General features: G+C 37.4%; 1 protein-coding gene across 2 annotated transcripts; it reads left to right on the top strand.

Annotated features, from left to right (window-relative positions):
* The first annotated feature begins 12,014 nt into the window (after positions 1 to 12,014).
* XIRP2 (xin actin binding repeat containing 2) lies at positions 12,015 to 86,778 on the top strand. 2 transcript variants are annotated; one of them, XM_080799080.1, is made up of 9 exons: positions 12,015 to 12,324; positions 36,137 to 36,297; positions 41,461 to 41,598; positions 64,596 to 64,706; positions 65,090 to 65,162; positions 66,021 to 66,151; positions 66,790 to 76,114; positions 78,221 to 78,354; positions 84,160 to 86,778. In XM_080799080.1, exons 2-8 carry the CDS (start codon positions 36,241 to 36,243, stop codon positions 78,313 to 78,315), a joined length of 9,930 nt encoding a protein of 3,309 aa, XP_080655206.1. In that variant the 5' UTR covers positions 12,015 to 12,324; positions 36,137 to 36,240; the 3' UTR covers positions 78,316 to 78,354; positions 84,160 to 86,778. The 2 variants fall into 2 exon arrangements, with proteins under 2 accessions (XP_080655206.1, XP_080655207.1); XM_080799081.1 differs by lacking the exons at positions 12,015 to 12,324; positions 66,790 to 76,114 and having other exon boundaries at positions 36,151 to 36,297; positions 84,160 to 86,772.
* Positions 86,779 to 121,896: the final 35,118 nt, after the last annotated feature.

Raw genomic sequence — 121,896 nt, 5'->3', positions numbered from 1 at the left:
TGACATTTTTGAAATTCAGTTCAAATAGATCTAACAAAAATGAAACGAAGTAATAGAGATGTGTTTATACATCTGTTTACCAGACCAACATTTAGTGAGCACCCACAGTGTGCCAAGCCCTGTGAAAGACAGTGGGTACCGACGAATGGCAAGATAGAAAGGGCCCACCCTCACAGACGTTACTCTCTCATAACAATAACTTGCATTTCTATTGTGCTTTCACACCATGTAAAGTATTTTTACAAACATTTGTATTATCTACTCCTATCCTTGAAGATAGATGTTATTGTTTCTAGCATATAGAGGAGATTATTGAAACTTGGACATTTTAAGACTGGGAGGTTCAGAAATAACCACAAATACACATACAGGATATTCAACCACGAAAATAGCCATTTGTATTTTAAAGCATTTAATTTTTTTTTTTCCCAGTAAGAATTCAATGAGGAGACAAGAAACATAGAGTAAATCTAAAGGGGGATGTTTAAAGAATCATTCGCTATAACAGGAGGTAAGAGTAATGCGATTGGGTACAAAGGCCTAAATAGAATTCTAAGGAATGTGCAAAAAGCAGATTAGAGGGAACAACTATGACCTCTAGGGAAACACCAAGCACCCAAGGAAGAACCAAATATGAAAACGGACCCCTAACCTGTAAGTCTGAAAGTCAGACTGCACTGGAGAGAGCGTTACTGTGCCCACTGGATGGCGGACAAATTCACTGAGGGGCTCCACTGAAAAACTGACCAGGAAATCGCCTTCTCAGGTGCTAAGAGAGATCCCCTGGAGAGGTGCCATGTGCTGCTGGCCACAGAGCACTACAGGAGCCTGCCAGTAGAGAGGATGCGCAGAAACCAAGAACAGTTTCTCCTCTGGGATCCCTCCAGGGTCCTCCACTGATAAAACTTACTGTCTTGCCAGCTGGGAAGGGAGAAATGTTCCAGTATCCCAAGCAGAGCCCACAGAGGGTAGATCTACAGCTTAGAGAAATAGAATGATAAATGGCTCACTGGTATAGCAAGAATATTGAGATGAATTATATCACATCATTTATTTGTTACAACTACACTATGGGGATGTCTATTTTATTCTCATATCATGGGTGAAGTCATTTAAAAACGTATTTTATGAATTATTTCTAAACATATTTTTCCTAAAAGATAAAGAATTTTGATATTAAATGTTTTGCCCATTATTATAGAAAATAAACCTTACAACCTGGCAATTGAAAGCATTGAATTTGGCACCAGACTCTTTGGGTCTAATTTCTGACTGTTGGACTTCAGGAAAGTATGCTGGAAAAAATATTTAACCTCCCAGTATCTCTGTTTCTTCATTCAAAAATAAACAAAAACAACCAAAAAAACAAAAAGGGGGATTTTTTCATATATTTCTTATGAATATATTGGAGGATGTTTGAAATGTGTTGTTAACTGACTAATATATAATGCTTATTTGTAGACTACTGTTCTTATTATCATATATTATTTACTTCTTCCATTAAAAAATCTGAAATATCTAGGATAGAGAATAAAAATCAATAAGCATCCTGGAAAGAAAATCAGTCATATACAAAGCAACAAAAGTTAAGTTGCCCAGAGTATTTCTCCAACCTATAAAAATGCTAGAAAATAGTAGAATGACATGTGCAGGTTTGGCAGAGAGAAGATTGTTAATAAATAATCCTGTAAAAAATCTAGTTGTTTCTTATGTATATAGACAACAGAAAAACAAGACATAAAAATCTCTTGCCACAAAAAGTTCATCTACTTATAAATACATATTGTCTGATGGCAAAGAACAGCATGTTTCTTATTTGAAAAAATTTAAAGGGGGTTTATTGTTTGGTTCTCATTGTAAATCCTCTATGTGGTTTTCTATTAAGAGATAGAGAAAATTTAAAGAAAATAAAAAATGATTGATATTCCTACTTAGTGAGAAACAGGTGTTTTTCCTTCTAGTTTTTTTCTCTACATACATACCTGCATGTGAGCATACAGAAATACTCATTTTTAAAAAATGGTGTGCTGCTAAATGTGTTGTGGTATTCTACATTCTACTAGATGTGTGGTGGTATTTGATTGTGCTTCTACTAATTATAGTAATTTTTGGAGTGTTAAAATATATAATTTTGTTATCTATGAACAATGGTAATTGTACTTCTTTCTTTCTCATGGTTATATCTCATTTCTTTTTCTTGTCCTATTATACTGGCAGGACGCTCCAGTATGATTCCAAAATAAGGGGGCAAGAGGAGACATTTTTGTCTTTTTGTCTTCTTTTTTTTTTTTAAGTAAGTGCTACACCTGGCACAGGGGTTGAACTCATGACCCTGCCATCAAAAGTCACGTGCTCTACGAAATGAGACAGCCAGGTGCTCCCATACTCTTATTAAAGATAAAGCATTCACTTTATATCATTAAGTGTGCTATTAGCTGTAGGATTCTCTGCACATGCTGTTTGCGAAGTTTAAAGTTTGCTTTATTCTTAGTCAAAAGTTTTTAGTCATGAATATTTTCAAGTATGTTTCTTCAGTTATTTTTTTTTAAGATTTTATTTATTTACTTGTCAGAGAGAGAGAAGGAGAGGGAGCACAAGCAGGGGGAGCAACAGGCAGAGGCAGAGGGAAAAGCAGGCACCCCGCGGAGCAGGCAGCCTGATGCAGATTCTGAGCCCAAGGCAGATGCTTAACCTGCTGAGCCACCCAGGCACTCCTGTTTCTTCACTTATTGAAATGATAAATAACTTAAAAATTTTTTAATATTTAATTATGGTGAATGACTTTATTCAGTTTGATGATAGAAATGGATTTGCATCATTATTCAGTAAAAACTAACACTGGGTATATAATACTCCCATTTGTATAAAAATGAAAAGTATGGTTTTATATATAGACATATATGTATACATATGTATTATGCACATATAAACACATACGTGTGCTTTTATATACAGAGAACATTTCAGGATACATAAAAAATTTAACAGCAATCTGTTTTGCATATGAAAAAAGCATCGTGTGTCTGGGCTAGGAAAAAGTTTTTATTTTATGCATACTCTTATGCTGTGTGAAATGTTGACTATATATAACTTTGAAAAACCATACTTCTGTTTCTTATTGTTATTTGTTGCATTTACACTTAAGCATTTTATTAGCTTGGAATATGTTTTGAAGTATAAGATGAGCCTTTGAAATGATTTTTTCCCTTAATTATTTAGTTGAGTTTCCAAACTTTGGGGAAAAAAAAAAACATTTTTTTTTTTACATTTACTAAGCACTGTTGTTTAATTCAGAATGATTATTTTTATTCCAATAAAAGGAAAGTTGATTTCAATGGTAATTTCACTACATTTGAATTCATGTAGCTTTCTAAGTTATAATTTTTGTTAGAGTTAGTATGCCATATTGGTTTATCAAGTCCTTTGCCTCATTCTTTTTGTTTCTTTTTGTATTTATTCTGACAAAATTTAAAATTTGGTCAGCACCTTAAGGTGCTTACCCTGACTACTCAAATTAAAGTGTTCACTTTTCCTTTTTGTACCACTGATTACTTCTCCTTCATAAACTTATCCCACTTTATATATATTTCTGTATTTATTTGGGCCCATGAATAAGAAACATTCTCATGGGCCCAAATGTTATATGTTACCTTATTAACACTGTCTAGCACAGAACTTGACATACAGTTGCTCCATAAATATTTGATGACTTATTCGCTCAATGAATGAATGAATGTTTAAATCCATCAAACTCCCCCCCCAAAAAATCAACTCAGTTTTATTTCCCTTGCTTTTCTTCACTTTCCACATTTACAGAATCTATTTTAATTTGTGATTAGAACCCTGAATTATCAATTATTAAGATAAGATAAATGTCATGAATATCTATAGTATATTCTTTTCCATATACATTTTTAAAGGTTTTTTTTGCATTTACATTCAGTTTTGCAACTACATTTATAATATTAGTTTGGTTTTAATTCAAATAATAAGCCTTTTTATAAAATAAATTTCCTATTCTTCTATTCTTAATTTGGAACCATCTTTTGCATTCAGATGCAAAAGGCATAGTATCTTAGTTTCCTCCCCAGTGAGGATATATCAGTAATTTTCTTTACTAAGAATTTTTTTACATGTTGAAAAATATGACTCTAATCCCTCATACATAAATAATAGAATCTTGTCTATAAAGAGAATTCTTCATTCAAATTTATGTCCGTCATGAAAACAAACAAAAGTAAGACACCTTATACAGAATATTCTGCTCTATCCCAGATACAATGTCTTGGTGAAGAACTTTGAGACCAGCTTGTCTTTTTTATTATTTGTTATATTTTTAATCTTTAAAATTCAAAAATTTATAAGGGCACATCCAGGTATCTTGATGTGCCTTTGGTTTTGTCCTCTCAGATCCTTCTTCAGCTTGAAAACTTTTCTTTTAAGTTTAATTTTATATGTCCTTGCTCTTTTTCCCTTTCTTCCTTTGAAGCAGTTATGTTCCTTTGATCATATCTCTATCCTTCATATCCATCATTATTTAGGTCATCATTCTCATCTTTTGATTTTGTTCCTGTGTTACAGAAAGATTTCTCAGGTCTTTCCCCACTCCATTGATGGAATTTATTTTTTTCATAAGTGCTCGTTACTATCTCAAATTCTATTTCAATTTTCTCTTAAATTTCATATCTTCTTGCAACCTATTTTAGCCCTTTTTTTCCCTTTCTTTTATTTTATCTTATTCACTCTTTAATAACACCTATAGCCGTTCTGTAGAAGCTTCTCTTGCTGAATCTTTTTGCGCACATCAAGAAATATAACATGTAAATTTTTCAGCTATTTCAAAAAGGAACTAATTTTATAAACTATGTTATCGGGGGGCACCTGGGTGGCTCAGTGGGTTAAAGCCTCTGCCATCGGCTGAGGTCATGATCCCGGGGTCCTGGGATCGAGCCCCGCATTGGGCTCTCTGCTCAGCGGGGAGCCTGCTACCCCCTCTCTCTCTGCCTGCCTCTCTGCTTACTTCTGATCTCTCTCTGTCAAATAAATAAATAAAAACTTAAACAAACAAACAAAAAAACCATGTTATCGGTTTGCCTCATCAATTCACTGCCCCTTACCATCCTCCAGCAGTGCTTCTTTATGATATCTTGACTTGTTTACTTTACTTGCATTATGTTGAAATTGATACAAGTGTAGCATTTCCTTCGGATAGGGCAGGCAGTCTTTTTTCCTTTTTTTTTTTTTTATTCTACCATCACTGAACACTTCGCTCTTATAATTTCTCTCAATTAAAAAATTTTTTTTTCTTCTGAACTACATCTGAAGTCTTTAATTTTTGGTCCTATCTAAATTTGCTGAGTAGAGCTCGAAACTTTCAACCCCTACCTTACAAGATTAACTTAGGTTGTCAGATACAATGTGTAAACTGTCTTTTGTATAGTAGGAAGCATTAAAAATTATACAGAGTTCCACCATGTGTCTCTAAAATGCTTCCTTAAGAACCTAAGGGTCCACTTCATCTTCTCCCTTCTGTTCTGAGAGATGTGGTACATGGCTGAGTACATACTGAGAGGGGTAGGAGTGGAGACGTTAGGACTAGAGCTTGGGTGGGTCCCAATGGTATCTCACGTGCTACTGAGGGAAGACCTCATTGTTTTGGTCATAGTAACATGAGTCAAAGTCTTTTTCTGTTATTTGGGAAAGTTCTGTGTCCCCTTCTGATTCAGAGGGTGCTCAGTGCAATGTGTCATCCAAAAGAGATTCATGTTTGTTCTCAGTGATAACCACTACTGGAAATTCTGTAAAAATTTCAGCATATTTTCTCCTCCTCCCCTTTCTCCTCTTCTTTCCTTCCTCTTCCTCATTTTCTTCTTTGTGTTCATCTCTCTTATACAAACAAAAAACATACAAATTCTCTCTCTCATTATTAGCAATTCATACTATTTTATGCTGCCTTTTCTTACTTATTTTCTTATTCTTATTTTATTAAAATGTAATAAGAAGTCTATCAGGAACGTATAGTCCTCTGTCCATTTTTTTAACCAGGTAGTTCCCTAATTATAACTTACTTCTCTTTTTTTTTCTGGATCAAATTTCATAGGTTCCCTGGAGTTCTTTAATTCACTCCAGCCTCTGTTATAAGGGACAGGTTTAATCCAAATTATATTTAAACAATAGGAGTTATCCAAACACTGAAGTACCTTGGAAAGAACTTTTTTTCTTTTTTCTTTTTTATGCTGGGAGCCGGGTCACTGGAAATCTCCCTACATGCGGACACCAAGGGTGAGTCAAGAGAGTCCATGTTTGGCTTATTGTTGGGTGATTCCACATCCCTATTTTCCCTGGACTGTCCTAGATTGGCTAGGATGATTATTAATAGTGTTCCTTTCACTCACACAACCACCTGGTTTGCATGACAAATCATATGATCACCCTACATAAGATTATGAGATATGATTTAAATATGAGTCTATATGCCCGAAGGCTTTATTCATGTATCCTTAACATCATGACACAGTTTTAACAGAATTACACTTGAGCAGGTGAAAATTACAGTTAATTAAATTCAACTACAATTCAGTTACTAGTACCCTAATTCTGTTTTCATGACAACTGAATGGGTTATATCCCTAACAGTGTCCAAAGCATATTGCTCAACCCTACCTGGGGGGGCTTAGATAATAAAGTAGAATTTGAATATTTACATATTCAATTTCTTTAATTCTAAAAACTCTAAAATTTTTGTTCTTCAAAAAATCTTAGATTGACCCCATTGGTCCAGGGATTCCATCTCAGATGACTGAAGTTTAGTTGTCCCAGCTTTAAAGCCCTCACTCATCCATTCATCTTGTGTCTAGAGTGCCCACTCATCATTCACTTTGTTACCATGTAAAAGAAAGGCCTTATCAGAGCCTATATACTATAGATCTACCCTGTGCCTAACCATAGGATTCATTAATATGTAAAAGAGGTGATCCCTTTCAAAGTATATCATCCAGCATACATAATAGTGATTGGATGGAATTTTTTTAGATTAAGGTCAGGATATATAATATATCCCAAATAATCCAAACATTTAGAAGCAACAGAATTGAGTCCAATCCCATTTTTGTTCATGATCAACTTTTGTCTTTGAAAAGTTTAACTTCACTCATCCTCAATTTCTTTATATGAAATGGGGATAACACCAACTTTTTGGGATTACTGTGACCAAAAGAGAGAACAAATATAAATAACCTACTTAAATCCCTGGCAGAACTCTTGTATAGATATAATTGTTAAGGGAAAATTAAAATTTTTAAAAAAAGGAATATTCAGTAGCTTTTCTTGGAAAGCTTTAATATTAATGAACAAGAAAAGAAAGTAAACCAAATGTATTCTGAGATGATGTCTATATTTTATATCAAAGAGAATAGGCTTTTGGCCACAAATGGTAGTACCAGCAAAAGTAGGAAAGGGAACAAATTCAAGATGACTGATAACCTAGTAAAGAAGCACATAGAATTTTGAAATCCCTTAACCAGATACGTCTTATTTCAGGTTATCAAGAACACCTACAAATGCAGACACATGAGTAGACCTAAACTCATATATGAGTTTCCCCTCAGAGGGAGGTCTTTAGGAGTAGCCTGACTTTATATATGTTAGAGGCTCTCTTCTGTTCAATATCTTTTATCACAGACTTAGATAAGACATATATTGCAACCTGTGAAAAGACCAATAATACTGGATGGCAGAAGCAAGCTGTAATAAGGGGGTGGCACTATTGCCCTTCACTTAGGCATAAACTAAACAAATATAAGAAACTGTAGATGTGACTTTGAGTAACATATGCAAAAAAGACCTAGATTTTAATGGACTGTAGCTGTATGATCCAACAGTCTTATATTGCTGCAGAAAATCTGGTGAGCACTTTTTGATATTCAGTATAAAATATCCAAATCAAATCTTTCTATTCCTTAACCATCTGTTTTCCAGATTTCTAATCTTGTCTTTTGCTGTCTCCAATCTACTGTTAAAATTTCTATTGAGTTCTTAATTTCTGATAATTGTATTTTTTTAATTCCAGAATGTCCATTTCAATATCACTTTGGAATTTTAACTTTATTATAAAATTGTCCATATCTTCATATATTTCTTTAAGATTTTATTTATTTATTTGACAGACAGAAATCACAAGTAGGCAGAGAAGCAGACAGAGACAGAGGGGGAAGCAGGTTCCCTGCTGAGCAGAGAGCCCGATGCGGGGCTCAATCCCAGGACTCTGGGATCATGACCTGAGCCGAAGGCAGAGGCTTTAACCCACTGAACCACCCAGGCACCCCAATACCTTCATATATCTTGTATGTTATTTCCTATATTTTCTAAAATGTATCCATCATTATTATTTTGAAGTTTTTATCTGCAAACTCAAATATCTACAACATCTGCTTCTTTTCCGTTTTTTCTCTTCTCCGTTACTAGTGACAGTGTTCTCTTTGTATGCTTACCCTGTTTTTTTAATTGAAAATCAGACACTGTGTTTCCAAAAACAAAAATGAAAAATTTCCAAATGATATTATTTTCATCAAAGAGGTTCAGCCTTACCTCTGCTAGGCAGATAGAGTAGAGGGGGGAAGAGGCTGACTACCTTAATTTAGGGTTTCATTGAGAATCTGTCAGATCCTATTTTTGTTCTACTTTTAAGAAGTCTTCAGCTTGGATATTTAGCCTCACACCCTGTGAAGCTTCAGAATTTGATAAACGTCTTGAGGGGGAGACTGGTTGTGTTTGAGTGTACTCAAGCCACCAATTTTATCACCCGAAGCCAGATCAAGTTCCAAAATCTTTGCTGTTTCATCCCCTATCTTCCAGTAAGAATCCTCATTCCTCCTCTAGCTAATTCCATACTATTAAGCACCTGCAGGGACAAAGCAGTTATTGCAGATTACTTTAGTCATTTCTTTCCTTTGAGGTCTCTCAACTGCCTTGTTCTCCTAGTAGATCTTGGTTCCAAAGTAACATGAACATGTGGACTATTCCTTTTTTTTTTTTCCCCGTCTTTGGGCTTATGATGATACATGCTATCCCATGAAATGTTGGAATTTAGCAAATATTTTTGGAGAGAAAACCAAATTTGAGGTCCCACTACTCTCCAATTTTGTCATTCTAGTCCGATGGAACTGCCTCGTTCCCCAGCCGCAGTGCTTTTCCTGGCGGAGCGTGGCTTCTCAGCCGCTAACTGCATCCAGATCCACAAATAACCTCCAGGGGCAGCCTCAGATCCTCCGCTCACATTCAAAGTTCTTGCCTTTCTTGAATTGTACTCCCTCTGATCCTTATTGTTTGGCTGATCCCTGATGATACATGCATATGTGCATGTGTATATATATGTATATATGTACATACATATGTATGCGTGTACACACACACACACACACACACATTTGTAATTGATCCAGCTTTTAAAATTAGTCTCCGTGAGGGCATTGGTCTGATCCTAAGAAGCAACAGTCTTATGTAGGTTTTAGCTGAGTACCAAACAGGTTGGAACAGATATAGGTATCAGGCACTGTGAAGATAATTTAAGTACTTTTGTGTATTGGACAGGGAACAAATGTTCCACTTCAACTTTCTAAAATTTTTGATACAAGGAATCACCTTATGGATCTTTCTACCTGTCTATTTATCATCTATCTATCTACCTATCTATCTTATAATCCATCTACCCATTTATCCATCCACCTACCCACCTATCAGATGAAGAATGAAAATCGGTGTCTGAGACAACTAAAATAATAAATGGTAAGGAAATCTAGGTGCTGATGTTTTCATTGTCTTCATGACTAAAATGAGTAAACCAAATTGTATGATAGCTAATCAGTTCTGTAACTGCAAACTTTTGCTTAATCTTAGGTCAATTAATTAATGCATGCTACTATAGAGCTGACATTTACTGCTCTTAATCCATTACCAGTTATATTATGATGTTCAACCAAGTTTTCTTTTCCTATCTCTTTTTTTTTTCCTTTTAGCAATATATAATCATTGGCTTTTTGGATGATTATAAACATTGAAAAATTTATAATGAGAAAAAATATGAAAATAAAATTTTATTTATGTATATGTATTTAAATCGAATATATTTCCTTCCTGAAAGGGTAAAAACAGGAGGTTTGAAGAAAGGTTATCTTAAGTGAAATTAAAGAACCAGTTGAAGAAATCTAACACACAGTGGAATGAGAAAGCAGGTAGTTTTGAATAAGAAGAGAAAATGAAGGAGCTTTCAGTCATATCTTTGAGTAATTGACAATATGTAGAAAGAATAAAACCACTATAAACATCATTAGCATCTCTATGCAAATATAAGAGTAAAGTTGACTGCATACACATTATAGGATCGATCTTCATAATTTCAATCGAACTACTGTGATTTTAGATCTAGTGCCATTTTAAATTTATAGCAAGATAACATAACAATAATCATTTTAAAATAAACACTTTGTCCTAGATTTAGACTGAACTGAATATTTTACATAATTTATTCTATTTACAGTTTATTTTTTTTTTTATTTGAGATAGAGCACGAATGGCAAGGAAGCGCAGACGGGGAACCAGTCTCCCCACTGAGAAGGGAGCCTCACCCGATGCAGGGCTGGATCCCAGGACCCCCAGATCATGACCTGAACCAAAGCAGATGCTTAGCCGAATGAGCCACCTAGACGTCCCTATATATTACAGCAACCATTTAAAGTAAACTTAATTGTGTTTAATCGCAGATGAGTGAAGTGAAGCTTAGAGAACATAGGAAACTTGCCAATCCAAGAGGTTAGTTCGTATCAAAGCTGTGTTGAAATCCTGTGCTCTCAATCAGCATTGTCTCCAGAATCTTCTGTAATGTGCTATATAGGCACTAAGGCATTGCCACTAGCCACAAGTGGCAATTGAGTACTTACAATGTAGCAAATGCCACAATGAGGAACTGAATTTTTAACTTAATTGTAATCAATTAAAATTTAAATGGCCACAAGTGGCTACCACACTGGACAGCACAGTCTAAAATAATTAGACTATACTGGCTCCTGGCCTTGAAAGATCTCGTCGAGTGTACAGGAACACCATCTTAGAAGGTTTTTCTTGGAGTTGATCAGCCGGGATATCACTCCTTGACCTACTTTTAAAGAATTCAATATTGTGTATGGAAAAATGTAATTTTACTGATCTTCCTTAGTAAGCGATACGGGAGAGAGCTCGCTTGTAAACATTTTGTACAAAAGAGAGTATATACATATGTCAAGTCTTTTCTTAAGTCAAAGGGCAATTTCCTTATTTGGGTTTGCTGTGAGGCCTTAAGCATACGCACCTAACACTGCATAAAGAAAATAATACAAGAGAGGAAAGATAGGGAAAGCTGGTTGTTTTGTATTTACTTAGGATGTATTAGGTCTTGGCATCGTGGAGCTAAATAGCAATTCTTGGGGAGTTCTACCTTCTTCTAGGTCAGGTCATGCTGAGTAAGTAGGGTGGCAGCACAGGACATTTAATATTATGACCCCAGGAGCATGTGAGGTGACTCTTTCCCCTGACTGCTCTTCCTCATGCCAAATAATTTTAAGCTACAATGCCTTCTTAACCCCTTCTTTCCTCACTTCTTTAACCAAAGAGCTCTTTCTTTACTTCTACGAACACTACAATAGTGTTTTCCTTGCATGTGAAGCCTCAAAAAGCAAACATTTTCCATACCTAAGCACATTTTCTAAATAAAAATAATGCTTCCTCTTTCTGAGAATCCAGATTCCACCGGGATACATTAGAACTTTTTCTACATGGTTATCTTCATATTTGTGACTCTTTAAAGATTGAAGTTTTTCAAAGAAATAGGAGTAATTCAAGGCCTTTAAGCCCTCTTTTCCTTATCAGTGTTGGTTGTCGTTTAGGCTTCCTTTCGAAGTTGAGCGCTGGCTCGATGGCTATGGCTTTAGAAGGGGTTTGATTGACTGCACATGTGTTAAAGCCATGCATACATTACTGAGGACACTATGAGACAGAATGCCCTCAGAGGCACACTTCTGAAAAGACTGGTTGACTCAGGCCCCACCTATACAGAGCTCAGTTCCTAAAAATAGGTGCCAAGTTGCACCCTTTAGACACAGGGCTAAAATAAATTCCGCCGTCCCATCGACTTGCTTGATAGATTCTTCAGTGGAGCCGGCCTCCACGCTGATTGTTTTCAGGGGACTGGGAAATTTGCTGTACATGAAACCAGGGAGGAAGCTCACCCGTGAAGAACTGTAAAGATATATGACATTTTCACTGACTCGGAGTTAGGTCTCACTTTTACAGAAGGTATGTGTGATGATCGTCATTGAGACATATCCGCTTCCTGGGTGTAACGTGTTCTTACTGATTGCTTGAGATCAGTGAAGACCATAGGTCAAATTGTAGTTGTTATAAAAGAAAATATCCAATCAGATTTTGTTTTTAAGATAATATTTGGTATTACTTTATTTTATGAAATATAAAGCTTCGTATATTAATCTCTGCCAAATAGTTAGCATGTTTTGTATTTAGTGTTGAAAAATAATGAACCAGACTTTAAGCTAGAAAGCCATGAGTGAAAATTATACTTCAGCTTATAGCTAAAAGAGAAAACTGAAAAAATTAGTGTATCTTCTATGACCATAAATTAATAAAATATACAATGAATATAGTAAAAAAATATAAACTGTGTTACTTGGAATTTGGTGAAAGAAAGGAAGAGTTTAAAATATCTTCAACTGTTGCAACTTGCTCAGAAAAATGTATTGAAAATGATTCTTTCTCCAGCCTCAGTTTGATTTTGTACTTCTTGCCCCAGCCACGGTCTCATCTCCTTTGGGAGTATTACTGGAGTAGGAATTAAAGAATCAGGTTCTTAGATGTTTTGCAGAATTAAGAAAACCACCGCCAGTTGGATCTGCCAGCCCTAATTATAGTAACTACAAACTTAAAGAGAGAAGACTGAGATTTTACTTTAAAGGTATCATGGCCTATATAATGTTTCAAATGGATTTTTTCTGTCTTCGATTGCCTGTGAACACTTTAATTTGATCCTGTTGTGCCTGAAGTGTTTAGATGTTAGAGGCTGAAGTGATTTGGGACAGGCATTATAACAGAATATCTTAAGACACCAACTAAAAGCAAGGACACTTTAAGATTACATAATACAGGGTTTAAATATAGCCAGCTGGTGCTGAACTGAAAGGTAGTTATTTTTACCAGAGCTCCATTTGGTCACTGACGATCTGTAGGTTGTTTAAATTATTTTAAAATTTCATGTGCAGAGTGCCAAAGGATGAGTAAAATATTTACCTCAGCTACATTCAGAGCCATGAATTTTAATATGAAAGAGCACCTGTTTTGAATTTTGAAGATATTACCATTGAGTGGCAAAATATTGGATCAGAAAGGAGGGAGTTTTGAATTCTATGCTTAAATATTTCCTACTGCTCTGCCTAATCTTTGAATATTTTACCTCCTTACTATTAACATGTAAATACACAACAAGTCCCATTTTTTAAAGTCAGCATTTTGGATGTCTGCAAATATGGCAAAATGCCAGGTGTTTGGGGAAAACGTAGTCCCGAGTAAATGTTTCTGCTTTCATCCGATGTTGGGCATCTTTAAGATACTGCTTCCTTCCACCTCCTGAAAAATAAAAGTATCATTCTTTAATGATCACAGAGGGTTTTACTTCAAAAGATGCTCATGTAAAAATGTCAGCCCAGGCCTCAAGTCTTCTGTGAATACAGAGGAAGAGAGGGTTGGTTGTCTTTCCTTTGGTTTATTTTTGGGTAAAAAGCCCACAGAGTTCATAGATCATTTCCAGTTGTCTACCATTGAGAGCTATCACTAGTCAGCCAGCTCCCTTGTTCTGTCTCTCAAATTTACCACAACTGAACAACTTATGTACATCAGTATTCTTTCTACTCACTTGGTAAAATATTAACTTATGATGAGGTGATTTGGAGTTGGACTTTCCTGATAATCTTAGTCCTGGAAACTATTTCCTCTCCTCTCTGTTTCTCTCCACAATTCTGGACCCCAAGAGACCATTTTGTAAGACTTGATTCACAGATGGGAGTTATGTCTAGATTCAGTAATTTATGGAGCAGGGCAGACAATAAACGGTTGGCAGTGTAATTCCAACATTTTTGATTGAACAATCTGTGGGGGACAGAGCCTAATTGACATTACATTGTCCTTTTTATTTGTTTCCCACCTCTTTTTTTAAAAGCATTCAAGTTACACTTTGAAATTTAATTAAATTGTAATTTGGTTTTTGTTTGTTAGTTTTGCTCCTGAGAGAGACACTTGGTCATTCAAATTACAGGCTCATCCCTTGTGGAATGGCAGGGTAACTTCAGCTTTTCTGATTCAGGAATAACTTTTTTAGAGCATTGATTTATTCCACATAGGTGCATGGTCTTTATATGACTGTGGGATATGTTGCATTTTTTTTTTTTTCCCTGATAGCAGATGTGTGGTATTTTCTGGCACCAACCAATTCTCCAATTCTCTGACACCAGTTGGGTATACAACTTAATTCAATTTTCGTACTCATTCCCAGAGTTAGAGCAGACCCCACAGATTGTCCCCATTTCAGCCACAAATTCAAGAACAGCCAAATAGAAGAGATGCATAGGGCAAAGCAGGTGGAGGAGAGTGGCACAGAGCCCCCCACTCTCTCTGGGCTCCATACCTATCGATGTGTTCACCAACCTGGAATCCTCCCAGACCCTGTTGTTTAGGGTTTCCATCAAGATTTCATTACATAGGATGATTGACAAAATCATTGGCTACTGGCTATTAGATTCAATCTGTAGCCCTTCTCTCCCTTTCCAAGGTGGGAAGTGGGGTTGAATGTTCTAACTCGTTAATCACTAGGTTGTTTTTTCTGGCAATCAGCCCCCATCCTGAAGCCATTTCTACTCCTCCTTAACCCCCACAAGAGACCAGGAGTCATCTCATTAGCATACCATAGACACTACCCAACAAGAGATTCCAAGAGTTGTAGGAGCTGTGTGCCAGGAGCACATATGTCACATATGTCTGCAAAATCTCTTCTCCTTTGAAATGCTACGTAGGAACTCCAGAGTAAAACTTTCATACTATTTACTTTCCTAATCATTGGAATCCTTCTTTCACAAACATAACTAACATGGGTATTTTTTATTTGTACTTTTGATTTGTACAGTATAACCAGTAAAAGCACAAAGGACAATAACAATTTGGTGACAAAAGGAGCAAAGATTTTATTTTCTTAAAAATGTTGAAAATCAGCAAATTCAATGAATTATTTGTATCAGTTTAGATACAACAGATGATGGTGTGGTTATATATAATGAGGTTTTTTTTTGAGCCTAAATGATGGCATAAAAATAATCTACCAGTGAGCAGTGCAGTAGGTAATCCAAATTCTTGGTAGATTGGCTGGACTTCTTAAAATATTGCCAAGAATAAAAGGAATTTATTACACAGATAACCCAGAAAACCTCAGTGACTATTTGGTGTAATGCTTTTAAGTTCTAGATAAGAAAACCAAGGCGAAGAACATTAACTAGTCACTCTTACTAAGCACAGAGAAATAGAAGCCAACTCTCTTGACTTCTATTTCAATGCTATATGTCATTCTACAAAGATTTATGCCATGACATTAAGCCAATCCCATTCTACTCCCATGAGTTACAACACCTTTTTAGGTATACCTTAGTAAAGTCCTTTTTTTGCCAGTAGTAGGCTTTTGATACTTTTTGTTTTGTATTTCCTGTTCTCTTAAAATTATGAAAAACTGTGTGGGGCACCTGGGTGGCTCAGTGGGTTAAAGCCTCTGCCTTCGGCTCGGGTCATGATCCCAGGGTCCTGGGATCGAGCCCCGCATCAGACTCTCTTCTCAGCAGGGAGCCTGTTTCCTCTTCTCTCTCTGCCTGCTTGTCTCCCTACTTGTGATCTCTCTCTGTCAAATAAATAAATAAAATCTTTTAAAATGAAAAATTGTGGAAAAGGAGACCTGATCCACGTATTCAGTTAAAATGAAAAATATGATGATTACTTTATTTTTTTAATTTTACTAAGCATGTAAGTTTGCTCATCTTCTGTGTTAGATGAGCTTTCCCCATCCCCCCCGTCTTCTCATTGGCACATGCTTTTTCAATACTTTTTTTGGCAGACCTTCAAATAGATTTGTCTTCTCCATTTTTCTAATTGTATGTAGGATATATCCTGCTGCCTGGTGAACTGAACACTTTAGCTATATCTGACTGTTCAAAAGTAAGTAATTGCCAACTTGCTCTAGGCATATACATGATTTAAAATAAATATAATACTCAAATTTATTTTGGGAAATTTCTCTGTTTGTAAAATATCCAATAGCATCTTCCTAAAGAATCTGAATATATCAGCATGTGTATTGCTAAATGCATTAACTTGGTAGTTACTACCATTGAAAACCTAAAAAAAAAAAAAATCATATCACCATTAATTTTACAAGAAAAGTCCAGCATTATAAATGGTTTCCAAACACGTTCTTCATTTAAAGTTCAGTAAATGTGGACTGAATATAAACTAATGTTTGAATACCATTTACTGGGGCGCCTGGGTGGCTCAGTAGTTGGGCCTCTGCCTTCGGCTCAGGTCATGATCCCAGGGTCCTGGGTTCAAGCCCCACATTAGGCTCTCTGCCCTTCAGGGAGCCTGGTCCTTCCTCTTCCTCTGCCTGCCACTCCTTCTGTTTCTGCTCTTTCTCTCTGTGTCAAATAAATAAATAAATAGAATCTGAATATCATTTGCTTTAATTTTTTAACTCATAGGAACTTAATTGCACTGGGTTTTTTAACTATATAAATTTTGATAATTAGAGTCACATTTCCCCATTGAATTGCATTTAACTTCATGAGTGCTTTATCACTATCTCTGTTGTTGATGGTAATTTTGTTTGTTTGTTTGTAGCCAATACTTTGTAATAATTTAGCTTTACCTTATCTAGCCAGTAAGCCTTTCTGTCAAATAATTTGTGGTTCATAGGTAACATAGTAAATGAGTGCTCCAGGGAAACAATGAAAAATCTTTTCATAAAACTAGGGGTCACCTTTTATTGTACTTGTTTTATAATTAGAATTTTTGACTGTCCACACAAGGGTTTTATTGCTAAATTGGAATATTTCTGGGAAAGAGACAAGAATAAAGTGAGTTTGTTCACGTTATTAAAGGTTGTCAACTCCAGCTAAAAGTGCCATTTAAAATTCACTAGGTCTGCTTCTATTGGATCCCAAGCCATTTTCCTGAGTGCCATATAGAGTAGAAGTCGGCTGTTTTGCTACAAGGGTGACGCCCGGCAGCAGTTTTCCTTTGGAACACAGGGGCTAGAGCTAGGGATGCCAGTGGATGGCGAGCAGCAGCTTGCTCAGTTCCTTCTGTCCTCTGACCCATCCCGGGATGCTCAGAGTTGGAGCAGAACCTTATCACAGCCCTGACTTCTTCAGTAGAAACTATGCTAGCGTCCTGCGTCCCAGAAGAGACGCAAAACCAGGTATTCTTAGGAATGTAACTGTATTAGTCCATGTCTGCTTCAGGTCCTGCTCATCCTGGAATGGGAATAATTTTAGGACACATCACCCATGTATCATCCAGAGCCGGACAACAGCCCCAGCTTTTACACTGTAAAATATTAGAGAAGTGAAATTTAAGAGAAAGGCATGTGTTTGTATTTAAGCTACAGTCTCTTCTTTTCCTGAAAAGATCTAGTCTAACTATTGCAGTTATCGACTCAAAACTACTATTTATAGTTTCTAATACTCCACCCTTTAAATAGAAGCTGTAAAATACCGCACACTTCAATGCTCACCTCTTTTCACTTACCTCACCACTTCAACCCACTGGTCCCAGCTTCTTGACTATGTCATTATGTTATGTTATTACCATTTCTTCCCATTATGTTCCATTATGCTCATATATCTATGCGTATTCATACACATATACATGTATGTGTATATTCTTTTCTGTAAAGAATGGTGTTACTGATGCCTCTGTATTGTTTTCCATTTCTTTTACGTTCTTGGAGTGCATTTGCATGTTCAAATAAAGAAGAGTAATCTTCAGACCAAAGCCAATAACCACAATATAATCCAAAATGACATTTCTTTTTACTCTTTGCAGAACATTGTGTGGAGAACATGACACAAAATTTTGTAAACATTTGTATTGAGAAAGTGCCAAACGACACTTTTATAACAACAGCAGCAATAATAATAATAAACATAAACATTTTCTTTGGGATTATTTTCCCTTGGATAGACTTATTTTAAAAGTTCCTGGAACTGATGTATAAAATTTCATTATCGATATCATCTTTACATTTTAATCAATCTGAATAGTTCTTGAAATCAGAAAGATTTCTTAAATGATGTAACATGTTCTCCCATCTTGTCTTTCCTCTTCCTTCTTTTTTATCTCATTTCTATTAAAGACCTCTGAAATATATTCCTTAACCTTGAAACTGAAATTATCCTTAATGTATATGCAGTGTCCTCAGTTTATCAGAATCACAAAACACCATCTCTTAGGGCCAGAAGAGGCTCCAAATGAACCCCAGATAACACTTTATTGGGAAATCAGAAAATACTGTCAGGTGAACCCTAGTTAGTTGAACATAGACTTTGGAACCAGACTGCCTGGGTTTGAATTTGGCTCCTACACTTACCAACTGAATGACTTCAGGCAAATTATTTAATACCTCTGTGTCTATTTCCTCATCTGATAATGGAGATACTATTAATATCTATTTCATAATGTTGTTTGGAGGATTAAATAAATTCATAGTTGTAAAATGACTTAAACAATAGTACCTGGTACATAGTAAGTGTCATATAAGCTTTTGCTATTACTGCCATTATTGTTATTAATATATGAGGCCTTACAACATAATAATCATTATCTCTTTCTCAGAGAACAAGATAAAAAAATAAAGTACCAAGTTTTCCTAGACACTGACCATTCCAAAAAAAACAAAAACAAACAAACAAAAAAACCAACACCACACACTAAAAACTGTTTGAGAGAGAAAATCAGCTTCCTGCTTTAATAAGATGTTCTGTTGTTAAAGGCATCCTTACCTTGCAGAGATGCACTTTTCAGCTCAAATTAAATTTCTGTCCTCTCTAGAGTTGTAGGAAGCTATTAAGTGCTCTCTTTCTATTATAATAATTTCAACACTTGAAGCTAATAACCTTCCTGTTATTCTTGATGTCAACATCACATTACTTCAAGGAATCAAACTCTTCAACTACCCTCAAACCTAATGACTCTGTTTTCTTTCTGATGGAGCTGCTCCCAGCCACTTACTGGACCTTGTCATTACCTTGACTTAGTTCTTGGACTCTTGACATATAGATCACAGTTTTCTTTATTTTCTACTAAACCTGATCTGGTTTCTACTAAACCTGACCTGGCCCTCAGCATAATCGTCCCCTCCTGAACACATTCCGCCCATCAGCTTCTCTGCTTTTATTTGCCTCATTGCTCTGCATCTTGGGTCCACTTGCAGGGTCTGAGTGAAGATGGAAGAACACTCATTCAGGAGGGAGGCACAGAAAGATGGGGCTGTAGGGACCAGACTGTTTATTCAAGGGAATCTGATCAGCAAAAGCAAAGAAGAATCCAAGAACTGAAAAGAAAGCAAAAAATTGGGACTCCTGGGTGGCTCAGTTGGTTAAGCATCCAACTCTTGATTTCAGTTCAGGTCATGATCTCAGGGTCGTGCAATGGAGCCCTCACCATCAGGCTCCCCACTCAGCAAGGTAAGCCTCTCTCCTTCTGCCCCTTTCACTCGTGCACACACCGTCTCTCTCAAATAAATAAACAAATCTTTTTTAAAAAAATAAAAGCAAAAGATCATGAGCCAATGAAAGGTGCAATGCATCATATTTGGGGGATACAGATAAACTCTAAACAGGAAAATAAATGCCAAGGTCAGAAATAAGGAGGACTAGAAATAAGATAGTATTAGAGCCTGTGATAGACCCAGGTATGCATTACAAACTAAGACCAAGAACAATTCAGGAGTACTGGAGGCCTGAAGTTAAGGGAGCCTGTATCCAGGCTTCAGGGATGGGTATAATAGTTTAAGGGAACCATACTAGACCTAATGCCCACTCAGCCAGGACCCCACTGTCAGTTGCAGCAGTACAGCTTCCACTGACGCCCCCCCCCCGTTTCATTTGTCCCTATGTTCTTGAGCTAAATTTACCTCAACAAAAACCAATTCAACATTTTCCCCTAATGTATGATTTTTGCTTCCATTCAAAGGCTGCCTCTCTATAACATACACACACACACACACACACACACACACACATATATATAATATATATGTTATATATATTATATATACTCCTTATCACATTCAACATTATTCCTGACAATCCTAGATGTTGTCTATTCTAATATACAACTGGAAAATTTGAGAATGGAAACAAGTTCATGGGTAATACTTAAAAAAAAAAGTCTATGTTGAATTTTGAAATGTTTGGCAGTGTACAAATAGGGCTTAAATAGTCACCAGAGATAGACACTGGGTATAATATAGATGAAGCCGAGAGCTGATGGCGTGTGTGTGATAAGACAAAAACAGAAGACTAAGGATGGAGCCCAGGAGATTATACATGGTTGGGTGTCAGGGAATTTTTCAGGAGACTGGTCATGATAGATGAGTGTTATTTGTATCTGGTCTAAGCTACTCACCAACTCCATACTCAGGTTTGAGATTTTATAAAGAACAATGCAAAGAGTGCTGCAAAGCATCAGCATTTTTAATTCCTCCTTCTGAGATACTTTCTGTAATGGCAAGTGTCAGGCTTGGTGAGGTTTATGACATTTTCCTCAGGCCCTGCACTGCTGGTGAATGAGACCGAGGGCTTTCTGTCACATCTGCTTTCCTTGTCAAGCTTCCAACTCGGAAGTGCACTGGGACACTCTGAAAACTTTCTGAGGTCCTCCTCCTAGCTCTCACAAAACAAACAGGATACTACTTGTGATTAGATGGTCCTCCAAGGAAAAATGTGTGTATGTCAGTGTTTGCATGTTCTGCCTATACTCCTGTGCTTGGCCCACTGGACTGGGGAGGCTCGTATTTTCTTCTGGACCAAACTGTAATGGAGACATGAATGTATCTGGAATTTTTTTAGCTATACTATTTTTCTAATTGCTTTCTGAAGATATGTAATAACGGGAGAATTTCTGGCAGAGATTTAATTTGGCAGAAAGCCCAAAGTTGACTGGTTTCACTTTCCAAGCAAACATTTTTGTGTGGTTCTAATTTTCACTTGCTCATGTGGTATCCTGTGGAGCATTTTTGGTGATGAGCTGGATTTCATTGTGGGAGACTCACAGGTTCACAGGCAAGAAGTTTATTTTTGCTCCCTCCTGGAGGCTCTAATCCCAATTTTCACATCTCCGGGCTGCTTAAACAACTTCTGTTGCAGAATTTGGAATTTGTTTTCTACCCTTTAAAAAGAAGTAGGAGAGAGAAAGTAACAAAATCTATCAACAGGAACCATCAAAAGATGGGTCTTGAATCTTACACTATTATTTCTAGACAAATTCATTTGATAAATGCTTCATGGTCATCCGCTGTGTATCAGCCACGATGTCAAATGTTAAGGAACTATGAAGTTGGCTGTCTGACTCTCAACTGTCCATCTAGAATTTTAGTTTTAGATGATAATAAAAATTTAATAACTGCTTCAGCAAAAATGTTAGGAAAGGTTCTGCCACTCATTGTTGGGGAAGGCACAAGCATATCATTCTTAGACATGCTTTATATTCTTCCTACTGTCAAATGAGAGCCCATGAGGAGCATTGGTAGCCAATCTGTGATGGCCATCCTTCCCTATACACAATGTATGTGTTGCCATTTTGTAAACTGATGAAGCTAAGAGATTCTTTGACTGAAATCATGGTAGATATGGTCAAGCAGACAAGACTTAAGAGATGGAAACTGATGCTGAGCTCTTAGCTAGTGGTTGATAACCTGCAATTGTCATTCTGTGTCTAAAATTTTAAAAGTAATACCTGAAGACAAAGAGATGCTTAACATTACATCTGAGTTCTTCCCTTTCAGGTGAGTTATCCTGATACCATAGCAGGTCACACTAAGTTGAAATGCATTGTCCCTCTGCCCAAGGCTTTCAGTACCTAAAATGAAGAGTCTAGGGAAGTGATCCTATTTTAAAGCTTCAAATGGAATTTTACAATGAAGCCCAATATCTAATCTTTAAACTGCTTTTTTACATTTCACTCCCCCCAACTTCACTCTTTTTACCTTCTTTCACACTTGAGTTTAAATACCATTGGTCTAAGAAAACTTTTGTTTGCAAGTTTTAATTAAATTCTTTGTTGTTCACAGTTGTTACTGTCTTAATGTGCATGGAAAGAGCAAGTTTTAATCTGAGTAACATTTAAAGGGTGATTTTTACACTTCACCCTTTAAAAACAGGAGTGAAATAAGCAGCATAAAGTGATGGTGCACTTATAGGATTAGGTTTTGAATCTGAGGAAAGAAACAAATGTCAGTGCCAAATTCGTAAAGATAAATAAGTATAAATAAATTAAAGGATGATGAGACTGACTAACTATGTACTTCATGGGTATCTTAAGCAAGGCCGACTATTAAATTACGTCCACTCTTTGGACCGATCCTAGTACTGACATTTCATTAGGAAACTGACATCATCTTTTTCTTTTGAAGTTACAGTCTGCATTTATGTGCAAAGGGCATGGAGGGCACCTTAATGGTGACAGGGAGAATAACCCAGCACCTGACCGATTCAAAGTTTTGATACATTAAAATTATTACACTTTAACTTATAAACATCCCAGTTCTATACTTAAAAGACTGTTCAAAATGGACAGAGCATTTTCTAGTGCCCCCTACAATTATGGGGACAATAACCGGGAAGTATATGGGAGAGTACAAACATGTGAAAAAGATGCCGATTACCTTTCATTTTAGAGCACATTAGAAAAAACTATAGCTTTGGTAAGAAAGCAGTATTCTACCGGATTCTTAACATTTCTTCTGAACATTAACACTTTTGTCTTCCTACCCGAAATTAAATGATTAAAGAGCACATCGTTTTGAAAGCATTCATTCTCTTAGGTAGAATTTTTCTAAGTACATCACTGCTCTGGAAAGGTGAACTTTTTCCGGAAGAGTCAGGTATTTACTGAGCAATATGTTACATTATTTCAGCATTTTCTCTTTCCCCTCAATTGCTTAGTTTTTCCAAAAAATGTTCAGTAAAGAAAGTATGTAGAATCAGTGTGGTTTCCCTTCTTTGATCAAGCCTATGAGCCATTAAGTTCAAAAGAAAAAAAAGATATCAAAGGATCTGGGCAGAGAAAGCACTTTAAACAAAGACTTAAGGTCTTTGAAAAGAGTTTGTGTAAATTCAGGGACTGACTTTCTGTAAGACAAAAGGCCTAAATTAAATATATTTTATTATCCAGAGGAAAAGGGTGATTAGTAGGAGAAAAGCTGCCACAGCTTCAATTGCCTAAATTGGTGAGAGTCAGAATCTGATGGTTTGGGCTTTCTTTTAATATCCTTTGTCACCTGCTAACCTTAGGAGAGAGGTGAAAGTCGGACAAAGGGAAAGTATCAGGGAATTCTGAAGGAATACTCAGTAAAGAAGAATATCTATATTCAAAACTACATGAATTTAGCAACAACTGCTTAGTTAACACCTAAATAAAGGTACTTAGTAGAAGTATTTAGCTGGAGTACTTAGCAGTGCATAGGTACTTAGCAGAGCAACGGTGGAATGGATCACAGATGAGGAAATCTAGGACCCTTCTTCTTGCCTGTGGTAGGCAGCCACAGGGCAGCAGAGACTAGGGCGGGCCCCCATCCTTCCCACCTGGCTGGTCCAGACCAGGGTTTGCTGTGTTGTGCTCACTGCTCAAAAGCTGCAGAGGGAAATGAAAAATGTTAACTGAGTGATGGTTTCATGATTTTACCTAAATTATGTAAAACAGGGGAAACCACGAGGAATATTTTTTAGGGGGAAAGAGAATCAATCTGTCCCTATCACGTGATACACTAGGGTGATTTTCATGAACTTCACATTTTCAGAGTACTACCTTGTTGCTTGCTGGTGAAAAATTAGTGATTCATCAGCTAGCACCAAGACATGCTTTGGATATCATAACATTGAGTTAGTAATTTCACCTCCTTCATATATTTTCTTCGTCTCTGTGGCCAGATAAGTAGGACTATGCCAACTTCTTTGTCTCAATCTTAACATGTAGTTGTCCATTCCTCCATTATTGTTGTGTTTTCCTTCTTTCAGGAAACACGGTGGATACCTGATTTGTAGAGAGGAATGGACTATCCTTACAGAAGGCTTTAGGTTTAGGTGGATCAGAGTCGAGACCTATCCTTTCCACTTACAGCTTTGAGCCTTGGGAAATTTCATGACTTTTATTATTCTCGACTTATATCAGCTCGGATTATCTGGATGATTACACTTGGGGGGGATAATAACACCTAGAGTGACTGGAAGCTAGTGAGCATTTATTATTTACTATGTGCAAGATATTCTGTAAACTCTACTTTTGTAAGATTTCCTGCAGTCCTCACAGTAATCCCTAGGTTCTGTTATCATTCTTAAGACATAAGAAAGAAGGAAGAGGCTTAGAAAAGTTTAGCAATTTGCCTAAAGTCAAAACTGAGTGTTGGAAATAGGTTAAATAGTGGGCTTTCTGGGTCCAGAGTGAATGGTTAATCCACATGTGGGTCTGCATCCTGCTGGATAACAGCCCAAGACAGAGGAGTAGAACAGGTTTACATAATTAACTTAGCTCTGCCCTGGGCTGGAGGGACTTGCATTTTGGTGGAAGGTGACAGAAGTGGGGGTAGGGCGGCGGGGGCACTCAAAGATACACTACAAAGTGATGTCATACAAATAGAAGTATAATTTTTAAGTGGTCGGAGAGCACAGCAGAGGGAGCTACTCACCACCTGGGTTAAGTGGGGGAAATCTGAAGGGAAATTGAGCCTCATGGCAGGCTACTTGTAAGGGGTTTTTTATTCCCATCAAATATCATTGGGCTTGATCCAGCTTAATTTATTTCATCTCAATATAAATAAATGTGGTTTTGGGGGTGGAGGTATGGAGGGTGTGCCACCAGGTTCCTCAAGATTCCCCTTCTAGGGAGGGCTGCACATGGTGTGTCTCCAGACATGCCAACTCCCTTTGCAGGACCAGTCATCTGGGAGCCTGTTTTATTCAGAAGCTGCATATTGGGGTGCCTGGGTGGCTCAGTGAGTTAAAGCCTCTGCCTTCAGCTCAGGTCATGGTCTCAGGGTCCTGGGATCGAGCCCTGCATCAGGCTCTCTGCTCAGCAGGGAGCCTGCTTCCCCCTCTCTCTCTGCCCGCTTGTGATCTCTCTCTCTCTCTCTCTCTCTCTCTCTCTCTGTAAAATAAATAAATAAAATAAAATTTAAAAAAAGTCAGCATGTTGAAATGATGCAACCTGTTGTATTCCTGTTTTTAGACATAAGACCAGATCAACACTTCTTAGAATACTGTATTTCTTGAGGATCTCTCTGGTGTTTTCCTTTTCTTCTCTCTTCAAGCAGAGCAGGGTTCTATATCATTTGCTCCCAGACTGGAGCACTGTGCTTGAGCTACAGTGGAAGGGCAGTAGATGTTTACTGAAAGCATGACTGAAGCCTTAAGAAGAGAGATTATCAGACACCTTAATTGTATATCTGACATGCAGATTTAATAGGAGGACACCGTGATGGAAGCATGACACCAAGTCTCATGCCCTGGAGCACAATGGATCAAGAGAAAATTAGGGCAGTGGTCCTTGCTTTGCATCTCTCTTCCCTTAGAGTGAATTTCGTCCCTTTCCCTGCTTGCTCAGATGGATTTCTAACCCTGTCTCAAGTTTGATCTCTGTAGTGACCAAGGAAGTATAATTGAAAAAGTTGCTTGCATTTCCAATTCTGAACTCAAGCTTATGAGGATGAAAAAAGAGCCAATTAGAGTTATAGGTATTCAACTTTATTGGTCTCCCTTTGACTTATCCCTACATGTGCTAAAATAAATGTTTAGAAACGATTCGTGGACAGATGTTTAGGAAGCAGAAAGGAGGATTCATATAGCCTCAATTAAAAATGTACCTTCTAATAAAACACTTTATTTTAATTAAAAATATTTACATAGGAGACTCTGCAGAGTTGAATAGGTAGTTTGGAAATACCTGAACTCAATTCCAGGCTCAGCCACTTACTATATGATTTTATCTTTTGAATGTTACTTTCTTCATTGGCTAAATGGAAATAATACCACCTATCAGATACGGTTGCTATAAAAATTAGATGTAAAGTATACATGTAAAATGCTTAACACATAATCAGTACTCATTAACAGACAGTTATTGTTATAATGCAATATAAATTTGATTATGCTAGGGAAATGTCTAACAAGGGACTTGGCTGTAAAAATATGAACCATCGATAGGCATTTAATAGTTCTGATTTATTTGACCATTTCAAAAATATTTAAGTCATTGTATTCAATTATTGATTTTTGTAACTGGGCAATTCTTTAACTAAATTAAACAATTAATTTAAAAATATGTAACAGAAATATGATTAAATTTCTGAATATGCCCAAACTGGCAATATTACTGTACTAATAATTATCTAATTTCTGACTAAATTCTATTCATTCATAACTGCTTTAGTACAAGAAGTACTTCTTGTGAGATGACAGGAGCTGCAGGAAACAGGATGAGTCTATATGCTAGTACATCATCACAATTAGAAATGGCAGTTCTCTTAGAGAGATTAAAATCTAAATGGACATCTAAACCCAGTCTTATCTATAAGAAGATGGATATTTCTTTAGGGGAACGCGAAGAATAACTTCAAGAATGTTTCTATTGCAAGGTGGCTTGTATATATAAATTGGAGTGATTTGGGAGAGCTGGAACTAATATGATTTAGAGAGGATCTACCATATGGTGATTTCTGACTTGGAGACGTGCACGAATGTGTACTGTGGATGCTCGCCTTAGTTTCCTATTGCTGCTCTAGCAAATTACCACAAAAGTAGTCATTTACAATGACACAATTTGTTATAGTATTGTATGGAGGTCTAAAATCCAAAATGGGTTTCACTGGACCAAATCAAGGTGTTGGCTGGACCAAGCTCGTTCCAGAAGCTCTGGGGGCAAATCTTGTTTTCTTGCCTTTTCCAGCCTCTGGAAGCTGCCTGCATTCATTAAGTTGTGGGACCTTTCCTCCACTTTCAAAGCCAGTAGCATAAAATCTGTACTGTCCCCACCCCCTCTCTCTCACCCCTACCTCTGCTTCTGTCCTCACCTTTTCTTTCTAACTGTGACTCTCCTGCCTCTCTCTTTCATTTATGAGCACCCTGGAGACTATTACATGGAACCCACATAGATAATCCAGGAAAATCTCCCCGTCTCAGAGCTCTTAACTTAATCACACCTGCAAAGTCCCTTTGCCATGTGGAATAATACAGTCACAGATTCTGAGAAGGATGTGAACATCTTTGGAGGACCGATATTTTGCTTCCAACGTTGCTGAATCTTGTCTTCTTCCTCTAACAGGCAATTGGAAATACAGCATCTCTTCCAGTATCTGGTGAACTGGGAGAGTACTGGTTAGGGAAGGGTGAATAAAGAGGCAAGAACTAATTCTTTGTATTATCCTGAGAGATTATCTGTTTTTGTTAATGTAGAAAGCATGGTGAGCAGATGAAATCAGATGAATGAATAGATTTGGGGGAAGGTGACAAGCGTACACACAACAATGCACTGCATTTGGAGGGAATAGGACTATAGGGAGGTTAGCTTAAAGAATGGAATCTGATTCACTTTGCTCACATGCTGGATGGATGCCAGAGCCAAGTTTATGTGTGGAAGTGTGGCATGCATTTCCACTCATTTTACTTTTTGCCCTTCCTCCCCATGTTTTTTTAAGAGCTGTAAATGCAAGATTGTACTATATACTAACTCTTTAATTTTATTCTCCATCTATTTCTTGGTTTTATAATATTCAAATGGAGTAAAATATATAAAACTCAAATTGATTACCAACTTAGGGGTCCCTGGGTGGCTCAGTTGGTCAAATGCCCGACCCTTGATTGCAGCTCAGGTCATGAGATGAAGCTCCTCCATGGGCTCTGCAACTCGGCACAGAGTCTGCTTGCGATTCTCTACCCCTCTCTCTCCATCCTTCCCACTGCTCTCTCTCTCTAAAATAAATAAATAAAAATCTTTAAAAAAATTGATTACAAATTTGACTTAGCAATAGTATTCTAGATGTTTAAGAGAGGTGAATTTTATTATCAACTGAGAAATATGAAAATATTAAGAATTCTAGAAATCTTATTCATGCTAATGGCTGTGAGCCAATGCTATGTCCATCAGTATGATATCCTGTTCACAAATCCAAACTGGGTTATAGATCATATATTTCGATTTGATGGAATTTAGTTCATCACTCCCCAATTTAGTTTTAAATCAATTTTTCAAGTACTAAGCAGTTGACTTCTCTATAACCCATCCAAAATACAATAACAAGACTATCGATGTGTCACCGGAAGTGTGTTTGCCTGCTTGAAGCTGCTATCTGTGTTTGAGTCAGCCTCGTGGGCTTGTGGGACATGCCAGTGTTCTCTCTGGTTCTTAGTGTGGACTAAATAAAGATTTCTTGGATTGACTTCAGAAAAGTTCAAAGAAAAAAATCATTATATTCTCATTTATTTGCTCAAGAGTTCAAGGTACTATTAAACCTTAGAATTTCTTTTGAGTCATGATTATACACTGGGTTAGCAATCTGGGACTATTTTTTCTATGTTTTTATGGTATATGTGATAGGAGTCAGTTCACCCCAGAAGAAGGCACCTCTTTGTCGTTTGAAGACTCTGGGAAGGTGATTATTTGGGTTTGGCTTTGGTTTTTGGACACGTGTATTCCTTGAGAAGTAACACAGAATTGGAATGTTACAGAACCCGGAGCCAGACTGCGTGGCTTCCCCTTCCAGCTCTGACGCTCACCAGCCACTTGTCCTTGAGCAAGTATTATAACCATTCTGTGTCTCTGTTTCCTTATCTGTAAAATGGAGATAAAAAATAAAAATAGTCTCTACCTCATAGGATGGTTGAGAGCACTCAGTGGATTAATGTCTGACACACAGAAATCACTTCATATATATTTGCTCTTACTTATTTACTTGTGAGTCATTCTTTTGAGTCCTTTATTGTTCAGTAATGTTTGCAGTTTTATTTCTGATATGTCCATGTTCTTTACTAAAAAAGTAATACTCTCAGCCTATTTATTATAATTGCCCCCTCCAGTTTTCTTTTGTCTTATAATTAGTTTTGTTTAAAAGGTTTCTTACTTCACACAATTTTTTAAGCTTAGGAAGTCCAACTGAAACCATTTTCTACTTCTCTGAAGATTTTTCAACATTTCAAAAAGCATTTAGCTCTTTACTCCACCTGATACTCTGTAACGTGCTGTGAGGTGAGGAACTGTTGGATGTTTTCCACAAAATCATTACCCAGTTTCCCCAACATGCATTGTTGGTAATGCTGCTGTCTCGTCCCATTGCCTGTCTACATACTCATGTGGCCAGCTCAGTGCAGATGTCCTACTTCTCAGGATGCTTTCCCTGACACCTGCTCGTTGACACACCCGAGTGGATTATGTCCTCCCTGGGAGGCTCTCCACTCACCTGGTGCAAACCCATTAACTCTCCGGTTATAATTGCCTGTCTTTCTTTCCAACTAGTCTGAAAGCTGGAAAGCATAGTGAGTGCATCGTATGCTTACTGTAGATAACCAACAGTTGTTTAATGGTAATGAAAAAATACATTAAAGGAAGCCATGTTTATTATATAGTATGAATCATTTCCTTTTGAATTTCATATGGCAGGGCGCCTGGGCGGCTCAGTCAGTTAAGCGTCTGCCTTCATGATCTCAGGTTCCTGGGATGGAGCCCTGCATTGGGCTCTCTGCTCAGTGTGGAGTCTCCTTCTCCCCTGCTCTTTCTCTTACTATCTCTGTCTCTCTCAAATAAATAAATAAAATATTTTTTTAAAAAAGAAATTTCATATGGCAAAGATGGAGGGAGATACATGAATGTCACCCACAGCATTTAGATTCCCATAGAGTTCTCCTTTTTCTTTTTTTCGAATTTATTTATTTGACAGAGAGAGAGAGATCACAAGTAGGTAGAGAGGCAGGCAGGGGAGAGGGAGAAGCAGGCTCCCCGCCGAGCAGAGAGCCCGATGCGGGGCTTGATCCCAGGACCCTGAGATCATGACCTGAGCCCAAGGCAAAGGCTTAACCCACTGAGCCACCCAGGCGCCCTGCAGTTCTCCTTTTTCTTGTTATTGATGGTGTTTATATGTTTCTGTACTATGCTAGTCCGCATGTAGAGGCTTACAGTGTTATAGCTTCACAGTGGGATTAGTATCTTCCGTCAATGGCCCTGCTATCTCATTTAGGACACTTCATCTTTAATGTAATTTTGCATGAAAAGAATGTAGCCACAATGACTTCTCTTCATTTTATATTTGCCTGTTACATTTTTACCCAATATTTTCTTTTTGAATTTTGTGTCTTGTTTTAGGATGATGTCTTGTGGGTGGCGTATGGTTGGATTTATTTGTTTGTCTTTCAGTGTGGAGTTTGACCTGTGTTTATTTTTATGACTATTACAACTGATCTTATTCCTACCTTCTTGTTTAGGTTTTTATATTTTAAGGTCCTTTGTTTTCTTTTCGGATGTCTTTTGTTGTATGGACTGTCTTTTGAGTTTGATGTTGACGCCATACCAGTACCAAATTGGATTCATACAGACTGTAGCTCAAAGAACTAAAATTTCAGTAACCAGTAACCAGTTTTCTAATTCCTTTTGGTTTTCAATATTATAAAGAAGGCATCTAAGGATGTCTGAATTTTGTTTTTTCATCACAGAAACACTTCATAATTTTAAATAATTATAGAATTTTTCTCTTTCCTTGTGAAACTTGCAATGTTTTAAAAGGATTTACTCTTATACTGATGTTTCAAACTTAATTTTATTTCTGGATTATAGTACATATTTTAAAACTGTGCCCAAATTTTATTTTCAGTAATTTTTCTTCAAATATATCTTTTTTGTTCTGCCTCCCACTCTCCCCATCCCAGCCTCTCATTGAAATGCTATCAATTTACAGTTTGGATTTTGCTCTCTGTTTTCTGTCATCGCCTTTCACATTGCTGTTAATGTTAGTGATTTTCTTTTCCACAACATATATTACACTATTTACTGCCCCCAGTGTGTATTTTAACTCTTCTAAAAACTTTAACACCCCTCGTTCTCTTCTCATCTCTGGCAGCTTTCTTTTCTTCTGACTTTACCTCAGCCAGGTGCCTGCTGTAATTCAGACACAGCTAATACCAGCTTTGCAACACTAGCAGGTGGTCTGTCAATGAAATGTAGAGGTCAAAATATCTTACTTTATTCTACAGACTTCCACATAATCCATATGGAGTAGGCAAAAGAGGAAAGAAATAAGGTGATTCACAAAAATTTAAACAGTATTTGTGTAAGCCAGTTTTGAAGCCCTGGGGTTTAATACCTACCTTTCATCCAATTACGTCCATTATAGTATTGTTATATGGTCCTCCTTTCCATAAAACTTTATCAAGTTCAACTACAGTTTAGAAATGTGCCTCCCATATTTTGAAAGTAAGAAACTACATTTAGAAAATGTGCTGAGGTGAAATCTTGCTTTAGAAATAAGATCACGACAGAGCACTTGGCTTTGTGAACTGTGCCGCACTGGGTGTTTTCTAAAGAGACCTTTTTCTGCCTTTGACCGTATTTTTGAGCAAGGCACTGATCCCAGCACTATCATATCAAACATTGACCTTGACTTCCAAATTCTTACTCTATGAAGATCTTAGGATCATATATATAATTTATTAGTCCAAAGTTCTAGACAATTATTTGTTTAATGGGAAATGAAGAGAGAAGTTATTTCTTAATGTTGTAAGAACATATCCTTTTATAGACCACTGAATTCCAAACTTAAAATTTCCTGAACAGCTGGTTAGAAGAATGGTTCATAATAATGAACCTTTTGAAATGTCTGTTAATACTAATCTGTGTATATTTCTAAGAATTCTTTCACTGATAATAGAAGTTGTGAAATGAGAAGAAAATCCCAGAGTGTATTAATTGCATTGACTATTCCTCATTGTTTTTCATATCTGACTTCTTAAGGCTATTATTTTACTCCATAGAAACACAGAAGGGTGACTGCGTAATCCTTCTGTGACTGACTATAGGCAGACTATAATTGGTCAGGAAAGGAAGAGCATTCTATCTTATATTATGCTACTTTGCGTTTTAAAAAATGTTTAAACGTGGACTCTCCATAAAAAGGAAAATTCAGGAAGGTATGAGATTTGTAACTAGGCAGATTTTATTGGTTAATTTAGTTTTCTTGTTTTTTAAAACTGCAGAAGAAAAGCACATATTTCAAGCTCAAAAAAATAGATCTGTAGTCATACAATCTCTTATGATTTAAGAAAATAGTACATGTAAGTGTACACTTATGTATGCTTATGTATGTACATGTATGTATATTATAAATACATATACTTATGTATGTACATAAGTGGACATAAGTTAGATTTATGTGTAGTATATTACAAAAAATATAAAAATAATAATATAAATCTTTTCCCTAAGAACCTCAGAATTCTTATAAAAGACATTCTTATCCTTGGCATATAATTTTTTTCATAACAGCTTGTAATTTTTAGTGTTTTATTTTCTTTCAAAGTGCTTCCTTTATATATTCCTTCTGCTTTATAGGATTTATTCTGTTCTACATAGAAGCACTATTTTGGGTGGGTTAACAATTATTTTCTCATCAGCAAACAAAAGAGAACAGTTGACATTTAGGGTGCAATGGATTCTGTGTCCAGCTAAGCCATTAATTCTGGAGATTTGGGAGAATTCACTGAACTTCTTTGGATTTTCGTTTACTCATCTGAAAAATGAATTGCCACTAAGCCCTGGAGACAAGTCACTTCTAGTACAATGATTCTGTGTTGTTAATATTTATAATGCTTTCTAGCAGAAATGGTCATTTGAAAAGTTTGTTTTCCCTTCCTTTTTCACAGACCACTTTAGCTTTGTCCCATATTCTTTCACAGTCTGATTTCTATACCTACAGGTATGCAAATCTCCCCCTATTTTTCCAGAGGTATTTTATGAGCATCTTTACTTGTTCTTCTGTGTCACCCCTCTCTTTAAAGTTTCCCTAAACTCATTTCACGGTGTTCTCCAATCTCAGTTGCATTCAAGCCTTCTGAGATGGCACTGTAAGAGGTGGGGGGAACAATGTCCCTGTTTTCTTCCTCACCTATCCCTAAGAAAGGTGCTGTCTAGGGGTACTTGGGTGACACAGTCTGCTGGGCATCCAACTCTTGGTTTTGGCTCCAGTCATGATCTCAGGGTCATGAGATCAAGCCCCGAGTAGGGTTCTGTGCTCAGCATGCAGTCTGCTCAAGATTCTCTCTCTCCTTCTCCCTCTGCTCCTACCTACCCCCAACTCTCTCTCTCTCTCTGTCTCTCAAATAAACAATCTTAAAAAGAGGGGGCTGTCTGATCAACCTTAAAAAGTTATATCAGGTGTCATCAACATCAGGATAGGAGCAGATAGATACACTGCGTTATAGTACACTGGGCAAGAAAAATCACTTATCAGATGAGGAAAGGATAGACATTGACTTAGAAGGTTAAGAAACAACATGGACACAGCTTGTTAACTCAAGGTAAGGTTTCTACTCTATGACTATCTGTGTAGGCAAATACTGATGGGAAAGAGAGAGAAATTAAGATGTAGCGTATTTTCTGTGATCACAATGAAAGTTCACAAGGCAATGGAATCCGAATCTCTTAATAATCAGGCCACTGATTTCCTGACCATTAATCTTGGGCCTTTCCCTGTAGGATGAAAAGTGATAAAAGTCAAATACCTGAAAAGTAAATACCATCTCTAAATTTTAGCAAAAATAAACTGCTGACTTTCTGTTAAGATAACTAAAAGAATGACATCTTTTATGAATAATATACAAAATGAAATTTATATTTTAATGTGGAAAAACTTTATGGAGTCAAGTCCAGTAAAATCTACATAGTGATCATTTACAACAAAGTCATAGTACAGCTGAATAGAAACTGAATTCATCTGTGTAGATAGATAATCCACAGGGGAAAATAAAGATATACTTTCTTTCAATGTGAAAGACTTTCAGTAGCATGAGAGAAAGTCTTTTTATCAGAGTCAGCTGGAGGAATGTACTTTTGTATGGATATGAGTTTTGGAATGTCAGGTGAATTTCACAAATAACTGGCATTTGTTATGAACAAATCAGTGTTGATTAGTGTTGTATAGTCATAGTGTGCATATATCACAACTTCATATTCCCGTATATTTTGTATTTATGTAAAATAAAATATATTTACAATTTTAATTGAAATATGTGAAAATGTTTATTTGAATAAGAACTCCCTATGGAAAATCAGATACTCAGGGAGCCGAAACAAATAATTATTCATTTTTTCTGGATCACAGAAGTTGTTCTCATTTGTTGTGTACATAAACCTTAAAAGAAACTAAAAATAGAAAAAGCAAACAATTCTATAAGATGGTTCAGTGTGGGAGCTGGGGAAGGAGGTAGGAAGAACAGGAAAGGGAAGAAACAGCTTGGTTATCTCTCACCAGGAATTGTTTGGGTCTTGGTTTACAGTGATTAAATGAAACCAATCCAAATAACAAAGTACACTGAAGAGCCCTGCTCTGTGAGTTCCAGAAATTACCAGTCCTAAGGTGAACAGCAGGGAGTGCATGAATGAGTAATGAATATATGTGATACAGGCATGCATGCACACATGTACGTATGCATCTCTATGTAGATAGGTACCATACACCGAATGGTCCCAGAAAAAGCCCTTGCAATGATTTTGGAATTAGGGTTCTTTGAGAGTGAACAGCAAACCATCAAGCAAAGTGATAACAGCGAAGAATACTAGATTAGGAAGAAAATCTAGTTTTGAGTCCAGCTCTGGCACATGTAACTGAAGAACCATGGAGAGTCCTTGTCTTCCTTTCACATAAGGAAACATTTAGACATGTTTCCATACGCCTAAAAGGATCTAGTTAGAGTACGTTAGACGGTATGATCTTGAAGACCTTTCTGTTTCTAACCACTGTTATTCTGTGATCATGCAGTCAATCTTTTGCTGTGTTTCCAGGCATGCAATTCTTCTTAGCCCGTATTTTTGTCAGGTAGATGGCTTAAATGGGAAAATATCAGACCACCTGAAATGGGTGACTGACAACGCTTTTTCTAACGGTACTATTATTTCTTTCTCATGTAACACATGTCTCTGTGAATAAAAGAAATAAATCCACAGTCTATAATTCTCATGGCAGTCCCTTATTTTAGCTAGATCCATCTCCTCAAGTGTTAAGGGGTGGAGAGAGAAGGAAAGAGCAATTTTTAGACTTGCTAAAGATTTAGTCCACCCATCAAATTAATTAATTGTGTGATCATGGGAAAGTTTTCTAACCACTGTGACTCTCTACGTTCTTATCTATAAATTTCAGAAAAGAATAGCACCTACCTCATGAGGTTCTTAGAGAAGTAAATGAGATCACGCTCTTCACAGCGTTTAACCTAAATTCAACACACGGTGCCTCAGGAAGGTTCATTATTAACATTATGGAACTCTTAATAACTTTTTCATCAGAATAATCACAAGAGTAAGAGTGGAGACAATATTTTTGTTTGACGTGTGCATGACCATATGCCCCATATAGGCATTTTGTAGCTTTGCTTGAAAGCTTGAAGAGAAGAGGGTGACTGTGGGACATTGAAAACATGGTACTGTGAAATGTTGCAGTCTATTTTATGAGAGCAGATATTTAAAATGCCTTTACTGTTCATAAGGTGATGCTATTTTCTTTTCAAAGCCCGAAACACATATCTGAGCACGCTACATTTGCTTTCAGTGACTGTTGGCCCTAACAAACCTGCGAGTGGATTTGCGGAAGACAGTGGTGCACAGAGCGAGGGCGCGTCAGACCTCCAGGAAGTGGTGACCTTGAAGGAGCGGATGGCGAGGTACCAGGCAGCTGTTTCCAGGGGTGACTACCGCAGCTTCTCTGCCAATGTAAGCTGTTCCTGGTGGTTCTGCATGAGGCAATGGGCTCACTGAGGTCTGCCCTTCACACACCCTCCTTCCTTCGCAGTACAGGATACGGCAGGGCAGTGGGATATAGTAGAAAAAGCAGACCTAGTTTGAATCAAAGTCAGAGGATATGAGTTTAAGCTTCAGAGCTGCTACTTCCTCACTGTGTGAATTTGGGCTACTATCCTAACCCCTCTCTAAGCTTCAGTTTCTTTAACTTCAAAATGGGACTAGCCATCCAGCACAGAGGGTCTTAGAGAGAAGTCATAGAGATAATTTACGTGTAAGCCATAAGGCAGGGTAGAAATGTGTTATTATTGCCATCGTTATCATTTAATCTATAGCTATTCTCTTCAGGAAGGTTGGGAATTAATTTCAGATTTTAATAATGTGGGTCTGCATGCTGCCCTCTTTGGTCTCATGGATAGTTCATTTGAATTCACTGGCAGTATCTTTTTTTTTTTTTTTCTTTTCTCATTTCTCTGTACGCACTAAATCCATTAGGAGTAGCTTAATCAACATAGAAATGAGGGAGATTAGCAATGTAGGCACTCTGCTAAACCAATTATGATTATAGGAAACAGCAGGATTCAGTAGGACCACCAATTTTTAGAGCCAAAGCATAATAAAGTCATATTCAAAAGAATTTGTTGGGTTCCATGATCTGTGGCCTTCAATCCACAGGGTTTGATGAGTCATTTTATTAGTAGCAGCTTTATAGCTTAATGGAATGTAAGGATACTCTTTTATAATTATAATCTCCAAATTAGCAAAGTTGTTCATTTAACCAAAAGAGAAAGAGAAAGAATAGCCAAGAAGAGTGGTGTTCTAAAATAGCCACTCTTAACGTTCTTCTTTACAAATTATTTAGAGACAAGTCTGACTGTGCCAAACTCATTAACAATATTGTAATTCCAAATGACATTTAAGTTTTTACATAGTCATTAAAATCCATTTCAGATGCAGCATGGATTTTGAATGAATGTACAGAAATCACAGAAGTAGCTCGAGCTCTTCCAAAATAAACAGAATCACACCAGTGCCTCCTGCCAGTCTTCTTAGATAGCGCCCCCTGCTGGATCATCAAGAAACTTTACTACAAATTAGTAATTAGTAAAGTTTGAATTGGAGAAAAGACTTTTGGGGAAACAAACAGATTTTGAAAGTACCCAATGAGGGGCGCCTGGGTGGCTCAGTGGGTTAAGGCCTCTGCCTTCGGCTCGGGTCATGATCCCAGAGCCCTGGGGTCGAGCCCCTCGAGCAGCGCATTGGGCTCTCTGCTCAGCGGGGAGCCTGCTTCCCTTCCTCCTTCTCTTTGCCTGCTTCTCTGCCTACTTGTGATCTCTGTCTGTCAAATAAATAAATAAAATCTTAAAAAAAAAAAAAAAAAGAAAGTACCCAATGAGAGAAGGGTTATTCAGTAAACATTTTTTATATATATATTTAGGAAAACTTTTATCTTTACAGGTACTAGGAGAATACACCATAAGACAAATTTGTATTTATACAAAAGAGAATATTTAAATCGGGCACTAAGAAAACTTGATTATCCCACTATTTAATGCAAAAATGAAACGTTAATTATATAATAAAGGTAGCCTACATATAAAGAATTTAATAATCTTTTCTTCTCTGCCCATTTACAGGCAAAACAAACTGAGGGGAAGTGATTTATGGGAGATCATGCATTAGTGACAAAGCCAGACTAAATTCCCTGGTGTCTGGACTCCCGTGCTCTTTTAACTGAATTGAACTGCCTCCTCTCACACAGGAAAGCACCTGTGGCCCAACAAATGCCGTTATTTGGTTCGGCCCTAAGTTAATATTATGCAGGTGTTGGGGAGGAAGAGCACATTTATTATCTCAGAGAAATACTGGTAAATATCTAAAGAAAAACAAAGTAACTGTCTTACTGCCTTATCTGGTCAGACATATCAAATGTCTGTTCAATTACAAAATCGTGGAAACTGCCTTTAACAACATTTCTGTCTATACACATAACCGAAGTGTTTTATGTGTAAAATCTGGAGGTCTCTGATTTGGCCCCAAACTGAATCCATTATGTTTCAGTCACACTGAGATCAGTTTCTCCTAGTGCTAGCCTTAGCCAGATGGCTTTTGGTCGAACCTAAATAAAAGTCATGCCTGTGGAAAGGCAGTGGTCTGAGGGAGAGTCCCAGAAGAGAAAGGGGAGGTGACATTTGTTAAGCGATGAATTAAAATGTCAGATTCTGTGCTGTGAGATTTTATTTCTGTTATCTTTTTTAATGCAAGAAATATGTGGAAAATATATTGTTATTCACAGTTTATAAGAAATAAAACTTGAATTCTAGTCTGAGGTCATAAGTGTCAGAACTGGGATTTATCCAACCCCCAAATTATGTTATTTCTACTATGCCCAAGGACCCAACAATAGTTCTTTGTAAAGACAATAGATAATTGTGTAATATATTAACCCAAGTAAGTGTCAGGTAGTTAAAGTACCCTATTATTTTTTTTAAAGATTTTATTTATTTATTTGAGAGAGAGCATGAGAGGGTAGAAGGTCAGAGGGAGAAGCAGACTCCCTGTGGAGCTGGGAGCCCAATGTGAGACTCGATCCCAGGACTCCAGGATCGTGACCTGAGCTGAAGGCAGTCGCTTAACCAACTGAGCCACCCAGGTGCCCAAAGTACCCTATTATTGAAAGGAGTTAATGTTAAGTAGGTATTTAAATTAACTTGTTAATAAAATGACTTAATTATTATGGGCATACCCATTAGATTCCAAATCTTATTTCTGAGTCCAAGAATAAGAAACATTCCATAAGGATAAGCATAAAAATGTTTAACACAAAGCAACCTGTTAGGTAGTCACTTACAATAACGTGGATTAGTTGAACTGTGTAGCATATGGGGCTAAACAAGGCAAAGTCACAGGCATGTTCTCCTTCTGAGCAAGGAACCATCACTGCAGCTCATGCCCACACACTGCTCCTTGAGCAAGTCCAGCCAGATCACATATATAAATGTTCACTTACAAGCTGAGCTAAATAAAGAAACCACATCACCACTGCTCAATTATAATTCAAAAGACTTTCTCACTTAGGTGGGTGAGCAGCAGTAACAGTGTAATAGTAGGACTACTGATAAAATTCGTTAACTATATGAATTTTTGCACATGTAATATGGTCTGAATCCAAAACACAATGTTAAAGAAAAGAATGGACATATTGGATTTTTAATCCATTCGGTAGATGAGAGGCAACATGTTCAGTATAGGAACTGATGTTTTTGTGAAAATGCACTTATTAGGAAAGTATTCAGTCATTAGCATGATTACTGAGGCTTACTAGATTAATTTGCACATGATTTGGACCTTGTTTATAGTTGTTGGAAAGTGTAGGTTTTTTCTTAACAATAATTGCCTTAATTTCCATAATTTAATACTCATATATTATCTATGTTTGATCAATCACGGAAGGCCACTTATGTACATTAAATGGCAGAGAGGGGTATAAGAAATATTGTGACCTTAATTCACCCTTTCCCTTCTTTATCTTAAATTTCAAAATAGATGACATACTTTCTCATGACCTTAATATGTATCAAATGGCAGTAACTGACCAGGATTTCTATTTGAAGTTTGTTGCAGAATTTGTTAGAATATGTATCTAAAACACAGAAGGATACATTCTTATCCCTTCTTCCTATGCAGCAAATATACATATTCTTAGAAAGCTTATAAATTTGTTAAAGCATCCACTTGCATTTGCTAGTAATTCCAATAATGCCGATGATTAATTCATTCTCCGATATTTTGGAATATGGGAAACCCCAAGATTATAGTTGTGTTTTTAGTATCTGTTTGAAAAACTACATGTTGGGTCTTGATTTCCGGATCCCAGGAGTCCACAGTCCATGTTAGGGGAACCTCAGCTCACGGACATCAAGTTACTTCCAGGTCTCAAGGCTTCAGGGTTATGTCAGGACTGGGCCAGACCTCAGGAAACCTCCTGTGATTTGAAGGGTTGCTGAATCCCTTCCCAGTTTTAAGCGGTCCTGGAAGCTTCTTGGAGGAGGACTGGTTGGCATGGGGCCTGTTTGCTTGAGAGTTGTCATTCCATCTGGGCTTGAGTGCCTGCTGGGCTGGGGAGTGTGTTGAATCATCAGAACCAAAGCCCTTAAGTTACTGCACTTCCCACAGGGGCATAAGATCTGACAAGTCTCCTCAGTGTTTTTCAAGTTGCTCCAAATGATGTCTGTTGAATAAGGCTTTCTGTTCTGCAAAATGCCAATAGTAGCCTAGAATCCTTCTAACCTTAAACCTTCCAAGCTAAGTCCTGCGGTATGCTACACCCAGAGTAGTTTTTCTGCCTGTCCTTTAGTACTAGGGATTAAGACAGACAGCAGTCATTAAGACAGATATGGTTTCAAATTCCAGCTTCTACTCACACCCCAGCAATGAGAACTTAACAAGCTGCCTTACATGCTCAAACCTCAATTTCCCCCATTTTAAAATGAGAGTAAATGCCCATGTCTCACAGAATATGGAGAAACAGCAAATGACAAGATATATGTAAACACATAGAAACCACTCAGCACTAGTATTAAGTAGCTGTTACTATTACTGATATTGACATTTTTGCATAAGAGAGGCTTATTTTATTCATCTTTAGTGATTTGAATACATTTTGGAATGAGTCAAATGTTTTTAATATTCTTAATAATGTGTTGTTTATGTAGATGTTTGGGATTTTAATGACAACCTTACTGTGAGTTAAAATTGAATCCATTATTCTAATTTCTTCTAGTCTGTGTATTATTAGAGAAATATATCCTACAATCCTACAGGTCTCATCTCCAGATATCAAAATCTATCTGAGATAAGGAGAATTAACTCAATATTTTGAAGTTCCTTCTGACTTTATATCAAACACTGATAAATGAGAAAACAACATGGAGAGATTATTTTTTATTAAGGTTTTCTGTAAGGTCCTACTGAAATAATTGCATGTGTTCACATTTTTTAATATACAAATATATGTCAATATATAGTTGATATATATAGTTGACAATAATTGTCAACTCTAAAAAATAATAGCTTGTAAGTCCCATCTTGAGCAAATACAAAGCTGAATTTTCCTTTTTTCTTAAATTGTCTTAGATGATGGAAGAATCTGGAATGTGCACAGTGCCTGGTGGTTTGGCCAGAGTGAAGAAACAATTTGAGAAGGATAAATTTGCTTCTTCTTGTAATACCTTGTCTCAGTACCAATACCAGCACCACAACAGATCTGAGCAGGTAATGTGACTGCAGCTAAATGGATAAATCACATACAGTCTAAGTGTTCTCATTCCCGTGCCAAAGCAGAAAGACCCCTGTTCGCTGGGACATTTATTTTCATTCCTCATTAACAAATATTGTAATTTTAAGATGCTTTAGAAAATAATCTTTAAAGCATATCAATGTATTGATTTGCTTACTTGGAGCATTTTGTCATATTTCTAGGAAACCATGCTGGAATATTTTTCTTCTCCACTTCTCATGTTTCAAACGTAAATGAAAATTAAATAGCCTGGGTTAGTCAACAGGTAAATAGAAATGTTGAAGGCCACATTTATATTGAGCCTCTGCTTCTAGGTTGTAATTCATGATAAACTATCTGCTGGTTGTTTGCATAGATTAAATGTGAAGCATTATTTAGCTGATCGTTGTGGTTAGTTTTCTGTTTTCCTTAAAGTCATCAAAAATTGAGTAGTAGAACCCAGATGTTACATAAAACTGCATAATGCAACTACTATATTTTATCTTATATAAAAGATATTCCCCCCATTTCATTCCTCCATTATCATAGATCACCAAATATTGTCATGGGTTATAATGATTTTTGAATGTGAGAATCTCAGTAATAAAACCCATTAGACTGAGCTCGGCACTTTGAAAAATAGTAATTGCACTGTAAACAGCTGTATTTAGGTCCATGTTTCCCATGAGGAGGAGAGTAACTGGGGTACTTCTAAAATTTTGTAGTGGAAGATAAAAGGTGGGTTTTTGTTCATTTGGTTTTTGTTTTAAGAAAAATCTTTAGGATATTTGGAGTTACCTATGTTTTTAAAATTAAGGCAATTGTATGGTATAGTATGGGTGGGGAAGGGAGGGGGAGAATATATCAGATAGAACGATTAAAAATCTGATATGTGAAATAGTATTTCTTTTCTTTTTCTGGCTTTGAGAAATTAAAATAGCACAATATAAATAGCTCAATGAATTTAGGGGAAGATTTAACTTTGCCTAAAGGAAACAAAATGTAAATAAGAAATTAAGACTAGATATATTTGTGGTCTAATATATAGCTGTTGCAGCAACATGGGAGTCTATAAGTGAGTCAGTTGTATGTTTGCTTGAAACTGATCAACAATACAAAATGTTGGTTATCATTAATAACTTAAGTAACAAATTCCAGATGGAAATCTGTGTATGGACAGATCCTTTGTTTTGTGAGGAAACATTGTGAAAGAGTGTAAGAGCTATGGGACTTGTAGATCTGACTTTAGAGCCCCCCCCACCCCCCCACCTACCAGCTGAGTGACGCTAACACAAGGACACCTTCACCGTCATGGCCTTGGGGAGTCCCTCAGGGCCACATTCTCAGAGGCAGCACTTAGCTTAATGTTTTGCTATCATCATCTTGAAATTCTTAATACTTTTAGAAAAAGGGACCTGGGCCTGGCATTCTCATTTTGCTCCAGGTCTGGAAAATTATGTAGTCAGTGCCACATAGACCAAATTCATCACCCCTCAACTCTCTGTTTCTGATTCAGATGGGGTATCTGATGAAAGATTTGTTCATGTCATGTGGAGGTCTCATATGACAAAGAGCAGTTTCCATAAAGTATTTCATTATCCATGAAACCTGAAGTCAGTTAGGACTCCTTAATATTGCAAGAGAGAGAAAGCCCAACCAACAGTGGCTTAAGCCAAATGGAACATTATAGATTCACAAACATGCAGTCTTGTGGAAGGGAGATGTGGTATCCGCTCCAGTGGTATATTGGAGCAGCTGGCTTGTACCAAGCCTGTGGTTTTTAAGTGTTTAGGAATGTTGCAAACCAGATAATGTCATGTTAATAGCTTGAAATCCACCACAGCCGAATATTTGAAATAGAGAAATTGGCAAATACAACCAATCAGGGATATTCTTTCTTTCTCTCTTTCTTTCTTCCTTTCCTTCTCTCCTTTTTAATCTCTTTTTTTCCTTGAGAACCCATTGTTAAATGTGTATTTCCTTACTATTAATGTACGGTCTCAACAATGTCCCTAGCATAGTAGTTAAGAGCATAGAAACTGGAGCCAGATTACTTGCATCCAAATCCATACTCCTTCATCTATTGTGTGACATTAGGCAAGTTCCTTAGCTTATGTGTGCCTCAGTTTCCTCAATTATAAAGTCAAGATTGTAATAGTACCTACCTCATAAGTTTGTTAAGAGGATTAAATGGATTATATTTATAAAGTGCTTAAGGCTATGCCGGGCCCATTGTAAGCATAACACAGTGTGTATTAAAAAATAATAATAAAGGGCACCTGGGTGGCTCAGTGGGTTAAGCCTCTGCCTTCAGCTCAGGTCATGATCCCAGGGTCCTGGGATCGAGCCCCGCATCAGGCTCTCTGTTCATCGGGGAACCTGCTTCCCCGCCCCGCTCTCTCTCTGCCTGCCTCTCTGCCTACTTGTGATCTCTGTCTGTCAAATAAATAAATAAAATCTTAAAAAAAAAGAATATTAAATAATAATAATAATAAATAATAATAAATATCACCTTCAACATATTTCTTTTCTTTTCTTTCTTTCTATTTTTTTTTTTTTCTTAACCTCACTTCTTCTGGGCTGGTCCCATTCTCACCCAGGTTTCCCCCCAGATAGTAGTAAAAAAGATGCAGAGAAAAAGTGAGATCTTTCTCCCAGAAGTTTCGGGACCAAGCCTTACTGCATCTAACGGACTCTAAATGGAACACTCACGTTCTTCCTAGAGCTAATTGCTACAGCTGGGGGACACTGATTGGCTGAAGCCTCTGTACCTGTTGACCTAAGGGGAACTTCTCGGCACTCAGTTATCAAGGGAGAATAAATGGATACTGGGGAAAAGCACAACCCACAGCAGCAACATATAAATGGTACACACACACACATACACACACACACACACACACACTCCTACTATAAGCTCCTTGCGAATGGAATCTATTATCATAAGCGGTAGTCCCTACTCTGGAACATGAAATATTAATGCATACGAGTGTAATAAATAAAACCATGCACTAGAAGTCTGAATATCTGCAGGCCTCTGGGCAAACAGTGACCTCTCTGAACTTCAGGTTCATTATCTACTTATAGACATGCTAATAATACGCAAAAATTCCATGGGGAACCACTAAGCCTTGGTCGTGATGCCATGTAATATAAATAATATATAAAGGAAACATGTTAGAACAAACTAGTAAATATCTTTTATTGAACTGTATGCTAAGTCTGTGGGAAGATGAAAGAAAAAAAGTCATCTGTACCTTGGAAAATGAAATGACTAATTTATAATCGTTACTACAAATTTGAGACACACATCAAATTTGATTATAGAGGGGAAAACGTAGAAAATCATGTCTTAGATATTCACTTAAACTTTTACAGCTATCTAATGCATTCTAAAAATTGCTTCTCTTATCAGCGGGGATTGAGGATGTTTACAGGTAAACGCAGATAGTTAATTCTGTCTTCCTGAAGATGTTGTCCACGCAGATGGTATTTTCAGTCTGCTTGTTGAAAGTACTTGAGATTTACCTCTCTGCTAAGTCTGCCCCTGGCCAAAAAAAAAAAAAAAAAAAATTGTTAACATATAAAAACTAATACTAATTTGAATATCAAATTTAATTAGAGTTAAGAATGAACATTTGTTTTGAATTTCTGACAATATTTGATGTCACAATTAGTAATAATCTTACAAGGTGTAATAATTCAATCTGCCTCTCTCCTTTCTAATATACTAAAGTCAGATGTTTCAGGGTAATTAGCTATTTGGTAGTCGTTTGGGAGATGAACAACAGGGCTAGACAAGTTTTGGAAATTAAGCTATCTCTCAGGTTAAAGATCCCTCTGTCTGCTGATTGATCAGACTATTTTACCAAACTGCCTTTTACTCAAAAAGGGATTCTGAAATAGAAAAAAAAGAGGGGGGGAGGTATAAAATATAGGAACTTCATTTATGCCGTCTGGGATAATGTCCTATTTATATATTCTAGACTTGTCATGCTTCATGGTTCTGCCTGTTTCAGTAAGCAGCATCACCACTGCTAGCCTGTGGAGAATCCTTATGTAAATTAGAAAAAGCGGCCACTCTGGACCATCAGAGCCACTGGGTGAGGGAGGCGTGGGGAGAGGGTTCAGCTTCTTAAAAGAATGTGTTGAGAAAGTGTTATTTAATCTTTTCCCGAATTCTTAAAAGGGTGCCTTGAAATACGCTGCAGTAAGTATTAGAATGCATGTGTTACTGATGTGAAACGGCCATCATCTCTTTTCTGAGTTCGTTTTTACTTGCCTATACTAAGGTTTCTGCGTTTTCAAGACTTTCCTTTCCTTCTTTTTTCTTTGTTAACAGCCTTATTGAGATAGAAGTTGCGTACCGTAAAAGCCACCCACCTTAAGCGTACAATTCGGTGGCTTTGTAGTGTCTTTACAAAGTCGTATGGTGTCACTCCTATCCAATTTTACGACATTCCCTCTCACCCCCAAGATAAACCTTGGACTCATTAGCAGTCTCAAACATTCCTTTTTGTGCCACAGCTTCACACTCAGAAGTGTGAAAAGTGAGAAGACCCTCATCTTCTCATAGGAATGTCTTTGTTTTCTTTCCCCCCGTACTTACAACGTCCTGGGTAGCTCTTTGCTTATTAATTTTGGAGTCCTGGATGCCTGTACTCTTCTGAAGTTGCTTGGTTTGGTTTGGTGTTTTCTTTTCTAAGTGGCTTAAGTAGGAAGGAGCAGATGGAGCCCCCCAAATTTTGGAAGTAATCAGTGCAACACAGCACTTAGGCAACTGCTTTTATGTGAAAATGGCTGCAGCGAATCCATGTCAAGAATGTGAGGTCTTCCTGACCGCTCCCGCAGCCACCCCTTACGTGGACCATGAGGAAGCTGCAAACCAGGATGCATCTTTCTGTATATATCTGCTGTCTGAAAAACCCGAATGCAAACATTAGCACTCTGTAAAATTACGTGGATTTGAAACAATCCCTAGACAATTTTAGGTTGATAGAAAACATTTCTGACAGCTTGTGACAGATATAATCTGACATCTGTGTGTTTTAGACTCTTTAAAGGTGACCCATAATTATTTTCTAGCAGACTAAACATTTTTCATCAGAGAAATGTCCACATCGCAAGGCATTTCTCATGTAAGTGCTTTAAACCTACCTTTAGCTTTCTGCCGTGTACGTAATTCTTCAAGGTCGTAGATTTCTATTGACAGCCCCAACCTGACCTAGATCTCTATCAACGGATAAGTTTGTGATCAAAAGTGTGCCTCATATTGTATTTTAATTGTGTATGCTATTTTTGAATAGTATTTTTTAATGACTCTTACAACTTAAAGTAACATCATGCAAACAGGAATCCAGAGTGATGGTCAGGTCCGCTGGCTCCAAAGCCAGACAGCCCAGGTTAGAATCCTCTGTGTTAGCCACCTGATCTCTGTAAAATGAGGATGAAGTAACGGGTGTGTTTTAAGAATAGAATAAGGTGCTCCATGTAAAGTTGTTAGTAAAATGTCTGGCATATATGAATTGTTCAATAAACACCAGCTATTATCATCAGCAATATTTCCGCTAAAGCTAAGAGAGCATAATCAGGTGGTAATTATTCTCGAAGGAAAATATGATTCATAAACATTTTATGTATATGTAAAAAGACAAAGAAGGATAACATTGCTCTATGCCTCACAACTCACACACTTCAATTTTTTTTTTTCCTAGTTCTTTGGCCCTTGGAGACAGAATCATTTCCTAGGAGCTCATTAAGTAATTAAAGATTAGTTTAAAATTAACATCTCTCTGAATGCTTTGGGCATCTGTTGTTCTGAAGTAGTCAGTAACTTTAGTGCATATTTAAAAAATTATAATAACAGGTCTCCTTCTGAGGAAAAAGTGCTTAACCCCCCACTCTAGGCAATGACAAGATGAGGGAGATCTCTGGGAAAGCCAAAGAGGGGAATATGTATAGGACATACTTTGCACAGGTACACTGCCGCCCTGGGATGCCGTTATGAGTAAAAGCACGTTTTTTCAAGTGGGAGCAAATGAATAACATAGCATTTGCTTTTTTTTTTTTTTTTTTTTTTTTTTTTTTTTTTAAAGATTTTATTTATTTGACAGAGATCACAAGTAGGCAGAGAGGCAAGCAGAGAGAGAAGGGAGGAAGCAGGCTCCCCATTGAGCAGAGAGCCCGATGTGGGACTCGATCCCAGGACCCTGAGATCATGACCTGAGCCGAAGGCAGTGGCTTAACCCACTGAGCCACCCAGGTGCCCTTTTTTTTTTTTTTTTTTTTTTTTTTTTTTAAAGATTTTATTTATTTGACAGAGATCACAAGTAGGCAGAGAGGCAAGCAGAGAGAGAAGGGAGGAAGCATTTGCTTTTGAAGACTGCTTTATTCACTGCTTTATTGTGACATGATGTACTGAGAGGAGAATATAATTAATATATGAATTGAATCAGGCAAGGAAGAAAAAAGCCTACCCTGCTTGAATAAATGAGGAAAAGAGAAAGAGTTGAGGCAGTGTTGATTTTTTCCATCTCTGCAAGTCCTGTAGCCTCTCAGCTCATTTTAGTTGATATGTGGAAGGGAGAGGAAAACATTTGTAAGGGGTAGAACCTACCTTGTGACATTTTCTGGTTTGTGCCTCAAAACAATGAAGGTAAAATACATTCCTCCAATTGTCTGAATAAAATATAGTAAGTGCTTTTTTCAACATCAATGCTAATATGTACAAATACTAAGAAATAAGGGCCCCTATTTGCCAGAGAACCATTTTTTTCCTTGACACCAACCAGGCAATCAGTCTGACCTTTCTCCAGATAGACCGGTGAATACACATAAATTTCCCACTGGCCAAACCATTTAAACCATCTTCTACAACTCTTTCTCAGCACATATTGTGAGTGAGCTTTGGTACTGAAAAGAACACAATAAGATTAATTTTTGAATGCTGAGTCAGAATCAGAAGACCAAGGGTTTGCTAAATAAAGCAAGCAATAAAACAATGGCCTCAACCAACTGAGGTCTATAACCCACTAACAGCTAGGCCTGTACAAGCTGGTTTATGCAGAATTTGGTTCACTCGAGTTATTTATTAATCAAAACATCTCAGTTCCGGTACCGTACAGCAAACCAGCTTTGCCCTACACTAACAACTCGGTTTCCTTTTCAGTTCAACAAGAAATGCAGAACTTTGATCCAGTTGTGGGTTTGGAGATGCACACTTGATAAACTGAATTTTTCACCTCTACTTTTACATTCAAAACCATCTGTGTTATGTTCCTGATTGGACGTTTCATTACTGCTTTCCACACCTGTGCCCTGGTCACGGCTGCCTTGCCATCTTGCCACCGGTGACCTTGCCATTAACTCAATCTCCACCTGTCTATTCTCTTCCTATCCATGTCTACCTTCCTCTGGCTCTGTAGGTCTTGATGGAAGCCCTTACTTTTTTCTAGAGATATCAAATCGAAAAGAATTATATTTTGTAAAAATAATTCCTTGCTCAAGTTGCAAGGTAAATTAACCACAGTTACTACTACTCACACCAACTACAATGAAGACAAAGGCAAAAACACAAACTAAACTCTGTAAGAAGTTGTATTTCTCAGGACGAAAGAAAGAAAGGCTTTTCCTATGGGCCCCCCAAACCCTGATTCCATTATGGCCTGCAAGAGCCTAGCTCATCTGGAAGTGTGCCCCACCCTCCTTATGAAGCCCCTATTCCATGCTTCCACCCAAGGCTTCCTGTTTGGGGGTGCAGCAATGCAGTGGTGGGGGGTCTCCAATGAGTCCTCTGTCCACCAGTTTCTGCATCACCCCCAACCTGAAGCAGGACAGCTTTTCAGAGTCCTTGACTTGTCCCCTCCTACCTCTTTCTTCTCTGACCAGATAAGGATTTAGAATGAAACCATTCTCCCTGTGAGGCTGAGACACCGAGTCTCTGAGGGAGCTCAGGTCCCCTGAGTCACTTAGGTCCTCAGTAAGGTTAGACCCTTAAGTGTAAATTAATACACTGGAACTCCCCAGGCAGCTCAGGTCATTCTGATTAAGTTGTTCTGGCTTGCGGTCAGGGATGGGGGAATGGTACAGCTCTCCGGGTCTGTGGAGAGCCGAGAAAACAAAAGCATAAGGAAATCATGGTGAATATTATGAATGTCAGTCAGCCTAACAACCAGTTTACTGGTGCCCCCAAACCCTGTTAGCTCCTTTGTTAATTTCAGACACTCTCGAAATACTGTTATTTGCATATATACAGTTATATTCCAATATTAAAATTAAACTAAATAATGATATAAATGAACTAAGGGAAGATACATCAAAATTCTTAAGGAAAACCAATTAGAACAAAGATAAACTAAAAAGTGAATGAATTTATTAGTTTAGGCCACACTAATGTACCAATAATTAACTAAAACTGATATTTAACTTATTATTATTGTAATCTTTTATCAAAAAAGCTTTAATTTTATAGGATTATACAGTCTGTATGCCTAATGTCTCTTGAGTTTGTACCTTTGATATTTCTACACAGTTATTATTTTCTGAAAGACATGGGATTTAATTGCAAAGTGATCAACTTTATTAAATAACATAGTAAACCTGCTCATAGTCGTTTGGCTCTTCACATAACTAAAGCAATGTGTCCACTTCCCCCAAGACATGAGGTATGCCCATAAAGTACAATTAAGACTAATGTCTGTGATCTACCAACATCAACAGCATTACTTTGGAACCACACACTGTAACTCTCATCGCGGCTGTCCCCAGATGAAGTCGATGGTAATTACTAACTGCCTGCTGAGGTGTGACCATAAAGCCTTTGTCATGGTCCCTTTGCAACTTCCAATTTCAGCTACTTTCTGCAGAATCAGTTGGTATGTGAGTTCTCCTGCTAGTGCAGAGAGGGATTCACTCCTACCTCCCCTGGGCAGCACTGCAGGACAATCCAGTGCATCATTAAAAAGGGAAACTCATTCTAACCCCTGGCAAAATGTTTGCCTTGGTCCTTTGTGGAAACTCTGTCCTCTTGATGAAATAACGCAGTCCTTCCAGTGTGTGCAATCAGCCTGGCCTCCTTTCCTATGCCGTTAATAACTAAATGAGCTAATCTGCCTGGTGACTTGGAGGGGGGAGATATTATCCTACAAAGGGTGCCCTGGCACTATTTCTCAGGCTGTCAGAGCCCGGGGGTTAGTACAAAAACCCGCTAAGTAAGACTGAGTTGCAAGCACAGACACAAGTGCTTTCAAAAAATCCTGAACTGGTTGCTATTCTTTCTAAGATTCATCTTACTTGTGCTCCAAAATAGAATTTGTAGGAGCAATGTTTACCCCAATTATTGGAGTACCACTACCACAGCTTTTCTTCTTAATGGTATTGTGGGTTTCTATAAACCTATTTGTTCTTATAGAACCCATTTTCAATTTCATTTGCAGAAGACAAGTGCACTTACAGATACACCCTTCACTCCTTTCAAGGAAAATGAATTGGGATTGCTTTAGGGGAAAAAGAGTGGTATTGTTTGTTCTTATCTCAGGGCCCAGGGCTGTTGAGAGAGGGTCACCGGAACCCTTTCCCACAAAACACAACATCACCGCCTGTTCCCAGGGATCCCCCAAAAGTATCTGATGTTGATGAAGATGTAAAAGACAGACATTGGGACATGATGGAATTTTACGTCATCTTGTACTTAGAGGAGGTGGGAGCCGCGGAGGGAAAGCTGGAGGAAGGAATATGTTGATACAACCCCTCCTTCAATTTGAAGTCTCATATTAGTTTAAAAGTGGAAATGTGCTCTTTGTATAATTATACTTAATAGAATTCTCAAATATAGAAACAATACATTATACTAATTAAAGGTGCTTTATTTTTGAATTGTTAGAATGGCAAGCTGTGGGATTTTAAGTTCACAGACTTTGCTAGTTTTTGAGGAATAAGGAAAATTATAGCAAAAGAAACCTTAATGTAACAGAATCATTACGCTTATAGAATTTGTAGAAGGGGCAAAATGTTTTTTCCACAGTTAGTTTTATGAAAATGGGTGTTTTCTGTAAGCACTCGACATAAGAATATTAGCTCTTTCTACTTCTTCTGGATCTAGTATTTCTCTAAATAAACCCATCCTCATGGGTCTTGAAAATGATTAGATCGAGATACGTTTGTCTATTCTTTTGCATGTTCATTGATTAGTTTGCATAATTACAAGCAAATTAGCATACTCCCCTCCCCACCCCACCCCCAACAACCTGGGAAAAAACAAGGCCTAAGAAAAGGAAGAGATGTTAAAACATTCTGTCTTCAGAACCATTCTATTGCAGAGATAACTGTTTGGGATATTGCTTGGGAAATTTATTTTTTGCAGTTTCTATGCAGATCTCAGGATCACGGCACAGGGAATAAGATCACATTTCTTCCAACAGCCTTGTTCTTTATCCCTCTCTGTCCAGAGTCATCTACCATGGAAAGGAGCAAGTTATTATCTCTGTAGGAACCAGCTGAGGCTACTTCATTTCCTACCCCATCAGGACAAAACACATTGTAGACCAGCCACCAAATTGATACCAACAGGGGGAGCCAAGTGCTCAATCTATCTTCCTTCCCCCTGGGGAAATACCAAGAGTGCTAAAGACATCATCCTGCATTTGAAATTTGTTTCTGTCTTCAGAGTACAAATCACAAAAATGTAATACTAGAATTCATATCACATGGTGTTCAGACACATTTTGGGGAGATCTGGGGGAACTTTGATGAAGTCAGCCCTTTAGGTTGGGGTTCAGTTTGTGAGCCTTTTATCATAAATATTTTGTGCCATAATTCTACAAATATCAACAGCTCCCCCCAATTCTATTGTCTTTTTTTTCTTATAGAGGATTAAAAAAGGAATTTTCCTTTTTTCCGCTCAACTCCTTTTCCTTCATGCTCTTATTTTTCTAGACCTTTTCCATTACTAGAGGGAATTATGATAATGACAAAGTATACCATCAAGTCTGGGTATAGAAAGCAGACAAAGAAAAGAAGCAATAATTTTCGGGGAGGAAGGAGTGTGAAAAAACTATGCATGAGAGAATTACAGACACATACAGATCTACGTTTTCTATATCAGAACCAAATGCAAATATGTTTGTGTGCGTGTGTGTATTGTTGTTGTTGTTTTTCAAAATGTGACGTTGCTGTGAACACTTGGCTGCCACAAGGCAGTTATCCCTGTGGTAACTTTTCTCTACACCTCCTGCTTAAAACCTAAAAAGTAAGAAGGATCGTGAGGCCCCGCATTCATGGTTCGTATTTGTCCTGAAAATCAAAATCAAGCGAGCTTTGACCCTTCCTTCTGCTCCACGGGAGGTTTCTGTCCTCCCTGAGCTCGCCTTAGGACACCTATGTTACCGTTTGACAGGTGTACCGCCCCAGTCAAATGCAAATATGTTGATTTCTTCCTATAAAAACAGTGGTGAGACAGAGAGTATCTTTTCACACAAAATGCAAGTTGAATCATTTAATAATCATGGGCTCTGTGTTTGACACTTAGGTTCAATATAATCTCTCTTCTTATAATCTTAAGATAGGAGATCAAGTATTTCTCTGAATATTTGAAGTAAGTTGTAAAGACCTATCATTCCTTTTTATCAATGCCTGTTTGAATCTCATCTGCTCTGATCCATCCTTAAAAAACAAACCTGATCTTCAGTTATGAGCCTCCAGCAGGTGGATAGGTTTTCTGTCGTTTATAGTGCACCAGTATTTATTAGCTTAATTGGGAGGACTTCTATTACAGATCAGAGAGTATGTCCTTAAATGTTATCTGATTTTTTTTTATAAGTCTGTAGGAGTTAAATGGCTCAATTTTTGTTGATATTTTTTCTTATGTAAAATGAAACTACATAAGCACATACTTAAAGCAAATAGTCCTTGGTCCTTTTTAGTAAGAACCTCTTTTCAATTTTGAGACCTCTTAAACTTCTGGCATTGATTTTTGTATTTGTCAAACCTTTGCATTGATGACCAATATTAAATTGATAGAAAAGATGTTTCACTGAATCACCAGCCTTAAAAGAAAGAAAAAAAAATGTGTAGTTACCTGGTATAGTAGTGAAAAAGATATTGTAGTGAAAGACCCAGTGATTTTTCAAGAGTTAAGACACAATACAAATTAGTGTACATGATTATTAATTTTTGGGTTCTTTGAAGGCCTCTCAGAATTGTGCTGTTCTTCAGGATATTTAATTGGCTGAGGATAATGTCTTTCCTTTTCTCTTGTCTCTACCTTAAACACACTCTAAGCACATAATAAGTGCACATAGAATATGTCATTTACTGCCTTTAGGTGTTAAAAACATTGGTTCAAAATAGCTGGCTGATGGAATTCTTATGAAAACGTTATATTCATGGTGTATGTTTGGTGTTTTTAAAATTTGTGTATCATTTTTCCTTCAGTCCCTTTTATGTATCATCAGCACGTAGATTTTAAGAACAGTAGAGTTCTAAGGAAATGAGGTTTTATACAAGTGTGAAGAGCCTTGTACATTTCCTGACACGTACAACACTCAATCCATGGTAGCGCCTCATCTCTATCTCCTTCAGTGCTTCCCCACTTTCTGTTGCAGCAGATTACAAATGAGGATTCTAAGTGAGGCTGAAATTAGTTGTAACTTATTTACCTGATTTCTCACTTGAATTGATGACAAACTCCAGCTATAATCTAATATCCCTGTCTGCCACTTCAATCTCTTTTCATTCCCCTTGTTGCTAGTAGATACATTCACCAGTGAAACTGCAATTAGTTACCCTTTTATTTTCCCCCATTTGTCCTTATTTTGAAGAAAACCCAAGTGATCAGAATAATTCATTTGTAGCCATAATTGATAATTACACTGCCTTGTTTGCACAGATAATCTTGAAATGGTTGCATCAGAGCCAAATCCATTTTATTGTGTTTCTTCCCTCTGTTTGGATTTTATATAAAGATTTAAAATGTCATTCCTCCCAGTGAACAAGACTGATGCTCACAGAGACACAGAGGGATAGTAAAAGGAGGAGGAAAGTTTGTATAATAGGAGCTCTTTCCAACCTCTTGGCAGGCCAATTGTACTATCTCTAAGTCTTCCTACCTGTCCTTGTAGTATCACATGGAACATAAATTGCCAAGAAATAGGCCCAAATCAATTCCATTATAAGACATGAATAGTCTTTCCTACTATGTTATCTGTTGTCAAAAATAAACACCTTTACTTACGTTTTTAGCTGGTTTCCGTTTGGTTAAGAAGACCTCAGTGTTCATGAATTACACTATTGTAACAAGGGTAATAGCCACTTTTCACTCTTTTTGACATTCAAAACTCCTTCTTTACTTGGGAATGCCTCTTACCAATGAGGCAGAACCAGCCTCCATGAGGAGAAGCTGCAAATACCACACACTTACTCTCCTAGGCTTCCTGGCAACTAGGACTCAGATGTATGAGCTAGATTGTACCCATCAGATACCCCCAAATCAGACTTCGCATAAAGAAATGATGAAATGACATGAGAAGCAGGGACTATGTGGAATTAATCTTAATTATGGCTGGTGGCAAGAGATAAGCAACATCCAATCTCAAGAAGTAACTATCCTAGAAGCAACATCCATTACGTAGTTTTGATAACTTCGGCAATGAATGTGTCTGGTGTCCAGTGACAACAGCATGGGTGCGTTCACCAGACGGCTCTGCAGCATTATTCAGCTCTGTTACTGACTACAAAACCTCCAGGTCTTGTTTTCTGAAATCTGGAGATTCCATGAATTCCACTCCCCACCTCTGCCACTCAGTTTCTCTTTAACAAATTGTCTTTCCTGTTTAAATCGCTCAGATTCTGATGTTTGAAACTGGGAATTGTGACTGGATAAAAAAATAGATAGATAATACATAAATCTTAACATTCTTAATTTATTGTCTAAATGATAGTCATACAGTAGGATCTTTAGGAAAGAGCAAGCGTGAGAAGAAACGCATAATTGTGGATTAAATCACTGTGAACTGACTGTTCACTAGGTATGAGTTCATGAAAGTTGGACTGAATAGGTGATCACAAAGCCACACTCTGGCCATGTCTCTGTAAAGTCTTTCCACGTCCTAGCAGCCAGAATGATTTGAAGAGTCCTAATGTGCACAGGCAGCTTTTTGCTTCTCTCTCTTTGAATAAACCCCCCAAATCCACTACTTCTCTGGTGGGAAAAAAAAATGTATATATTAGAACTTGTTTCTTCTTTAGTTTCTGGGCTTAGTTCTATAATGAAAAATTCATGGTAAATTTCAATAGTAAAATTCATAGACAGAGCCATAGATAAAATACTTTCATCCCATCTTTTTTTTTTTTTTGCCTAGCTTACCTTGTAAATAGCTGACACAAAGTAAGTGTGCAATGGATATCTGTTACATAAAGATAGCAAACACTGGGGCACCTGGCTGGCTCAGTGGGTTAAAGCCTCTGCCTTCAGCTCAGGTCATGATCCCAGGGTCCTGGGATCAAGCTCCGCATCTGGCTCTCTGCTCAGCAGGGGGCCTGCTTCCTCCTCTCTCTGTCTGCCTCTCTGCCTACTTGTGATCTCTGGCTGTCAAATAAATAAATAAAATCTTAAAAAAAAAAAAAAGATAGCAAACACTAATGTAACACTTATGAGCCAGGTGTTCACTTATATTAACTTACTTCATCCTCATAATAACCTTCTGACATAGGCACTATTATTATTCCTTGATTAATCCTTTTTATTGGTGGGAGAGGGTGGAGAGGACAAGAAATGGACATATTGGAGGGTTAAGTAACTTGCCCAAAGAAAGTGAGCAGAAATGATCCCAACTCAAGAAGGTTGTCTCTGGAGTCTATGCCTTGTATTTTTTTAAATTTGGCTGATAGTCATTAAGCACCCACCATATGTCAGGGAAAAAAATCAGTGATGTGTATATTATTTTGCCCTCAAGGAGCTCACTATATCAGAGAAATAGACATATAACAAATAATTAAAGCACAATTATTCTATGATAGAAAATATAAATGAGATTTGTTGGGACACCAGGAGTGATAAACTTTACTCTGAATGAAAGAAGGCCAAGGAAGACATCTAAGAGCAGAGAATGCTCCAGCTGAGACTTGAAATACTTTTTCATGAATACAGAATTACGTTCTAGGCAAGAGGAGCACCATATGCAAAAGGTGAAATAGTTTATTTGTGAATACAGTGAGGCAAAACTGCGGTATGAAGCTGGAGATGCAAGCAAAGCCCAGATAATAAAGAAAACTATGTTATGTTAAAGAACTGTTATTTTATTCGAAGGCAATCAGGAGCCATTGAAGAAACTTAAACAAGAGAGTAAGATGAATAGATCTGCGCTTAAGAAAGATGTTTCTGGCTCTATAGTGTTGAAATAAAGGGGGTCAATTTAGATGGAAGAAGTAGATTTAGGAGACTACTGAAATAGATTATACAAGGACTTACGTGGGTCAGAAGTTTAGGGTAAAGACAGCATTGACTTGAGAGATAATTAAACATAGAATTAGTAGGGCTTAAAAATCTATTGGATATTGGTAATATAGGGTGGTAATAAAGAGGCAGAATTCTTCTGTTTCTCTATTTTGGTTTGCATTAATTAACATAAGATACATGTAGCCTCTGGTTTTCTTTTTCTTTAAAATATTTTCATTCTTCTTACAAGCTTTTTATCTGTCATTTCAGTGTTCCTTGAGACTCAAAGTTTTATCCTCTTTTATTGTGCTTTTATGTTTATTTATATCCTTGTGGCACTTTGGTTTTAAGATGCTTTATGTCTATGTTGGATTGAAATATTGTATACGTATGTGTATCTTTAACACGCATCTACATAAAACTTCCAGAGGGCATCCTTTACTGCAAATTGAATGTTTTTATGTATCCTGCTTTTTTAGTTTGTCAAATAAATATTGTTATTTATATAACTAATATGTTTGATGGCCCAGTTGAGAGTACATCTTTTATATGTTCTTTTTATGAATCTTCAGCATTTTTGGACGCAGGGATATGGCTCTATAAATAATATTTTTTGAAACGAAGAGAACAGTCAGAGTTCTAGCAGTTAAAGCTGGCATTGTTTATTCAGAAATCTCTCTTTGAAGTCAAATTTTTCTACTTTCAAATCAAGTATTTTTTATTAGAAAAGATAAGTTTTGCTCTTAGTAGCTAAACATGACCAAATCCTAATTATTTTCAGTGGAAAAAAAAGTTGTAATTAATTGAGTGATAATACTTCTCCCAGAGATTTATGTAATAAAACTACATAATTCATGTACCTGTATTTATTACAAATCTTGCCTGAAGAGAATTTCAAGCTGAGCTTTTTTATTCCATTAAATATATATGAATACATTTTTCTGTATTGCACAAATACAGAGATAGATGGATAGAGAGATGATTGATAGGCATTTAAGTAGATTGAAATTTAATTGTAGAAACTTTTATTAAAACAATACTGACAATGCCTTGCACAATGTGATGGAGATAGTTGTTTGGTACTTAGGAGCTGTTGGTTGAATAAATGAATAGGTGAAGCTGTATAGCATCACTTATGTTTAGGGATGCAATGGTTTCAAAGGAAAATGACACCACCTTACGTTTTTAAGCTGCTTTTAATGTTTTGCACCATCAGTCTCTTTGGCTCTGACAAGTCAACTAGTACATGCCCATAGCTTTACTATTGAGCCAAATGAAACTGGAGGGTTCACTTCTGAGTATATTGAGTTAGACAAAGAATCGGGACTTGCAATTGCCTTGATTCTTCTTTCCCCTTGATATCGTTCCCTATTTGTATAAATTAAAAATTAGGATCAAGTATTGTCTTTCATTGTCATCACAAATATCTCAACTTAATTTATGTCATAGTAATTCTGCTCAATGCATTGTGCTATTTCTAGATGATGCTTGACAACACTTCAATTTCATCAACTCAATGAATACTAATTCACTGAAAAGAAATACAAACTAGTCTGTTTAATACCATGAAGAGTTTTTTTTTTAAGATTTTGTTTATTTATTTGAGAAAGAGAGAGAGCAGGAGCAGGGAGGAAGAGCAGAGGGAGAGGGAGAAGCAGACTCCCTGTTGAGCAGGGAGCTCGATGCAGACCTTGATCCCAGCACCCTGGGATCATGACCTGAGCTGAAGGCAGATGCTTATCTGACTGAGGCACCCAGGCACTCCAGCACCATGAAGATATTTTTATAAAAAGCCTATTTGAAAATATATTTTTCTATTTTGAAAGGTTCTTTCCCTTTGTATATGTTTGTTGTCTTTGTGCATGTTTTGGTTTCTTGGTACAGGCTTCTCCTCCCTCTGATGATGCCAGTTACTCCTTGTAGCATCACCGCACTGCCCATATCCATTCAAAGATGTTCTGATCCCTAGCAATGTTTTCAAGAGGGCTCTTTCTGAGAAGTTTGTAAAGTGATTGACATGTTATTGTTATACACATCAGCTTCAGTAATTTCACCAACCAATTATGAAATGTTCAGTATCAAAGACTGTTAGCTAAAATACTAAAAAACCATAGAATTGTGTGGTAAAAAATTTAGACTCTCAATTTTTAAACTAGATTTAAAATTATAAAATTTTCATACTCTTGGAAAAAATATGACTATTTGCCCATGCACTTACTCCTTGATATTTAAGGCTGGCGGCGGGGCGGGGGGTGGGAGGTGCAGTTATCTACTATCTGCCAGGATGCTAAAACTAAGATTTGAGGATGCATGACTTCAGTTAAATGAGAGATTCATATTATCAAATAATGACTGTGAAATGTGATAAGTAGGTAATAAAGATTTGTACTGACAGGATGAGAATACAACAACAACAAAATAAGCAGGAATAGATGACTATAGAAAAGTCAGGAAAGGTTTTAAACAGAAAATAGTTTTTGAACCATGATTTCAAAAATGTATAGTAAATGTAGAAAAGCCTTAACCTGAAGTTCGAACCCTGGGGAAATCAAATTTTATATTGTAAATTTTTGAAGAAAATTTTTAAAAAATAAAGAAGGCCCATAGCAAAAGAAACAGGTTTGAATTCGAATATATCCAAAGCTAGAGAAATACATTAACCACAAATTGTTATGTTCATCACCTAAAAAAAAGAACTGCTTATTCTTTCAAACCTTGAATCTGCTGACAGTTTTGCTAACATAAATAGCACATTTTTGGTATTGTTTATGTCTGTTTGACAAAGATGCAAATAGCATTAATACATCATAACTATTCTTAGTTTTATTAAAAATGAGATTAGTGATAGGTAAAATAGCTGAATTATTGGCATTGAGCATGAACTGTTTTTTCCACTCTAGGGAGTGAGTTACTCCATACTATTCTACCAAATTTTTATCACATTTTTTTTCTTCTATTGTGTATACTTCCAAAAGTCACAATAACAGTGAGTCACCATAAAAAATAAATAAATAAGTAAATAAATTGGTCCTATTCTTTTCTTACTCATTATGCTAGAATGAGTTTGAATTTTTATTGGTAGGAATATACAGTGCCTTTTCCGGTACTGATAATAACAATGACAAGTTGGGTAGGCAGAACATGAAGTCTTTTCTGTGCTGGAGAAATCTCCTTAGAAGTATATATCAAGGACACCTGGGTGGCTCAGTCGGTTAAGCATCTGTCTTCAGCTCAGATCATGATCCCAGGGTCCTGGGATTAAGTCCTGCATCAGGCTCCCTCCTCAGCAGGGAACCTGCTTCTCCCTCTGCCTGCTATTCCCCTGCTTGTGCCCTCTCTCTCTGATGAATAAATAGATTAAACTGTTTAAAGGAAAAGAAGTATATATCAAGGATAGATTTTTGTAAGATACTTTAACATTATGAGCTGACATCGGATTGGTAAGAACTATATAAGCATCATATTATTTTGAGATTATGCCACATTCTCTCTGTTAGTCTCCATATTAAAGCACATATATCATCTGTTTCTCTTTCTATAAATGGGTGAATGAGATGAAAAAAAAAAAAAAAAGAGTTTCAGTGTGATTTAGTGACTTACCCAAGATTACAACATACCTCGTAGAGGAGCGAGTTAATATAAAATCCCGTTTCTGACTCCTGGTTGATCCAACTTGTAAACAAGACTGCATTTTGTCTCTTGCAGCCTGAGCTATATTTGAATTTAATGTTCAAGAACCAATTTTATTAATATTTTTGTGTGAACTTATGTATAGTGTTCTTGCCAGAATTCTTTTATTACATCTTATTTGTGTAATTTGATTTCTCTTGAGCATTATGATGATCCATCCTTTTACCTAACCCTGTTCTTTGTAGACACCAGCAACTGAGAAGAGTGAAAGTCAGATTTAAAATCCAAGCTCAATTATCATATGGTTTTGCTTATTTGTGGAGCATAAGAAATAACACGGAGGACATGGGGAGATGGAGAGGAGAAGGGAGTTGGGGGAAATTGGAGGTGGAGATGAATCATGAGAGACTATGGACTCTGAAAAACAATCTGAGGGTTTTGGAGGGGACAGGGGTAGGAGGTTGGGGGAGCCTGGTGATGGATATTATGGAGGTCACGTATTGCATGGAGCACTGGGTGTGGTGCATAAACAATGAATTCTGGAACACTGAAAAGAAATTTAAAAAATAAATAAAAACTTTAAAAAAATAAAAATTTTCACAAGTTCAAAAAAAAAAAACCATTCAAGCTCAACTAGTTGCAAAATAAGAAACACCGTAACAATAGAAATAAAATCTTGGCATATTTTAAGAGAGATTTTATATAAATTACAGCAACCTGAGGGCAGTAAAATTGATGTGTTGACACTAACATACCAAACTCACATAGCAATTACAGTTCTGTTGAGTAATAGCACAAGTAGAAACGCTAGCCAAATTTATGTACCCTGGTACTGTTCATGTTGTGTCATCTCTTACAAGAAAATATATTTAGATATGATAGGCATGGATTGTTTTTACTCAAGTAGATACACATTCAGTATAAAGTGCCCAGAAAATAACTTTCAAAATACGTCAAAAATACGTTTATTTACTCTTTTTTACTCCCAACGTTTCCATTTGTCTTTCTCAACGTACAGATTCAAATCACTAACTCTATTCTTTCAGTCTGATAATAAGCAGCAAGTGTAAGAAACTAGAATTTCTATAGGTTCCAGGCAGGCTTTTTTTTTTAAATTAATTAATTTATTTATTTATTAGACAGAGATCACAAGTAGGCAGAGAGGCAGGCAGAGAGAGAGAGAGAGAGGAAGCAGGCTCCCTGCTGAGCAGAGAGGCCGACGCAGGCTCCATCCCGGGACCCTGGGATCATGACCTGAGCCAAAGGCAGAGGCCTTAACCCACTGAGCCACCCAGGCACCCCCCCCCTTTTTTTAAAATACCAACTTGTGTTACTTAGTGAATGATGGGAATAGTGACCAGCTGAAAAGTACACGTCCCAGGTAAAAAGTTTGGCCACTACTTTGTTTCAGCAAGAAACTCACTCGCATGTTGGAATATGAACCCAGGACTGTCAGAGCTTTAAAGTTTACAAAAGCAGGCAAAAGTCTTGATTTTTGCAAGTATTAACTAATTCTAAATTTAAAAACACCAACTGGACCAAATAAGCATGTCTCTGTGCCAGTCCCATGAAACTGTAAGTAGAGGCATGATTCTGTAGTAATGATCATGGTGCACTTCAGTAAGAACCTTCATACTGGTCAGGTTCCCACTGCCCTTTGTTCTTTCATTGTCTGTTTAATCAGCATCATAAGAAGACCATAGAATATTTCCATTGTATCTTTATAGATCGAAAGGCTTCTTACGGTTGTAAACAGTTGTCATGGAAAGAATTGTTGTTTGTGCTCATGCATTTTCAGTGATTGTTATTGTTCCCTACAGCCTAATGTTACTGATACCCTTAAATAAAATTTGATTATGCAAAGCTTCCTATTAAATCAAACTTTGATTATTTGAACTTAAAGGAAAGGATATGGATTATTTATTTTCTGTACTCCCTCTTGAGAAAGTAAAGTACACAACTCGCTCATTGTTTCATCTCATTTCCAGGACATTCTCCAGCAAATAGAAGATTGAATGAAAATAATTTATTAATAGAAGTGTGCTAATTTAGTCATCCACTCATTAAGTAAATTTTTCCTTGGCACAAATGTATGCCAAGCATGTTATTAAAAATCATTTTATATATGTGGATTATTAACTCAGGCTAGAAAACCATTCTGCTTCAAGGGAAAAAAAATTACACTGGTATTCAATTTAATGAGATACAGTCCACATTTCTTCAGCCTTATTGAGGTATAGTTAACAACATTATAAGACATTTAAAGTATACATTATGGTGATTTGATATATGTATACATTGTGAAAGGATTTCTAGTTAACTAATACATCCAATGAAATATAATCTACATTCTAAAGTATAAACCTACATTTTGCCTTCAATTCTCTGTAGAACTTTTAGGAAGATGCCAACTTTTTTTCTTAAGTCTCCTTCCTAGAAAAGTATAAGATCAAATCGAACTATATATCTCTAAGCAGATGTCTGACGGCTGCTTGGTTAACCAGAAATTTTACCCTGTATACCAAATACCCTTAGGCGGGTAAAGCCACACACTACAAGCCCACTAACGAAAAAAATAAAAACAAAAAATCAAGGTCTCATTAATTAATTTTAAATTTATTGTTGGTTTAAAGGACTAGAATTGGACTAGAATTTGACAGCTCAAAACTATTTAACTTTGTGTAAAAAAGTTATGATGAATATATGATATTCATCATATGATATGAATATATCATGAATATATGATGAATAATAATGGACATTTGCTCACCTGACTATTCTCTACAAAGGCAAATTTTTAAAAAATCATATCTCAAAAATAGTGTTTGATGGTCAAGTAGATGAAAGTGAATGCCCAACTTCAAACAAGTTCAGTTTCATGGGTTCTTGAAGAGTAATCTCTTCATATCCTTATTTTTTGATGTTAAGATTTTTAACAATGTACCAACTGACTCATTAGATCAATCAATCAGTCAGTCATATACTTGTATCAGATCACAGTCTATAGTAACAGCAGGATTGGATCACCAAAATAAAGAGGAGCTTCAAAGCATCCAAATCAGCCAGGGTCACCTGTACTAACTTGAATAAAATCAAAAGTAGCCCCATGTGTGAAGAGAGAGAAATACACATTAACATAATTTATGTTGGTTATAGTCTTCATTTGAACTCTGGATGTGTCATCAAACTAGATGGCCAACTTGAAGACTGCAGTGTCTTTCTGTAACATGAAAAGTTGGCTTGTAAATAACAAAAATACATTTTTTTCATCAAGGATTTGCATTTTCTTTTTGAGGTTCATCTTTCTTACATTGTAGCTCACTAAGGGTAGTAGGCAGAATAATGGTTCCTGAAGATATTTATGTCCTAATTCCCAAAATCTGTGAATATGTAAATTACATGCAAAGGAGAATTAAGACTGCAAATAAAATTACAGCTGCTAATCAGCTGACCTTCTGACAGGGAAAGAATCCTGGATTATTCAGATTGGCCCCATGTAATCACAAGGTTCTTAAAAGAGGAACAGGGAACTGGAAGAGAGAATCAGAGATGGCAGTGTGAGAAAGCCTCAAGCCTGATAGAGTGGGGTCATGAGCCAAGGAAAACAGGCAGTCTCTCGAACTGCAAAAGACAAGGATTGAATAGATTCTCCTCTAGAGCCTGCAGAAAGGAATACAGACCTACTAACACCTTGTCAACACCCCCAGTCAGGGCTTCTGACAGACAAAGCCATAAAATATTAAGTTTGTGCAGTTATAAGCCACTAAGTCTGTGATAATTTGTTACAGCAGCCAAGCAAACTAATACACTGAGGAACTTCAATTTTTTTCATTAGTTTTAATTTTATTATTAAGTTTTTCCATTAATTAAAAAAGTTAACATTTTCCGACTTTTCTTAAAACATTGTATATTTCTTTATTCATTTATTTTCAGGAGGTAATCCACAGCAGCCAGGTCGACACTTCAAGAACCAGCCAGGAAATGGAAAGAAATCAACAAGAGGTTTCCAAAACACACAAAAGTGATGTTCTTGGAACAGAAATGGTAACTACTTAGAAAGACAATACTTTCCAAACAGTTTACAAAGCTGTGTGGAAATTCTGACCTTATTGTAAGCAATTGCTTTTAATGTCCTCTATGTGTTTAATATCAATATATATCAGTGTCTATTTCTATACTTTGGAGTTGACATTCTTTGAAAAATAAAACGAGCACCCTAAAAATATGAGTGCACTTTAGATGTTAATTCATATATGTTATAGCATGAGCCCATGCATTAAAATAAGGGACAGAAGTTTAATTAGCATCTCTCAATGTTCACTGAAGTCTTGAAAGAAAATCACTGTGAAATGAAGAATATATGTATAGCACTAAAATAACTGACTTCTTAGAAACAATTATTGATTTAAAATCATCTTTAAACATAGGCCTCTCATCTTAAAAAGCACACTGAGGAAATAAGCCAAGCTTCTCAGCTCCATCAGTATGTTCAAGAAACAGGTGAGAATCTGTTATTATTGGTCCCCAATATACCTTGCTCCTGCTGATGTGTCTGTGTTTGAATGGAAGCCTTCCAAAGCACAATCCCTCCCACTGAGTAAATTTAGTAACTATGACTCATGGTCCCAAAGGGGACAGAGTAGTATTTCTATATATAATTAGGTTCTGTGTGTGGTAATAGATGCAATAAGCTTCTGAAATAGTTCACTGCCCATCAGTCTTATGAATTCATCCTAAAAGCCTAGAAGGTGGTACGCCAGCCACCTCTGAATTGCTTTTTGCCTCAGGGACCTAAAATAAAACTTAATGTTTATCAAGCTCCCTGGGAACAGAAGTGTTATCTGGATTGTATTACTTCTAATAACGGATTTAAACACTTCTAAATTCAGTTTTGCGACCTACAGATAGATATGTCATTAAACTACAGACAAATCTGTGCAAATTTGCATAAGACCCAGTTTGTCTTGCCTATAAAAGGGGAATGAAAAGCTTTGGTGCCTTGAAGAGCTACAAAGGATGATTTAAGCCAGTTGTGACCCAATCACTACTTGGCTCTATCTATTTTGGCTTTATTTTGGTTTTCCTAAAGGAAGTAGGTCTTGAAACTTGAAAAATATATACAATTAAAATAAACAACAGTTTCACCACTTGTGACTTCCTATCCAGAGATAACCATCACCACTGTTCTTCCTATATTTCTTGACATATATTAACTTGTGTACATATATTAACCATATATACCTTGAACCTTTTTATTTAACATATATTGTGAGAAGCTTCCCATAGTATTACAATTTTCTTCTCAAACATCATGTTTATTTGTTATATAACACCCCCGGTATTATTTTCTGTTTGCAGTCATTGATGCACCTGAGGATGAAGAGATTCCAAAGGTTTCAACTAAGTTTTTAAAAGAGCACTTTGAAAAGTCTGCCCAGGAAAAGGTCCTTTATTCTGACAAAGAGATGACCCCAGCCAAGCAGAGTAAAGTAAGACAATTTCTCTACATAGAAATATGTTAAGTGTAAAACCAGATGTAGATGCTTAGCATTTTCAAATTATTGAATGTTTGATGTGGTTTTTGAAATAAATCCTGAGCCAGTACTCCTCTGTTCCATAAGGAGGATATTAATCTACATGAGAAAAGCAGTAGAGTTAAAAACTTTCTTCACTAGAGAAAAATGGAAAAATTATATACACTCTAAAGTTTAATAACTAGCATTAGATAAAATAATAAAGTCAATTTTAAATGTCAGATACTTTGCTTAAAATTCCAAGGAAAACAAAACAACCCTCAAAAGTACTTTAAGGCTTTTATTGTTTCCCTCTAGATTACTCAGCATAGCATATTAAGCAAAGGAGGAAGAATACTCAAGATTATGTGTAAATGTTAAAATACTGAACTGTTGATGTCTCGAATGGGGAATATAACTCTGAAGGTGCAATGCATTGTAGGAAAGATAGTAACAAACATAAAATATTGCTCCTAAGTAGGTCTCTCAAAGGAGTCTGTCACCTGTTGTTTCCAATGGAGGTATCATAGCACATGGACAGGTGAGGGGCGATGCCTAGGAAGTCTTCACCACTACACCCATTTTTATAAGATTTGACTTTCTCTCCCTTAAAGATCGGAAGTGAATATGAAGAGACTTTAAAAGCATCATCAGTTGTGGATACCTCTTCCACTTCCTGCATGTCAACCTGCCAGAGGAAGGAAACATCAACCACAAAACACAATGACCACAGTGCCACTTCCTCAACTCTGGTACAAGTTAATGCCACTGCTATGGGAAAAACAGAAGAATTTCCTCCTCCCCCACCTGATATATTTCAAACTCCAATAGATATGGCAGCATTTTCCCAGTCCCCTGAATTCCCCAACCCTCCTAGAATACCACCAGTACCCAAAGAATTATATTCTAAGCAAAGAAATTTGTACGAATTAAACCGTTTATATAAACACATGCATCCTGAGTTAAGAAAAAACTTAGAAAAAGATTATATCAGTGAGGTTTCTGAAATTGTCTCTAGTCAAGTGCACCCAGGGAGCTCAGTTTCAGCAGATGTGCAACAAGTCCGGTATGTTTTTGAAAATACGAATGACAGTTCTCAAAAAGCTCTGAACTCAGAAAGAGAACACTTGGAGTGGGATGAAATTCTGAAGGGGGAGGTACAGTCCATGAGATGGATCTTTGAGAACCAGCCTTTAGATTCCATCAATAATGACTCTCCAGATGAAAATAATATCAACAAGGGCATTGCTGATCAAGAAATCATTGCTGGTGGCGATGTGAAATATACCACGTGGATGTTTGAAACCCAACCCATAGATACATTGGGGGATCATTCTTCTGGCACTGAAGAAAATGCTGAGAAAATTCCTGAGCTAGCCAGGGGAGATGTCCGCACAGCCCGGTGGATGTTTGAAACAACGCCATTAGACTCAATGAATAAAATGCATCAAGAAGAATCAGGGGTAACTGCTGTAAAGGACATAACTGGTGGGGATGTCAAGACTGTGAGATATATGTTTGAAACTCAACATCTGGATCAGCTAGGACAGCTTCATTCAGTGGATGAAGTTCACTTATTGCAACTCAGGTCTGAGCTCAAAGAAATTAAGGGAAATGTTAGGAGAAGTATAAAATGTTTTGAAACCCAACCGTTATATGTTATTAGAGATGGTTTAGGTCAAATGCTAGAAATTAAAACTGTTCACAGAGAAGATGTTGAAAAGGGAGATGTGAGAACAGCACGTTGGATGTTTGAAACACAGCCCTTGGACACAATTAACAAGGATATCACGGAAATTAAAGTTGTCCGAGGAATATCCATGGAAGAAAATGTCAAAGGTGGGGTGAGTAGGGCAAAGTGGTTATTTGAAACTCAACCTTTGGAGAAAATCAAAGAAGAGTCAGAAGAAGTCATCATGGAAAAGGAAACAATAATAGGTACAGATGTCTCCAGAAAGTGTTGGATGTTTGAAACACAGCCATTAGACATTCTAAAAGAAGTTTCTGATGCAGGTCCTCTAAGATCTGAAGAGATAATAGGGGGTGATGTACAAACTACTAAGCATCTATTTGAAACACTTCCAATAGAGGCTTTAAAAGATAGCCCTGATGTAGGAAAACTTCAAAAAATTACTGCCTCTGAAGAAGAAAAGGGGGATGTTAGGCACCAAAAATGGATTTTCGAAACCCAACCTCTGGAAGACATTAGAGAAGATAAAAAAGAGTACATACGAACAGTGAAACTTGAAGAAGTTGACAGAGGAGATGTAAAGAATTACACACATATCTTTGAATCAAACAATTTAATTAAATTTGATGCATCACATAAAATAGAGGTGGAAGGAGTCACCAGAGGTGCTGTAGAGTTAAACAAATCACTCTTTGAAACAACACCACTATATGCCATTCAAGATCACCTTGGGAAATATCATCAAGTCAAGACAGTCCAACAAGAAGAAATCCTAAGAGGTGATGTGAGAAGTTGTAGGTGGCTTTTTGAAACAAGGCCCATTGACCAGTTTGATGAAAGCATTCATAAATTCCAGATAATTAGAGGAATATCTGCTCAAGAAATACAGACCGGAAATGTGAAATCTGCTAAATGGCTATTCGAAACCCAACCTCTTGATTCGATTAAGTATTTTAGTAATGTGGAAGAAGGAGAAAGTAAAACTGAACAAGCGACAGATATTGTTAAAGGGGATGTCAAAACTTGCAGGTGGCTTTTTGAAACCCAACCAATGGAGTCTCTTTATGAAAAAGTTTCATTAATGACCGGCAGTGAAGAAATTCATAAGGGAGATGTCAAAGCCTGTACCTGGCTCTTTGAAACTAAGCCACTTGACACCATAAAAGATGACTCCGAAGCAACAGTCAAATTGCAAACTGTAAAACAGGAAGAGATCCAAGGTGGGGATGTTCGTACAGCATGTTTTCTTTTTGAGACAGAAAATTTGGACAGCATACAAGGAGAAGAAGGAAAAGAAATCAAGGCCATGGAAATGGATATCCAAGCTGGGGACGTCTCCAGCATGCGGCATAAATTTGAAAATCAATCTTTAGATTCTATAAGTTCCAGTTCAGAGGAAGTTTTGAAAAAGATCAAAGCCCTAAAGACTGAAGATATTCAGAAAGGTAATGTTTTAAATTGCAGGTGGCTTTTCGAAAACCAACCAATTGATATGATAAAAGAGAGCCAAGAAGGTGATGAATTAGTTAAGACAGTGACAGATGTACAAGGTGGGGATGTAAGAAAGGGGTGCTTTATTTTTGAGACTTTTTCTTTAGATGAGATTAAAGAAGAATCTGACTGTCTCAGCACCAAGAAAACAATTACTGAAGAAGTAATGAAGGGTGATGTAAAAAGCTACAGAATGCTCTTTGAAACCCAGCCACTCTATGCAATTCAAGACCGAGAAGGATATTACCATGAAGTGACAACAGTTAAAAAGGAAGAGGTAATTCATGGAGATGTACGAGGAACTAGGTGGCTTTTTGAAACAAAACCACTAGACTCAATTAATCAGTCAGAGACTGTGTATGTTATTAAATCTGTCACACAGGAAGACATTCAGAAGGGAGATGTTAGTTCTGTCAGATACAAATTTGAAACCCAGCCGCTGGATCAGATTTCAGAAGAATCACATGATGCTATGCCCACTGTGGGCCATATTCAAGGTGGGGATGTAAAAACAAGTAAACAATTTTTTGAGTCTGAAAATTGTGGTAAGAATACTTACATAAGAACAGTAAGTGTCAATGAAATACAAAAGGGCAATGTTAAAACATCTACTTGGCTATTTGAAACCCACACCATAGATGAGCTGAGAGGAGAAGGGTCAGAATATGAACATATCAAAACGGTCACCCAAGAAGATGTGCAGAAAGGTGATGTTAAGCAGGCAGTATGGCTTTTTGAAAATCAAACTCTGGATTCTATTAAGGAAGCAGATGATAACACCACAAAAATCATCAAGGAGGAAATCCCTCCCTCTGATGTCAAGACAACTACATGGCTCTTTGAAACTACACCCCTTCATGAATTTAATGAAAGTAGGGTAGAGAAGGTAGAAATTATTGGCAAGAGCATTAAGGAAACATTAGAAGAACTCTACTCTCAAAAAGTTATTGCGGCTCCTGGAATCATCATTGAAGCTGATGAAGTTGGGGATGTTCGAATGGCAAAATACAAGCTAATGAATCAAGCATCTCCTGAGATACAGAAAGAAGACATTATCAGGGTTGATCTTAGAAATATAATGGTGAACCTGCTTTCCAAAAGAGACTGTGCAAAAAAGGAAATTTGGGTTAGTGAAGAAGAGAAGGGAAATGTTAATTTGACCAAAACTCAATTATTAAACAGATCAATGGAATTTCATGCTGAAAAAGAAGAAATAGTGAGTGGTGATGTACAACAAGCAATAAAAAACCTGTTCTCCGAGGAAAGATCCGTAAAGAAAGGCATTTTAATTCAGGAAGATGAAAGAGGAGATATTAATATGACTATCTATTGTCTTCTTCATGAAAACGCTGGTGACACAGTTGAGCGTGAAGAAGTAATAGGGGGTGATGTAAAACGTACCATTCATAATTTGCTATCTTCCATATCAAACAATAAAATATCTGAAAGGGCTAAAATTGATGCCTCTGAGAGGGGAAATGTTCAGTTTTTCACAACATGCATAGAAATCGGAGCTTTGGATTATCTTAAACAACTCCAGATGGAGTCAAGTGAAACACTGACAGCTAGGAAACAAGAAAGAGAGGAAGAAATAATTGGTGGCGATGTGGAAGGTACAAAACTGTTACTAAAGAAAAGGCAGTCTCAGGTTGAACGTACTGTTCGTGAAACTGACGTCATCCCAGGAGATGTGCATAATACAGTTAAGGTTTTTATGACAGAGCCTCAGACGACATGTTGCAAGACCCCCAAAGAAGAAATTATAAAAGGTGATTTGAAATCAACTCTAAATTCCCTCAGCCAGGCCATAAATCAGAAAACAGTGGCTAAAACAGAAGAAATTATAAAAGGCGACATGCTGGCCACACTCGAATCACTTAAGGAATCAAACCACCAATGGAAAGAATCTAAACAGCCCAATGCCATCCCTGGTGACATTGAAAAAGCTATTGAATGCCTTGAAAAGACCGCAAACACAAGAACAGAAATCCTGAAAAAGGAGCTTATCCGAGATGACCTTGAAATATCATTAAGGAATCTGAAAGAAGCAGAGAGAGCTTTCAAAGAGGTAGATAAAAGAGCTGTAGTAAAAGAAGATGTGAAAAGTGTGATGGGAGGATCCTCAGAAGAGCAGAAAACAAAGATTCATCAGGTGGCTGTCCAGAGGGACACAAAAAGTGTTCTTCAGCCAAGACCAGGACCATTTGAGCCAGCAGCCAGGTGGCAAGGGAGAGCAGATGTTCCCAATCAAACTACAGGCCAATCTTATCATGGGAATTTAAGAGAAGAAAGAACTGAAGTTACTCTCCCAAAAGCCCCCAAAGGCACTGTAAAGATTGTCATAGATCGTGAACAGAACAATGATGCTCTTGAGAAAAGCCTTAGAAAACTATCTAATTCACACCACAAAGCTATTAACAATGTGCTGGAATCAGGGGACAAAATAGGCGTCTGGACCGATACCACAACAGAGCAGCATCTTAGTGATGAACATGTGAGCAGACAATTGACTTCAACGGTGTCAGCTAAGGAAAATCTAAAAACTAAGAAGTCAGAGACTGTAACAGAACAGAAGAATGCTGTCTTTAACTCTATCCAATCTGTCGATAAAACAGTGGAAAAGCAACAGACTCAAACTTGCAAACTGAGGAATGACCACCAGAGGACTGAATCTTTCTCCGTAGAGAGTCCTAAAAATACCAAAAACACTAAAATACCAACAGATAAACAAAGCCTTAAGCCCAGCCCAACCCAGGGTCTGGTCAACATGACAGTCGGGGAAACTTGTGAAGCTTCAGAGGACTTGCAGACACAAACTTTGTTAAAGCAAGAACTACAATGTTCTAATAAATATATAAAGAAAAAGAACATGAACCCTCAACAGACTTTGCCTACAGATCAAGACATATCAGATGTAACACAAGTGAAAGTCTCCCCCAAAAGTCATAGTAAATTTAAGGCAACTGACAAGAAGCAGGCTGATGTTCATCTGAAGAGCCAGGACTTTTTAATGAAGACAAATACTTCCACAGACTTAAAAATGGCAATGGAAATGTCATTTAATTTAATCAACGGCAACCCTGCAAATAATGGAAAAGAAAGTGAGTCCTCTCTTCCACCTCCATCTCCACCTCCTCCTCCACCTTCCAATGCATCATCTGAAATTGAATTTCCTCTTCCTCCTCCACCTCCTTTAATGATGTTGCCTGAAAAAAATGCCCCAGAGATGATAAAGGTTGAATTTGAAAGTTTCCCAGGCCTCCCTCTTCCTCCACCACCAGAAGATGATAAATCTGAAAGAGAATGTCTATCAGCGTTTCCACCACCTCCCCCTCCTCCAACTCCATCTCTTAAACCAGCGCATCTCCTTTCCTCCTCTGTTCAAGAAAAGCACAGGGGAACATTCATACAATATTCCCAAGAAGCCTCAAGTTCTCGGCAAACTCATTCTCAGGCTAAAGTCTTAAAGGGAAAATCAGGAGTACGTTTGCCACCTCCCACACTCCCTAAACCCAAATTTCCCAAACATATAGAAGATAAAAAGAATCGAGGTTCCGCAAAAGTTGAGTTGGAAACTCTCCTGCCAGATACGGAATGTAAAATTACTCCCTCAAAGGGTCAGGAAAGAGTAATAATGGCGACTAGCTGTGAACAGACAGAGATGAAGAAGAACATGTCTAGAAGAAGTCTTGATGAAAGAAAACAATTATCTATGGAGTCTAGGAGGTCTCTCTCACAGACAGTTCCAGAAACTTCACTACCCAAGGAAAAAACAATGGCACCTCTTATAAAATCTCATTCATTCTCAGCAGATTCAGGACAACAAAGTCCAAAACCGTATATGAGAAAATTTAAGACACCTTTAATGATAGCTGAAGAAAAGTACAGACAACAAAGAGAAGAGCTTGAAAAACAGAAACTTGAGAGTTCTTGCTACAACATAGTCAAAAAAGAAAGTCCCAATCAAAACATGCCAGAGCTACAAAAGGAAGTACTATTACAAAAAACAAATGAGGAGGCTCCCCTACCTGGACTGGATTCAGGGGTCACTTTGGTTCAACCTAACCCAAACTCCCAAAGTCATTCTCAAGTCCTAGGAGTGTGTACGGACAACCAGCTTTCCACAACACGAGCGGGGACGGTCACCACTGAGGGGCTCCAACATGTTCTAGCAGCCTCAGAAGAAAAAGCTATCACAAAAAAGGAAGTTTTACAGAGCTCCTGGGACACGTTACAATCTATATCAGCTTGTGAAATTAAACAGAGGCACCAGGAGTATAGTGCACAAGAAACACAACAGAAATATCTGGAGGACTTGCATTTGCCCCAAAGAAAACCTGTTTCTCCAAGTTTCCAAGTTAAAACTACCAAGCTTCCAACTGCAGATCACAAATCAAATGAAGCAGACCACATCTATGAAAGCCACAGAAAGCAATCCGAAGTTGATGTTCAAACCATTAGCAAAGAACAGTACCAGAAAACCGAGAAAACTGAAGCAAGCACCGACTATAGTAATAAGCAATCTGTAGCTGAAAAATATTATCAATTACCTAAGAAGGAGAAAAGAGTAACAATAAAACTACCTACAGAACCCACAGAGAAAATCCATGAAAGTAAACTCAATATCGTTCCTGAGAAGCAAAGAGAATTTAGAGAATCTGAGAGTGGGAAACCTCCAGGAAGTGAAAGAACAAATCAGGAACCATCAACAATTGGTCCAAAGGAAGAGAGACTAATAGTTGAAAGAAAACAAGAATATTTGAATAAATCATCACAGAAGGTAGTCAAGCAAAATGTTACTGATGTACATCTTGATTCACAGACACAGAATTTTCAACAAATGCAAATACAGACTTCTGGAAGTCAAGCTGAACGTAAAAAATTGCCCCAGCCATATAATAATCTGCAGGAAGAAAAATGTCTTGGAGTCAAGGGCATACAACAGAAACAAGTCTTTTCTAATACTAAAGATTCAAAGCAAGAGATTACACAGAACAAATCTCTATTTTCCTCTGTGAAAGAATCCCAGCAGGATGATGGAACATGTGCTATAAATATATTGGAATTCTTGAGAAAACGTGAAGAACTACAACAGATTTTGTCGAGGGTAAAACAGTTTGAAGTGGAGCCAGATAAAAATGGCTTTAAAACATTTCAGACCCTGCTAAATATTATTCCAGTATGGCTATTAAGTGAAGAAAAAAGACAATATGGTGTTTGCATTGCTATGGAGAACAACATAGAAAAAATCAAAGAAGAAATAACACATATTAAAACTCAAGCAGAGGAGATGCTTGTGTCCTGTGAGAATATAATTCAAACAGCCATGATGTCCTCTAAAGCAGAAAAGCAGAGAAATAAACCCACTAGCCTTAATGAAACGTCATCTGAACCGTCGAACGTTAGTGAACGGCGAGAAAATACAATCATAGAAAAGGCAGAGCACCGCCAAGTAGCAACTCAGCACGAAGCAGCTGCTCGCAATCACGTGAAAACCCATCAGGAAATCAAATTAGAGGACAGCAAGGTCCCTCCTCCGTCCTTGAAAACACGTCCGCCGTCGCCAACTTTTATAACAATCGAGTCCACTGCGCGGCGGCCAGAAACCTCTCCTAAGGACGAGCTCCCTCAGTCCCCGAAAAAAGACGGTTTTGCGGAAGCATCCCCGAGAAGTCCTGCGCCACAAACATCCAGAGCTGGCCCAGCAAAGGCGTCCCCTTCTCCCCCCAGGAGCCGCTCTGAGCAGCTCGTCAGACTCAAGGACACCACCGCCAAGCTAGCCAGAGGGGCCACCCCATGTCCATCAGGGACCCCGGTTCCCCTAGTAGAGAAAAGGTCTGAGATCATCACGTCTCCTGCAACACTTCGGCGTCAAATTAAGATAGAAACTCGTGGTAGGGACTCTCCCCCCATGATTACCATCCCTATTAGTGTAAACCATGTCGACAGCGGCTCCTTCCGAGGCTCCAGGGAAGCTCAAGAGGAAATTAGGCAAGTCGAGAAGATGGCGACCTACGTTCACCAAGAGGCAGGGGGCCCGGCGCCGCGCCGGCTGCCGGACGCGGAGAGCTTTGACTCGGTGGAAATCATCCGCACGGTGCAGGGGCCGCGGCGCGCCGAGCACGCGCAGAGGTTCGACGCCGCCAGCCGCGCGGTCGGCATGGCGGACAGTTTCCTGAGCGACCGTGAAAAGGAAATAGACAGGTGGTTCAGGGAGTTCGAGGCTGGCCCCGTGTTCGAAGCGAAGTCGATGAGGAGAGTTTATACAAACGGAGAGGCCGACCACAGCATTAAGCAGGAAAGTCGCTCGTTCTGTGAGGAGGAATATGGATCGACGTCTGTGGAAAACTCAAGTTTTACAGGCTTTTCTTGCAATCGTGCTAGAGAGCTGCAAGAAAGCATTCCCTTGAGGCATCCCAGCATCCGCTCTGAAACGAGGTCCATCAGTGAACGTTTCTCGGGGGTGGATGCGTTTGAGGATCGAGTCCTGGGCTCGACGATGACCACGGTGTCTTCATCACATGGCTCAGAGGCTGGCAAATCTGGCTTTGACTTCAAACATGCTCCACCGACCTACGAAGATGTCATCGCTGGCCATAGTTTAGATATTTCCGATTCACCTGAAAAGCTCAGGAGGAACTTTCAGAAGGCATGGCAGGAGAGTGAAAGCGTGTTTCAGAGTCTGGGCTTTGCAACCTCAGATGCTTCTGCCACTGAGATGAGAACCACCTTCCAAGAGGAATCTGCATTCATAAGCGGTAAACCAGCTGGTGGAGTGTGAAGACTAACCCACTTAAAGGCACCCGGTCCACAGCTGGGGCGATCTGCTGTTCAAAGGGTGTTTGAAAATAACTGAAAACTAACAGCTTTCCCTGGCTGCGGATAGCCTTCTCTTCACAATGCTTGCTCTTACTGCTTTCTTTTTACAAAAGCACCTAATACAGGATTCATCTGCACTGTGTGAGAATAACAAACGCTATTATATAGATTAGTGAGACCTGGATTTGTCAAGTTGAATAAGACTTTGGATAAAGCAGCAGATATAATAATTATTATAATAGCATTAATAATTATATCTAACTGTATATTTAATAATGGTACACCCATAGCACATTAATATTTTATTAAAAGTTAATGTTTTATCCACTGAAGACAATATTTAATAATATCCATTGACCTACTATTGACATGATTTAACTACCAGACTTAAGTGGTGTTTGTATTTGACTTCAATACAGCCTGGTAATAATCCCACAAATTTACACCCTCCATAGATGCTTTAATGATTTTTATTGATTGCTATCTTTGACAAAAGTATAGGTATGGAATTAGACTTTTTGTGTATTTAATTATTGTTTTTAAGTCAGATGGAGTTAGTATTCTCTAAGGCTGCTAGTTTTTTTCTATAAATTTCATTTCACCTTTCTTAAATTCCAATTGATAGCTCAGTTGGCCTCATTCACAGATGAATATGGACAATACATTAAAAAAATTTGACTATATATTTAGAAGGAGGGAGATTCAAAACACATGAACTTAGTATTTTTTTAACATCAAAGAACAGTTTATTTCTTTATATTTCCCCACTTTTTATACTTAATGAGGCTTTACAGTAAAAGGACTTGACATAATTAATGTGCACCTTTAGGGTGGTCCATTCTTCTAAACAGATTGAAAGAAGTATCAAGCTCAAAAATAAAAACTGCTGAAACTAATAATCTTGCTTCTATCATGTTTGCAACATATGTGTCTAGTTTATCAGATTAATATGATTTCTCAATGTGTTTGCTTCTGGCATAATCAAGCAAAGCTGTCTAATTAATTTCAAATGCTCAGTTTCTGTTAAGATGTCTAAAAGCATATAGAAAATACAAAACAAAAACAAAAACACCCGGTGTTAAATATAGAAATATATGTCCTACTGGAACCAAATAAACAAAGGATATCACTTAGTAGCTCAAATAAAGCATCAAAGCCCTAAAGGACATTCTTATTTATAAAAAGAACCCTGAGCATATATGCTTTTATATATAACTAATATGAAAGTTTGTTCATTAGTCTCATGGGATTGTGGTGAGGATAAAAACAATACTGAAGTAAAAGTTCTATGTCCGTTCGGAACCACTATTTAAACCTGGTTATAGATAGAACCACTGTGATTCCCAGGAGCCGGGATTCACCTGAGTGCAGCAGCCTGGGGCCCGCAGAGCAAGGAAAGAGGTAGGAAAAGTGTAAAAGGCAAACATGAGAATCCAAAGCGCCCTAAAATGGAAAGCCATTTAGACTGAGGGGAAATGGCCTGGAGCATTTGTATTCAGGAGTCTCATGTATTTAAGTTCAGAAATGATGTCAGAGAACCAACACGAAGTCATCGAGGAAGTATTTAAATAAATACAATATCCTCAGCTTTAAAAGATGTGTAGGGGGGCACCTGGGTGGCTCAGTGGGTTAAAGCCTCTGCCTTCGGCTCAGGTCATGATCCCAGGGTCCTGGGGTCGAGCCCCGCATTGGGCTCTCTGCTCAGCGGGGAGCCTGCTTCTCCCTCTCTCTGCCTGCTGCTCTGCCTACTTGTGATTTCTGTCTGTCAAATAAATAAATAAAAAATCTTAAAAAAAAAAAAAAAGATGTGTAGGTACTGTAGAAAAATCTCTCCAGAATGCCTTAAAAAATGAAAACTTTGGTTGTTGATTGTGCTGAAACCCCAAATCTGATAGTTGGCCTATGTCCCGAGAAGCAAGATTAGGACAACCGTCTTGAGGTTTGACTATAACTGCATGGCCAGTCGATGTGCTGTGGTTTTGTTTTGGTTTTACAATGTGAGTGAAGATAGTATCAGGTAAACTTTGGTAAATTTTTATTTTTAGAAGCTGCTACTCCAAGACAAGGAAATATGTATACTCTGTCAAAAGACTGTTTATCCAATGGAGTGCCTAGTAGCAGACAAGCAGAGTTTCCATAAGTCCTGCTTCCGATGCCACCACTGCAAGAGTCAGCTGAGGTAAAATGTTGTGTAGTCTGGGGCACAAATCTTGGAGGAGTCTGCAATATACACACGTCTCTAGAAGATACAAATGTGTCTAGATCTTGTTGTCATCCATTAAAACAACTGTAAAGGGGAATGTGGCCAGGTTCTGTGATGGGTTTTCAGAATAGCCATGACCTTTTTCCTATTGAAATTTTGCTTTCCTGATCAAATCCAGAAGGGTCCCTTTTGTCCAAACCTGGAGATCGCATAGATAAGAAAAATCAAGAAATGCTATACGGATCAGGATTTTTAAGTTATTAGTTTAGTCTAAAGTTTAGATTCTACTTTCGACCTTATTTTAAGCCCAATGTGGGACTTGAACTCAAGACCCTGAGATCAAGAATTAGCATGCTCTACAGACGGAGCCAGACAGGCACCCCTAAAAACTAGATTTTAGATCAGGAGTCAGCAAGTTTTTTCTGTAAAGGGCCAGGCAGTAAATATTTTTTACTTTATAGGCCATACTAGTTCTGTTACTACACAACTTCCACAGATAACTAAACAAACAAGTATGGTTGTAAATTAACGGGCCCAACTGTATTCCCGTAAAACTGCGTATACACAATCAGGTGGCGGGCTAGAGTTTACCTCGGTCTGAGTGTTCCATCTAAGTAAAAACTAATAATAATAATTTAGAGTATTGTTAATGTCAGGTTATATACACTGCCCCCCAACACTCTGGTGCCACAGAAGCACCATATCAACACAATTACAAATGAATTTTAGTGAATGTGGCATTTGATGTGGCTAGAACCTAAGATGCTGAAATTGTCATTATTTTGCTAAATCTAATGTGTATCAGGCTATATCTTTCCTGGCTTTAACTGACAATGTCAAACACTCCTTACTGAAACATGTTTTTTCTTGGTTTCCATCGCACCAGAGTATAATGGTTTCCTCCTACTTCCTGGGTGTTCCTTCTCAGACTCCTATGTGAGTGACTCTTTCTCTGTCCATTATTGAAATACCATAACACAGTTTCTTAGAATTCTGTTATGACCATTTATTCTTCTCACTGTCAATATTCTTTATCAAAATATGGGTTATTGCATCCCCTCCCATGACTTTAATCATCATCCATGTGGATTAACTCTGAAATCTGTACGGGTGGCCCAGTACTGTCATCTATCAGATGCTTATCTCTTAATGACTAATATTTATCTCCAATTATATTTCTCATAAGAATACCAAATTCAGCATGCCCCATTATCTTCTCTCTACCTTGACCCTTCCTTCCTTGACCCATTATCTATATGATACTCTCTCAATAAATGACATTAACATTAACTCAATGACAGAAACATGAAGTTAACCTTTGACTCCTTCCTCTTCTTCATTCCCCATGTCCAAGCAATGACCAAGTCCTATAATTGAGGTCCCATAAATGTACTTTTCTCCATCCCCACAGACCAGGTATCCTCCAAATGTCATCTCTCACCTGTACTGATGCAACAGTCTTTCTAACAAGTTAGTCTCCCTGCCTCCACTATCTCTTACCTCCATCACCACAGACAAGAACTTGTCCATGCTGTAGTGAAAATGATCTTTCTAAGATGCAAATCTGAGATCACTTCTATGTTTAAAACATAATGGTTTTCTCTATCAAAGTCAAATTAGCATCTTACTAAGATTTAACAGGAAATAGAGAATCTTGCCCCAGCTCCTTTCCCAACACCCCTTCCTCGCATTGTGTGTTATTTTTCATGAAGTCTTCATTTCTTTCAGTTCCTTAAAATCATTCTTTCTCTCTCATATTTAGCTGGTCCCACATATCATTTCCACTCCTTGTAGGAATTTTCTTGTGTCTCTCCTCCAGCTCTCCACCAGGCTAATGTGTACTCATTCTTCTGACCTCAACCGAGAGTTCATGTCTTTGAAGAAGGCTGCTTTGAGCCCCACATAGGGATCAGGAGTCCCTCCTATGTGCTCCCAGAGCACCCCCTGGCGTGCCCATTCTTAACACAATCTAGTGTAATTGTTATCCAGCTGTAGGAAATGTGTTCATGTTTGACTGTCAACACCTAGTAAAGGCTGACTTTCAGTAGGGACTCGAAAGTATTTTATGACTGATATTTTTTAAAAATCACTGTACAAAAAGCCACAAATACAGAAAAACAAAGCAAATGTATGGTTTAATGAATGATTAGAAATTGAACATTTTGTAACCTGTACCAAGTTCAAGAAATAAACATTGCTAGTAGTTTCAGAAGCTCCTTCTATGTGCCCCACCCACTCTCTCTCTGTGAGTGAACAGTATTCTTTTTCATCATTGCTTCCTTACATTTTTATAGTTTTTTAAATCCAAATATGCTCTCGTAGATACTATAGTTTTGCTCAGTTTTTTAAACTTTGACATTTCTTTTAAGTCTTTTAAAAGGTTTCTGTCCATTTCTTTCATTCCTTGCAATTTATTTGTGAAGAGCCCAAGATACCTGACCTGTAGAATTTTCTAGTCTGGATTTACTGGTTGCACACTAGCCGTGCCATTCACATACTCCTTTCTCCTTTGCATTTCTGAGAAAATGTCAGCTGAATCTAGATTCTAGTGTAAAGATTTGATACCTTTTGCAAGAACACAGGGAGTGTTGGCAAGAAGAGAGTAAGCACACAGTGTCTGCTTGTTTCTCGTTTTGTGATCATAGCAGATATTGAAGCTTAACACATATCCATTAATTGATATTTGCAAAATGTTGATATTCTCACTTTAGTCTTCCTTTTTCATTATTAGTTTGAGTACTTTTACAGAAGATGCTTCCCCTCATCTACTATTTGGTTACTTAGTGGTATCCTTGGTAGAGGAAAGGCAGAATAAATGCATAACTTCTTCCCTTTATTTACCTGGTTTGCCAATGTACACGTTATTTATTTAACAATGTAATGAAACGATTCCTTATCATCCTCTAGAGGTAACTAATTTAAAAAATATTTGTGGTATCTTTATAAACTCATAGATTTGCATATATTTGATTGGCTCCAACTGGATGCAGTTATTACAACTGAAGCTCAAATTATTCTATCCTTGGTCTCTTCATGTTGTTTTCTGAGTCTTTTTGGCAACACCTAAGTAATCTTTGATAGTTTCCTCACTGCCTGATAGGACCAGATGTTACATGTTCATTTGGTACATTTACTTCCCCTGAACCTGGAATCAGTCATTTCCCGAAGCCCTGGTTTCTTCACATAAGAAATAGCATTTGAAGACTATAATCTCCATGCTCTTTTCAACTGGGTTGGTCACCATTTTGAAGCTCTCTTAGTGTTAAGAGCTAGCAAATATTTATATATAAAGAAAAAATACATCATGAACTTGTAGGAATATTTCCGAATTGAATTCAAAACTAAATTGCTTCTGCTTTAGCCTCTTCTCTATTCCACGTCTGTCTCCTTGCTTTCACTTCAGGACTTCTGGTCCTCAAAGACAAAGGAGATGACAGAATTAGAATATCCCATATTTGTTTGAATAAAAATTTTGGAATAGTGAAACTATCAGCATCCCTAATTTGATTATGAAAACTTTAAAAAATGGCATTTGCTCCCCACTCATCCACACCTCATTTTTTTTAAAAAGTGTGCTCTATCTTTTGTGTCATATGACACAGCCATCATGTGTCACACCGTCTCCCTCATTGTCCTCATCTCATCAGTTTATAGATGACAATATAGACAATGTTTGCCACCAATCTATATGAAGATGTTTCTGTAGCCCGTCTGGCTATGCAAACAAGCTTATTTTCTAGTATCTCCCTCAGAAAAGTCTGTTCTGTGATCTTGATAATAGGAAGCCTGTTTTGCTGAAAGTAAAATCTTTGACGTATACTTACTTTCACTGAATATCTTAAATGCATTGTTCCATTTTTTTGGCATAAAGTGTTGCAAATGACTGATAATCTAATTTTCTTTCCCGTATAAATCATATACTCTCTTTTTTTATTTTTAGATAAATACAAAGGAACTTTTTTCTTTTTATTTAAAGTCCAAAAAATAAAAAATGAAAATAAAGTCCACTAATTTGACTAGAATAGTTCTTGATGTTGGTCATTGTGGGTCAACAACATCAGTTGCCAAGTGTGCTCAATCAGTATGCAGTTTCAGACCACTTTATATCAGGAAAGTTTCCTCAAATTATAGCTTTTTAATATTTAACCTATTTCATTGTTTTGTTTTCTACTTCAGGAACTCCTCTTATCCATACATGGTTATTTTGTGCCTATCTTTAATATTTATCTTTCTCTCAAATCCTTCTCCTTTTCTCTGATTGTAAATTTTCATCTTTTTATTCCCCTAGTTCTTCTTAAAATACTTTCTTTTGTGTTTATTTACTCTTTTATTTTTTAGTTTAGTTTTTATTACTGACTTTCTCTCTTTTACTTCTTTTTTCCCCTTATTTCTAGCACCACAATTATGATGTTTTCTAATTATAATTCATGTTGTTCTTTCAAGTCTCTATCATGTGTTAAGGTCTCTTAGTCCATTTTTAAAAATTTTGATATTAAAAACATGTTTCTCTAACATGTTTTCATTGTCTGTGGGGATATTAATAAATGCTTCTTACTCTGTTTTTTCTTATAATAACATTATATAATATTTGGCCTCAACACTCTCCTGTTACTTATTTTTTTATTGCATTAGTTTTCCCAAATCTTAGAAAGAGGCAAAATTCAGGATGGTTTTCCCAAACTTCATAGAACTACCTCTTCCAGTTTTCATAAACTGTCCAAAAAATATCGTGTTTTGATTTCTGGGTTTTCCTGCCTTGATTCCTCTCCCCCATGTTAGTCAGGACCTTCTCTTTCTTTGCTGTCATCATTATCCAATTACATTTTGATTCCACTTCCATATTTTTTTTTGTCAGTGTAAAGTCTTGTCCTAAAAGGAGAATCTCAATTTGTCAGCTTTGAGAGTTTGACTTCTCTATCCTCTTCAGATTTTCCTACCACAGGGCCCTTGCACTCACTGGCTAATGGAGAAGGTAAAATCCCTCCTTGTTCAGCTACTATTCTCTGATTGGTGTGTGATACTTTCCAGTAAACACTGGCTGGCTATTTTGTGGTCTCATATTTTCTGGTCTTTCATACAACTTCCTTACTCTCTCTGCTATCACTCACACAGATGCCACTGTAACTGTTAGTTTATTCTTTCCTCCTTGTGTCTTGGGGTTGGCAGGGGTACCTTGTCACTTAGTTTGTTTATAAATTTTATCCATGGGTTTAAATTTTACTATCTAATCGGTCTACCTGATTGTATGTGGAGATTCAGAGATATTAAAAATGATGCCTTTGACTAAACTGACTTTAATTTTAACAGGCACTCTATTTGTTAATCTCCCCAAAAGAGGCCAAATAAACAATTGCATGGGCAAGCTTTCCAATTCATTCAAAATCTTGTTAACGAGGAAATTTAAATGGTTGATTTGTGTGTGTGTGTGCTATTCAGTATTTATTGAAAATTGCGTTCCCTCACATAAATCACTGGGTTAGCAGAGATTTAGTCCTATTATTTTTTACCATCTATAACCACACATACATTACACTATAATACCTATTATACCAATACTTGACATCTAGCATGAAATTCTAAATACTATAAGACATGCATCATGTGGGGTATTAGCGGTAACTGTTATCTAACAAGGATGTTCAATTAATAAGCACATTCCTATTGCCAGTAAGTTAACTGCACTGAATCTCTGACTCATTCTTGAAATAATTAATTACCTAATTCCCTATGAATTTGCAGTGTATATATGGAATGTTAAACATTTTTTTTTCTTTTTGGCAGTTTGGGAAATTATGCATCACTTCATGGACAAATATATTGTAAACCTCACTTTAACCAACTTTTCAAATCTAAAGGAAATTATGATGAAGGTTTTGGACACAAACAACATAAAGATCGATGGAATTGCAAAAATCAAAGCAGCTCAGTGGACTTTACTCCTAATGAAAAAACAAATACGTGTAAAAGTAGTGCAGAAAACGCTGCCATACTTGGGGACCCTCATAAACATTTAGACGATGGTCTCAGTAAAGGGCAAAGAGATGATTTGAGAAAATTCAGGGAGAGGGGAAAATTAAAAATCATTTGGCCCCCTTCCAGGGAGATGCCTAAGAAAACCTGCCCCCTTGAGGAAGAGCTCAAAATGAGTAAACCTAAGTGGCCACCAGAAATGACAGTTGCTACATCTGCTGAATTCAAAAGTGAATCACTAATAGAACACATTAAAACTCTGGAAAATAAAGGACTAGCTCAAGATAACATTTCTTTCCTGCAACCGTGTCTGCAGTCCATCCATACATGTCAGAAGGAGGTTGTTGTAGGAATCAAAGAAACGGAAATGTACGAAGCAAGAAAAGATGAGAAGGAAGGAAATAAGAATGTGCAAGATAAGCTGAATGAGGCTGAAGATACAAAGAATAAAAGGAAAAGTGAAATGGATCTTAATGACAATAATGTGATTGTGCAGAGTGCTGAGAAGGAGAAAAATGAGAAAACTAATGAACCTGATGGTGCAGAAGTTTTACAGGTTACTAACACTGATGGTGAGGCGGTGCCAGAAAGTTGTAAGGAGAATTTGAATAAGAATAATAATAACAATTATGTGGCCGTCTCATGTCTGAATAATTGCAGGCAGAAGACATCTATTTTAGAATTTCCTAATCTATTACCACTGTCAAGAGAAGCAAACTACACTGCAAATGAATATCAAATTGAAAATTTAGAAAATGCATCTAGAATCTCAGAGTTACTTGGCATATTTGAATCTGAAAAGGCATACTCGAGGAACGTACTAGGGATGGCTCTCGGAAAACAGGCTGACAGAGCTCCTGTGGGCAGTCCTGTGCAGTCTGCTCCCAAACCGGGCCTCGGTGGCGGGTTAATAGTAAAGGAAGAAAGTTCCATAACCTCTTCTGATAAAAATATCTTAAACATCAAAAGAAACCATGCAAATAACAAAAATCTACACTTCTTCTTTTCTAATACCATGAAAATCACTGCTTTTTCCAAAAAGGATGAGAATATTTTCGAACATGACTTGATAGATTCTGTAGACCACATGAAAAATATGCCATGTTTGTATCTAAGAGAACTGGGGAAGGATGTCAAACACTGGCATGATGAAGCCATAGGAACAGCCCCTGTTGATGGGAATCCAAGTTTTGGTGCCCTGAGCAGTGAATGTGCAGCTAAGCCTTCATTTCCCAGAGTGGAGGTCCAGCCTGAACAACTCACTGTGGAAGAGCAAATTAAAAGGAACAGATGCTACAGTGACACTGAGTAGAACATCTCTAGAGGGCCACTCGTAGTCCACACTCAGGCACCAAGAAACCTGGATGTCACGAAATAAGACGAGAGATCTTGATAACATTTTGTTGAACTTGTTGTAAACTTGATGTTCAGAAATTTCATGTCTGTCACAACAGGATTTTCCTTATTAAGCTATACAATGTTTTCCATAATCGGTTTGAATCTACTTTTATTCTGAATGGAATGAAAAGATGAAACAATATGGTTCTGTTTTCCTGTCAAATGACACTTAAGGATATCGCTGTTTTTCACCATGCTGGATAACAACATAGGCAAGATTCTGTACTGCTGATATTTATCACAATTCTTATACCTTCTCTATAATTTCTGTTGAAATAAAATGAAATTACCTGGGGTGCAACCAAAATACTTGTGTAACTTTTTTCCAAATATATTGACATCTTAAGTATATATGTTTTCCATACTTTAGGTACTGTCTTTTCAGGGGCATGTATTTAACACACACACACACACACACACACACACACACTCTTGGAAAAAATAAAATACTAAATCAAAGCCACAGTATTATTAGAAAATATAAAATTTTCTTTTTGTATTATGTTCAGTTAGCCTCTATATAGTACACCCTTAGTTTTTGATGTAGTGTTCAATGATTCATTAGTTATGTATAACACCTTGTTTGCTCTGTATTTTTTTAAAGATTTTATTTATTTATTTGAGAGAGAGGGAGTAAGTGAGAGAGAGCACAAGAGGGAGGTGCATCAGAGGAAGAAGGAGACTGCCCACTGGGCAGGGAACTACCCTTGGGCTCCATCCCAGGACTCCCAAGATCTTGACCTGAGCGGAAGGCAGAGGCTTAACTGACTGAGCCACCCAGCCATCTCATTTTCTCTGTATTTTTAAAGATATGATGATTATTATGTTTTTAAAATAATAACCTGTATTAAAGTATCATGGAATATATCTATTAACATTTAATGAAAAATATCAATTTTTCTTCAAAATAATGTCCATACTCGGAAATTAAATGACAAAGATTTTGGAAGTTACTTAAATAAAGTAGGCAAATTGCATTTTTACTGCTTAACCATATGTAATCAATAAATCTACGAATTATATTATTACTACATTTTTCAGGTTTTTGTTGTGTTTGATGGATATTGAGTTTTTCCATTACAACAATAGTCCGGAAAATTTGTCTTCTGAATTTTCTGTAGTTTGCCTTCTTGCAAATACATTTGATGGTTTTGCGAGGAAAAAATTATGTGAATATAAATGAGTGGCTTCTCATTCATTTGGAGTGTACATACGTGAAAACAGGTCTTATTCCCTATTCTCCAATATAAACACAAACCACTGAGTTTCTATTAAGTATAAAAGCACAATATAGTGTTGCAAACTATTTCTCCTTGAAAGTATAACGAATTCTTGCTAGCATGTTCTCAACAAGTAGATCTAAGACTCACGTTACTAGTTTTTTAGAGCTGCCATACCAAATGCCTTGAACTGAGTGGATTAAACAAAAGTTTAATAAAGTTGTTTTCTCACAGTACTGGAGGCTAGATGTCCAAGATCAAGTTGGCGAGTCAGTTTCTTCTGAAGCCTATCTACTTCACTTTTTGATAGTCAGCTTCTCTCTGCACATGCACATTCCTTCTGTATGTGTCTGAGTCCAAAGTTCTTCCTCTTATGAGGACACTGGTCATATTGGATTAGGGCTCACCTTGTGACCTCTTTTTATTTTAGTTACTTCTTTAAAGACTCCAAATATAGTTATTTTCTGAGATACTAGGGATTCAGATGTCAATATATTAATTTTAGGACAACACAATTCAACCCATAACATCAAAAAACCACATTTTACCTTTAGGGTTTTGTTTTTTTTTAAACATGTTAATGTTATGAAACAACATCTCAATTATTTTTTACTTGAGATTTAATCACAGGTTAAATCTATATCATATCTATATTTATGCTATAAAAAGTAATATTTCCAGGAAGATAATTCTCTTTCAAAGGAGTCAAAATGGGTCCATGATAAACCAAATGTTTTACCAGAGGAAGCTGTGTGATGGCAGAGCTTGGCATGTAAGGGCTTTTGCATTATTTATTTGAGACTGGGCCTTCCAATGAATCTTGTAAAAATGTTTTATCCCCCAGAAAATTGTGCTGAATTGTCTTTTGCAGCTTCCACACAATCAATCCTTGTGACAGATTTGGGGCTCTGGGAAGCACATTTTTTGGATTAGAACAATGGTTTTCCCACAGTGCAGTAAAACTATGGAATGCAAACCTACCACCCATTCCCTAATGTGCAACCAACATGTGCATCTGGCATATTTTTCCCCAAACTAACAATTTTCTATAAACATCTCTAGAGTAATTTCTAAAGGCACATCAATTTTTTAAGGAACTGGAAGATAGGAAAAATACTTTCTCTGCTCTGTTTTGATAGTTACTGACTACTGGTTACTATCCAATTGAGGAGTAGAAAATTTTCCCGTTGCCAAGAAAATGAACTTAGAGAAAGATAATCGCAGATGTTGAAGTGAAAGAGAAGTGCAATACTTTTCTCTCTCTCTCTATCTGAAAAATGTTATTGAGAACCAAGAGTGATTTCCAAATCTAATGTAAAAGTTTTGAAATCTGCAGGTATCAATGGTGATGTGAAATCTAATTTTAGAAAAATCAAATTTTCAGGGAGATCAGAAATAGGTCATGGACATGATACTCAGATTCAAAATAAGAGCTTTGAGAGCATATGAGAGGTGGTGATCAGTGCAGAGCCTCAATCCTCTGGAAATTAATAGAAGACAAAATAAATTTTTAGATAAATATAATCTAAAAGTAGTTTAATCTCAGCTTTGATAGAGGCCTTTGGAAAGGCTAATTCAATCTATTTAACATGGTCCATTTACTGTAGATGTTTTCCCCTTAAATATCATGAAAAATTATAAAACTTCAGTTATGCAAATGAAGTAGTAGAGGAAAAATAGTAATAGTAGAATATCTACAGTGTAGTCATTATCTTTTGATATACTACCTTTTTGTAGAAAGTAGACTGACTAATGGTTAGAAAGTCGGACAAATAAACACTGTGGTATCTATCATCCTGTCAACAGCAACTCAACAAAACGGAGTCCTTGGTATTTGTTGGCAGAGTGACTTTTTTTTTTTTTTTTAAGGATAACTCATGGCATCTTCTACGCAATCTCTCTGACAAGAAAAAGGGACATTAAAAAAAAAAAACTAATTGAAGTTGATATTTATGTATGTAGAGGGAATCAACACAGGAAAATATATAGCCACAAAGAGTTCTCTTAAATTAGAAGACTTCAGAATAATAGTAAGTAAATAGGTGAAAATTTTTGGTTTAAAAGCTGAACTATCTTCATTGTGTCATAGTCATAATTTACTTAATGTAATTATGTGGTTGAAGACTCAAGATCCTCCTTCAGGAATAAAGGTATTCTCCAGATACTGGAAGTGCTGCCCACAGAAAACCTTCAACTTTCAGCTTTCAGGGTTGCTTTAGGTGAAGAGAGTCACTTCCTCCACATGGACTATGTTCAATAAGTGATCGGTGAAGAAAAACTCCACAGAACTCAGAAGGGTCACTCCAGTGTCAAATACCCCTGTAAGGTTGGCTGAGACCTCCACTGAGCCTCCATGGCCATCCCACTTCTCCTTATGTCAACCCTGCTTTGTTCATGTCCCTTCCTTTCCTTGATATCAAGAGAACACCCTGGTAAACCTCCTCAACATTAATCCCTGTCTCAGAATCTACATCTTTGAGAACCCAACCTGGACAACCTTATGCTAGGAGTGGCCTAAGAAAGCAGACACTGGGATGATATTTTAGAGCTGAACTATTTGCTGCTGGCTGACAAGGAGCACAAGATGGCTGTGCAGTTGCTAAAATTCTCAGTAGTAGTAAACAAGGATGCCTATAGTGGTTGAAGCAAATGCATAGCTGGTACCATATATCAAATATTTGAGACATGGCAGAGAAATGCAGTCACAATGAAAATTGAATTGAGTGCTCATTGCTAACCCCTATCACTCTAGGAAAAAAATTAACACAAAGCTAGAAGTGTCAATCAACAATTTTGAAAGTAGCTGACACCCATGAAAGGTTAAAGTTTTTGCCAGGGTCAAGGACTTGTTTGGAAAAGATTGGGATCCAGAGCATGGATGGAAATAAGTTTTCAACAAAAATGTTGAAACCCCAGAGTTCTCTAAGCCCTCTGAGGCTATAGAAGTGGGATGTTCCTATATATTAAAGGTTAGTATCCATACTTTTGCTCAGAAATAATGCAGACAACTCTCTCCAACTCAGTTGGTTGTTCTTGATGGTCTTGGTTGGCCTCACTCAATCATCAGCAAGTATACTGGGAATTATGTTCTAGGCTGTGCTTGGTTGGGGCACATTAGCTAGAATAGCTCTGTATTAGATTATTATTGTTTTCTTCCTGTGACCAGTTAGCTGTTTCGAGCATGCCCTTCTCATGGTGAAGGCAGAAGTAAAAGAAAAGAAAGGGAGATTTGGCTCACCAGTAATTCTGCCTCCTTCTAATGGTCAAAGCAAGTCTTGTATTCAAAGAGTCAGAGTGAGAGACAGCCCCAGAAGGCTCTAGTGGAATAGTGTTTACTTACAGCAAGAAGAGACAATCCACAAAATCCAGCCCCTTGTAATGCATAAGCTCTCCAAGGCTGGTGTATTCACTCCATCCAATGTGGACATTGTGGCTACAGGCACCCCACTTCATGCTGCAGATGGACCCCAACCCTGACCCCATGGGATCTAGAACACAGAAAGCTGGGTGAGTGCCCAAGAGCCATTTATTCACTTTAGCTAAGCAGTTCCAAGAAAAGTTTACATGTGCCAGATACATAGGGAACAGGGATGTACTGGTTTTGCTCTGAGCTCTTTGCATGCAACTCGATTTGTGAGCTTGTCAGCATGTCCTTTACCAAGCACAGGTTCTTTTCAGGAACAAAAGGAAGGTGTCCAGCTGTGCTTGGATCCATCCATCTCATTATCATTTCAACTTAACCTGTTTTTGATGAATGATGATTTAAAAGGTTCAAAGAGAAAGTAATTGGTAATGACCACTACTGTGTCCACCCTCTAATTTACTGCATGTTTTATAAGATGGTGGCAGATGTTTATTTATTAATTATCATGATGTTCCTTTCATCCCCATTAAACCATTTCCTTTAGGAGAAGGACAAACTAGTTAAAGGACATTTCTGTTGAACATACCTTTCTACATTATCATTATTTGCCCATATAGGTATTTCCCCAAACAAATTAATTAAAAAGCCAATTTAAAATTAATTTATCATTTCCTGAACTCTAGCTGACCTAAAATATTTATTGTTCAATAAAAGTTTCCGTGATTTTGTAACTGAGAAGGTATATAAAACACAATTAATGCTGGCAATGTCTAAGAACAAATAATGAAAAAACTTATTAAATGCTCTGCCCTACCTCATTAACTGATCTCTTTTAAGTCTCAATTTCTACATTTCATATGCTAAGTGCATATGTTCACATGAATGTTAGCGTGTGAATATGTGTTTAATAGTTAATGTCCAAATTATGAAAACATCAATATCAGCAGTTTTCAATGCTGTTCAGGCTGTTTTTAGCAAGCCAACGTGTTCAGTTTAATGCCATCAAAATCACCAACTCTGAATACATATTTGTCACAAGTTAATAACATTAGGTAGATAAATATTAATTATCAAATGGATAATATTTATGTTATCAGTTGTAATATTCAGATTATACATTTCACTCCTGAATTTTGTTAGTACCTGTGTCAATTTGTTGTTGTTGACATAGTGCTTATGAACAAATGCACATCCATTTACATAGTTTCTTATAACCATTTACCCTTTCTCAAAATGTTTTGCTAATCTCTCTTACTTCCTTGTCTATACTATTCCTAGTAATTTTATACATGCCCAAGGTTTCAATTATCTTCATAATACCAGTGACTCCCAAATGTATATTACCTTCCCTGAACTATCCTCTCAATGCTAGAATCATATAGATAACTGCCCTGCTTGATAGTTTCTCTTGGATGTTTCAATGGCACCTTAAATCCAACATATCCAAACCCAAGCATCACTCACGTCTCACCTCCAACCTCAACCTTTGTACTCTTCTAGCAGTTCATATCTCAGACACCAATATCTATCCAGTTACTAAAACCCGAAATGAAGCGTCATATTTTATATCCTTATTTCTTTAATCCATTCGCAATTAAAATCTTTCTCCAAATCCAGTTGATTTTTACTACTTAAATATTGCTCTCATCTTTTCTTCTTAACACATAACCATGTTTACAATTGTACACATTTTTGTAAGTTATTGAAGAGTGCCCATGGCACTCTCTCCCATGCTGCTCCCCATACTGACTGGAATATTTACAAAGACAGGAACTGGGTCTGATTCTACTCTCCAGATTTCCCCAATTCCCAGCAAAAAGTCTGGCATAGTTGGGCATTTGGTAAATTTTGTTTGAAGAGTCAATTACCATACAAATCTAAAACTTGAGCCACTGTGCACGGAGTAACCTGTGAAAATTGATAAGGATATATCCTGGAGTGATATTTGGATTATATGCCAAGTATCAATCACAGACCATGTTTATACGATGTAAAAATAATACTTTCACGAGAGCTGCCATTATGCTCCCAAATTGCATATCTAGATGCCAGAGACACCCCTATTGGATAGAACTTAAGAACAATGGCTTCATGAGTAGATTTCGTTATTACAAATAGGGCTAGGCAGATGTTACAGGAAAACATATTACCTTAAAAATTGCCAAAATGAATCCAGTACCTAAAGATAGATAAATTCATTCATATAAAAACACAAAAAAAGATACATGGACATGAAATCTCTACTAGCCTTAAAATATAAAATATACATTTTCCCATACATTAGAAGTTAAAGTTTTCTGCACAATAATTTTTATAGAACATTTAGGTTGAATAGTTAAAAGCAAGATTTGTAGATATTGAGTTGTCTGAGATCACATGCTCAAGTATTGTGACACAAAGACATGAAAAAGAATTCCTATTTGAAGTCCCATACCCTACCCTCTACCCAAGCAGCCTCTGTGAAAGTGTTGTGATTTTGCTATCATGCATTTAATTTTTATTCTCTGGTTTAACTTTATGCTTTTGCATTTATCATTGTATATTATTGTACTGTATATATATGCATATATCTTATTTATGCATATATGTACATTTATGTGTGTGCATATACATGTATATGTTCTAGAACCACATGAAACATCCATTGCTTAATTAACATCCTACTTGTGATTGGCTGAAAAATAAAATTTATTAGATTTTGTACATAAAGCACAATTTCAGTATATTTAGAAATTTAACACATTGATCATTTTAGTAAACTCAGATAACCTGTAGAGTCCATTGGTTTGGGAAGATTTTTAACAAGAACTGGAAAAAAAAAAAGGTCTGGATTAACCATTCTTTAACCAGAAATTAGAGTTAGGCAGGGAACCAATTACCATTAATTAGAGAATGGTTATTCATGTCTGTACCAAAACAATATGAATTAGTAGCAGGGAACATTCATCTTTTGCTGTATTCTAAGCTCACAGCAAGGGTGAATACTGTGGTCCTTGATTTTATTTAATATTCACAAATACCCCATGAGCATATTAATAAAACCTTACCTCTTATTAACTCTGGTGAAGAATATGTGGGTTAGGGAGTTATGTTACTTGACTGAGTTTACCAAGTTACCCAGCTTTTAGGTGCAGAGACAGGGACTGAAATTAGTCCTAACTGACCAGAAATACTAAATATGGTTTTCTACATCTTTCTGGCTTCCCGACATTTCAATGTGTGTGTAAAAATATATACATGAAATGTTCACATGTATACATATAAATATGAATCAGTAATTTGCCTGACTATATAAATTTTTATATTATAGTGAAATTATATATTTTAAAAGATATTTTATTTATTTATTTGACACAGAGAAAAAGACAGTGAGAGAAGGAACATAAGAAGGGGAGTGGGAGAGGGAGAAGCAGGCTTCCTGCTGAGCAGGGAGTCTGACCCTGGGCTTGATCCCAGGACCCTGGGATCGTGACATAAACCGAAGGCAGATGCTTAAGGACTGACCCACCGAGCCACCTTGTGAAATTAAATTACATATTTATAATGTTTGTACACATTGTATTTTTCCTGTGTGAGTACATCTCTGTGTATATGTATGTTTGTACATAGACACACAGGTGCGCATGTAGTAGTGAGTAAAACCAGGTACCTATGCCTGTACATTCCGAAGACATTTATAATGCAAAGTGGAGAACAAAAAAATAAGATTATTTATTGAAAATGTCACCAACCGCAGGGAATGGAAGTGAAGGAAATACATCAATCCTCCTGCCTACCTTAAAGGCAAGCAGAAAGCAGAACTGCTCTTTTTAAAATCGATGAAATTAACAAAAGCAATTGAATGTGGCAGAGAGGAGATGTCAGGTAGGAATAGGCACATGTGGGACCTGAAGATTGTGAATAACTTAGAGAAAGACATCAATGCCTCTGCTGCTAGTGATTACCTCACTCTCTGTGTAGCTGTAAAACATGGCAGCATTTGTCCCTATGCCAGGAAATGTCAGGATATTAAAGGTTCAGCTCTGGTTACGTGAAACGGGACTGGGACTATTTGCCCTAAATACTAAACCTTTTAATTTTCAAAGTTCTAAAATATTTAAGCTAGAAATACTTCCAACACTGGAAGATGTTTAAATGGCTACTTTATAAAGAATAAAGGAAAAGCATGTGCCTATTTTTTAATTCATAAGAAAAGTATTAAATCACTAGCATTTCAAAGAGCCCACTTTCAATTACCCATGAAGAGATTGCCTACAGAAAATATTAAATTCCAGGCTGGCGTCTCCAACGTACCCAGACCACTGCCTCCCTTCCACCTTCACCTGTGTCCTCGGGGAACAAGAACGAACTTCAATATCAAGCAGAAGTAAAACATAATGGCCACATTTACAGAATAATTTCCACTGATATTTTTATTCCAAGGCAGGAGGAAGAGAGTTGTGAACAGAAATGGCATACCCTGAATTTTGGCTGCTTCTGCTTTCAGGGGCAATCCTCTACTAAGATCCAGCTGAAGACTTCCCCCTAAGGTCCTCCCTTTCATCTCCCTCCCGCCCTCTGGGGATGCAGCCACTTACTCCCCCACCAGCTTTTCAAGATTTTTTTTTATTAGCTATGGCAGCCTGCTTCTGTCTTCCTTAAGGGAGCAAATGATGGGTACTCAATGAATGCTTGATAACTGAATGAATGAGTGAATGTCATAGGTTCCTGTGGGCAGCAAATGATGGCACTTCGCAGAAAACATGTTCAGTCCTTTGTCCCCAAACATAGCTAAGAATATAGGTTAAGGAGAAAAGGAAGAAAGAAAGAAGAAACTTATACCCCAATGTTCATAGCAGCAATGGCCACAGTTGCCAAACTGGAAAGAACCAAGATGCCCTTCAATGGACGAATGGATAAGGAAGATGTGGTCCATATATACTATGGAATATTATGCCTCCATCAGAAAGGATGAATAACCAATCTTTGTATCAGCATGGATGGGACTGGAGGAGATTATGCTGAGTGAAATAAGTCAAGCGGAGAGAGTCAGTTATCATATTGTTTCGCTTATTTGTGGAGCATAAGGAATAACACGGAGGACATGGGGAGATGGAGAGGAGAAGGGAGTTGGGGAATTTGGAGGGGGAGGTGAACCATGAGAGACTGTGGACTCTGAAAAACAATCTGAGGGTTTGGGAGGGGAGGGGGGTGGAGGGTTGGGTGAACCTGGTGGTGGGTATTATGGAGGGCACGTATTGCATGGAGTACTGGGTGTGGTGCATGAACAATGAATTCTGGAACACTGAAAAGAAATTTAAAAAATAAATAAAATTTTTAAAAAAAGAATGCCTACATTTTGCCAAAGTTCGGGTTTTTTTTTTCCCAAGATAAAGACCAATTAATATCCATTTGATACTTATATTAAAATATATTAAATACCTCTTAGTGTCAGGATTTTGTAATCGAGTTAACTGACGTTCATTTGGTTTGACAACATAGTTCTGAGATGTTGTCATCTCTAGGTAAAGAACTTACGCTTTGAAGGGCTTTAACTACTTTCCCAAGGTTACCCTTGGGAAACCACTTTCGAAAGTGGTAGATCACAATAAGTTGTGAGAGACCATGAGGACGCTGGCCAAAAATTAGTGTGCCTAAATTAATCTCAGGGATTTGAGAAGTAGAGTTATGTGGGAAGGAGTAAGGGAGAAAACTATCCAGAGAAAGAGTTTAAAAGGATATTTTGATTCTTTGTTTTGTTTTTCATTTAAATGAAGGCGGTAATGAACAGATGCAGGAAAAGTAAAGGTCATAACACCATCACTGGTGCTCCGTCAGTGAGGATATTACGGTAACCAGATTGGTTCAGATTCTAGCATTGAAAATTTAGAAGCAAAGAAAGTATTTAAATGTAATATATTGATAACAGTAGCTCCAGGTGTAACTGATACACCCTGAAATCTTAGTGGCTTAAGACAAGAAAATTTTAATTCTTGGTATGTCACAATCCGCAGTGGGTTGGTGAGGACTCTGCTCCATAAAGTCCTACAAAACTACAGTCCTTCCTTATGGCAGTTTCGTCATTCTCTGAAGCCCTGGAATGCCCTCAGCTGCAGGGCGGAGAGGGAGAAGAGAATGAGGCTCACCAGTGGGAGGTTTCTATGGACTGGGCCTCCCAGTGGGGTGTGTGAATTTTGCCTAAACTTCATTTTCCAGAACTCAAGAGCATGGCCACGCCGACCTATAAGGGACCTGGGAAATGCAGACAATCTCAGACACAGGAAGAAAATGAAAACATGCATGCTTCTGAACTTCTGCCACCATAGGATAAAAGGAAGACCAGACTTTGGGTGCCTGGGTGGCTCAGTCAGTTAAGCCGCTGACTCTTAGTTTTGCCTCAGGTCATGATCACAGGGTCGTGAGATGGAGCCCTGAACCTGGCTCCACGCTCAGTGTGGAGTCGGCTGGATTTTGTCTCTCCCTCTGCCCCTCCCCCTGCTCGTGCATTCTCTCTCCAAAATAAATAAATAAATCTTAAAGAAAAGGAAATCCAGACTTTCAGATACCCAACCACATCTGGTTTTCCGTAGCTTATTACTGGAGATGATTCTTTAAAATTTGTACATGTATGGTTTAAGCCTTTAACTTAGAAAGCCTCCCTAGATATTTTTATATGTATTAATGAATCTAAGTTAAAGCAAACTTTGTAAGCAATATCTGGGGGGTTGAGCAATTAGTTCAACGATATCCCAAAAGTCCAGCAGCACTCAGACTCAGGAGTTAGCGTCAGGCAAAGTGGAGACCAAGCAGGCAGGCACTTCACATTCCAGAACTTAAGAATTCAGGTTGGGGGATTTCAATCAAACTTGAAGCCTGTGGAACACCTGAGAGTTCAAAGCAGCCCCCCAACCACAGAAGGATAAGGAGGCTGCCCAGGTGGGAGGCATGGGGTCAGAGGGAGGCTTCGATATTGATTCATCTATGAGAACTTAGAACAAGCTGAGAGCCCAGGTGAAAGCCCTGGGGATATGGCTGACTTGGTTACTGTTTCCAGAGTCGTTTGCAGGAGTTTTGCAAGATGCCATGCCGGAGACTGGGGAACTGCCGCTAAACCTACAAGAATGTGGAAAGCAGAGAAATGGTGAGAATAGAAATTACCAATAGGTTGGCAAAGATAGAGCTCTAGCGCCAGATTCTGAGGGAAAAAGGGACAATTTCCAAAAGTCGATCATTAGCATTTTTAGATAAATGTGCTGGGCACAAAACATTCTAAATCCAAACACAAATGGTTTGGTATTGGCAGTAGCTACTGCTTTGCATTAGCTGTGACCTCTGCCTTTTTGCTAGAGAAGATTATGAGAAATTCCACATTTTGGGAGGCAGGCAATGGTATATGACACACCCATGGATCCCATAACATGTTACTGAAGTTGCCACCAAGTGTTACGGCTCTGCCCCCTCCTCCTGCAAGGATACTTCTCAGTACGTGGCCACCTAAGACTATTTAATTTAGCCCCATAGTTTTCTCTGTATGCTTTGTGTGTTCCCTCATATTTTTCTTGTGTTTATTCAAATTGGGTGCCTATTTAAGCTTATGGATGCAAAAATCTGGGAATACTTTGGCAAGTATGGTCTTTACTTTCAATCCAGGCCTTCTTACATGTCAAAAGATGATTCATATTCTGTTCTTGATAAGAGGACAAGAAAGTGGTCTCTTAGAGCCCGGATACATGGAGCAGAATGTAGATAATGTTAATATATAAATGGATAAATTATTTTTTTCAAGTACTGAAATGCAATTATATTTATAGAGAAACCTGGCTTAGATGCCTAATCAGACACAGGTGTCTTCTAAAGCCTATTTGAATTCTAATTGTTGAAATACACTTCAAACATATTAACTAACAAGTTAATTCAATTCTATTGGACATGAAATTACTAGCACCCACTGAGTAATGTGTTGAAAGAATTTAGGTAACACAAAGGAACACGTTCTGCCTATGAAAAAGGAGTTGTTTACTTTCCCCCATCAAATAAATAAGTGACTTATGGTGCACTAAATAGGATATATAATTAATAGACTCAGGTGTCACCTTATTATAGAGTTGACTTTTTCAAAGCTGATTTTAAAAATAAACCGTTGATCTGTCATACTAAATGAACTTAGACATTTGAAAAGTGTGTGGCGCTGTATCTATAGGTGTAAATATGTTGTGCATATACTTCTCTAAATGGTGCAAGAAGGCTCTCATACTACACTTTTACATTTTATTTAACTTCATCATTATTATGGACAAAATACAGGAAGCACAAGTTTCTCTTTTTCTTTTTTCCCCAATATCAGAAATCTCAGAAGCTAAATTATTGTTGAACTTCCCTCTACTCTTCTGGATTTCTTCCCTTTGCCTCTTCAGGGATCTTGCTCCATAATTATATTTCCTGTTTCCCAAAACTTCTGTCTGTTTTTCCATGTTCTGATCATTTCTATCTTAAAGGAAAACCAGGCTTTCTAATTATGTATCCTCCATTAGTTACAATGTGTCTTCTCTCTTTCACAATGAAGCTTCCCCAAAGCATTATATATACATATGTGTGTGTGTGTGTGTGTGTGTGTGTGTGTGTGTACTTGGGAATATATATATATATATACACACACACACACACACACACACATATATATATATATATGTAGTTGAAATACACTTCAAACATATTAACTAACAAGTTAATGCAATTCTATTGGACATGAAATTACTAGCACCCACTGAGTAATGTGTTGAAAGAATTTAGGTAACACAAAGGAACACGTTCTGCCTATGAAAGAGGACTTGTTTATTTTCCCCCATCAAATAAACTTTTTTAGTTGCAGTTGATTCTCCCTCATCTTTCATAGGCAGGTCAGTCAACTATAACCTGGAATCACCCAGCTATTCCTAGTGACATCCTCTTCCGGAGCCTAAAGACCACTTTCAATCTGTTTGTCTCTGATCCTTGAAGCTCTAATACTGCTCTGTTTCCTGTGAAACAGGAAATTCTTTTCTTTGTCCTTGTGGCTCTATAACTGCATTTTCATACTTTTATTGACCTTCCTGGATGTGGTAATGTTTTTTATTCTTCCCTTGGCTTCTAGAACCTTGGAGCCTTTCATGATCTTTGGTTCTACCTCCTCTTTTGTGGTGGAGATCCTTTCCCTCACACAAGGATCCCTGACCTGGTCCCCCGACTGTGGACCCTCAAACTCTTCCCAGAGCTGGTCACTTCAAAATGGCCCCTGAAATAAGAGGGCTGGCCCATTGCACTTCAGTTTGTTACAATATCTGACACTGTTGACTACACCCTTCTTGAAAACAATCTTTGACCTTAGCTTTTTGATACACATCTCTCCTAGTTCTCTTCCAACTCTCTAGTGGTTCATTCTCTGTCTTTTCCATGTGCAACGTCACCTCTATCTCTCTCTGGAGTTTACACTTTTCTTTTTATCCCTCTCTCCTCCTGTCTTTAAACACTCTCCATGTTCACCCTGTATGAACAATCCCACTGCTATGTCCCTAGCTCTAGAGTCCAGAACTTCCTCTTGAGCCCTGGCTGTTTGTTTTTAATTGTTTGCTTTTTCACAAAGACCTTAAATACAGCAGGTTGAAGTTCTCCACAAGCATTGCCCTTTTGTATCTTTGTGTGCCACATACTGCGATCTGTTAATTGAGTGGGATGGTCACAGACCGTATTCAGCAAGCTAGTGATCATCCTAATTTTCCTTCTCTATTCTTTGTCTGTCTCATCTCTTTCTCTTTCTCCCCATTTTTCTCTTTCTCTTTTCCTCTTGCTGTCTTTTCTCCCAGGAAACCCTTTCTCTAGGTTAATTCATACCTCATATGTTTCTCAAGACCAGTTCTAGCATCATATCATTTTGAAAAGATCCTTTTCACCACCCTAGACTGACTTAGGTACCTGTCCTCTACACTTCATATTACCTTTGTGCATGGAAATACAACAAGTTGTCAAGCGTCTTGAGCCTGGGAAAATGTGTCTTTATCATGTCTGTATTCTCAGTTATAAGAATATAAGAGCTAAAGGCTAGAAGACCAGCGGCACTGACTTAGGGTTCATCCACACAAAATGGATGTAGATATGGATATAGATATGGATATGGATGAAATTGCCTAAGCAGAATATATAAGGACTGATGAATTAAAAATATCAAATTGTACGTGAGCATGACAGTGTGTTTAGTTTTCAAAATAAATGATTGAATTTTGTATGCAGTACCTATGAGCCCAGGATAAGACAACGTTCGACGCTGACAACCTAATAAACCACCACAACTAAATAAAATAGAAGCATGAATATAAACGCTCAACAAGTAACATAAGTCAAAAAGAATAGGAGCAACCCAAAAGCTTTCAGAGACTACAGCTCTAGTTTCACTCTAACAAAATGAGAAGTAATATTTGGGGAAATATTTAGATACCAAGAAGAGGAGAGTTAGATAAGAGACTGGAGAGGGGAAATAATGCTAAGAATATGATTATGAAAATTGGAATAGGATAATCAGATAAAGAATAAGTATGCTGAGGTAAATGTGCCCAAGGCATGTGGGACCAGGATTAAGACAAGAGTAATCAAATTTCCACGTAATACAGGAAATATGATGTTGCTTGTGGCACGCTTCCCTTTCATTTTTAATGTTTAGACTCTGCATATTGTGAAGATGCATTCGTTTTCTATTACTTCTCTAACAAATAACCACATACTTAGTGGCTTAAGACAACACAAATTTATAATATTATATTTCTGGAGGTCAGACTCCCCAGATGAAGATAACCACAGGAGAGGTTTCCTCCTAGTGGTTCTAGGATAAAATCTGTTTCCTTGCCTTTTCCAGCTTCTAGGAGCCTCATAGAACCCTTGGCTCATGTAAGTCAGCAGAGTAGTAATCCAGGATAATAATGCCATCTTCACATCTCACGTGTGTAAAGTCCCTTTAGCCATGTAACATAATCACAGGGACTGAGGATAATATGCTTATCCTTGGGAGGACATTATTCAGCCTAACTCAGTTGAAAGGCAATAAAAAATAGACAAATGCCTGAATTTCATTCATTCAATAACATTTGAGAGTCTATTTTTCATTTTAAAATAATCCCTTGCATTAAGAGCTTCATGTTTTTTGAGGCATTATCACGCTCATAATCATACCTGAACCTTAAAACAACTATCTGAAAGATAGGGGAGATATTATATCCATTTTATGGATAAGTTTATGCATGTGTTCATAAGAGTTCAGTGGCTTGTCCAAAGAGACACAGCTAGTGAATACCACATCCTTGTTTTCCATCTATAAATCTAGTGTTCTTTCCATGACTCTGTAATTTTTCCTTGTGAATAAAAAATAAAGAAAAATTCCTGGATTCACCAGACATTTCACATTCCACAGGGGGAAAAAAGGTAATTTAGATGTTGACCCATCATTCTAATTTTTCCTAAATATATTCCTCATTTTGAATGAAACTGCAAAAGTTGAACACATTTCAATCCCTTTCAAATTTCAGGTTTACGACTGAAGCACAGAGTAGTCTAGAAGGCACAGGACGTAGAAACTGGTGTAGACTTGGTATACTGCTTGTTTCTCTCCTATAGGTCTGAAAATACACAATAAGGGGTAGCAAATACAAATGCCCATCAAGTCAAGCAGGACTTCTAAATAAGATAAGGGTTGATTTTAGAATGTAAGCTCAGTCATAAGTAGTAACTAACACTCAACTTCCATGACAAGGAAAAGGGAGCAGCAGGACCTGTGGCGACTGGAGTGTGCTTAGCTTATCAGAAGGGGCAGCTTCTTCTCAGTAAAAGACTACTGCCATTTTGGAGAATGTGGGCACAGGTTGGCTGATAGTCCTCTTTAAAAAACAGATAAGCCAGGGGTACCTGGGTGGCTCAGTGGGTTAAAGCCTCTGCCTTCGGCTCGGGTCATGATCCCAGGGTTCTGGGATCGAGTCCCGCATTGGGCTCTCTGCTCAGCGGGGAGCCTGCTTCCCCCTCTCTCTCTCTGCCTGCCTCTCTGCCTATTGTGATCTGTCTGTCAAGTGAATAAATAAAACCTTTAAAAAAAGTTAAAAAAAACCCAGATAAGCCAGAAATTTTAATTTTTATGTTAAATCTCCCAAATGTTATGGTGTTTTAAGACACTGAATGACCAGACCAAACATGTATGAAAACCAAAGAGAGTCCACAGTGGGTTTCTAGTTTGCTCTCTATCCTAAGACATTGATAGTACTAGACTTCCTGTCCAAAAACGTTTGGAAATGAAAGGATGAAAAGTCACTGAGCGCCAGCCAGGGGGGTAGAAAATGGAATATTATATAGATTACCCTTTTCACATTCCAAAAAGGCATCTCCTTCATATCTCCTTTTCTAAATGTTATTGATGGAAACCCTCTTGGTAATATTCATGATTATTTCAAAACCAAACAAAAGAAAAAGGATGCAGATACATAAATAAGGCAATTTTTTTCTTGATAGTTTTCTAAAAATACACTCATAAAAAAATGACAGAATTACCAAAATAGGTTTTGGTGTTAAAGACGGGATAAATAATTCTGGAACGACAAATCCTTCAGTACAGTAGGGGTGTATTCTAACATTCCAACCCCAAATTTATATCATTTTAAGAGATAAGAGCAAAATAAAAGAGAAATCAAGTGAATTCTATATAATGTAAGCTTAGTGTACATTTAGAATTAAGTGAGGATCCTCCCTGCCAAAACTGCTGGGCAGTCTGGTAGATCAGAGCAGGGAGACATCCAGCAGCTCAGGTGCCAAGGAAAGCATGGATGACCTTGGCAACAGCTGTTTGCTGCTATGCACCAAAAAGCAAGCTAGGAGTCTAGTAAGAATTTACTTGGTAGATAAGTGGCAATGGCAATGGCCTCAGGTGGTAAGAGCTGGCAAACTGTAAGAAGAAGACCATTTTCTGGAGATGTAGACAGAAATGAGTGAGGTGTGCAGTGGTTCTAATAGTGGAAACTAACTTGGAGTGTGTTGGTCTTAGTAAGGAAAGTGTTCCAAGTGCTGTACTCGAGTAATAGTGGGGTTGGGAGAAGCCTCCACGAGCCTGAATTTTGAACAGTGGAAGTAGTATAAGCCAAGAAATGCCTAAGACAAGATTTAGAATTTATATAATGGTGTCCACCCCCCCCATTTTGATATAATTAAATTTATTTTAAAAGTCAACATAATTTCATAATCAAGAGGTAATTGTTATTTCCAGTTACATATTTATAGAATTTTCATCCTGAGATTCACCAACCCCCTAAATGAATTCTTTCTAGTTTAATATATTAAGGTTTGCTTTTTCTTGTATAAAGGTTTATGAGTTTTTATAGGGGATAAATTGATGGTTACCAGAGGGGAGGTGGGTGTGGGGATTGATTAAATAGGTGATAGGGATTAAGGAGGGCACTTTTGTGAAGAGCACCAGATAAGTGTTGAATCACTATATTGTAACCTGAAACTAATATTATACTGTATATTAACTGGAATTTAAATGAAAACTTTAGGGGTGCCTGGGTAGCTCAGTGGTTAAGCCTCTACCTTCGGCTCAGGTCTCAGGGTCCTGTAATTGAGCCCCACATTGGGCTCTCTGCTCAGCGGGGAGCCCGCTTCCCCCTCTCTCTCTGCCTGCCTCTCTTCCTGCTTGCGATCTTTCTCTCTCTGTCAAACAAATAAATAAAATCTTTTAAAAAATAAATAAAAACTTTTTAAAAAGTTCTGTGAGTTTTGAGAAGCATCCTGTCATGTATCCACCATTGTAGTGCCACAGAAAGTAATTTCAGCAACCTAAATTTCTTCACCTATTCAACATCACCCACCTTGAACCTCTGGCAACCACTTATCTGTCTGCTTACTATCTCCATCATTTTGTCTTTTCTAGAATATCATATAAGTGGAATAATGCAATATTTTAACCTTTGCAGACTGAGTTCCTTTACTTGGCATTATGCATTGAAGATTCGCCCAAGTCTTTGTATATCTTGATAGCTCATTACTTTTACTTTTCCTCTCTGAATAATGTTCCATTACCTGGGTTACTGTAGTTTACTCACTCACCTATTGAAGGACATCTTGGTTGCTTCCAATTTTTGTGATTAAAAAGTTACTATGAATGTTTGTACGTAGGCATAAACATGTTGTGTGAGCATAACTTTTTAAATCAGTTGGGTAGATTCCAAGGAGTGTAATTGTTGATGGTGTGGTTTATCGATACCATCTAGCAAAGCATAGCAAAGTGTACCTTTCTAAGAAACTTACCACACTGTTTTCCATAGTGGTTGAACCATTCCTTATTTCCGTGAGTAATAAACGAGAGTTTAAGTTGCACCATATTCTCACCAGCTGTTGATTTGGGATTTTGGCCATTGTAATAGGTGGGCCTTCACAAAGCCTACAATAAAGTTTTCTTGATTGCTATCAACCTGTGTCCCCTCAGTATCTCCCATAATTCTCATTTCTAAGAAGGTAGTTTTTAAATGTGCCATTGTTTACTGGGTTTGGGGATAGTAGACAACCAGTCTTTAAGTTTATAGTTTATGAGAAGATCGTGCAGTACACATATGTCTTGGTTTTGAGCCAGATGCAGTATCTGGTTGGGAATTGGTTTATCTTTCTGATCATAGTGAGGATTGAGTAAAACTAAAGAAGGGCAATCTGTGGGAGAAACTGATGAGCGGTTTACTAAGAGCATTTCTTTTTCCTCTGGGTGCATAGTTAGATTGCCATTCCCATACTCCCTTGCAACTGACGGCCATGGCATTGAATTTTGGCAAATAAAATGTCTATAGAAATGGCAGGTGCTACACCTGAATAATCCTTCTTGTCTATATCTATCTTTCATCTGTATGTTGATTCCCAAAATAATATACAGCATTTTAAAACTATGTGTTGAAGATGAAAGACACTGAATGATTGGGTGGAGCAAATCCCTTTGTTTCTCCTCTTCTGTATACTAACAGAATGAAAATGAGTGAGAAATAAATTTCTATTATAGTAAGCCATTGATATATTGAGGTTTATGTGTTGCAGGATAACTATCCTAACAAATACTTTAAGAAAGACTTCCCAGAAGGAAAGAAAAAAAAAAAAAAAAAAAGGAAAGAAACTGAAATGGCTCCTGAAATTCACACGCAATGAAGAAACATATCTACTTTAGTGGGGAAAGCATGAGCAAAGAGAATGACTAGATTGATCTTTGAAAGAATGGATGGAAATTGAGGTAAGTCAACCACCTCACTTTTATAATAATAATGGTGATTTGATAATAATAAAGATGTTACAAATATATCATGTTAGGGATCTGATCAATAATGACAATTATCTGTACAGCTAATATATATTGATCAGTTATCTTCCAGTACTAAACACTCAGAATCTATTCTCATTTAAATTTCAAAGTCCCTCTAAGAACTAGATATTACTATTATCCTTATTTTATACAAATGAGGGAACTAAGGCACAGAGATATGGAGTAACTTGCCTGGGTAACACATCTCATAAGAGGTAGACCTAGAATTTCAACTCATTGTTAGTTGTTGTGCCCCTAAGATCCCCATTCTTAATTACTTCATTCTATTTCTTAGGAAGTAAAACACTTCAAACTTCCCTGCCATTACCCACTTGATATAAATGAAAACGTGTACGAGATGATTGAGATTTTTTGGTTAAGTTTTCCAAACTGATCTGAACTGTGTTCAGATGTGTTAAACACATTTTCCTTTGATCACCAAAACTAGCATTTGTCTTGTCATACCACTACTACTTAATGTCCAGAAAACCCCATAAAAATCTATAACTTATTTGTGTTTATATCATTGTATACTAGCCACTCACTTCTAGTGAATATTGACACAATGCATTAATGACTTTGTGGTTAATATTCATTAGTTTCTCATTAAATGTCAAGCAAAGAATGATACTTGCACATTTTTTTGGTCTCTCTTTTCTTCTTTTAGCTGATGTAAAACTGTGTTTCATGTAATTATCCTATTACTCTTCAGAAAATCATGATGTTCTTCTCCCAGAGGCTAAAGCCCAACAAAAAGGATCTATGGTCTAGTGCCAATACCAGCTGTTGGAAATTATCTTTCAGCTCAAATTCGATCTGTTGCTTTTAGATTCCAGGGTCTCCTGTTTAATTCTCAGAAATAACAATGTTTTCAAAGACTAAAAAGACACTAATTAGTTACATTAAAGTACTTGATTTAAATGTTCTGTTAAGGGATTTCCAAGTTGTTACAACTGCTTGAGACTATATAGCATCTAATGGGTTGTCCTGTTACAGTATCTTTTGTATACTTGACCAGAGGATGTAACCCCCCAGGTGCCGTTAGAAGGGTTTAGGATGGCATGTGGCTTAGCACTGGATTTATTCAGGGAGATTTATACAACAGACTTAAAAATCACAGGTCAGTGGCTTTATGAGAGTTGACCACCCAGGAGGGTGGGGGAGATAGTTAAATATAAGCAAAGTAAAATACGTTGTCATCTATCTTTCTTAGACATACTAACATTAAATATAATATAGGATATTTCTAGAGTACCTGAAACCTAACAGATGTTATAAATGTATGATGTTGGAAATCTGACTTATCTTACCCTGTGCACCCATGTTTGGCAATGTCCTTGTTATAAATATTTATAATTAATGTCTCAGTGGAGAAGTGCTTGATACATAATCAGAATTGCTTCTCTAAGAATGAAGTCCTCAAGTCAAGTACTAGACTGGTCTAACTGGTGAGCTTAATGTAAAAAAAAAAAAAAATTGACTACATAGTATATACATAAAATCTAAGTCAAAGCACTAAAGGATACAAATGTGGAAGCCATTATCATTATAAGTTTTTTAAATTAAAAGATTTTTTTATTCAGAGACATTCACATAAACTCAAAATTCACATTTTTGGGGTGAGAAAAGTCATCTATAGATGAACAGAGCTGTAAGTATTTTAGAAAGGATTGTAAGCCTGGAACATAAAAATTGAGACTACAAGATTTCTAATATATATGTAAGCTAGATTTTAAGAAGATTTCAAAATGTGAAACCAGAGTTTCGCTTTATGATTAAATGAATGCTAATAAGGAATTTTTTTTTTTTAACATTTAAAAAAATTTACTTCTACTTTCTTTCTCTAATCACATGTAAAAGCGCTTTCTGCTGGCAGCTAAGGGCAAATGGTCATGACTGTGTCTATATGCAAAGTTAACTTATATTCTGTGGTGTTAAGCACATAAACACATGCTCTCAACTCCCTGTTTCTTTTCAAAGCCTCAACAATTATTGGGGTACGTGGGTGGCTCAGTCAGTTAAGCAGCTGCCTTTGGCTCATCAGGTGATGATCCAAGGACCCTCTTCTCAGCGAGTGGTCTTCTTCTCCCTCTCATTCTTCCTCTGTACTCTCCCTCTCTCTCCCTCTCTCAAGTAAATAAATAAAATCTTTTAAAAGTAAAAATAAACTCTCAAAATATCTTGACATAGTGAGGGCATAAAATATTTTCTTGGCTATTTTTATATAAGGTCTTTGACACTGAGATATGCAAGTCTATTACATTTTTCCCTATGAATGTAAATGTGTTCCATTGTTCTCACTTGTCTTTGTGTAATCAACATGCGATAAAACAGAAATAGGGCTGCTTTGCATGCTTCACTTACCAACTAACCAACATAGCCCACCTATCCTTAGAATCACCAGGTCAACAGCCAGTATAATAGCAGGCTGCAAATAAAATACTAAAATATGCTTGTGACTTAGCATTGTAGACAGACATTCAGAGAAGTGGATTTAAAATATCAGTCCTGTTATGAGATATTATCCCACTGTTAAATACACACCAAAGGTTACTGAATATAAAGTATGCATGCAGCCAACCTCCATAGTAATGCAAATCCAAAAAAAAAAAATTGCTAAAGGAAAACACTTTAGGTTTCTCTTACACTATAGTTACAAAGACTAAGGCAGGCTTTTAGAATAAAGACTAATTTTTTTAAGAAAGGAAAAAAGCTTTACAAACTTAATTTCTAGAAAGTAATTATCAAGCTGCATGGTAGCATAAAGTCCTATTGATCGAAATTTCTCTTTCTGTATGAACTTCACAGACTTGCATGACTTGGCATCAGTAAAAGCTAATGATGATTCATGCTATTAGCTTCAGCAGCCACAGTCCCTAGGAACTGAGCTCTGACCTTTTATTAGCACTTTTCTCCCAAGCAGATAGGATCCTTCTCCAGGCACACTTCCTAATCACCTTAAAACACCTGGAGAATTAGTTAAAAGCCTGATGGGGAGGGACTGGGATGCTAAGGGAAAATGAAAATTTAGTGTAAGGAGAGGACACATTCTATTGTGTAATCTGACCAGAAGCCCTGGAAAATCCTGGAAAATAAAATTACATGTTAAGATTTCACTTATGTAAAGTTAAAATAGTCATAATCACAAGAACAATGTTAAATGTTACCAGTTGGTTTCAACTGTTAGCTGCAACCCACCTTAACCCCTAAAAAATTCCCATGCAACATTTATACATTCATTTTTCCTTGATTAAACATTTATCGAGCTCCTAGCACTACACTAGGCACCTAAATAGCATTTTGTTGTAGTAATGTAGAAGTCATTAATTTTTTAAAAATTAATTTTTTAGTGTCCTCTGCTTTCAGTGGCTTCTGAAAGAAGAATTGATTAATGAAGCTGTGGAGAACTGCTCTGCAAATTACTTGTAAACTGCTCCTTCTTTCCTTAGTTGTCCTAGTACCTCCCTCACCCACCTACCACAGCTCCCCCACACATTCAAACACACATGTACTTGTCTCCTTTCCACTTTTCTAGTACATGATGGACCAATGTAATAGGCAGCTCCTTTTTAGTGATTAAGACCAAAGGGGAAAAAGGAAGCTCATTATGAAAAGAGGTTGGAAACAAACTGAGAGTTGCTGGAGGAAGTTGGATGGGGGATGGGGTAACTGAGTGACAGGCAGTAAGGACAGGGTGTGATGGGATGAACACTGGGTGTTATATGCAACTGATGAGTCTCTGAACACATCTGAAACTAATGATGTATTCTGTGTTGGCTAATTGAATTTAAATAAAAAAAGAGGTTGGATTCTCTTATTTGAGCAAATAACCTACTTCAAAATCATAATAATTGAAGATGGACTCTATAGGGTATTTAAATAAATACCTTTTCTTCAATTTTGATGATGGTTTGATTCTATAACATACATACTCCCGAAAGGGCTGCAAATCTGCAAATGACTTTAATAATAACAATAAAGGCTCAATAACTTAAGACTTTAGGTCAATCACACTTTTTAATACAGCCTTCTGTATAAATCAATTCTACTGCTATTTAAAAATACTGAAATTAAAATCACATAATGTAATAGAAATATATTCACTTGAATGACCATTTCCCCATTCTTTGTGGACCAAATGATTTTATCCTAATCAGCCTATCATAACTGTCCTTTCAAAAGAAACCGAAGATCTCAATTAATCCATGATCTCTTGTCGATGCTTACAGTTAAGGTGATATATTCAACTTTCAGTCTTTTAACAACCTTACCTTTTATTGGAGTCCATGATACCAAATTACTTTTTATTGTCTTCCCAGATTTCAGATTAAATTTTGCCACCACCCCCTAACCAAAAAACCCCCCAAATCCTTACTTTCTCTTAACTATTAATGGTCTCCTAGACTTGTTGATTTGTCTACACTTTATCCTTGAATATCTTTTTATGTTCTCTTAGTTTTCAATGACAACATCTCTGTTGATAACTCCGAAATCTCAGAAGAAGGGTATGATATGGTGGGAAGACTATTGGGTTAGGAATGTGAACATTTGTTTGGTTTGGTGTCCTGTTGCCTACAAAATTTTGAAGAGTGACTTTATTCCACTTAATGAGTGTGTGTGTGTGTGTGTGTGCCTGTATGTGTGTATGTCTGTGTGTGTGTGAGAGAGAACGCACTGGTTCCGGTAAGAAGTATATTTTTAAAAAATAATAGTCATGATGAACTAAATAGAATCAATTCCATTTGGGTGGTTTTGTGTCTTAATTTTGGTTCAATCTTTTAACACAAAAGACTTAAATAGTTATCTTTTAACATAAATAAGAGCAATATCCATTGTGATAGATGTTCTAGAATTTAAATATGAAAACAGTCTTTATGTGGCTAAGTTGTCTAATTAATTATATTATTTGGGGAATTACCTTTGTCCCAGGCTAAACTGACCTCGAATATTAAATGAAATGGTTTGTCCTTCATTTAAATTAAGGTGCCAGACTTGAAACTTGCATATTTCAACCATATTGGAAGTGGCATAGTGAAAGAACCATGGGAAAAACATTTCTGCTGGACAACATCAACAAATAAATGAATGTACCTGATAGTCAATTTATCACAAAATTGGTAAAAGAACCTCTTTGGAACTTAATATGTTTCTTTGTAGAAATAGGTATCACATGTTCTTGATGAATAAGCCATCATGAGAATGAAGCTCAGCCCCACTGGAGGGAGGATAATAACATCATTAAAGTCCAGTGCTCTACCTTCCAGGAAGGGCTTTTCTGTGGCTTGCTGTTCCAATTATAAATTAATCCTCACATCTGGGAAAAGCAGCTATCAGGTTGATTTTGTTGTTAATCTCTTATTTTACAGACATGGAATGCTGGGAAACTTTAAGTGACTTGCAATCACTCACCCAGTCATAACCGGAGCTGGAACTAGACTGATTTCTTTCCTTTTATTCAGTTTTCTGCCTGCTAGATCTAGCTTTTTCAGAACTGATTCCAGTGAAGTATTCAGTTTCTATTATTGATAAATATATATTTCAGCACCAATTAATATAAAATTATTTTTTATTTTTCAAGATTAGGTAAATGGTATTGATTTAAGGAGGGCCTAAACAAATTTCTTCCTCCACTAACAAGATGAGTGAGTTCTCTCATTGCATGGGGAGAAAAACACACAAATGTAAGTAAGCAAAAAAAAAAAAAAACCCAAAAAAACCCCCATCATTTATTTAATTCAATATAATTAGTTAATTAAATACTGATATAATTAACACTAGACCCTCTATCCAATACATCCCATGAGATTTATAGTAATACATAAACTAGCATAGCATGTATTCTTCCAGCGACCTTAAAATTTTTAAATTTTAAAGCGACTTTCTTAATTTTTCTTTATTGATTTGAAATATTACATGGTTTTCACTGTTAGTAGGTTCTTAATTGTGCAGGTTTGTTTTACTCAGAGCTGCTTATTCATAGCACTAGTGATATGATAGATTACTTTTATATCTGTGTGCATGCTGTTGATTTTAACTTTTTTTGCTTCTGTAATATAGTCATTTCATTATCTTAATCACTAAGGAATATGGTATGTAGAACTCATATGTTTTCAGGATTAATATTGCAAAATATCAGATAACATAAAAAATAGTATATCTGAAAAATAATATACTTGTCAGGGCATGGAAAAGCGGTTAGAAAAATTATGTAAATACTGTCTATGCACATTGCAGAGTTTCTAAGTAGCATACCACATTCTGGAGTTTGATAACATCTTCACATTTAACATTCTTTAGTCAAGATTTTTCTTTTGCTTGAAGATAATTCTAAATTTCTATCAGATATCTAAATTGCCATTATGTTATAATTTTCTAATTTTAATACTTATTTAATATTTCTACTTTTTTCAAATATCAACTCTTTTCCCTATGAAGTTTGAATAATAAACTATTTTTGTTTTTCTACCACACTTAAACTCCATTGCTTTATTGATCACCTCATGTAGATGAGAGTATTCATTGTAAGTTACACAATAGCAAAAATAAACAATAAATAATAGATAATTAGAAAAAAACTAAATGACAACTAAAAATCTTCTCTTTTTTTAAAAGCAATTTTATTTTTTTTTAAGATTTTTTATTTTTTAATTTATTTGACAGAGAAAGAGATCCCACGTAGGCAAAGAGGCAGGCAGAGGGGTAGGGGGAAGCAGGCTCCCCGCTGAGCAGAGAGCCCAATGTGGGGCTCCATGCCAGGACCCTGAGATCATGACCTGAGCTGAAAGCAGAGGCTTAACCCATTAAGCCACCCAGGCACCCCTAAAAATCTTCTCTTGATTAAAAATTCAAAGTGATATGTTACATATTTCTGGTTTTAGCCTAAAAAATAAACTTATCACTACCTCTTTTAGCACAGTTGATTCCTCAAGAAGAAATAGTCTAGCTCCCAAACTAGACTGGTCAAATGACTGAAGGTGGGGGGAAGAGGCACAAGAATTGTGCTCATAGGCATACATTTTTGGTATACTAAAAGATGGCAATACACAACTCTATCTGCAATTGAATTTTCCGTACAGTGCTCATAAAATCTAGGCAGGATTTATTTTAGATATCACAGGATGCATGGAGTTATCTTAAAAGGAAGGTAAATGAAGAAAGAAGTGATTATTGCCAGAAAAAGGATCACTTAAAATATAATTAGAAACAGCAGAAACAGCATAGCTAATATATACTGATTCCAACTATCTGTCAGCCAATCCCGTAGCTGATTCATGTACTTAGTTTTTGACCTTCAGGACAACCTTGTAAGAGAGAAGATAGAAAAGATCACTTGGGAAAGACCCACACCTGTTTACGTCCTCATGCAGAACTTAGTTTACTTTTTTTTTTTTTTTTAATGCAACATGAATTATAGATTTAGAACCCCGGACCATTCTGATGTATTTGCTTCACAAAGAAAGATCATTATAGTTTTGGGGAGAACTGGTGTGGGAAAAGTTTCCCACATTTGTTTTCTTTTCCTTGCCTTGCTAAATCTAAATGACATCACTTATCTGGTGTTTGTGTCACACACACACACACACACACACACACAGCCCTACTGTATCATTGAGAAGTGATTCTCCAAAGAAAAAGAAACAAAAACAAAAACAAAAACCAAGTAGACTGACTGCTTAAACTATCTTTCTGCATTGGTTCTTGAGGCGTTTTTTGTTTTGTTGAGTGGCGTGAAGGTAGGACAGTTTATTTGGAGGGAGGGTAAGGAAGGTCCACTCTGCCTACAACTTTGAGAACATTTCTCCATGTGCCTCTTTGATAGCTCAGACACACTTCTGGGCTGATCACTCTGAGTGGTTCGGCAGCTCAGGAGTACCACTCTTCCGCTACCAAAACTGCCAAAGGGAGAAGGACGGGGGCGCTGTCTGGTGGCTGTTCGCAGGATTCCTCCAAGGCGGCGACCACCTCCAGGGATCCGTTCTTCCACATCGCGGGTCGTACTTGGGACCCACGACCGCTACACAGGGCTGCCAAGACGCTGAACCGCCGGGCCGAGGCTCTGGGGACAGAGTCACCGCGGGGCGCCCTTTGCAGCCAAACCGCGGACTTCTGGCATTCAGAAAGCGCCCCGGGCCCACCTCGGCGGGCCCAGCCGTCTCGCCGCACCTTGGGCTCCCGAGCCAGGAGTCCCCCACCCCGCGCCGCTCCCGCGCCTCCCCCCATCCCAGACCCCAGCAGCAACGCCGCCGCTCCCGGAAACAAGCCTGCTGAGCAAAGGCGGAGGAAAACCTTGGGCCTTCCGCTCTGATTGGTCTCCCCCCGCCGCGCGGGGCGAGGCAGCGATTGGCTGCCGGGCGTTGTCAGTCGCCGAGGCCGGAGCCTTCGCCGGGGAAGCGCAGGCGGGCTCGGGTGCTCCGGCTGCCGCCGCGGCTGCTCGAGCTGGTGCAGCTGGGCGAGCTCGTGCGGGCGCCGGCGCCGCCGCCGCCTCCGCTGCTGCCCACCCCGCCGCGCCGCTGGCGCTGCCGGTCTTGCTGGCGGCCGCCGGGGAGGGGCGGCCGAGAGAAGAGCACGAGGAGGCGGAGGCGGCGGAGAAGTGATGCTGGCGCGAGGGATCCGGGCAGCGGCAGCGGAGCAGCAGCATCTCTGGGACCCCGGCTGCAGCGTCCCTGTGGCCCGCTGGCCAGCTGAACGGCGGGAGACTGCGCGCCTCGCGGGTAAGATCCGGCCCGGCGGCGCCCGCGCGCTCCCGGGACCGCCGGTGTTGTCTTTGGGGGTTACAAGGCTTGTTGTGCCCGGGGCATCCTGACAACGGTGTTTGGGACCCGGACAGCGAGTCCGGACGCACGGCTAGGCTGATGCCCGCGCCGGAGCCGCTCCTGTTCGTGCGTTCTCCCCTCGGTGCTGCCCGACTTGATAGCGCGGAGATGGCATTGTGTGGGTATAAGCGTGTGTGGGCGCGCGGCTTGGGGCACTTCGCAGGGAACGCGGTGGGTCCCCTCTGACGTGAGCCGGCGTCCTTCAGGGATTCAGGCTGGACTGGAGTGAATAGGTTTGCCTCTTAGCTCAGCGGGAGCGAGAGTCCGCGGAGAGCCCGGGGAAGTCCACCGTGGCTCGTGAAGAGCCGGGCAAATTGAACTTTACTGCTTTAATGAAAAGAGGGAGCTGTGCATCCAGCGCGCCAGGGGACAGGCGCATTCGCCGAGGCTCCCCAAAGTCCCACTTTGCGCCGGGGACTTCAGAGAGGAGAGGAGAGGAAGGGAGGGGAAAGTAACGGTTAGTCCGCCTCGCTGAAGAGAAAGACTAAAGGAAAGGAGGAGTGCAGCTAGGCTTGGGGAGTGGCGGCTTTTTGTCTGACGCTCCTGGTGGGGAGCTCATTCCACTTTTCCGGAGCGCAGATTTGGGGATGGAGAGTCCCGCCTTGAGGGGCTGTCAGAGGCCGCTCCTGGCCCGCGCCGGCGTGGGGCACGCGTGTCAGCGACCCGACCGCGGGGCCGAAGCGGGGCGGGGCTCGAGCGTGCGTCCAGGTGGAGCCACTGCCTCTCAGGACAGCCGTGGCCCGGGTATCTTCCGGGGTCGGGACCCGGCCTGCAGCACCGGGGCAGCTGCGGACTGCGGGCGGCTCTGCTCTCCGAGAAAGTTCCGGCCGGCTGGGGTCCGGGCAACCCAACCTAGGGCACGTTGACCACAGAGTGGAACCAGGTTTACGTACCCAGCTTCCTCCAGTGCCGACGCTGCTTTTATTCTATATTAAATTATTTTCCCTGTAAAGCCTCTGGGAGTTGGACCCGCGCTGCAAACCTTTCTGCCGAAGGCGGATTTTATGCCCTGCTGTAAATGGATGGTGCTGCCGGGTTGAGTCCGAATCTCCGTAGCTCAGTGGAGTGGTTTCTCCATCCCTATTCAGGACGCACAAACTTACTCTTGGCGATTGTTTTGTATGTGGCCTGTGTCTCCTTAGGAGTCTCTGCTAGGGAAAGTTCCTGAAATACCTCGGCACTAACTAACTGTCCCCACTCAGGCACAGATGGAGAGGGACTGTGGTCTTTTACAGAGGCGATGGGGTTGCAGCGGGAAATGGAAGTGGAGAGGGCAGCTCCCAGCTTGCCAGCTAGAATCTTTGGAAACCCATAAATTGGCTCAGTACAGGGAGCCGGAACTGAGAACAGCACTTTCCCTGTTACGTAGCTCCTTAATCTCCTTTCCCTGGAAGAATCTTTCGCCCCCAAACAAAACACAACATAACAAAAATAAAACCCAGACTCAAACAGCAGAAACCACTTTGGTCAGGCTCATTTTTGATTTGGTAAAGCCGAAAAAATGAAAGTGAGACACCTAATAGAAATCCAGTGGGGGAGGAGGGCGGGGGAAATCAGGAGGGAGCTGTCCAAAATGTCAGCATTTTTCACGTTTTTAATTGTCAAGGTTCCATTTTCTCCAATTTTGTAATGTAAATTATTCTGTAGCGATGAATAACTTACTGGTAAACTAGCAGTGGTATTAGTTTTGTGTCTGAAGATGGTTGTACGTTTTTCATCATTTAATTCGTGAACTGTAAATGGAATTTTTAATACTCTTTTAGTTGAACACTTACACTATGCATTTGGACTGGCAGAAAATTGGTAGTAAATGTTTTTTCTTTAGTAGTCATCACATGTGTCTTAAAAGTCGAGTTTTCTGATATAATTAAAGAGAGTATAGCTTGTGGTTGTTATGTTTCAGTACCTGCTGCCAGGTGATTAATTTAATGTTGCAATATTTTAGTCATTCTAACTTTCAGGACTTTATTAAGATTATTAAACACATTAAGCAGCTGATTTTAGTTTTGTGTTCTATTTGTGCAATGCTATGAGATGGTAAAATAGTTTTCCCCTATGGATTGAGAAGGGGAAATTAAAATGTATTTCAATAATTAATAAAGATAAGATTAAGTTAAAATCAAGTTATCAGTGTTAAAAGTGGAAATTTTGAGGAAAATTTTAACTACTTAGCTAAGAAAGTGGTTTTTCACATGGCTGTAAAGTAACATCTTGTAAATCCACTGCATCATGTATTGGGCTAAGCCACAAGTCTTTAAACAGAAACAGAACTTTTGTACTCATTTTAAGGAGTGTGTGGGTATTTTTAACCAGGGGAACTTTTACTTGGGGAGTTATTTTTTTTTCAAATAATTAAATACATTTTTAAAACCATATCGGGCAGAATTTTATCAAATGTAGTGAAATGCATCAAAGAACATAAATATTAGGGTAAAGCAGTAAGGTCTATGACTGAAAGCAGATATGAGGTAGGATGTGTGTGTGTGTGGTGGAGGAGCACAAGCTTACAGGAGGTAATAGTGCCAGCCACTTAGTTTATATGAGCAATTCAAGTTCTGCCAGTTCTGCAAATTCACTTCAGTTTTGACTTGTTTTGCTTCAGGGCAGCCCAAGAGCTCAGACTGCCATATTTTCTATATGGATTTTAGTAAATGTCAACTTATCAAGTCTCTAGGCCACTAAATTCACTTTTTGACCTATACCAGATTTTACTTTCAACACTGCATAACTTTTCTAAAAATATCACCTTTACTATAAATAGTGCAAAAATATTATGATCTTATTAAGTAAACATTTAATTTGTCAAATAGCCATGATTAGAGTTTCTGTATTATTAGGTCAGGTAGTGAGGTTTATTTAATTTTATTAATAGTAACTTGTTTTCATTTAAGTAATGACAAAATCAGTTTTTAATTGAAAACTAACACACTTAGGGGACTGGAAAACCTCAGCCAGTTTAGTATACCAGAAATTCATTGTGTTGTCTCTCTGTCTCATGCAAACATACACACATATACTGGAAAGTCTTTCAGGATGAGTATAAACACCCTCCATTAGAAACAAATTCACCAACCCATCCTGAATGATGAAAGTACTTTATAAGGCAAAAGCTCATCATCTTAAGTAATCTATTACTAATTAATTATGATACTGGTTTATTTGTTTAAAATTTAACAAATTCTATGTTTCTGTGATGTACCAGACACTGTTCAGGTTGCTTTGACTATATCAGAGAATAAATCACAAAGGCCTTTGCCCTCATGAAGCTTATATTTTATTGGGGGGTGAAATAGATCATAAACAAGAAACATAATAAGTAAAAAATGTACACAGTATTTATCTCTCCTACTGACCAGTTTTTTCTAAATCTCCATCCCATGGCCCTATCTCTTTGCATCTCATTTTCTTTCCAAGTTATATACACCTGTCCACACACCTACATAAATATACTCAATCTAAGAACTGGAAAGTAATCACGGTGATAATCTAATACATGTTACTCATGAAGCAATATATCTGAACAATAACAGCACTATCTAAGATGAAGGTTAAAGGTAAGAGAGGGATTCAAAGGTGATTAAGCAATGAAATAACAGAATATCTGCCCTTTAAAATGCTTTAAAATCAAATTATATTTTTCGGAGGAACTAAAATGGGAAACAGTATCCTTTAACAAATTTGTTTCAAATTAACAGCATCTTAAAAGGCACTTGTGACTATCCAAGGTCAAATCTGTATAATGTCACTTAAAGAGGATGAGTGAATTAGAAGTAGTAAGGAAAGATCCAAAAGCATAATTTTAATGAAAAATTTTCTTCTTCCACATTGAGAGTGACATACTCATGTACCTCTGTGAAAGTTGGTCAAAAATCCTAGCATCTGAGGTCAAAGTTTCCCTAAAGTTGATGCATCAGAAAAAAAGACTCATGATCCAATTCTCTAATAAAAAAATACCAAAACACTTCAAAAATTTCAAAATAACTTTGCCTTTATTTCAAAATCAACTTGGTTATCCAGGCAGTCCAATTACAGATAAAACATTGTGATAATTTCTCAGGTTCTATGATGCATAAAAGAGTGTATAATTATAATTCCAGTTTCACTTTCTGTACTTTCATGTAATTATTTCCTTTAGGGTCTTGAGCTTACAGCTCCAAAGATCTGTTTTTTGTTTTTTTTTTAAACCCTCATATGAAGAAAATCAAGGATCTAGCTTGACTTCCAATAATTGGTTTGTGAACAATATTTTCATATTAGAGGAAAGCTGAAATTGTATGCTTAAGAAGCTGTACTATATAATGAACTAATGCCAACATATTCACAAGTTCTATTATGACAAAATATTAACACTAACACAATGCTACAGTCATTTCTGAGTGGATTTCCATCGTTTAAGAAAAAATCTTTAAGATTGCTGCTATATAATCCAGTTTTAGGAGATGGAGAAAGGTCTTCTGATAATACTATCACAATATTTTATTTATTTAGATTTGAGAATGTATATACTATCAGCTTAAGCCTTTACCTTTTTTGCCTGTTTTTGTTTGTTTGTTTGTTTTGTTCTGTCCCAAATGCAAAACCTTAGGAAAACAGTGTTGTAATAAAGCAAGTAAACCAACCAGTAATTATCATGCCTTGCATAGAAAGTCAGCTCTGGCTGATGATGAAAATGTTGGTTGAGAGCTAAGTAGGGACCAGATATTTACATCTGGGAAGAATTTGGGTCATTAGACCAACCTTCCCTATGTGTAAGGGAAGAACTTTACTCCTGGAAGTTGATAATTGCCCAAAGTCAGTTGAAAGTAGAGCCAGATCTAGAAACACTGCTTGCCAACTACTAAATGTGTAAGTTAACTCCATTCCGGTTGCTTATTAAACAGCTCTACATTTTATAAAATAATAATGTTAAGAAATAGCTGCATCCACCAATTTGTACATCCAAGTATTTTAATATCTAACATAATACTACATTGTATTAATATTACGTTGGGATCAAGAAAATGATAAATTGGGATGCATTTAGAAATATCATCTAAGATTTATGGGGCTGGAGGTAAGTTTGTGTGTAAAATACTTGTACTTAATTCAGCTGTTGTGTCTATAGAATTCCTTTTAAATATTTATGACTCTAACATAGGAATTTTTTTTTTTAAATTTCCAAAAGTCTATGGACTTCAAAGTAATCAATAGGTGAGCTTCAGGGATTCCAAACTTTTTGCATTTTTTTGCTAACTTTTTGCATTTTTGAATGTTCCATTGTAAGGAAAAATTTTTCAGAAAAGCTTAAGAGCTACTGCTTTAGTCAGCTTAAAACAAAAACAAAAATCAAGCCCAAAAGCAGGCAGAAAGGGGAACATGTACGGATAGGGAGAGGGCTTTAAAGAACTAATACTTTTCTGACTCAAGAAGAAAAAGAAAAAGATAAGAAAACCCTCCTGCTAAATTCCATCAGAAAACAGCTCCTACAGTGGTTGGAAGAGCTGCTTCATTGTCCTAAAATTCAAATTTGCAACTGAAGGAATGGTTTAGTTCTTGTAGTTATAAAACTGCACTTGGTTTTGGGGCGCCTGGGTGGCTCAGTGGGTTAAAGCCTCTGCCTTCGGCTCAGGTCATGATCCCAGGGTCCTGGGATCGAGCCCCGCATCAAGCCCCGCATCAAGCCCCGCATCGAGCCCCGCATCGGGCCCTCTGCTCAGCGGGGAGCCTGCTTCCTCCTCTCTCTCTCTCTGCCTGCTTCTCTGCCTACTTGTGATCTCTGTCTGTCAAATAAATAAATAAAATCTTTAAAAAAAAAACTGCACTTGGTTTTGAGTTATTGCAGTTAGCATTTTGTTTGGTCTTTAACTATGAAATATTTTCATGATGTACATAGATGACATCGGGACTGAATCAGTTCCTCATGGGACAATAAAATTTGTGGGTGATTTCATTAGGGCTCTCAGTCAGAAACAACAGCCAGAAATAGAGTTTGCTTTTTAACAATTACTTGTAATTTAATTACTATTAAACAAGAAAAATTACACTAGATGTACATAATGCACTATGAGTAGGCTTTATGAATAGAGCATACGAACTAACAGCTAGATTCCACTCTATATCTGTCTGTGCCAGTCAGAGTGCTGGTGAGTTCCCATCGTAGCCCATCACTACTTTAGTTTCTGTGTAAAATGATGATAGCATATACATGCATACAGGTATATAGGCATTCATATACCTAGACAATCCAAATTAATATCTGAAGAGATTGTTGCAAAATTTAGAGATTCTGAAGTTCCTATGACTAACCAATAAGTTATAATGGGCAAAAAATGTTTAAATAAATAAAGCATTGAGACAGAGTTGAGCTATCAACTACTAAAAGATATTAAAAATGTCAATAATTAATACAGTAGATCAACATGCAGACAAATAAGAAGACACAAAGTCTGAGATATGTGAGAATAAAGTATAATACGCAATAATCTCAAGTCTGTGAGAAAATTAAAAATGATCAATATATGGTGTTGGGGAAACTGAGAATTATTTGTCAAGAACATATGCTCCTTATCTCATATTGCATTCCAAAATAAATGTCAGATGAAGCGAAGAGTTAATAGAAAGAAACTCTGAATCAAGTTAGAAGAAAATAGAGACCTCATAAACACAAATATAGTGGGACAAATATAAAGATATGACCTTATTAAATTTAACAGTTTTAAGTCAGAAATGCCAAAAGTAAATAAAGGAAACATTTTCAACACAAATTGCTAATAACAGTTTCATATTCACTGTTACAAAAACCCTTCAGTGTTTTCTTCTATTAGTGGACTTATCTCAAAATATTGTCATTCCTAATTTATATCCATTCCCTTTACTATCTGAGAACTTCTTGAAAAAGAGATTTATATTCATCATTTTCCCCAGTGTCTTGAACATACTTAGGGAGCGAGAGGCCTTGTTATTGGCTACTAAAAAATTATAAGTATACCAACAGAAAAAGAGAAAAATAATCTACAAATCCCAGAAATATATAAGGCTAATAAGCATCTAAAATTTTAAGTTAATGATAAAGAGTACTACCACAAATTTTTAAATGGTAGTACTTTTTAGCCCATTAAAACAACAAAGATTACAAGTGAAGGTTGATTCATTAAAAAAAAGTTGATGTAGATGTTGAAGATGAAGGTAAACTGCAGATTCTCCTAAATTTCTGGTAAGATTATTCATTGGTTTTTACAGAATTCTTCTGTTGCATGCTCCAGAAATTACCTGTGACTAATGTAAGGAATAAGATCCACACCAAAAGAAGGTGTTTTGTAGGTTACAAAATCAAAAGAAAAGAAGAAAAAGAAGTCAAAATCAACAGAATAGCTACAGAGATCGTGGGAGAAGGTGATGAAATCTTTGCCAGGTACCATCACTGGGATGAATCAGCATCAGTCCTTTTCTGCCCGTGTG

The sequence above is a fragment of the Martes martes genome (assembly GCF_963455335.1).
Source record: "Martes martes genome assembly, chromosome: 3".
NCBI lineage: Eukaryota > Metazoa > Chordata > Mammalia > Carnivora > Mustelidae > Martes > Martes martes.
Note: the sequence above shows the minus strand (reverse complement) of the source record. Positions and strands in the feature narration are given on the sequence as shown.

Bases quoted from the DNA above. Each gene is read 5' to 3' on its own strand.
- XIRP2 (XM_080799080.1), top strand. From the start codon at position 36,241: ATGGCGAGGTACCAGGCAGCTGTTTCCAGGGGTGACTACCGCAGCTTC. The intron at 36,298-41,460 runs GTAAGCTGTTCC...AAATTGTCTTAG, and splicing joins ACCGCAGCTTCTCTGCCAAT to ATGATGGAAGAATCTGGAAT. The intron at 41,599-64,595 runs GTAATGTGACTG...ATTTATTTTCAG, and splicing joins ACCACAACAGATCTGAGCAG to GAGGTAATCCACAGCAGCCA.